Consider the following 109,569-nt stretch of genomic DNA (forward strand, 5'->3'; position numbering starts at 1 on the left):
ACTATAAGCTTTTTAAGCTACAATGGTGCCTGACCATTAAGGACTTTGTAGGTGAGCAGAAGGATTTTACAGGGAGCCAGTGCAGAGAAGCCAATACAGGAGAATTATGATCTCTTTTTCTGATTCTTGTCAGTACACGTGCCGTAGCATTCGGAATAAGCTAGAGAGTCTTAAGGGACCTATTCAGGCAGCCTGATAATAAGGAATTGCAATAATCCAGCCTAAAAGTAATAACTGTGTGGAATAGTTTTTCTGCATCATTTTCATGACCCCATGGCCTTCTTTTGAGCCCTACTCAGAGAACAAACTTAATGTAATTGTCAGTATGTTGCTTGATATGTCTAGCTGTAATAACAATGCAGTCTCCCAAGAACAACTATTGAGGTTTCAGACTTTTTACCATGTCATCATATTGATTCTCACCCAAGACAGGTAGTCCTTAAAAATCACATTTCATGAATTTCCTGTAAAAGTGTCAAAATCATGCGATTGAACCAGAAGAATGTTCTGCAGGTATATTTTTAGATATGTCATAGTTGTCAGGAATTCCTGAGGTTCAAAGTTGAAATGTATAATGATGACATCCAGGGAAAGAGACAATTTGTGGTGATGCATTTGAATGCTGATGTGTGTGCACCTCTGTTTAAACTGTGTCACTGTGAATGACGCCACTGCCGTCCTCACACCTGACATTCTCTGCACTAAACACTTACCGAGACCTGTGGCTATTCATCAACTTGTCAGCAGCAGCAGACATCCATCATCTACTTTCCGTCTGCGTGTCTTTCTTTCTCCCGCTCTTTCCCAAACACACACACACACAGGCCATGAGGATATTGAGGAGGTCCCTTCAGGTTGACACATTGCCTGGGCTCATGTGTGAAGGATGAGGCCACTAACCGTCTCCGTATTGTTGTTTTTATTTCCTCTAGCCGCAAATGTGTTTTCTTCCATATTCTAACAGAAATGTATGAAAATAGGGGGGGAAATGCTGATGCCAGTGAATGGCCTATTTTAGGTCTGAGTGGAGCACTAAAACTTGGCAGGCTCTGGGTACGCATTATTCATTTTTGATGTTATTTTAATTTTAACATTAAAAAAAGATCTCAGCATCAGATGCTTGGGAGTAGATTTAATTTGTTTCTGGCTTTCAGTGGGAAAATGGCAACTGGAGCAAGTGGAGATCAGAATAAAAAGATAACCAAAATGTAGTGAAAATAAATTATGAAACATAGTATCTATTACAAAGCTCATGAATATTAGTAATCTCAGTTAAAGAGTAATTAGTATACTGCAGTAGCACACTATTTACTGTCTACCAACCTTGTTGGACTATAAACAGTACTAATATAAAATATTTATTTAATATTATTTTGTTAAAATGTATTACAGTATATTATCTCTTTTACCACCTACTCTTATTCTTGTTTTTTCATGTTTTGTTTCATTTTATGCTGTCCATTTAATTTTATTCTTTCCACTTTATTGTGTAACTTTGTGTAGAAAAGTGGTATTTAGGGTGTGTATTGCTGAAGTAATATCGAAAAATCAATAATGGTAATATAAACATTACAATAGCATATATAATAGTTAGAACAAAATTGCTTCTGCGATTATTATTTGAAAAATTAAAGACAATTATTGAAAGAACAATAACATTACAAGACAAAACACTGACTAAAGGAAAAATAATTAAATATGGACATAAATAAATAAAAATTATCAGCTAACTCTTTGTATTATCTTTTGTTTTTAGAGACTCTAAGGAAAAAAAGACAAAGGCATGCAGTCCAACACAAACTATTAGCTGTATTTTGAAGAAACTGAAAATTGGTACAATAGCTTTTTTGAATGTACCATGTACCCATTAGGGACAATAATTTGTTTAAACAATTGATTTGACTGGTCAGCATAAACCAGTGGTTGAAGTGGGGTCCTTAATGGGGTTCCAGAGGGTCCCCAGCAAAAAGGGGAATTATTTACTTTCACTACAATTCCATCCCTAAGTAACACAGTGATATTATATATATGACAATTTTGGTCATGGTTTTCATTCACTTTCTGTAAAAAAAACATCTAAGAGCCAAAATCCTATCAGTTAGATCCTTAGACAAAATCTTATGAAATGGGGGTCCATGATCAGTTTAGGGTTCCTTGACGTTAAAAAGTTTAAGACCTACAGGTCTAAACATTCAAAAATAAAACCAACTTTATATAAGGCACAAACACTAACGTTAATAGATTAATAAGGCAATGTGTAACCAAAAGTTAAGCGAGTGAAAAATAATTTAAAAAAAAAGATAAATGGAAAAAAAATCAGAACACCCTTGTTGTTTTATTACAACAGAGCATTTTTGTTGTTTTATTTTTTTCTGTGGCCCTGAGGTCACCTTTACCCACAATGCACAGCGGAAAAGCCACGTAAACGTAAAGAACCATCACCGCTGTTTGTGATCTGCTCTCTGCACAGTTTCATACCTGCATATAACAGATGTCCATATGATGCTACACTCGTTTACCAGGTATTAAATACCCAACTAACTATCTCAGTTTGTCGGACGTGTGTGCTTTGTTCAGGTTCGCTTCTACATTTGCCCTGAGTAGTGGGTATGCAAAGTAGCTAGCTTTTAGCTCCATAGCCTGCGAACGTTAGCTGAAAGGGAATGCTGGCGAACAGGCTAATGTAGTTAACGTTAGCTGCTAACTGTAGCTAGCTGGCTAACGTTACCCTGGTCTGGGGTCGCTAGCTTATTGGCTAGTTTTCTCATTATGTTAGTTGGTCGCTTACATTAAAAATAAACGTCCATCAACACGAAACTTGTAGCTAATGCGCCAAACGTTCATTTGAGGTTAACGTTATATCAACAGATGTAGCTAACTGTAATGCTAAATAATCAACTAAGGTAACGTTAAGGTAGCTATTAGCATAAACGCCTTACCTCTTTCAAACCGTCGTAGTAATGTGTTGCTGTTCTTTTAGTTAATTAAGGCAGGCAGTAATGTCAAACTCTTGAGTTAGCTTTAAAGCTATTTAATGTTTACGTTTTGTCACTTGTGCGGTGAAAGCACGTCGCGACTGAATTCAGTCAAGCCTCTCAACGCCCCTTCATTTATTCTGAGGAGCTGTCCATGGTTCTCACGTTAGCACAACCGACAGGTTCTGTTTCATTACCTGGAGCAGCAGAAGCTCTTAGACATTTTAATTGTGCCACCAAAATAGAAGTTTAGTGTGTGTCCCAGAGATCCAAGCACACGTGTACGTAATCAAGCGACATAATATATATTTATTAATCTATTGTCAATTAAGACCTACACTTTAATCAAAATAAAACATTTACTTTAAGATGAATTCTAGTAAAGAACATTTTTATCATTGAAAAGCAGTGACTGAGTTTGTTAAGTAACCAACTGGTAAGAGGAGAAATACACACTGTTCTGCAGCCATGAACAGCTCTGGAAAAAACCGCACCAGCAAAACATGTAGTCTCTCAACCAAAACACTTTCTTTTGAAGTTTTCTGCTTTTGTTCTGGAAGAACTCCCTTGACTTTCCCTTGTGCTGTGGGTGTCTAATAAAGTAATGCTTTTGAAAATCTCTTTACTTACTAAACACACTTTGAGTGCTCCTCATTTTTTAAGTGCTATCACAACAGCATATAAAAGATTCCAATTTTTAGACATGTTTTGACACAACTATGGGTTGGGCTTAAAAAAAAAAAATCACTCTTCACAGCCAGGTTTGTGGTTCTTGAGGAAATGTCACTTAGGCAGGAAATTAATTTGCAAAACACACAAAGGGGGAAAACACAATATAAGCAATATTAGCACATAGCAGCGTGAATAAGAGCCACTAAAGCAGCTTGTCTTTGGGGCAAAAGAGGACTATAATTATACATATTAGGATATTGTGATTGGACCCACCCATAAAGGGCCTGCAAACCTAACGTTGCACACTTATTGCAGAGATGCTAAGAAAAAATGTTGAATATTGATAATGATGTTTTTTGGTTAATAGATGATCAATTATCAAAATAGTTGTGAATTCATTTTTTTTGTGTTGTTTCAACACTTATATCAAATATTTCAGATCTCACACCATGACCAGTTTTTTTTCAGATTCAACACATTTTATTTAAATCTAAATGTATAGACATGCATTTGAACAAAATGCATGGTTAATTATTTGACACACAACATGGACTGAATTGAGGGCCTTTTATTGATCAGCAACATTGGATAGTCAACATATTCTTGCTACAATCTCGATAAAGCTTTCTTCCATGTTGGACATCTGTTTACAGGGCTTCAGTGAGACTGCCAGAGCTATAAGATGTCGATGGTGTTGTTTGCCTCTGTGGTTCGGGTTGGGGATGGCCTGCCTCTTTCTGCATCCACTGACTATGAGCAGGACAAAGAGCTTCAAGAAACCAAGAAGCACCTCAAAGGTCTTTCCAAAAAACTCAGCCAGTTCCCTGACCGCTGCACGCTTAAGAGTGGACCATACAATGTCAAGTAGGTCATATGTGATGTTGATTTTAAATTACAAATGTTTTGTAATTTTAAAGGGACCCTTTACATTCAAACCACACATTAATTTAACAACCACAATAAGCCCATGTACACCCTGTTAAATTTGGATAACTTGCTAGATAACAACAGTATTTTTATGACCATGAGTTCATTCACTTAACATATTTTCAATTCAAGGTATCAAATACAGTTTAGAGATTAGAACTTTACAGATGTAGACACTTTTCTGCCTCTTTTGGGTGATTTAACAGTATAGTGCAGACAAATTTTCTTACTTTTTAACACAACTTTGATTGTAAATGCTTTTTAATGTGAGTGATTTGACAGCTAGGCCTTAATTTAAGGTGTTAAACCATTTCTGAAAGCCCCGCTGGTGCTCAGGGAAATGCTTTAAAATTCTCTCAAGCACTGTTTGTTAAGAGCTAATTAGTCTTAAACAGAGAACATGAGCTCAAAAGAAACTCCGTATCGGGCATCAATTAGCCAGCTATACCTTTTAGCAACCAAGAGTTTCCTTTGATAAGAGTCTCTTTAATCAATGAGACCATGGAGCATTGGAAGAAGAGAAGGTCAGAAGACAGTGAAGATTAGAATGAGACAGGCCGTGTTTAAAGTCGCAGGTTAATCTGTTTGGTGATATTCTGGGCCCTTTAAAGGCTTTTGTTTTATTATATTTCTGTGTCATGAGCAGGAGGACATTCCAAGTATCATTCTGCATGAAAATGACTCATTGATATATTGCAACCTTAATAACTAACTTTATTTTGACATTTTTGAATGCAGGTTTACTTGTTTTATCATTCCAAGCCCAGTATATCGTTCCTGTTATATTGGGATTTAGAATATACTGTACCTAAAGGATCTGCACTGATCTTAAATAGAATACAATATTTTAACATATTCATGCTGTAACTCATTTATCATCGCTTATACTAGTTGTACCTTAGTACAATGTCCAATCAACTTTTTATCTTTTTACTCAACAGTGACAGACAGTATTTTCTGATATTGTATAGGGATGGCTCATGATTTTCAAATAGTAAATAAATGATTAAAAATCAAATAGTTTAAGTGTTTCCTACAGAATGATAGTGTAACTGTGGCGCATGTGGGGGATATTGCACTAGCAGTAGATATTAACTAGCAGCAATGTATAGCATGCTAACTTGACAACCTCACTGTATTCTAACGTTAACATAGCTATCCTTATTAGCTAGGCTCCTTGCTTGCTAATAACTTATTTGACGGTGGGAATAACAGCGTTGTTTTAAGAACATAGATAGACTACAGTGTTTCGTGCACTGCTTTACAATGAATTTTGCCACAAATGAATCAATGTATGTGAAACACTGTAGTTAATGCAACTATCGTCTTAAATAAAATATTTTCCTTTGGTTTTACTGGCTTGTTCCGTTTGGTTACAGTGCTATAAGATGGGCTGGATGCTCAGGTTGCAGTCTAATAGCGTTAAGGTTCTGTATTGTTTTCGCTGCTGCAGAGGAAATAAGGTTTCTGTATGAACGCCACCACAATGTCTCGCTACCATTCTTCATCAGCAGTTGCCAACTATGCACTTCACTACTCTCTCCAACACTGGCACAGTGCTAAAATTAAGATAGGTCTGTAGAGATTATATTTGGCTATACGTTACCAGCTAAGAGCTAGGCTAAAGTAGTCTAAGAAACCAGTTAACCCAACTACAGTTTGGGGCCAAATTTCTGGAAAAAGTAACACAGGCAAAGCTAGCACATTACAACTATTCAGTCATGTTGAATAGTTCCCTGCGACTATGGAATAGTATTATGGTATCGGTAAACTATTAGAGGCACTGTTGGTCTGTGCATCCTGACTTTCAAAATGATGGGAAACAGATTCCACTAGTAGGATGGCAGAGGGGGTGACGCAGTATTCGAATCTGAACATAGATATTTGACTCTAAAAAGGTCTTGTGACACCAATCTTGATTTCCCCATCAAATTCAGATTACAGTTCAAGATTCTAGTCAGGCAACTTCTGGCATCAGTAATCCACTAATGCCCTATATCACTACTAGATGTCTGAGGTCTTCTGATCAGGGCTTGATGGTTGTTCCTCCCTCTAGGCATAAAACTATTGGAGACTGTGCCTTTGAAGTTGTGGCTCCTAATGTTTTTTAAAAATTCTGTCCCTTTGGACCCGTTGAATCTTCTGTTTCTTCTGTCTTTTATTGTGACACACTTTGTGATGCCTGCTCTTGAAAGGTGCTACAATAAGTGAACTTTACGTACTTACTGACTGTGGTCGTAATGTTTGTAATACGCTCACATCAGTATTGACACAACCAACTTGATGGTGTGTACTAATTGTGATGTTAGAGGCCACAAAATTAACAATCATTGCACCATATGAGAGTAAGGTACCCACCCGTCTTCCTCGAATATTTGTGATTTAGTCAGTTGCTTGATTTTAGGCACTGCAGATTCACCCTCATTCTTCAGATATGTTCTATGTGATTTTTTTTGTCGAGCCACATGATAATCATCCCATCAGTCTGCACTGTTAACATTTATGTTCCACATCAATTTAGATGTTGTGTTAACTAGCCTTCCCCTCAATTGTGCTCTGAGCTATTCAGATAATATAGAGGTCTTTGTATCTGAAGAATTTAATTTGTGCTCTGTGTATCAATTAACACTGCAGTGCCAAAAGATAGTGTCTGCCGACGTGAATGTGGTATTGTGTTTAATTAGCTGTGAACATGAGAATTTTAGGCACAAATGTGCTGAAATAGTATTTGTGCTGTGTTTAGAGCATCATCCAGCATAATCAGGAAATGTTTTTCCTATAATCTGAACTGTATTTAGCTTGGTGTCCTAATTACAGTTTTCCAGAGTTTCTGTCAGAGAAATGAGGGAAAAGCAATAATGTTTTGTGCGTGTGTGTGTGTTTCAGTTTCACAAGCGCACTGGGTGTTGGGTACCTGATGGTGTGCACCGCAAACTACCCCAACGTGCTGGCTTTCTGCTTCCTGGACGAGCTACAGAAGGAGTTTATCATCACCTATGACACCAAACGAATCAGCAGCGCTGTGCGGCCGTACTCCTTTATTGAATTTGGTGAGCTCCATGGAGGTTTAAATTATTTTTCATCTAACTGTCACATGGTAAACTTTATGATGTGAGTCTCTAAGAGTCAAAGGGCAAGGGTATCTTTGTTCATCAGTAACATGGGGAAAAGATCCATTGTGAAATAAGACGACATACCAATTTCTCCAACAAAATTAGGCTCGTGTTGGAGCATGTTTTACTTTTTTGTAACCACTGTTGCTGTAGCAGAAAAATACTGTGCCATTGGCTTTAGACCAGGTTTTGTTGGTCAATGGTGCAATTGCTTTCTGCTGCCTCAAGATAGCAGTATGCCAACAATGTGCCTGACCACACCTGTTTTGAAGATCAACACACCCATGGGCTCACAGATGGCGCTTTTGCTTCTTACACAACGTGGGTGCTTGGCGTGAAATTGTCAACTGCATCGGTCGGAAACTAGCAATGACACATGTGCGTTGTTCTCCCAAGGTATTGAACTGTAGCAGGTTTAGGGAAAGGTTGCAATCAAAAATTAAGTGACAACAATTCATGTAGTGTATCCTGAGTATGGGTGCATGATTATCTAGATATCTTGATGATTATTGTTTTTGAATAATCGCTTGAATATTTTTCTGATTAATTTATTAATTGTTTAGTTTGTAAAATGTCAGAAAAATCACAAAATCTCAGTGGTCAAGTGGACATGTACAAATTGCTTGTTTGTCCACCAAAATTTTAAACCCCAAAAATATTCACTTCAATTATGTAAAAAAAAAAAAAGAGTTAAAACTGAAGAATATTTGGCATACAAACTTTTGGGCTTAAACAATAAATTAAATTATCAAAGTTACTGTGCAGTCAGACCAAATGCAAATTTAATCCTCGCAACGCTTCCTACTGCGGAGTGTCACACATAACGTGATAATGCGAATAAATACAACCCGCGATTACTACAGCTGTATGAACCCAAAATAAACATTTTGCTGTGATTGCAATAAACGGCCCAAACTGATGCCAAAATAATAACTACAATATGATGTTGATTTGTTAAACACATAAATTCATGCTTTGTCAGGTCTGTTACCAAGACAGCAGAACAACAACTTTTAAAATGTTTATTTTCTGAATGGAGTTCAGATCGATCAGGTCTGTGCTATGCTAACTGACTACTAAGTACAACGATTGCTGGAATCAAGTAACAGACACAGATTTTCTGAATTTACCAGGTAGTTCCACTTCTTCGCTTTCTTTCCCCCTAGCAATGCCCAGTTTTGTTCGGTTTTTAAATAAATATGAAGTAGTAGTCCAACAGAGTTCTGGGTGCCTACTGGCGCTAACAACAACACTGGAACCGGAAACACACGGCAGCTCGCTGCTGAGAAGCGCAAGTGAAGATAAATGAACGTTGTAATCCCAAAAATTTAAGTAAAATTAATTTAATAACAGCAGTTAACTCTCGGCGTAGTTGTCTGAGCATAATTCAGTCCGATTGCGGGTTTTTCTTTCTCCAAATGTTGTAGCATGTCCCTGGCTCTCTCCTCTACGTCTCCCCGTAGTTTAGCAGCTGTCTGTCGGCCAGCAGAGATCACTCCCTCCACTCTGCCAGGTCCTCTCCAAAGAACACTCTGACACCCTTGGGGACGCCTGGACAGTCTCAAAGCTGATATACTATCGCGACAGAGCATCACAGTGTTTCCCATTAATTAACGAGACCATGGCGCCCGCCATAGTCTAATTTGCTCCGCCATAGTTCAAAAATGAACCGAAAATATTTTTACACATCTCATAATAACATATCAGACCTCTAACGTTGTGTTTTGTGGGCGCTGCTCCGCGCTCCTGTAAGCTCGCGTGCTCAGACACTTTGGCATCCGACTCGAGACAACCACTTTTCTTTTGAGGTAACTACGGTAACATTACCAGTCTGTTTCTGTCACTCGTTTGTGGGAAGGCGATTAAGCTAGCCGGGCCTAAATTTGGAGTGCACACGTATTAAAACCTTTATGGTAAATCCACCGAAACAGACCACTGCGAGTTGACAGGCATTCATACGTAATTTTCTCAATTTACAAAGACAAGTATTGCAGTATGAGAGTCCTACCTGAAGAGAGGCTATGAAATCTTCATGTTACGTGATACGAGAACCACATACAACATTATTTATCAAATTGGGTCGGACTAAATTAATTTAGCGCAAGGATACACATGTGACAATGTCCGGTTTTCAAAATAAGGTGTCTGTACAGAATGAAAATAAGATTAATTATATTCACAGAAAGTATAAAACATGTGACATGTTTCCATTAAAAGTAAAAAAACAACAACAATAAAATATAAGGAAAATTAATTATTCTATTTTAGGGTTGCTGGAAAAACATTAAATACATTGTTGACATTTGTTTGTTCACCATTTATAGCTATACATTGTGTTTATGATTAAATAGTTTACTAGAGCACAACATTGTTTACAAGAGTGCAAAGTTCTTCATAGATAGCCTCCACAAACCAAAGTAATGCATTTAACTTTAAAATGTACAAAATTTTCTTCCATATTCCTGTGGGAAACACTGGCATCATGCAAATTTTCAAGCGAAATCCATTCGTGACGCCGGCAGCGCCCCCTCTGCACCGCCCGACAAGAAATCACGGCTCTCCACATCTTTGCATTGACTTTGTGTGAAATCGCGCTGCTCCAAACATTCACTTCTTATTTGGACTGAATGCACAGTTAGTGTGATTAATGTTCTGCTCTTACATAAAATAATCTGTTTATCGGCCTTGTTTTGCTCTCTGTGTTACTGTTTTAACTGCTGTGTTGTTGTGCTGACTGTCATCCATTAGACACCTTCATCCAGAAGACCAAACAGCGCTACAACAGCCCGCGTTCTTTGTCCACCAAAATCAATTTGGCTGACATGCAGACAGAGATCAAGCTGCGACCGCCCTACCAGCTCTCCCCTGAGGACCTGAGGGCTATCAATGGATTCTCAGTGCACACGTCCTCTAAATACAAGGGTATAGGTAGGACATGAGCTGCTGCCACACGCATATACAGTCCCCAAGTATGAAAGAGGTTTGCTATTGTAATAGGCTACCTACTTAATTTCCCTTCTGGAGATCCATAAAGTGTTATCTCATCTTATCTTACTCTCAATACTTGGCACTATTAACACTGCTGGCACTGGTCTTTGTAACACAATGACAGAGAGAGGTCACTGAGGATTTTCTCAATATACTGTATCCTACTACACCAGAAAAGGAACAATACTGGGTGCTCCACTGCACCAGTCATTGTTCATATCGCTTTTTGAGCTGTTGGCTTTTTGACTAGTTCACATCAAACCCATAGACTCTTCCACATGCTTCTTATAATGTTTAAAGGTGCAGTACGGTAGCACGATGAATTCCCATCTGTGTGACAGCACCAAACTTTTGCACTTGATTTATTGGAATGGGTTTATTGGTCACTTACAGTATCCGATAAAAGAAGTCTGTCTTTCTGTAGACAATTATCTTGCTGGACAATGTTAAGGGCTCATTACTTTCACTTCAAACAAAAACCTCTTTAATTTTTAAATCTGTAATTTTGTGTTTTAAAAACTGGGGATAATACAAAAATGCATTTAAGAAAATACCATTTGCAGCACAAAACACTTTAGTTATCATCATTTAATAATTACTTTTTAGGGATAATAAAGAGCTAATTGTGCATTTTTAATCACCATTTTGTCCTTCACTTTTGTGAAACATTTTCTGAGCTACCCTCACTGTCAGGACACGTGGCGACATAACATCTGGGTCAATAACAGTTTGATCTGATTCTCTCTTTTCGTTTTGCACTAAAAATCTGTAAAACAAAAACAATGAGCCTTAAAGATAATGTATGTGTGCTGGTCAGATATCATTTTGCTCAGTCGAACAGCTCAACTGCTCAGACCCTCTACCCCTCAGTTGCTCCAGAAATCAAGGCTCTTGTACGCACCGTCACACCTCAGCTGCCCTAAGCAAAGCGATGCCACCACGGGTCACTTAGAGCTGTTGTGTTCCCCCTGACATCCTCTTCAGGGCAGATCTCTGCGCTTTGTTCACTCTCTGTTGGTTGCCCTTGCCAGTCTCTGAGAGCATAAATCATTTTGTCCAGTGGGATGAAGTATGCTGATCTGATAATAGTGACGCATCCATCTTTTTACCCTGCCAGAACATTCTGGAAGACAGGTTTAAAAACAATGTATGCTTTGGTTTTCATTTGTATTCAAGGATTTGTTCTTTTATCCTGCATATAGTAGTTTTATGAATGATACATTTCATTAAATGTGTATGTTTTGTTATATACTTTGCACAGCAGATTTATTTTATTTTTTTATATTTATTATACTTCATTTGTCAAGGACGATTGTGCTGAGTCTGCAATCTCGTGTTCTTTCTCTCTTCCAGCTCCCACACAGATGTTGGACCCCGTGACTCTCCCAGGCATCGTGTCCTGTGTGCTCAGTGTCCTCTGTGGAGGCCTGAACCTGCTGCGAGGGGTCCACGCTATAGAGAGCATACTACAGGTGAGGACATAATGGAGATGACATTCAAACAGATTCAGTTTCTCTTAAAGGGAAATTCTGGTTTAATACAACATATTATTTTCATATTTTGGCTGTCAGTTGTCTTGGTAATAGTAACTTAAAACAGGATGAGATTGACCAAATATGATACAACTAACGAGGGCATTTAACAATTAAGGCAAACTTTCCGTTGTAGACATGAATTACAATTTAGTGTTCTGCATCACTGTGTGCACTCTGGGTGTGTCTTGTGCCACGAGATCTCGCAAGATTAAAGTGTGACAAGATTTCTTGTCAGGTTAAAAGCTGTCTCGCGAGACTCACACAGTTAACATTTTTCACATGCTGTCAAGCCACACATTAATGTTCTTATGAAGTAAAAACCAAATGTAGAACTGATAACGTAGACTGGAGGGGCGAATCAACTCCGCCCAGCTGATGCGACACCGGCGTGCGCCGTGATAGTAATCGAGTGAACCTCTCGCGTACGTTGTGACAGAGCGGTAACGTAGCTGGTAGAGTTTTGCAGTATAAACATCTAAAAACTGAGGTGTAGCCTTGCTCTGTGTGGTACTGTGAGCTGCACTTTGTCAGAGCTGCTGAAGTTAACATGTGGATTTGTCCCTGGTCAAAAGTGTTTCATTTAGTTTCGGTTACATCCAGTCCCAAACTGTCGGTCAAACAGTGTGAAGGGGAAAATACCAGCGGAGCAATAATGTAATGCACAGCAGAGTATAGGCAGGTAGACTTAATAATATGTATACACGTGCGTTTGTTGCTCTCCGCCTGGTTGGGCCATGAGTTTGGGTTGTAACATCACAGTCATGAGTTAACTTACACAGCTGATCTCATCGCAGGGGGGGGGGGTGAATATGTGGGAAGTTATTAGGGAGAAGTGAAGTGTGTCAGTCCTGCATATGTACAGTTTTGCAAACCCATACTCTCCCTTGACTAAGCATCTAAACCAACCTGTCATGTATAACACACAAACCCACTTATAACCAAATACACGGGCTATATATCTCTAGTTATTACTAGGAATGTATCATGCAAATTGGTGGTGGCGCCGTCAATAGTGTTAAAATCTCGATCTTGTGAACCCAATCTCGTGTCTCATCTCTGGGTTAAGTTTCTCGTCAAACCCCTAGTGTGCACACAGTTTTCTTATGCAATGAGGGATTATTAGTGACATTACACTTTAGGTTTCACCTTGAAATAAAGTGGTGGTTTAGATAATCTGACTAATTGTCTAACTGCTTGTGTTTCCAGTCCCGTCCATTCTGTTCCTCGAAACTGTAAATGGCATATTATATTCTATTAAACTAGATGAGACTAAATGGGGGGAAAATATATAGAAATATAGGAATGTCTAAATGTTGTTGTCATATTGGTTTCTTGATGCTTTCTCTAGACATGGATGACTAGTGCTAAAAAATCCTGTCTTTTCTTCCTGTCTGCAGAATGACGATGAAGACTTTAATTATGTGATTGCCTTCTTCCTCGGCACAGCAGCCTGTCTGTATCAGGTAAGTGATAGTCTGCGGTAAGGGCAGCCCATCACTGGCTGACTAACAGCCCTGCACTTTACAGCTCAGCAGCCTGTCAGCTAGACTAACATTAGCAAAAGCTCAATGGCTTTCACCCCAGTACTTTCTCTAAAACATTTTCATCAGCTCATTTTGTGCAGCTCCTGATATTAAATGGAACATCACAAATTATTGACTGATGGGGGGGAGCAAAGTTTTCAGATGAGATTTCTTATCTATTGTCCCATGAAGGACATTGATGATGAAAACATGTCACTGGTCATTGTCAGTCACACAAAGTGTGTAGCATTCAAATTCTTCTCTGCCATTTCCTTTCAGTGCTACCTGTTTGCATACTTCTCTGTCTGGAGGAACAGTAAGTCCTTCCTGGCATTTGCACTGATCTGTCTGTCCAACATGTATCTGTATGAACTGAGAAACATGTGGCAGATCCTCTTCCATGTGGCGGTGGGGGCCTTCATGACCCTGCAGATCAGACTTAGACAACCACTGGGAAAAGCACCAGACTACAACGTCTGACAAAAACTTTAAACACAAAGGACAAACAGACCTTCTGTCGGATGTCTCACACACGCCCTGGAAATGCAGCGGAGACGGCACTGACCAGTCTGGGAACAAAGTGGAAACAAAAGAACAATCCTCCCAGTTCAGAAAGAACAACCAACAACCCTGCAGCACCACAGTGCATCTCAATGTGGACTTGGAGGAAACTCTGCTGCAGCCACAATCATTTATGGAATGGATTGGATTGATTTTTGAGCTGTCTACTCCCCACCAGTGTCTGATAAAGATATTTCCTTTTCCTACTTTCAGTGCAGCCATAGTTGAGGTCAGAGTCCTGCATATGTCCAGTTTTGCAAACCCATACTCTTCCTTGACCAAGCACGTAAACCGGCCTGTTCTGTAAAACACACTTATAACCAAACACACAGGCTATACATCTCTAGTTGTTACTAGGAATGTATCATGCAAATATGATATCTTCCAGTACCAGAGTTCAAGTACCAGGACCAAAATTATACTGACTTTAAACAATAAAGTAAAAATGTTTTTTCCATTTAAGAGAGTAAGTGAAACATATCAAATAATTCAACTCACACAGGCTTGCCTGAAGGCTAAATTGATGTTCAACAGCATACAGCTAAAATTAAACACATAGTAATCACTATTTTAAACAATCAAGTAAAATGTACTTGTAAACTGTGAAAATTACTTTAGGAAAGATGAACATAAAAATACAAGCAAGTCAGGACATAAATTTCAATTTCTAGTTCAGTGTTAGTTTTTTTGTCTTTCACTTACATCACCCACATCCCACTCACAATAAAACGTGTTTTATTTTCTGCCTGTTTCATGCACTTTTTGCACATGTACCTGTGTGTAGCTGACACGGTGCAGGACTCTGGTTAGGTCTTGCTTTAAAACTATGCAATGCTGCCTTGTGTGTGTGGCCCTCATTTCAGTTTAGTGTGTTCTGTATTCAGGAGCCAATGATCATACTTTATTTTGCAGATATTTGTCATTTTGTGGACAGTAAATTTTGCTATTTATTTATTGACTGATTGTTCGGTGACAACGGTCAATGAATATTTACAGATTTTATTTGTTTAACTTGTTGTTTTGATTGCATATTATTTTAACGCAGCCTGGTGCGTAGTTATCGTAAAGTAACTTCTGTTCCAGAAGACACAGACAGCCTGTTAGCATTTTTACCCTACTTCCTCACCCACACAGCCTCAAGCATATGCCAGTGTCAGGTGACTATGTTTATAAACAGGTCTGTGTTGGCAGCAGTAAAGATGCAAAGCTGTGTTGTTGAGGCCAAAGGCAGCCCATGTCATCTGAGCAGCCTGTGGTGGGCCTTTCCTCCCACCAAGCCCCATGGTTCAGACATGGTAGTGTCTGCCACTTAAGAAGACAAAAACTCTCACAAAGTCTCTCACCCTCTGCCTGTGTAATGAATATTAGTACAGTGTTACATATTTAACATATTAAAGACAAGAAATGCCACATTCATTGTTACAGGGCAGTGTGAGATTTGTTCAGGGAATTATGGGAAGATTTACTGTCTTCCTGCACCATCCCAACAAATAATAGCAAATAAATGGAGAAGAATAGAGAATTGAGTCATGACTTTATTGTTCATTGTTCTTGAGTCACTCTCTGTCACTGGAAAAAGTTAAAAGTGAAAATCAAAAGTAGTGTAACCATGGAGCTCCACTCCATGTTCATCTGGCATCTGCACTACAGATCTGTCAGGGGACCTCTGCAACACGTCAGCATTGTATGATCGATTGTTGTGCTCTCTAAATGTTCCCTGCTTTTCAGCAGCGGTACCACACCTACATGACCTAATAGCTCTTTTCACAATATGGCTCAGACTTTAGTGGATCTCATTTGAGTATCACTGGCTCAGATTGTTCACATTCTGCTTTTCCACAGCAGTTACATTATCTGTGTAGCGTGGGTGTGTAAAACAGGAACAATAAAATTCAAGGCTCTTATACTGGTTTATCCAAGTATGGAAAATGAATGTGTTCTCCGGATGTGATTTCCGGGTCTTTAACACTTGGGGATGAACTGCTGAAAACTTATTGTACGTGTTGTACAAATATTTTAATTTGTGTTATTTTACACTAGAGTGTAATATCACGCCCTTTAAAGTTCAGTACTTGTACAAAACAATATCACGAACAATTCTGTCTAATGTTAAATTCAGGAAATTAAGCTCTAGGAAAGAATGGCTTTGATATTAAATGGAAAATGTGTTGGAACACTGGATTTTGACCAGAAGTGCTTGAATTATCTCCATTTTTTTGTTGGACGTGGAGACACATTGATGATTCATCATAATGTAATCTGGTCCTCTTCAGGCCAATTGCAACATATCTACGCTTTTATTAATACTCATTGTCTCTGAGCTCAGCTATGAAACATTGAACACTAAAAAAATCTGTGACCATCGCAATGATATTCTTCAACAAAAAATGAATGTGTTTTTATCATAGCACTGCTCGGGCTTAATGAGGAATTCGATGACGTGATGCATGTTGTAATTGTGAAAAAAATGGATAATGATCAAGATTCAAGGTATCCTGTAATAAGAACATTACTGGATTCAAGTCCAAGTTCCTTTTATAATGTAAAGAAAACATTTACCTAACCTTGGAGGCCGGAGCCTCAAGCATATGGTACATGAGCAGTGGAGCTGCTAAATGTTTGTAAAACTGCTGACTTTAGTTTAATTCCCCCCCCCCCAGTTTTTTTTCTCTTTGGAACAACAACAAGCAACAATTGCCTCGTGATTCAGAGGCAGCCGAAACACTTTATTTCAAGCAGCACTTTATCTTTTTTTCAAAAGTAATGGCACAAGAGATATTATGAATATGATGATTATAATTGATGTCATTTCTGGGCACCTCATAAGGAGCAGTAATTTCCTCCAGATGTAGATGTATGGGACAGGGATATCTTTTTTTCCTGAGCAGAAAGTATGTGGATTTTAATAACAAATTGGTACTGCAGATGTAAATTGCACATTGAGCACTCCATGTTTCAAGTGAATGTCAGCAATAATGTCTTTGTGGCAAAGCTCACACAGTCAGCGTCTCACAGGTTGGCTGTTCAAAAAGGTCAAAATCATTAAGCCCGAGGCTCAGAGGATGTTGTTTGCTCCAACACGTTCTTGACTTCCCCTGAGAAAAGTCAAGTTAACACTATTGGGGTAACAGGATGCAGTAATGTGGCCTTTTATTCCATTACTGAAACCCTTCAATTTTGTCCAAAGATGCTTAATTTAAATTATTATAATTATGTATATCACAAATTATTGTATTAGCGTTTAACCAAGGCCCTTATTCATTCTTATTCAATGTAATAAATAGCCAACATTTTAACTTGCTATTACTATGCAAATATAGATCTTAAAACCGTAATGGATTAAATAACACTCAGGCTGCTAATCAGCACATTAGCATTTTGCTTCAATCTCTTCCATCATATATGAACAGTTATGATGAAAAGACAAAGGACCCCATGTACAGTATAAACAAAGTAATGTAGTGCTGCTGCCATCTGTTGGTGAGACATATTTAAAATAACTCCAAATTTCACACTACCAGGTCATGCTGAAGGCTTTTAAACACTTGCATAAGAAAGCTTTAAAAGGGGGTTAGTTTCTCACTCAAAGTGTCTCATTTCAAGTAGACACTATGTGGACAAAAGTAAGCAGACATCTGAGCTTTCCACCCATATGTGACTGTTGAGCATGTCATTCAAAAATCCTTTCTTTATTGACCCTTTGTGCACAGATGAATTGTCATCTTGAACTGTCACCATAAATTTGGAATAACAGCATTGTAGAAAAATAAAATCATTGTATGCTGCAGTCTGTCGCTGAATTGGAACTAAAGGGCCTTGCCCAAACCATAGGGTGTCCCCACACTTTTAGCTATATAATTTCTTACAATGGATGAAATATGAGATTTGGTTCTATAAGAGTATTCTGAGACAACAGTGTGCACAAAGTAGACAGGCATTTATCTAAATCCAATAGTGAGCTGACAACACAGGCAGATTAGGCAGAAAAAAATCCAGATGAATTCAGGTAGTACCTGTGAAACATCTCAGGAGTTTATTTGACTGTAAAAAAAAAACAAAACAAGAAAACAGCAGTGTTTGGCATGACAACAAACACAACCCATGGTTTTGTCTCTGAAGCTGTTTTGTCACAGACGCTGCCTCACCTAGTCATCTTATCAGATTCATCATGAGGATCCTCAGCTGTAGAAATGAAAAGGTGGTGAGCTTCTCTGACTTTTTAAACCTAAGAAATTATCCACCTCAGACACCTCATTGCTACACTCCTCTGATCTGTGCCAACTCTCCTACCCGTTGTGTTTTCTAATGGCACATTCTTGCAAAATAAGCAGTATAAAAATGGGTGTATGATGGCACTGCATTCAATGAGTCAAATGGGACGACACTTAAACTTTTAGTAGTATTTTCATCCAATAGACTCAAAGCAAACATTTGGATTAAGTGTCAAGTTTATCCTTTCCTTCTTAAACAGGAAACTAAAAGCAAATCCACCAACATAAGATAAGGTTGGTACTAATATACATATTTTCACATCCATGAAAAGACCAAAATCATCAATCAATTGATCCTACAAACAAATACTGCCTGTGAAGCAAAACCCAGATATATCTTATTCCTCTGTGTTATACAAGAAATAGTCGTTCAAGCCACTGAGCAGTAGCAGAAGATTCATTGGCCAGAGTCCGGCCAACACATTGCAGCTGGCCAATCTTTTTAATATTTAATTAGCTTTTAATTATTTACTCGAGTTTTTTTTGCATCATTTCAATTCAAATTTAATTGCCATAATTAATTAAATATATAATGTATCAATAAAAATGTTTTAAACATTGTAAAAGTCTATAATTATTCCAGTGGCACAGTGAAGGCTCCATATACTAGTTCCTTTTGTGTCAACACACTGAACACAATGTCTTGATGAAGTACATCCTCACTAGTGTAGTGCACCAAAGCTATGTTAAATGCTCATTTCAACAAATGTTATATCTGTGTTTATAGTTTTTTAAAGATTTGTCGTCTCGAGAAACAAATAGGCTAGGGCGCAGAGTGTGTGTAGCAATAGAATAGGGAAGTCAGAAAGTTGTGACAAATGAACTAACAGTAAGATTTTGGTCTTTTCATAAGATATCTTAACAAAAGAAACGGTTTATTGTATATACAACTACAAATTTGCCATATTTCTCAATATTCTTAGTATATTCTCCCTTGACACTCTGTCCAGACATTTACTGATTACTGTACTCTGTGACTCAGCCAAGACAAACAGAACCAGCTGTAATGTTTGGTCACAATAAAAATTTTAATCTATGAAACCGCCAGGTTACAGACAGTTTGTCTGATGACATGCTGAGTAATGCTGTAATACTGAAGAAAACTGCTCTGATAAGAAAATAACTGCAGTTAAAATTTCCACCTGGGCGTCATCTATCCCTGTACACAGGATGAGCATCATCTGTGTCGTCAGTATGTAGTTCATATTAAAGGCCTCATTGGAGATCATTGGACATTCATTGGGTCGTACCATCTGATTGAGCATAAATGAGCATGGGGGCAGGGGTCTACTGAGACTAAATGGTACATCAGCTGTGGGGCTACGCTAAGACCAGGCAACATCAGTGAGGACTTCTGAAATACCAACATGAAAGTGATACAGTATGTACATCTGAATACACATTGGTGTTTATAGATAGCTCTCTAATATATTAATGTACAAAATATAGAATCTTAAAATATCTGATAGTGTTTGGTGTTCTGAAATCAAAATACAAAATGTCGAAGATTAGAAAAAGCTCTTCATTGACATCCTCTTTGTGTTTCCTGTGTGTGTAAATGCTGTTGATACTGTAGTGTGAGTTTGTGAATTTATATGTCTGATGGGAAGCTTTCTGTGAACACTGCGTAGCATTTTCTCTCTGTTCTTACAAAAAAAAACTGCCTCTGGGGGAACTTGTCACCTGTAAGACGCACTCTTCACTGATTAGATACAACCTACTCCCTCCATCAATCTGTTAATTACCGACGTGATCAGGTATTGACACAAGGAGGGATAGTGATGCGGTGCTGGCTGAGTGTTCAGAGATTTGTACCTGTATCATGACAACATAGACAAAATGTGTTTTACATACAGTACATAAAATCATATACATACACATAAAACTGTCTGCGTTTTACATGTACATATATACTTCAGCAGGAGAAAGGCAGAGAGAAACAGAGGAAGTGATGTTGTTCACGTCCTGCAGGTTTGTCTGAAGCCATCACAAAATCAGGCAGATTGAAGCAAATCAAATTTCTTCCAGAACATTCTTCCTTCAGGACCTAGAATCGCACTGATCTTTGGTCTCAATGGCAGATTCAGGCTAGCCAGGCCTCTCCCACTCATAGTATCCTCCGCAGGCTAAGCTTTAGGAGGAATTTTCTCATCCTTCCCCATTGGGGTCTCAGTAGGTTTGATAAAGGATCGGCGCTGTGAGAAGGGAAGCTTCAGTCAGTCTCAGTCCGCCTTAAGATATCAAAAGTCCATGAGCCTGGTCCATGAGCCTGTTCCTTACATCAGAGGCGGAGTTAAGGCGCCTACCCCAGAGTGTCTATTAGTCACTAAGTTGGGGTTAACTGCTAGGTGGTCCGCCGGTGAGGAAATAGGTCATCATCTCTCCTTTGCCCTTGACTGTGACCACACCTCTGTACTCTAGTGTGTAGTTATAGGAGCTCAGTACCTGGTTCAGGTCTGCGGTCACCTGAGGACAGAGGGAGGAAGAGACAGTGAGTGGCCAGGTGTATTTTGGTTCACATGTACCACTTTTTCACGTTTATTATTATTTGTTTTTTGTTTAGCACCTAATGACTCCCAGTCAGCATTGATATGTTGATTTGCAGGTCAAAAGATGTGTAGACGTTTGGGTTAAAACCGTTTAAATAAAACCATTGCTTTTACATGACAAAATTTCATTGTGAAGCAGTTATACTTATTTCATATTTCAAAGTACTTTGAAATAAAGTACCTGAAAGGCTGTTGGAACAATGGTTATATGTGACCTTACCATCTGGGAAACTAACTTCTCAGTCAATTTGAACCCAGTTTTAACTTGGACATCTTTTGACCTGCAAATCACCAAATTATCGCTTACTTGGTTGTCTTTATGTTAAATGCAGGTGTCCTTTTTTACCACCATAAATTCAGCTGCATGTCTAACTTATCATTTATTCAATTTCACCAAAATGTAAAGCTGCCAGAAAACCAAATCCAGGGGGGGAAAATGACAGGCACCAATAGAAATAATTTGGTAATAATTAGGTATAGGTTGTTGTTGTATAGGTTATACACAAACAAAGCAAAAACTATCTGAGAAATAAACTATAATAAAATTTATTTACATGATAAGTGTTTGTATCTCAGCATATTAGTCCCTTTTTGGAGACTTGGTCCTTTTTACATTTGATTCTAGGTATTAAAAAATTACAAAAATATAGTACAAGTGAAAAATAATTTTATATTCTTATGATATATTTTTATATATGCTTCATCTATCATTCTGCATGGTTTACAAACAAATTAGATAGTAAATAAAGTATCTAAAGTAGCTCTTTTGACTGGTTTTCTCAGCCTGTATGAAAATACTGAATTTCATAGTCCACAAATAGATGAAATCTCCTAGTGTTAACAGCATAATTGTGCAGTTGCTTTGTCACTTTCATGTTCATTAGGAAGCAGGGGTTTGTATTTGCTCTTGCGTAAATGGTTTTTCAGAGAGTGCAGTGGAGAAGAAATAAGATGAAATTAAAGGTTTCCATCTTTGTTCAGAGTAGCTTTGAGTTATTAAGCTTTAATGATTCCCACATCTGATAGAGCAAAACCAATATGGCAATTTTTAATTAACACTTTTCATTAACTTGAACAGATCCAGCCGTCAACCATGTCTGAAAGGCAGTTTTGGAAGAGATTATGCAAATTCTTGACCAAAATAGATTGGAGCTAACGTTCATTGTCTTCTAAACTAAGTGAATATTCTGTCAGCAGCCCTGAGATTGTTCCACTTGTTTTTAATGTTGTGGACTTGTTGCAGACAAGAAAGGATAAGACAAATTTATATTGAAAGAATTTTTTTAATAATAAAGTTTGATTTTGAGCGACAGTTCTTTAGTTGAGTGGACATGTTTGTTGTTGCCAAGCTGATGTGCCTGTGGGATAACTGTTCAAAACTATCAGTATTGATTTAAGTAATAGAATGTATAAAAACTTATGTATCAACGACAATTTTGCTGTGTTGTGTCTTCAAGAGAATACAATTCTTGACAAAAACTAATGTGCATTTCAAAAGTAAAGTTATAGAATTGAGTTATTTTGAGTGTGTTTACAAGGCGAAATTACATGTTACAAGAATATCAGTCAGTCAGTGTCATACTTCACCTGGATTCTCTCCGGTACACCTGTGCTGTCCATACGACTCGCCACATTCACTGTGTTCCCCCAGATGTCGTACTGAGGCTTCCTGGCCCCGATCACCCCGGCAACCACAGGGCCAATGTTGAGACCTAAGAAAGGACACAAAGATAAGCTGAAATGTACTTATACTTAGGGCTGGGCGATATGGCCAAAAAAGTTAACACGACAAAAAAAATTCATATCATTTGATATTGATAAATATCACGATTTTTGCTCTTGAGTGAAACTTGAAGAAACCAGATGGTTAATTGTGGTTTTAAACTCTCTACTCTATGGTCAAAACATGAAAAACAGTGGATCAATTAACAAATCTGAGCTAGAACATTAAAAAATATATATATAATATATAAATATTTTTTCAGTCCCTTTTCCTCAAAAAATAAATATCTTATTAATTCATGATTCATTAATTAAATCAAACATTTATTGAACATCTGTTATATTGTATATGTTGTTAAGGAAAATTATATCACTATTGTTATTGTTTTATTGCCCAGCCCTACTTGTACTACACTTGATTACTATGACAAAAAACACAGTAAGCTGATATACATATTAGATATACGGTATAAATCCCTGAGCAACAGAAGCACATTCTTTCTTTTCTGCAGCTCACCTATTTTCATCTTGAAGTTGTTGAAGGAGTGTTCGTTGATGTATTTCATTTGGTCCATCATCCTCATGGCGTAGTCAGCCAAGGCACGGATGTGCGTGCGTCCAGCCTTGTCATATGTGGAGTCGTTGAGGCCGGAGGCCGCCATGTAGGTGGAGCCGATGGTCTTGATCTTCTCCAGCTGACGGAACTGTTCCTCACTGATGATCTAATGGTGGCCGGAGAAGGAAGGTTTAATCTATAAAGTTCTGTATTTTGTAGGGTTTGGGTTCAGGCTCATTGGATCCAAATCTAAGTTGATAAGATAACCAGATTCTTGAGTCTAACAAATGTCATGTTGATTTTTTTATGACCTCTGTATTTTTTAGTAGCAAAGAAAACTGTACAAAACATGTAAAGAGTTTTAGTTCTGAAACCTGAATTTAATCAATATTTTTTAGACAAAACTTTGTCTATTGTTGATCATAATGCATAAAGGATGGAGACAAGCTGGTGAACATAGTGGAGTATCTAGCAGCCAAAGAGCCCGATAGTTTTCTCAGGAGATAGTGGAAACCACACCAGAGATAAAAGGATATATTAGGATATATATAAGGAAATATTGGAGTTACATAAATCAGGTGGTAACAAATATGACTCCAAATGAATGATAATGTTATTCTGTGACCACTGGATGAGTAAATAAACTTTCAGATATGCCTTCATACAGCATAACAAACTAACTCTGTACAAAGTTATTACGTGAATGAAATCAGGAAAAAAGAAACCTACTTCTTATTTTACTTGGAAACAACAGTTTCGTAAAGCACCACTGACACTAGGAGATCCCACAGTGGAAGCCACAGATTTACATCCTCGCTCACAAATGCAGACGCAACGTCCAGCTGGATCTGTTCAAATCTTACCTCATCAAAGTCAGCGATGATCTCGTTAAGCAGCCGCAGACACTCCACTCCCTCATTGTTGGCCTCCAGCTCCACATAGAACTCTGAGAAGTTGCTGATGGAGGCGAACATGACTGCCACACACTCACAGGACTGGTAGTACAGCTCGTCGTTGCGCCGTTCACGCTGCAGGAAGTGGGCGGCCACGTCTTTGGGCAGGATGTTGTGGAGCAGACGGCGGTTGTAGGCCTGCAGCTCCTCCATCTCCTCCTTCTCCTCTGTGGCCTGTCAGGGGTTCAATACAGAATGATAAAAGATGATAAATCCTAATGACTTTGTTAAACCCCTGACTTTTCATATAGTGCCACCAACAGGTCAATTATCCAATGAAATATTTTGACATTTTGGATGGATTGGAACAAAATTTAGAACTGCACAACAATTACTACTGCTGACTCTGTTATTTCTGTTATTTATTGATACTCTGATACCACCCTCTCTGGACTCTATGTTGCTGTGTTTTTACCAGCTTTTCAGGGCCCGCCCTACTCTGCTTCTGATTGGCTAGTAGTCCTTAACTAGGAACTTCGCATGTGCAACTCCCAACAAAGATCATTTAGAGACAAGATGTATCACTCCATAGCTAAAACAAAGCCTTCAACGCACAGGGTGAAAAGAGGAGCCTGCTTCAGTACCTCCATGAGATGTCACAGAACCCTAGAGCATCCCTTAAGACATTTGATTATTATTGAAATAATACTTCACTGACAATCATATGAAGCAATGACTGTTACGGCTGCCATCCTCCATGAGGGAGGAAGATACAAATGTTACCAAATACCAATGAGACATCTTTTGAGCCTACAGTGGATTATTTTTAGTGGATTAGTCCTTCAAATATATAGAGAATGTCAGATATGTATGGACACATGAGACCAGCATACTGCAAATGAATGAAAAGAGTTTTGATTGAGCTGGAGTGGGCATGACCAAGCTGGACCAGACACACTTTCATATGGGCCAACGGCAGAAAGTTAGTCGAGCTCGCCAGGGTTCTGGTAAGGCCTGCATCCTTTTCGTGCTGACTGACAACCAATACATTTCTGTCTGTACAACCTGTTATTAGCTAGTATGTTCATAATTCTTTGTTGTAATTTAATCTCCTAGACCTAAAACAAATAATTTTACCAGTACTACCAGTGCAAAACAATGTTTGTGTTTTGTTTGATATGTGTTAAGGCTCGTAAAGAAGAGAGAAAAAAACATTGGCTTTCTTTATAACAGCATCTTCTAGTATTCCTTAAAGGGGTCTTGGATATTTAAACCAACACCACACACACACACACACACACACACAAAGGGAACATTACATTAACTGACATTTGTTTTCTGGAGACCTACCCTAACCTTAACCCTAGACCAAGTCCTGTCCCTAAAATGTAATCATTTACATTGTGGCAACCTGCTTTTTGTCCCCATAACGGAGTAATACACTTTCACATACACACAGACCGACCTGTAGCTTCCAGAGGAAGTCCAGCCTGGCCGTGGACTCCACCTGCTGGGCGTGAAGGTAGAGGGCGAGAACGAAGACAGTGATGACCACCGGGGTCATGATCTTCAGAGGAACCTTGGAGTCCGCCACACAGCTGGAGGTCAGCACACACACATTAGGTTTAAGATGTTTCATGCTAAGTACTGAACTACATGACATTCAGATGTTGAGTACAAAAAGACTTTGCAGGAACACTGTGACACAAAAACAAGCTGCCCTCTAAATCTTGGCTCATTAGCACTAGCATCTGTTGCCAGCAGGTCATTATAGTTACATTTGTGCCAGCACAGTGATAATGATGCTGTTAGCTTAATCAGATGACAGAGGTGATGCTTTGGGTCTCAGTGGTAATAGCCTTTTCCATCAGTCTCACCTTGTTCCATTCATGTGCTCGCTGCGAGGGGGGGAGCAGAGAAGAGCCAATTATTGGTTAGAACATCTGCACATGGTCAAAGATTTAAACACACGCACATACAAGAGTAAAAAAGTGACTCACAAAACATTGATGGCGTTGGCCATCACCAGCAGGTCCTGGTTGTCGAAGAGGCTCACTTTAGGCACCTCCATGATGAGGAGGTAGAGCAGCTCGATGAAGAGCATGAGGAAGAGTTTACCGATGCTGCTGACCTGCAGGAAGACGGAGCTAGCCAGCAGGCTCAGCAGCACACAGCACGAGAAGTACTGAGGGAGAAAGAAGGAGAGAGGTGATGTTTGGAAAGGTACATTTGTTTTTACGATCTATAACACGCTGCTCTGACTGAATGAGTCAGAATATAAAACACTGCATAAACCCACAATTTTGACCACTTACCTGTTCATTGAAACATTACTGTGCAAACCTAATGTTAACATTTATACCTGCAATTACCCTTAGCATCCATTTGTTCAGCTACTGTTAAATGCTCTATCACTTGTCAGAAGAATCTTAGAATATACAATTACAAGTGCTTCACTGTAACAGACTGGACATTGTTGTTCTTTTTATAGTACAAGGCTGCCTAAACATTTGTAACAGATATATTTGATCAACATATTTAATCGCAAATATATAATGGTGATTTTTCAAGCAGGAAGGTGTACATAAATTGGCGTTACTGCATCAGACAAATTTGTTGCTCATCTGAGTTGACTTTTTAAAAGCCTCAGTTTTCAGTAAACCTGGATCGGTTTTTGTTTGCCTCCTTACTCTTGCTTGCATGTGTTCGTGGCACCTCTAAATAAGCTTGTTGTTAGATAGACTATTTTCTTTTGCTTTAAATCAAGCCCTACATAGTGTTTTAAATCTGAAATATAACTATGCAAACACACACACACACACACACACACACACACACACACACCAAAGGCACACCTGTACCTCAGGAAAGCTGCACATGAGGGAGTTGTCTCCACAGGGGCTGTGTTGTGTATCCAGGCTGTAGTTCAGGAGGTGGACATGGCAGATGTTCACGCTGTCCAGACTGATGTTAAGCTCTGCCTTGATGCAGCTCCGCAAGTCATTACTGCTGCAGGTGAACTGAACAAGATCAAAGGTCACAAAGGACATGTCAGAGAAGAATCAGCCGAATCAGAAGCAGAACATTCAGAATGTGTTTTTATGTGTTTTTCAATAAGATTAAAACAGGCTGAGTGCTTTGAAAATTGTCTTATGAGGAGAAAATTACTTGGGGATTCTGTCAAGTGAGAACTTACAATATTGATGAAAGCAGAAAGAAAGACGACGATAATGGTGAAGACGCCCACCAGAGTGCTGTTCAGTCTGGACTGGACTATCCTCTTAGAAAGAGTCTGCAGAGGGACTGGGAAGAGCTGGGAGCATGGGAAAAACATGAGGACAGACAGAGCGAGGGAGTTAGTGCGTGCAGAGGGTTAAATTTGATTTGATTTATTTTCACTAAATCCATCAGTTTCTACATTATCGTTAGTAACCTTAACTAATATCTGCTGAGAAACCTGACACCAAAAATCCTCTCTGTAGTAGATGTATTAGTGCAAAACAGAACCATGACTCATCAGTGAAAACCGTTAACAGGAGCTCCATTTTTCTCTTTTGAAATCTTTTATGTCCCTCATGACCTTTGAGCAGGCGATGAGAGCAGGAAATGGATGGAAAAAAAGCCTCCTGAGGTTTGTCAGGTGAGCTCTGCTCTTTCTCATCATCCCCCTGTCATCAGACTGTTAACAGTGTATAAGAGGGAGACAAAGCGTAAAGTTGTAGTACAAAATTGAATAAGTCTTCTGGATCCGACAGAGTCAAAACTGGTGTGAACTGAGTAGCACTGTAATGTACTGTGTTACAAATACCAGAAGTATAATCTCAATACAGGATGACAATGGACCGATCATCTCAGTTTACTACAGATACACACCAACAAACTTAATCAGACTGAGAAACACAAATTTAATATTCAAAATGAGCGATATCTGTATGACATTTTCAAAGTTGTAATTTTCAAAGTGGGGTCGAATGGTGGCATCTGCACTTTGCACTAAGGAATTTAGTTTAAATAAACTCTTACATGAAAGAGCTTTCTATGAGGTCGAGAGCAGATTATGCTTAAATTTCTAGATCACTGACAGTATCTGAAATCAACAGCAAGCGCAGCATCAAACCACAGCCTGGTAAAATATTTGGTAACAGATTTGTCTCTGTGATGTCTGATAATGAAGTTCCTTTTAAAGAAATAAGAACCAGTTTGTCTCTGCTCTTGATGACTTTTAAGATTTATATTCTACAAAGCTGCATCCTTGTAGAAAATGCTAAATTCACTTCTATCTCATCACTCAAGACTAATGTGTTAGATCTGCACAAGGTGTCAAGTTCATCATTAACATTATCACAAGCAGAGACTACTTACCCCAAAACAGCAGTACACACTTGAGACAAACATGACAGCCATCAGGATAATAAGACAGGCGATGAAGAAGCCGATCATCAGACTGGAGCTGCCGATGATAGAGTTAGGACATCATTACATACATACAATGGTTCTTTCTGGCTGCATTTTATGGTTTGTCCTTAGTTGTTCTAATACCATGTGTCATGGTTTTAAAAGTAATAATGTGAGCAACTATATCTGCTTCTCTTTACTGTCTCTGACCCTGTGTTGATGTAAATGATATGGAAGTAGGCATTTTGTGTGTGGGTATGACAGGAAACAGTAAACGGGGAGAGAAAGTGTGACCTTGGTGAAAATGCTGAAGGAAAACAGATTAAACAGTGAGAAAGAGGAGGTGGGGAGGGGACGGGGAAGGATTGTCTCTGAGGATGGCTGAGAAGTAAAGACAGGAATAAAAGACAAGAGGGGAGTGGTGAGCTGAGAGGATCGAGGAGAAAGGTTAATAAAGAGACAGGCTAAAGAAGATCAATAATGAGAGGTGGGCAGGCAGAAAAGTCTGAGTGTAGGAGAGATAAAAAAGAGGGGAGGGTTAGCCTCCAGACAAAATCTTTTTGAATCTGGCTGCGGCTCGGCTGCAAGTACGTTGATTTTGATTTGATATTCTCTTTTATAACTCATCTATTCAGCTTTTTGTGTTATCAAAATTACTTTTTATAATTCTGGTTGTAAGGCTAAAGACGGAAAAATGTGCAACATATACTGTAAGGACTAAAGTAATGTGCAGGATTTGTGAGGCTGCAATGATTAAAGGCAGACACTGAATGTTTTAGAAAGATTGGCCACAAGTGACAGAGAATGTCATTCATTTTTAATGTTAGGCTAACATAGGTTGTAGCACCTTCTATTAAGACATTGAATGTATGACTACCTTATGATACGGCCCCTGTAGGCAGCGCTCTTTGTTTTCTGTATTCTGGTTGAGAATCTGTGTAGGCTACTATAAGTTAAGTCAGTTGTGAAGTTGCCCCCTAAGGATTGGATCTGCTGAAGCCAATCCCGCCTACTTCCCGGTTGGGTTCGAAGATTATTGGCACGGCCTGTGGCGGATCCCTCCAACCAGAAGTCAGAAATTAACAACAGCTGTTCTCAGCTGACTTGTCACTGGAGGCAGATGTGATTCCCATTGATCGGTTTGCCTCGCTGTGTCAAGTTGTGTCAGACAGTTTTTGTTTTCTAAACATGAGTGTGTTACTTAAATGATTTGTGGTAACTTTGCCTATGGAAAAGGGCCTAGGTTTAGCTTCACTACTGATTCCGCTGTGTCTGCATTGCTGCTTTATGTTATTCACAGTACGTTTAAGGGTGCTGCTCAGTTTGTGTTTAGGTTTTTTAAACCGTTTCGATCAGAGAGTTGATTTTGGTTACTTTGTGTAGTTTAATACCTCTCTCTCTTAGTAGAGATTTCTCTTTTGTTATATTGCTTTCATTGATTTAAGCAGCACCCAACAGGCCCTTTTTTTACAATGTGTCAAACTCTCGTCCTACTCAATCTTTTGAACTATGTTATATTTATTACCCACATGAGCCAGTTCCTAACACCTTATTATGTAACTAATAAATTTATCAGTGTTAATAATTAGTATAAGTTAAGTATTATTAATACTTAATAGATGTTATAAGAAATTATTAAGGACAACCTTTGGGTTGCCAGATTATTAAATATCCTTTTAAGGGGTATCCTCCTCCAGCATAACTTTTATGTATTTATTTATTACAGACTTGTATCATATATTTGGAGTTGTTGCATGTTCTCCACCCATCCATCCATCGTTAACCGCTTATTCTGCCTACAGGGTCTCGGGGGGCTGGAGCCAATCCCAGCTTACATCGGGCGAAAGGCGGGGTACACCCTGGACAGGTCGCCAGTCCATCGCATAGCTGTTACATGTTCTCATTTTCTGAATTTTGAGATAATACACATTACTGAGAACAGTGGATGTTAGTTTTAGCTGTCTCTGTTATGCCTGCTGTTGGTAAAATTTCAGTCATGACGTGTGACTGTCATCCCATTTTTAATTCTAAAAATTTGAGTTGGTAATAGTGGCATATTTTAGTGAGGGGATGAAGAATGAAACGTGTTCACTCACGGTGGCACAATGACAATCTGGATGAAGCAGATGAAGAGAAAGACGAGAGCGGCGCAGGCCACGTAAGCTCCAAACCTGGAGTCCACCTGTTTGGAGTACTGCAGGAGGAGAGGAGGAGAAAGAAACAACATTTTACCATTTGACAACATGCTTTTCTTCCTTTCTGTCCCACCGAAGGCAAACTTTGCAAAAATTTGCAATCATAAATCAGCAAAAATTAGCAAAATCTGACTCTGTTACATCGGTGCAGGGACAAACATTAAGTTTTGGAAAAAATGGTAAAAAAAAAATGTTAACACAGCTTTGAAAGGAAAATGTTCAATCACTGTCATTCAGAAAGATTATCTATCTTGAATAACAGTTTGCTTATGAAACCAAAGAGAACTGTGATATTTTACAGTTGAACAAAAAAAAAACAACTCTGGTTCTCTGTAGGACAAACTATGCAACACGTGTACTAAAATTATTCATATCTTTGGCATTTCTGTACTGTAATTTTTTTATTACTAACTGGGCGACTTATAAGCCACAGATTTATTTATATTACAGTATATTGTTGCTGAAATGTAAAAAAAAACAAAACATGCTTGGAATTGCCCTGTGAGTCTTAAAAACAGCTCTGCATATTGTTGCTGTAATGAAGTGAGGCTAAGACTGCAGCTGGTAGATGTGTATTGTGGTGTTGTTGTCCTGTAGGGTGATGATGCTGTCCAGGTGCTAAAGGCTGCGACAGAGATGATCTCATCCACAGCAAGCTGGGGGCTCACAAAAAGTCCTTCTGATCTGCTCTAAGTCTTCACTTTTGCCATGACAGGAAGAAAGTGACTGAAACTTGAAAACAGGACTCAAAGCCAACAGACCCACGCTCTAACTTTCCTTCTCAGCCTGCCCTTCACTGTCTGAAGCAGTAGACTTCTTCTGTCCTTTAGTAGCTGTCTCTTCCCCCTTTAAACCCCAGTTCCTCCCATTATCTGTTATACTTTGCTTTGACTGACTTCCTCAAGGGACAGAAAAGAGCGAGCAGGAGAGAGCTTTTTGCACAGGGAGGATTGCTTGTCGCGGCCAATTATTTGCTGCTATATTGGCACTGTGTGTCAATGTGTGTGTGTGTTTGTGTGCACGTCCTAACCTTTTTCTCCAGGTCAGGCTCTCTGAAGGTGAGCAGGAACTTTTTGACGTGTTCGGAGCGCAGACGGTCGATGCTGCGCGCGTCGATGGCCCGGCCCAGAAACTCATCCACTTCGTCCTCTGGGTTTAGGTTCTCTTGCGTGTTCCTGAAAATAAAATGCCTGAATGACACAAAATGAGACCAGGAGACATTTACATCTCAGGACGACTGAGAAGGCTCTTCAAATTCCACTGCAGCTAAACGTATTCTACGCAGTGTCTTTTAAGAAAACCTGTGAACATCTGCCACCGAGCAGTTAATTCCCTTTTCACAAGGTAGAAAGAACTACAAAGCATCTCAGAATCACAGACTCGGAGCCACTTACATTGATTGAAATTCCCAGGCCTTGTTGACAAGCACTAATCGGCTGATGGATATGTCATGCTACTGTGATCACAGTGATTACACTAGTGTGTGTGTCAGCATGTGCAGAGTCTGACACCAGAAGGCAGTTTTCACATTCATCTGCTGAAGGTGAAACATTTCTCTGTGTTTAGCCAATCATGGTCAAACATGCAACTTACAACTTACCTGCAGTAACTGGGGTTTTTTTTGGGACACTTGGGGGCAGCGGAAACAAGATACACAAGACTGAAATATTGTCACTTTTTAAGTTGATATAGCAACTAGTTAGTACAACAGTTGCTTATTTACACATCTAACAGATCCGGAGCAACATTGCCATTCATTTGGAATGAATTGTTTTTCTGGCCAAAAAACTCAGAAAAGCCGATTATAGCCGTTTTAACAATATTTGCATATTCGTTCGATTCTGAATTTTTTTTAATGAGGGAGGAGTTGATGTAATTTTAAGAACTCTTTTGTGTGGAAAAACTATAACATTATTCAAAGCGGAGTGTTTTTATATTTCTCAAAACATGTCTGGAGGGATCTTTAAAGGTTTTAGGTGTATAGTATGTGGTGACCTGGGAACACTGAGATGAAGGGCTGAAAGCAATAAATAGACTGCACCAGTGTTTCACCAGAATTATGAAATTTTTCTACAAAAAAACATTATCTGAAAGCTGTTACAATCAAATAAGAATTATACACATACATAGTAGAGTCTACATATAGTGGCTTAGAATAGAAAACATCAAACCACATTATTAGCACAACATAAATAATTTGAATTTTTAAAGGCTGGTCGTTTTAGTTTTTTACATATTTTTTTCTATATACTTTTTTATACTACCCAGACTTCTTAGGACAAGCAGTTTGGTTTTAAATTGGTTAAAAAATCTGGGTGAAAATCCATCTAGATTTTATATCCCCATGGACCCAAAAGCTGACGTTTCCCCTTATAATTACAGTTTACAGTAAATAAGGTTTTCTTGTAATGAGGACAACCAAATAATTCCTTTTTACTTTTTATAAAGTAACTCAGTGGCTCAGTGTGATGTCAGAACAAACTCAGAGATACAGAACAGTTTGGGAGGAGAAGGGGAGGGCAACTTTTTTAATAGATGACTGCAGTTCTTTGATCTGCTTTTGGGTTAAACGTGACTGCGCAACTTTATGGGAACAAATGACGGGCACATCAACAAAGTGATCTCAAGTTCAAACTCATGAATGAAAACTGCTCAGTGAACCTTAAATGACCCAGACTTAAAGTAGTGTTTTGCAGGATTTTTCTCTTTCTTTTCTTTTAATGTCCCTGAAAACTTGGTTTCAAATCTTTAGTACTTCGCTTAAATATTCATGACTTAACAAGCAACAATAAAAGTTAAAGTTAGAAACATTTTATGTATTATTTAAGATTTAACCACTCAAAAATACAGCTACTCTGCTTCACCAGGACTATGGTTTGATGAGGGTTGATGGCAAACATTGATATTACTGGCTTTAAACTAAGCCCCTCCTACTTCAAACTGTTCAAAATTTGGCAGAAAGGTGTATGCTCATGTAGGCCCACACCACACCTAGTAACAAGCTCTATAAGATTATGTTGTTTGGGCCTTCACAATATTGATTAGACAGACTCTGCTACAGACATTCTTTTGTATTAAAAATGTATCTGCAAGAATAATCTGCAGATGCTTTTTGTACAGTACAGGCATTATAGAATCCTCTAGGTGCTGTGTAACCAGGTGCACAATGATTTAATGTTGCCATCTGTGGTTTGTTTATGCTTGTAAGCAAATTGGGTGTTCACATCAGCCATAAGAAGCAACATTAAGTCTCTCATAATATGAGTGATGACTCCTGATGTTAATGTGTTTTAGTAACTTTAGTGTGTGTGGTTTCACAAAGTAAGCTGGCAGCAAATGTTCTTTGTAAAGAAAACAGAGGTGTCATCAAATCCCGTGAAATACTCCTTCAATGTAATCTGATCTAAGATTGATCTTTAACCCTAAACACGATCCAGTGATGTCATGTGACACAAACAGCGACTCAAAAGTAAGTAATTCTGACTTTCTGCCGTCATCAACAGTGCCAGTAACATTTGTTTCGGGGCTGATTTTTGTTATTGATTTAAGAGTTGCCCTCTGATTCTTCTTTTTCAGTTGATGTTTTATGATCTCTGCTTTCTGTAAGAGCAAGTAAGGACAGGTCTAGATTAATGGCAAACAGACAAAAAGATAGATGAGAGGGAAGACACAATAATGTTGAGATATAGTCACTACTCACTTGTCTTTAGGGTCTTCAAAGCCCTGCAGGACAGAAGAGGACAGGAAAATCACAATTAGATGGCAATGGCAACTTCTAGTGTTCAATCAGTCTTACAGCAACACCTGAGGACGTTATTTAACCTTTTCAAATCAGACTAAGCTCACTTTTTATTTTTACTTTAATGATATTACATTGTATTTATTCATTTAGCTGACGTTTTTATCCAAAGCGACTTACAATTGCACGCCTCTGGAGCAACTAGGGGTTAAGTGTCTTGCTCAGGGATACATTGGTGGATGGGTCACAGTGGGAATAGAACTAGGTCTCTCACACCAAAGGCAGGTGTCTTATCCATTGCGCCATCACCACCCCGTTAGGGTTAAAGATCAATAAAGGATAATTTAACCCAAATTATCCTTAACAAAGCTGGCAGAGGTTTACATATCCCTAGTACAATTTTACACTTTAAATCAATCATTAAGTTAGAAAGCAAAAATGCCAAACAGTTGCTGGTTCCAGATTCTCAACTATGAGAATTGCTGATTTTCTCTGTTTTAGATCATTCAAATAAAATTTTGGGGGAGTATTGTTATTTGGGGGGGGGAAACGATTTGAAAATCACTTTGGGCTCTGGAAACTTGTGGAAGGAAATTAGATATTTTATAGACCATGATAATATCTAAATCATGAATTATAGACAGATCATTTAAAATGAAAACTAATCGTTATTTGAAGCCCAAGAAATCTCCCAACACATTTGTCGAAAACAGAAGACTTCCGCACTGATGGCCACACAGTTTTAAGCTTGTAAATGAATTATATATCTACAGTACACACATTAATTTGATTTAATTCACAAATTATTATATGATTTATACAACAGAATGTAGTTGTAGTTCTCTTGTATTGAACCATTGCTACAAACAATTTTAATCTCCTACCAAATTAAATTAAATTAAAAACTGACTTTAGCCCACATATCACTTCTCTGATTGCACATCAGCTTGTTCAATTTAATAATAATGATAAAATTCAATGCTGGAACTATAATTGAAAGTAACACACCTTAGAGGCCACAGGACATGATAACTAGTCTGAGCCAAAGAAAATGAAATAAAACGGAGGGTATGGAAGGAAAGGTTCCCTGTGGCTGGAGACACGTGAGCATGTTGGGAAAAAGAAAAGGTATTTGCGTGAAATTGGGCTGATGATTGGCACCCCTCTATTCTTATCTCACACAGTCTCAGCTCTGCACAGCAAGAAACTGACTATGGTCAACAGGCAATTATAATGAGAAGTAAAAGTTGTTTGCACAGCTTTCTAGTTCTTGAGATCAGATAAAGGGATCAAAACATGAAGGAGATGAGAAGTAGAGGTTACAGTGTTGAGCAGAGATGTGCTGGTGTAGCTTTAAAACTGCAGCTGAACTTCATCATTTAGTTCACACTGGAAATGAGGAGTGGTTGTCTGACTCCTGTCCGTAGTTTCCTCACACAGTAGATCCACACAGAAACCAGTATTATCCTAAATACTACAGCACACTTTATAGGAAACCATCAAAGAAAGCCTAAGATGCCGGTTCAATTTTCTTAAAGCAGAGCTATTCTGCTGTTGTGATTAAAATTGTTGTTATATGTTACTGTAGTCTCAGTATGCAGCTGTAATATGAAGGGGAAAAAAGAATGAAATGTTATCTTCATACTGAGGCTCTGGCTTTGGGGCCCCCTGGGCCCTTGCACCCCTGGGCCTGTGGCTGGTAGTCCAGTTCAGAAATCCATACATGTCCATATCTAACTGTATAGCTAGCACCTCTCTAGCTCCCTCTTCTGGATAAACACATCAATGTCAATGAAGGAGCACAAAGAACACCGCTGGCTTCTACATGCAAAGACTAGGGCTGCAGTTAACAATTTTTTTCATTATCGATTCATCTGTGGATTATTTTCTCTATGAAACAATGAATCAATCATCTATCTATAATAAATGTCAGGAAGTAGTGAAAAATGTCTGTTACAGTTTCTCAGAGTTAAAGGCAACGTCTTCAAATGTCTTGTTTTGTCCGACAAACAGTCCAAAACTCAGAGAGTTTACTTTCATTTACCATCAAATATTTGGCCTTTTTTGCTTAAAACATAACTTAAAATAATAATTAGATTATCAAAAGACTGTAGTTACTGGACGAGTAAAAACTAAAATACCAGCACCCCTGCTTCTTCCCCTCTTTTGTCTTATCTTTTTCAACATATGAGAGTAGCTGAATAAACAGTAATAAAGGAAAGTACATGTGTTAAACTCCTGCATGTCTCATGAGTCCTTCACGGTCCACCACTCAGCTCCATCTGTGTCTGGATAGACAGAACAAGAGAGCACACCCATCCATAACAACCCCCCCTCCCATTTATATAAAAATTCTCTCTCATGCCCTCTGTGCTTCTTTGTCTCCACACTCTCTCTAATTCTGTCTCTACAACACGCTTTATCTTGCTTGCCGGGTGATTAATGAGCAGTACAGAGATAGAGAGAGAGTGATAGGCAGGAGGAAAATAGAGGCTGAAGATGAAGAAAGACTGAACTGTGGCAAATAAAGTTGATGTCAGAAGTGTTAATGTTTCTACAAACTTTGAAAGCGCTCTGTGAGTCAGAGCATAAAGAACACTCTGATATTAAACAAACCAAGGAAAAAACTTCACTGCCGCTGACATGATGTCAGGACCAGTAATTGAGAGTACTCATCTAGGAGGACAGGAGATAAGCCTGTGTTGTGAGTTTTTAGTGACAGAGTTTGTTTTTACTGTTAAAAGGTCGACTGTAAATTAGTGTGGCATAACTTTGTTGTTTTTAGTTAGTTAGTGGTTAGTGTGGTTGGAGTTTTAGTAGGTGGCGCTGTTTTTTTTGTCTGTTCAGTCAAATTGGCTGTTGCTTACCACCCACAACTGTGGGGCTGTGGGTCGCAAAAAAATATACAATTATCATATAAAAATAATTGATGAACATACTGAAGGCATCTGACCTGTGTCCATTTAGTCTCAGTGAAGCGTGTGGATTCGAACATTTGGGTCCAAAATCCAGCCTACTTAATGTTTAAGTGCACCACCTGTCTGTGTCCACAGAGGGGGATTATTTTTGCAAGACATGTATGAAATAAAATCAGACATTTAAAAAACAAAAGAATAATTATTGTTATCCTTCCATCAGTCACAGTAACACTCACTCTATCTACTTTGTAAGAAGATATAAGAGCTTGCATATTGAACTTGAATTTGTCCACCATGGTAACATATGTAAAATGTATTTTTACACCACAGATGATGTGTTGCCTATGCTGCCTGTGATTTTGGTGGGTCAAAATGATGCACGGTATTTCTAGACTATACTGTAAATCTTTATATTGTATATGGCAACAATTATATATATATATATATATATATATACACATATATACATATACACACACACTCACACACACACCCCTATGCACTCACATTTTAGATGCATTCAGGTTTTATTGTTGTGAAGCGTTTAGCATTGTGACTCATTCTCTCTTTCCTCGATATCTCTGTGGCATATTTGTGAAGGCATCAGCAGAAACCATACAGTTGTAGCGTCAGCAGTTTGACGCCAGCATGCGTTGGTTTTAATGTGACTAGACAGCGATTGATATTTTCCCAATGAAGAGGTCTAAATGTTCCACCAAACTATTGTAATGTCTCAAAAGACACCAACAAACTAATGTGATGGAGAAGCAAAGAAATTAGAATGTTTACTTCCTGGTTAGTTGACAAGAGGTCCTCAAAAGCCATGCATACAACACATCTGCTTCACACACAAAGATCACCTGTTAATTCAAAATGGGTCTACCTGCAGTGTCGCAGACTACATAACATATCCACTTTTTACACAACATTACCCTGAGTTAGCATCCTTAACACACTTATTTTAACCACAGATGTATAATAAGCTCCGCCTTGCCTCCAATTCTGCTCAGTGGCCACTTGCGTTACTGTAGCGAAAAATTCCCCTGCAGCCCACAAAGCATTTTCCCCATAGGCCACCATTACAAAGGAGATGTCTCACAAGGTCAGTTAGGACTCTTTCTATGATTAACTTTTGATCCATGAAGTTTTATACTTGTTAAATCTGTGAAAGGAAGGACAATGTAAAGTCGAGCACTGAGGGGGAACTCGCGAGCGTGGCAGAAACACTACTGTGCATATTTATTGGGCCGCATTACCCCCGAAGTAAACCAGGAAGCTTGCCAAAAACTATTCTGTGTGTGTGTGTGTCAGGTGTGAGTGCATCCATTCACTAAGTGAGTCACTGTTTGCGGGCTCAGCACAGCAGGGAGAGCTACAGTACGTAAATAAAAATGAATCCTGATATGGTTACATCAGTCCTAATCAAATTCAACCCAGGAGAGTGTAGAGGATGGGGAGTCTTTTTTTCCCCACTGCTCAACTGGCAGCTGGCATTTGTTGTGGTACTCGCTTCATAGCGGCCGCCTACATGTTGCTGTTGTCTCACTGACAGCTCTGAGAGCCTCTCAGAGCTGAGGTGAGGTGTGAGAGGCGGAGTGGGCCATTGCCGCTGCTCATCAGGACTACAGATCAAAGGATTATGGGTATTAACAATGTGTTGGCTTCATCACCAGATGAGAGCTGAGACGAGATATTGGCAGGAGAGTCACCTGCCTATGGCACTCTAATAGCAGCTCTACAAAGCAGAAGGCCATGAGCGCTTTTTTTTTTTTTCCTCACCATCCTCTTCATCTCCTTGGAGACCTGGTTGCCGCCCAGATGGTTGTAGAACGGACGGTCAGTCCAGTGGCCACTGTTGTGGGTGACAGAATTAGTCCTCTGTCGGCTCATTTTGGCTATCATCGCCTTTTCCTCTTTCTGTAAGAAATAAAAGATACAGAAATGGGTTTTTAGAATATAGGTATTGCATGGTAAGGACCCCACACAGAAACTAAACAACAAATAAACTTTATTTAAAAACACAAAACTCTTTGTAGTGTTTACTTTGGCAACAACTGGCTCAGCTGACAATCTAGCCTCTACAGGACTATAGTGTTTTTCATCTATATGCACCTACCCCAGTGGTGAAAAGTAAGTAAGTGCATTTACTCAAGTACAGTTTTGAGGTTTAAGTATTTTTGTTTCGTACTTCTACACCAGGTACAGGAGGAAATACTTTTTACTCACACTTAACTTAACACTTATTTGACAGTGATAGCTACTTAATATTTCTGTACTTTCAACACAGGACTTATACTATAGTATTTCTACATTTACTTAAGTGAAATATCTTTATATCTGTACTTCTTTTTCCACTCTTCACCTCCAAATCAGTTACTAGATATTTTGTATCACAAAGCTGAGGTGATGATTTAGAACTCATAACTGCGGATTTGTTGGAAGATACCCACACTCTTTATTGTATATTCAGAAACTTCAAGAAAAACAGCCAATATATCTTGCATCACTGCTGTAATATAGGAAAAGAGATAAGTTTACTAGATCTGAGAATCAGCTCTGGAGGTTCACACTTATAAAACCATTATTGGGGGGGGGAAGCAATTAAAAGTTTTACTCCACTCAGATGGAATAAGCTTAAAGCTTCTCCAACATCTAAAATTGGATCACATGATTTGTTTGGCTGATTTTAAATTCCTTCGACAATATCTGTACCTGCACCATAATACAGCAGAGTACAGCTTCACTGAAGAGTTGGAACAACATGACACAAATATATATATATGATACTGTCACACAAATATTCTTTTTCTAGTTTAATTTATTGGTGGTTTAATGGGTTTCTGATACTTTGTATGTTTGTTGCTTGGTTTTCCCCCTTGCGTGAAGTGAAAATGTCTGCCTTTATTGTCCTGTGTAATAACGGCAAAAGAGACCGACAGTATAGCCCACCAGTACACTAGTACAATGGAGTTGGAACAGCACTTTATTTGTGGTTCTCAGGGTTTTTAATAAAACCAAAAAAAAAAGTAAAACATATCACTACATGTAAGAAGAAAACTCTGACCATTTATTATCACTGAAACAAACTAAATAGTACAATAGTTATACTGTAATTTGGTGAGTTCTGAGGCCCTCTTCTTCTCTTCTTGCTGCAAAGCTCTTCTGCGTACATCCCAATCTTTTCAGAGCCGTATAGTTGTGTTGTATCATTTCCAAATCATTATGCAAAGGTACATACCAAACACAGATTGGTTCTCAATCTAAAGATTGTTGGCTTCACATTTTTTAGCTCAAGTCATCACTGACTCACTAACACGATCAGTCTTATTTTGTCATCTTAACGGTGCTCACACTTGACAACTGACAAGCCTGTTCCTGTCTTGTCTCAAGAATGACCACAGATGACCACAGCAGAAGCAGTCAAAACAGGAAACAAACATAGATTGCCAGCAGCTACATAGTGTTGTTACACTGTGTGTGTGATGGTAAGAGTTTTACAGAAAGCGCCAGAAGAGAATCTCATTTATTTACTCATCATACTGCAAGAAGCAGTAAATAAAAGCATCCACTAACTGTAATTCTTTATGCTTTTTGATGTTCAAGAAATGATGAATTTCTGCTTCTGGTGTTAAAAAAATGTTTCCAGAGATTGTATCTGTAATTATTCTGTTTCTTACAGATCTGATATCAGATCTGCACGCTAGGATGCATTTTTCAAAAAGAAAAATATAAAAAAAGTAACCAAAATAATTAGACTGTACAATCTTCCTTCTGTCTCACAGCATGAGCAGCAAAATGGGAGGAAGATATCGCTTCACATGACATGCTATCTATAGTCACAGCTTGTGATACTGCTGGAGGACAGAGACAGCCGATAAAAAAACAGTCTAGTCATAAACAAACTGGAGCTCATGCAGTGAATTGGAGATTATTATTCCTCTTCGAAACACAGTTCATTTGGGACAGAATCCCAGTTTATAAAAAATGACATGCAATATGGACTGGCTGTGTGTATTTTAAATGATCAGGAACAGCCCTTTAAGCTTTGGTTATGATGGTTTATCAAAAATGTTACATTCTTAGCTTCAGCATGATTCAACACCCACACAAAGATGTTCTTTTGGAAAGTTACATTGTGTTGTTTTAAGCTGATTAATGGAACCATGTGCAAGCTTATAATATGGTTAAGGCTGCTTATTTCCAGTTTTTAATTATTTTAACCAACAAATACACACAGTTTGAATAGCAGTAGATAGATTTTACACAGATTGTATGTTTCAGATTTTTCTAAAGCTGCTTTTAATAATTGTTTTATAGTATTTTAATAAATTAAAATGCAGCTTTTCAGAGCTCTTTTTCATCTCACCGTTTTGGTTTTACAGCACATTTACTGGTTCAGTCTCAGTGCTGTCATCAACCTTGTTTCCAACAGAAGCTGATTAACCTCCTGTACACTACCTGCTCAGCACAGACAAAGTTAGCATCTTTCATCTTGGCGAAGAAAGTCAAACTAGCAACCAAATAGTCAGATCTTTTTCCTCAGGAGTTGATGGACAAGGAGAGTGAATATTGGACTTCATTAAGTGGTCAGAAACCTGACTCAGATGGGATAGTAATGTTTCTCTGGGTTTGCTGATGTGTAATATTTGCTACCCCAGTAGCTAATTTTTAAAGGTAATAATGCATCAGGGTTGTGTGTCTTTCAGCTTCTTATGGAGTTCTTCTACCCCCTAGTGGGAAGAAATCAATGAATGCAGCTTTATATAAAAAATGAAGCAATACGCTCTAAATAAAGTAATCTGCACTTCGGGCTTTGCAATTTTAGACAATAATGAGGACCGTACGTACCCTTTTCTGACTGCAGCCCACAATGAGGTAGGTTTCTATGTTGTGCTTCTTCAGGTAGGCATTTCTGTCTCCCCCTGTTCCCTGCTCCACATCGTAGTCCCCGTTCAGATAATTCAGAGTGGCCTTAGTGATATGAATACGTCTGAAATGGGAACAACACACATAAATACCCACATACATGTTCATTATTATACTGTGCATTCAAATATACAACGCTATAGGCAGTGCATGCAGTTTCAGAAAACGGACTGGGTTGTAGTTAGTTTGCAGTTGACTATTGCTGGAGAGACATACCCAGCTTTGCCCCCAGCCTCCATCTGATTGGCTAGTGTGACGTCATTGGACCAGACGTCAAACTGCCACTTCCTGAGTCCCAGCACCCCACAGTGCACCCTGCCACTGTGGATGCCCACTCGCATGTTCACATTCACCCCAGTCACCTCCCGTACCAGCCTACAAAAAAGCATAAAAAATTATGGGGAATGATCTCAAGTGACAAAAACAATAGTCTGCACTCAGAGATCATTGGTAAATCAATGTTTTTAGTTCTGTGATTTCTTCCTAACTAGTTTTTCTTGTCAATTCATGAGTTGTATGCATGGTGCTTCTTTTAAGCAACTAAAGATATCCCTGCTATTGTGAGAAAATATGTTGCAATTTGGTTAAAAGTACAGCAAATCTAAAATGGCTGTTGGTTAAATCATCTACTGTATGTGTTCTTTCAAAGTAGTTAATAGCAGCAAAATGGGCATTTATTTTGCTAAAACAGGTTCTGGAATATTTATCTGACTTAATTAGTAAATCAATTATCTTATTATCATGAATTGAATGCTTTGGATGCATCTCCCAGTTGACTGTGTGAAGTAGGAGACATGTATTGATGATCATTGTCAACATGGCAACTGAAGACCCAAAGGTAACAATGGAAAGAAGCAGCAATGGCATTTTGCTTTGCTGCAACACAAGTGATAGCCTTTTATGATCATGAATGAATGACCTGAGTGGACAGAGGCAGGGGAACAACACATATCCCTTTGTTGAAGCCATGCAGTCATTACTTGACAGCAAAATATCCAGACAGCGCTGCAAGTGGACTAATCTTGGTGCTGTGCCCCAATGATCTGAACCTAAGACCTCTGAGTTCATATCAGCTTTGGAAAAGAACTTCAGCGTGCTTTTACACTGTCTTTGCTTTTGCAAAATGCATTTACATCAATAAATGCTAAATGTGAAAGATATTCTATTCCAAGTATGTAAAACATACACAGAAACATTTGATATGCTGAAACCTACAACTGTTTGTCATTTTTGCCTGACAAATGAGAAATAAATTCTCTGACAAATGAGAAATAAATTCTATCTATTAAAGGTACATTGTTTAACAGAACAAAGCTGGCTGGTTTCCGCTTGTTTCTAGTCTTTCTGCTAAGCTATATAAGCCGGCTACTGCCAGTAGTTACATATTTACTGTTTAGACATGAGAGTGATATCAATCTTCTCATCTAACTCTTGGCTACAAAGGAAATGAATAGGGCTGCAACGATTAGTCAATGTAATCGACGACGTCGACTGTAAAAATATGTTGGCGTGAAATTTCATTGTCGACGCATCATTACAGAGATGTAGTTTAAGGGAGAGACAGAAATCTTCTCATTATGAAGATTTCTGGTTGTTCATTTCTAACTGCAATGCGCTACATGGAATGCTAGGGGCTGTATCGTTCCACTGTCTGCCACGACTGCCTGACTGTGAGACTACTCACGAAGAAGAAGCTTTCATGCGAGAAGCAGAAAGAAGCGGAAAAAGAGGCTAAAAGCAGAATGTTTTGTTGTTTTTACAAGTTTTGTACGCTATTTTATCACTAAATACAGAGAAATCAACTGTGTAGACTTGAATATTGGCAGGTTTACGAAAGTTGATCAAAAATGTGCTCAAATGTTTTCGGGGGAGAAGCTCCACAAGCGCCTACGAGGTTAGGGGATGCCAACCGGCCAGTCATGCCCACAAAGGCCTCTGGTCCCAGTTACACAGACCACTACAGCAGCAACAACAGAGCAGCAACAACAGAGCAACAGACAAAGGGCCACAACTGTAAGATAGTATCAATGTTTGTACCGCTTTTATTCTGTCATTACAATTTGAGTAATGGTTTAACATTTTAAAGTAAATTAAGAAACATCTGGCTCGTGATGTAGCCTACAGAACATTCTCCACTAATAAAACTTATAAGCACTTTGGAAAAATAAACTAGTATTATGAAAGGGGACTGTTGCTTTATTATTTCTAAATAGACATTACATTGTTAGTGTACAGTTGTGGTTGTAGTACTTGCTTTTATTTTATATATAGTTCTAAAGCAACAATCTTGGCAATAAATGAGATTGTGGGCTTATTGTTTTGGGTGATAAAACCTGGCTGTTATCTAGGAGCAGCTTCTCCATAGTTCTTTGCATTCTTGGTTTTGAGGTCTCATAGATGATGCTGGCTAAGAGAACGCTCTTTTAGTTGTGAAGGCAAACATGTTAAGTGCAAAAGTAAATCAGTGAATTATAGGAGTATACTACGCTGTCTTGTCTTCTTCCCTAGTGTTCATTCTGAAAAGTAAACCTCGCTCATTTAATGGTAACGTTAGCTAGTTAGGACGTGTGTTGGAGTCCAGTAATTCACTTAAAAGGTATTTAATTAGTTATATGGTTTAATTAGGGTTAGGGGGTGAAAATTAATCGTGACTAGTCAACTAATTGAATAAATAATTGACAGATTAGTCGACTTCAAAAATAATCATTAGTTGCAGCCCTAGAAATGAGCAAATTTTTTCCAGTGTCAAACCTTTCCTTCAAGTAGTAGTCATTGCATGCTGGGACAGGGTTCAATACAGACCCACACTACTCTGAACATCATAAGCATGTAGAGAAAACGTACAGATGAATTCATAGAGGGAAGGGATAATGCTAACTAAGCAAAGTGAAGCAGATCAGCTGCGACAGCTTAGAAACTTGGATTGAAATTTCAAAAAAACATTGAGTAACAAGTAGACATTTCAAACCCTCACAACCACAATCAATGTGTCAGCCTCGAGCCTTGAACTGTAACCTCAACCCATGAGCAAAACAATGAGATCAGATGTCGGATGTCAGTTTAGCTTTGTGATTATTTACAGGAGATAAGTGAGATATGAAAAATAGTGGAAGCACCAGTACCTTTTGGATGTATATCCAAAAAGTATTCTTGTATATGTTATTTATTACTGCTCCCACAGCTAATGAGATATTCCCATGAAATTTAAAGATAGATAGAGGCAAACTTACGAGATGGCCTCTATCATGTCCACCCCCATCTCCACACAGCAGTGGGCGTGGTCAGCCCTCGCCTCTGGCAGCCCAGACACGCAGTAGTAGCAGTCTCCCAGGATCTTGATCCGCAGACAGTGGTTCTCCTGTCAGAAAAGAAGAACATACTGGAATGTACATCAAGTTACAGAGAATTTACTGTCTTGGGTTAAATAATGAATTCACTTTTACCTTTCTTCGCTTGAATACAATAAACTGTACAGTTTTTCTAATCACATGCCATAGGTTCCTTCATCTTTTAATATTATTGGCTGTTATAAGTGATGAGGTAGGACCTGTTGGAGTGGGGATTTTTGTGGGTGTGCTTGTATGACTGTGTGTGCCTGTGTATTTGTGTACTGAGGACTATTTTATGTACTTACAAAATCTGTACATAAGTTCAACAAGTTGCTTCAATCAAACAAGCCTCCACTACCAAAATCAGAGTGCAGAGCGACATTCAAAAGGTGAAGAATTCAGGGTATAACAAAGGTTTTACATTAATCCAACACATCAGAGAACAAAAGTCAACTGAAACGTCCCAGGTTAAATGGCTGCATGTCATGGATTTAGTAATAACATCAGGTCAGCACTTTAAAGGTGATCATAAACTCACATTTAACTTTGGCATATTACAACTAATAAGAGGATATTCTGAAAAATGGGTTTCAATGATTTTGTATGGTTAGAATTATCCACCTCAAATGTAGTGTACCTGTGAGAGGAATTCTTCTGCTAAAGTACATTAAACAATTTGAATAATACTATTCCATGATTAATTATCTGTACTTGTGTCTGTTAAAAATCAGGCTCAAAGTCACAATCACAGAAAAACATTCAACGCTAAAATGAACAAGCTAACCCCAGTCAAGCCTCATTGCAAAAACTAATGTTAAATTAAACTCTATTATGGAATAGCACAGGTGTTGCTATAGAGGTTTCCAATCACAAATTTGCAAGTTAAAGAAAGCACTCTATAAATGTGTTTTAGAAGTAAGCAGACATATAAACAAGCTTGTTTCTCAGACTCTTAGTAACAACAACCTGAAGTTGCTCTAATCAGTATTTTTATATTAACAATGCGTGAAATGTCTACATGTAGTGTTAAAGGGGTCGATTATAGTGATGAACCCACTAACAAAATCAGTTATTGCAGGTTTAAGGATGGTGGAGGGAAAAATCTTAGAGAAAGATTTTTCAAACCCTGGACATATAAAACCAAAACTATCAGATACTGTCTCAGACTCCACTTGAGGTAAGTGAACTTACTAATTTAAATGAACTGATCCTTTAAAGGGAATATGGCCTCAGAGTTGACTCTTTGCACCTTCAAACTGCTGAGAGGAGAAGACGTTGTATTTGCAGCTACTGCATGAAACACTGTTACATCGACACGGAAAACAGGATTCCTACAATAGTTTTATCTTAGCACTGATTTTACACATTAGCCTTAGAGCTCAAGACCTCTGGGCAGCGTGTGGGGTGCGCATGTGAATCGGTAGGGCTTGGAGAACACTGTGTCTCATGATAGCCACCTGAGTTTCTCTCTAGCACATGGCTCTGGGAAAATACAAAAGGACCTACTGTGTAAAGAGCACAGACAGAGGATGTGTGTGCAGTCTGTGTGTGTGTGTGTGTGTGTGTGAGTGTGTGCATAGATACAAGGTACATCTGGCATGCACATAAAAGTGTCAGTAGCAACCTTTCTGGTTTATAATGCCATTATACCTGTTTTCACTCATAAATATTGATTAGCACATCATTTCACCTTTCATAAACAAATGGCATACATTGAGCATTAGCTGGACAAACAATGAAGCTTCTGGATAAAAAAAAGGAAATATCAATATTCATGCATGTGCCGTTTATCTAGCTGTGGTTCAGATATTAGAAATGTGCTGTAAACACATGTCTGGCTGCAAGATATTGATGGCAGATATGAAGTAGAGTGGAGCTGCCCTCTAAACAGTGAAATTCTGTGCGCATGTTTGCATTTTTATTAGCATTGGATGATACGTATTTTTTAAACTGTATTTTCATTTTCTTTAGGATGTCCAAAAATGTTTAGAGTGACGCTTTTCCTTTTACATTTAGTAATTAACCACATCATGTCAGGTCCACACACTAAGCAAGCTTAAGTTCAAAGACCAAAACTCTGTCTCTGTTTTGGTCTTCCGTTCACCATCTCACATAAAGAATTCAGGATTTAGCCAGCTTAGTGCAAACGTCTTATGTTGCTGGTTCCCAGTCTTTTTGATTTTATGACCCCTCATCAGATGCATGACCAGTTCACCCGAAGGATGATAATTCTTTTTTTTTGTTGTTTTATTTTATTTAATAAGTTTTAGAGGCCTGAAGAAAGTAAGTGGTTAAATTGAATTTCATGTGTTTTCTATGATTTATCTGACTCAGCACCTCCTCTGTCAACATGTATTTAAAATATGGTGATATTTTAAAGATGAGAACCGAGACATGGATTATTTAGCACTATATTACCAGGTGTTTCAATAACATATCAAATATATATTCACTGAGAGGAAGCCTCTCTTTTGCAGGAAGGCCCTGATCACATTCACACTTAGAAGCTGCCCAGTACAATCACAGCCTCTGTGGTCTGCTGCCACTAAGCTGGTGTTCGCGCTTCTCTAACCTTTGGGCCACCACTGCCCAAATATTCATAACAGTTGAGATGGTATAAATATCACAAACGCCTCAAGGACTTCTTTGCCATGCAGGTACTGCTCCTTATGTCCAGGAGTTTCAAAACAGCTATTCCTCCTCTAGTCCTCCTCCAACCTCAAACTTTAGAGAGACTAACTAGTCCTCAGCCAAACAGCATATGGTCTAATGGCCCTCTGACATTTATGTATTTTGGGCACATTCAGGATGTCATAGACTCCAGGTTTTATCTGAGTGTCAAACTCAGTAATACCAGAGGTGAGCCAGGAACACCATCAGGGGTACAACAGCTCTGCACAGCAATCGACTGTAAGAGTCATGCACGGTCTACATGCATCTGTGTGCACACATGAAGTTAGTCAGATGCTCACCATAGTGCTGTTCCACAGTCCTTCTCTCCCAGTTATGTACAGGATGTTCACTGAGCCTATTGAGGCAAATAACTCCATAACCCTCAATTACTTATTGAGAGTTATTTACCTCACTCACAATCAACCACAAAGGAAGAAGAAGGAACACCAGAATGCGATCAGGCTGGTCTGTCCTTAAACCTAATATCACACGTAAGTGTAAATGCAGATGCTTTTATAAGCAAAACCCAATAATACAAGATCTCACCTGAACAAGCCATTTTCATTCAAGTGTTATTTTTGGAAATTGAATAACACCTTTCTGTGTGCTGGGAAGTGATAAAATATTTGTATGTACTGGTATATTTTGCTCATTAATCTTTGCCATTTGCATTGGGTGAATTGCAATTATTCTCAAAACATAATTTCCCTACGAAATAAAATTAGGATATTAGCATTAAAGTACAACAATGAAAGCAGGAGCACAATTTGTGGCCTTTATATATAGTACACGTGTCAATGCATTCTTACCGCTGCCAGCTTGTCAAAGCGGGCGAAGAGTTCATTAAGAGTCATCACCAACTCCTGCGCTGTGCATTGGGATGCCAGACTGGTGAAACCCTCAATGTCTGCAAATAAGATGCTGCAGAAACACAAAGACAAGAGAAACGGCATTTAACATTCTTTACTCTCCCAGTTTGGAATGTTCCCTCTGCACAGCTATCCTTGTCTCTGCTAGCTGTACTGTTTCCTGGTGAGGCTGCAGACAGACATTCAAATGTAAATGTACAAGGATAAAAAAAGCTGAGCAAATTCAAACAAATTACATGTATGTTCGCCTACCTACAGCACAGAAGAGCATAATTCTATCCTTATTCCACCCATTTAATTGCTAGTGCAGCAACAGGAACATGATCCCTCACCGTCTTCCCACATGTGAACACAATCAATTATATTTTGATGCACAGCCAAAGCCGGAGGCCAGGTCAACATTCTTCAATGTCCCCTAAAGAGACTAAAACTAAAACCTAAAGCTCAATACCATAGCATCTCATCCAGAAAAAAACATTGAGGAATGCATGGCTGGATGGATGGATGACAAATGTCACTGAGCATGCTTGGCTATGTGCCTTTGTGTTAACACCATTTTGCTAGTTTAATGAGTTGAGACTGAACTCTGCCATTTCAATTCGTGATGAATGAACATGTCACCCCCAGTGACACAGTATAGCTCTGTTTTTGCGTTTTATAATATTAGAAAAAGATAACACCTCCATAGAGAGTTATACTGTGATTTCTATTCAATCTAAAATTTGCGTGATCATCTAGCATTTTTTACTTGATTTACAACGTGTTCCTGCTTTGCTACAGCCCATCAAACACTTGATGTCAAAACGAACCAAGTTTCAAATTACTCTGGTCAAGATGTACACCTGAAGCCACTGATGGAGGTGAAAGGTGTGATACTGCGGTTTAAAAACGGTTTTGTACAGTCATGTCCAAATGTAATACAATGTCTGTAATTTAGAATTAAAAAGTCACTGATATAGCATTTGTGGTAATGAGGTCTGGCAAAATGAGTGAGTGGAGACAATTAGGCTGGCCTCTTGTACACTCACAGATAAAACCCATGAGCTTGTCCTGAATGGCTCATGTTGTTCTGTGAAGCATCATAACCCTGTACCACAAGTCACATCTCACGCTTGATATTTCTGTCTTCAATAAGTGTATTTATTCTCTGGTGACTGATTTGCTCCTGGAGTAAAACATGTGATGAACTTCGTAAGTCAGTCTCAGGGGGCAATACCATGCCTTGTGTCTTTTGCTACTTAATACTGTTTAACACCGTCTTTCTTCTAGGAACTTTGACAATGACTCACCTGAACTCGACTCCTTGTAGGATCCCCAATGCTCATATAAATTTGAAATAACCTTTGTAGAACAATCCATCTCCCACCTAAATCTTATAGTATCTTAATATTCTACTGGCTTGGTGAGAACGCTAATATGTAGACCACCATGTCTACACTACTATTGTGCAGTTTTTCTAGTTTGGGCAACACCCATTGTTATAAATAAGTATTAATGCTAAAGTATATATGTTTCAAACATTTGTGTGCTTCCAACTTTGTATCAACAGACTGCAAAGACTGTACCACATTTCCCTGATAGACATATTACCTTTATTGGCACAGTTCCATCTTCAATATGATATGAATATCAATATATATATATAGCTATTTCAGGGATATATTATATAAGATGTATGTTTATAATAAATACTTAGTGTTTGCACAGCAATAGTAATTATTACTTGTATGAAGCACTGTGTGAATTCAGCCAAAACAGGCCATCAGCTGATCTGTGTCAGCTGACCCTTTTAATCAGAGAGTGTGGTTATAAAGGGATGGACATGGTCGGCAACAATACTCAGGTAGGCTGTCGTGTTTAAACGATGCCCAATTGGTACCAAGAAAATTTCGCCCACACAATTACACCACCACCAAGCCTGAACCTTTGATAAAAGGCAGGAGGGATCCATGCTTTCATGTTGTTCAACAAATTCTGACCCTACCATCTGAATGTTGCAGCTGAAATCGAGACTCATCAGACCAGGCAACGTGTTTTCAGTCTTCTATGGTCCAGTTTGGTGAGCCTGTGAGAATTGTAGCCTCAGTTTCCTGTTCTTAGCTGACAGGAGTGGCACCCGGTGTGGTCTTCTGCTGCTGTAACCCATCTGTTCAATGTTCACCGTGCTGTGCGTTCATTGATGGTATTCTGCATACCTTGGTTGTAATGAGTTATTTGAGTTATTGTTGCCTTTCTGTCATCTCAAACTAGTCTGCCCATTCTCCTCTGACATCAACAAGGCATTTTCATCCACACAGCTGCCGCTCACTGGATATTTTCTCTTTTTCGGACCATTCTCTGTAAACTCTAGAGATGGTTGTGTGTGAAAATCCCAGTAGATCAGAACTTTCTGAAATACTCAGACCAGCCCACCTGGCACCAACAACCATGCCACATTCAAAGTCACTTAAATCCCCTTTCTTCCCCATTCTGATGCTCGGTTTTAACTTCAGCAAGTTGTCTTGACCATGTCTACATGCCTAAATGCATTGAGTTGCTGCCATGTGATTGGCTGATTAGCTATTTGTGTTAACAAGCAATTGAACCATTGCACTTAATTAAGTGGCCGGTGAGTGTATATACTCATGAACACACACACACAAAAGTAATGCAACAAAGGCGGGGGCAGTTCATTGCAAATTTAATACACAGGATACATCTTTAAGGACAATCTAAACTAAAGGGTGCTTTCACACCTCCCTCATTTAGTTTGGTTGAATAGCACTAGAGTTCGTTTTGCCCCTAGGTACGGTTCGTTTGGGCAGGTGTGAATGCAGCAATCGCACTAGGCTGCACACCAAAGGATTAATAGGTTAATAGGCCCTATCTGTTAAAAAAGGAGTGCCAGTAGTACTCCGTTTACCCTGTCAGTTCTTTTATTTTCTATAAAACATTTGTGAAAGCGATACTACTGTAGACTGAACTGCCCCGAATGATTACTGTCCTGTTTTTACGTTATTATAAATGATAATAGGCTATGCGGTCAATCTGCTGTCTAGCATTACTAATCATGCTTATAATAAATGATTACTTCGTGAGCAGATCAGAAGCATTACAATGCTGCAGAATCTTATGTCAGTCACTGGAGTTTGATTTCCCCACGTGGGTCCTGATGATGCGGGATGACAATCGCCAAAGCTGTCCAATCAACAAGTTATCTATACGTCTGTGTAACGTCATGGTTACTTCTCTTGGTTCGTTTGTAAAACTGCAATGTGAACATGAACCAGACCAGAACTAAAATGCAGTGTTTTTTTTACTTGGTCCGGACCAAATGCACCAAAGTACAGGTATGAAAGCACCCAAAAACACAACCCCCCCCCACTTACCTGACCATAATACTGTACTGAAATGGCTTTTTATCTAAATGTTTCTTCTTTGTACAAACACTGAAGTGGTTTAATGACTGTTTCCCTTGCTTGTCCCTAAGATGCAAACTGGGAAAGAATCAACTGTAGAATTTCTGATTTGTCAGAAGTTTTCAATGATGTATTTAATTGTTTTTGCACTTTTTGATGTGTTCCTGAAAATTGAGGTTTGACTCTAAAATTAAGCCTTGATATTTACATTCAGCAATGATGTGCTCGTCCTTTACTCCCTTGATAAGAACATCTACATGAGGTGAGTTTAAAAACATACCCAAGTCGTTATGTGATCATTCAGATTTATTTCACGTGTATACAAAATGGTGTGCTTAGCATTTGTATTTCTACACTATGGCGATACTGCGGAAGATTTTTTATAAACATATAAGATAAACAATATGGGGTCTAACACTAATGTTTGTGGCACACCTATTAGGTTCGTCATATTACTGAACATGACATCCATGGCAGTAATGTAGTACATCTATTTCACATTATGCAATATACTGTATACCCTATGAGGTAGTAGGTGGTAGCCATTATTATGTATTTTCTGTATTGCAGCTTGCAGTACTGCCATTTGATATTGTATTCTTTATACATGAGGTTAATTACTTTTGCTCCTACAACAACGTATCAATAACGTATTTGATTCACCTGTATATTACAAGCCTTGCCACATTCAAAGCTGGATTATAACCCTGCCATCTGATATCCAGCAACATAAAACCCCTTAGCCAAACAGTAATGTCATTATTTGATTTTTTTAAGGCAGATATGGGAACAGTTTCCTCTTTGTAGAAGTGGCTTTCTGAATCAGACCCCCAGGAAGGGCAAGAGAGAGCTATAAATAAACAAAGGTTTCAGACCAAACAAGCTCACATGAATCTCACAGGGTAGGTGCCTCCTACACAGCCAAAAGCATGGTGTGTTTGTACAGGACGTGTGGGTAGGACATGAGGGTGTTTATGTTCATATCTGTACATAGAAACGTGTGAGTTTGCATTTTGGGTATGCACATGTGTAGTTGTGTGAGTTATGAGTGTTAAGGCAGCATTTCTTGTTTTATTTTTTGGAGACAGACCTTTTCTCTTGGCAGCACATGTTATAATGAATTTGGGTTTCAATATGCCTAAATTTCCTCAATTTGGGTCTCAGGCTGAAAATGATTAAGAGAGCCCACCCTGTGCTACACATTTCAGAGAATAATTGATTGTTTTCTGTGAACTGTTGCATGGGAGATCAAGTAAAACCAGACACTTGGCCAATGTGTTTAAGCTCGCAGACAGGTCCGTCTCGCTCGGTAGAAGCAGTGGTGGTCAAAGACAAAAGAGAAATTGAAGGATAGAGGAGGGAGTGAAGGACAGACTGAAGGGAAATGTGGATGCAGTGATGAGCTTTATTTCACTTGCTTGCAACGCTTGTCTACAAAAGACATTTATCCCACTTAAAGATTATACAAATTTTTAAACCAAGATTATAATAATGACAACTGGCGCCTCCATACTGTTAAGCTATACTGATACACACAGCCAGAGGTTTATCCTAACATAGTTTAATACAATTAAAATACTTATTGGATAACTGTAAATTGAGTTTCCCCTACACCATCAACATTATATCATCATTAGGCGAGTCCAACAAGCGGCCATAAAAACACAGGGGTTGTGATATGATTTTAGCACAGTGGCCAGTCCAAACTGCTGGTCATGTGATGCACATAAGCCCAAAATGACTTTTTTTCCTGCCATACATAATCATTATGAAAGAAACATCTGTGAAATATTTAATCATTAGCAGAAACACTGATTCTCTATTATCACACTTTTACACATTAGGTCCAATAAAAATTAAAATAATCACTGCATTATTTTTGTGCTAATTGTCAACTAGGTCAGTCAGACATGTGGAAACCTGATGAAAAGGGTTTTTGGCACATATGCACAGTGAAGAAATTTCATTGAGATGACTGAGGCGCCACCCTGGAATAAGGTATCGCTTAACACATCAATGTGTGTTATAAAACTGGATACTGGACTTTTACATATAAATGAACATCTGTAATATTGACGGTCCTGCCGAACAAGTTCAGACAATGTTGATTAAGACTATCACTGACAGGTAAATCTCTCTGTATTCACAGAGTTTTTATCTGGTGCCCGTGGTGTCATTCTAGCGCTGGCACATAGGTAATGATCCGCTTCATGTCAACCAGCAATGACTGGTTTGTCAAAGCTGAAGAGGGAGCAACCCAGAGAGTTCCATGATCTGCCATTGCTGTAAAAAAAAAAAAAAAAAGGTCCATTGGAGAGAATGTTTATAATTGAAAATTGTTTTTTTTCTATTATGATTGTATAGTTTGCATTAATATGCTTTGGCAACATAGTATTTTCTGCAGTCATGCCAATAAAGCCACTTGAATTGAGATGACGTGACTCAGTTTTACATAGCTCTGGAGCAACCATAGCAATGACAACTAGGAGAATGACGGAAAAACCTAAGAAGTGTCCAAGAAACATTTCCGATGCTCCAGATAAAATAGAAACTCTCCTTCAGAGGAAGGATTACACTCAAAAAAGAGTGATCGACAGCAAGTACAAACACAGATAACCAGAGGACTATGAGCAGACAAGAATGTTGCATTATCACTCTTGGACAGGTTGGTATTTGTCAAATATTTGGAGTAGAATATGTAGCTATTACATTTACTCTACCCAAATAATGGATTATTGTCTTGGAAGTGGGGAAATTTCTCAGTATTTGTGTAATCGCACTCACTACCAGAGGGGAAGACAAAAGTTTCAGAAGTCTGTGAACAGTCTTACTGTTGCCTCTTTTATAACAGTGGTTTATGGGGATGCAAGCAGAATAGCTGTGCCATATCAAGTAAAGCAATTCCATGTACAAAGCAGGAAATATAAAACAATATTAATAAAATATATATAAAAAACGTGTTTATTGAAATATTTATCTTATCATGCTGCAATATAATGTTAACAGTAGCTCAAGTGGAAAAGTCAGAGACCCCCATCAAAGACTAAATTTGTAAAACCCTGTGTGTGGTGAGAGGACTGAACTTTCATTTTATGGCATTTTATAGAGCGATTGTACTATTTATTCACTCACAAGGTATACAAGCGCTCTTAAAAACCTGAGGTTTTACTTGTTTCAGAAGAAGGGATCAAGGAAGAGTAGGGCATAACATTTAAATAAGAGAGACGCATGATCCAAGAAAAATCCCCCAAAAATGTTTACTTTCACTAGAAATCTTCTCACTACTGTAGATTGGATCAATGTTTTTATTATATATTTTTGTAAGAGCTAGATTATGCTCTCTCTCTTATGATGACGCTATTTATACTCAAATATATAATGCACAGATTTCACTGGGATTTCGTGATGATAATTAACCTATCCCCGCTGACACAGTGAAGCAGGGAGGAAGGCCACTTCCCACGGCCTCATGTAACATCAGAAGAGACAGTGGGTGGTGAGCAACAAAAGCAGGAGAGTGAGAGAGGGTATGAGAAGGAGACCTGAGGTCTTTAAGTCCCATTTAATCGTTACCTTGGTGATGAGTCACTCATTCACATTAAATCCAGGGGATTTTAGCTTTTGTAAGTGAGGGTGACTGCAGAGGAAATCCTGAACTGAAAGGCACTGGAGTCTCACAGGGGAAAGATGCTGGACATTTTGTTATTTTTGCATTGGATGAAATTAACCAAGCTGCAATGTAAGGGCTAACTTGCTTTCAAGTTCTTTGATGTTGTGCCCTTCTACGAACACACAAGGATTTCAGGCAATCAGTTTACCAAGTGATAACAACACAAAGACATGAAAAGGTTTTAAACTTCAACCACCACACAACTTTAACCACAGTTCTGTGAAAATATGAATGCCTTGGAGATAAATCTATGACTCAGATCAGTTAAATATTTTGGGTTAGGAACAAAGCCTTTTCAGTAGTAACTGAGCACAAGACATTGAAGTAAGCAGAAACACTCTCTTTGAGAAGGAAAGCTGAATGCACAGAATCCTGAAGCCAGTAATTTGTGGTTCAGATAGCTGCATTGCTCAGTTGTTAGCTTAATTCCACAGATATCCACAGGAGATATTTACAGCGCTGCATGTTAAGGTCTGTCAATAAAAATCCCTCAGCTATAACTCACACATTAACACAAAGGTGTGAATGGTTATTCCCTGTGATGCCAGGACAGACATGGGCCACAACATCTGCTGGGTTACTGCGTAAAAGCTTTTATGTACTGTCTGCCGTAGTCACATCTGGCTATAAGTGATATGGGGTATAAAATTCTACGTTAAGATTTGGATGTGATTACCTTATTGTAAAGTGGGTTTGTAATGGTTTTAAGTTGCTTTTATAGGGAGAATGTTTATGTGATACAAACTGGTGATTTACCATCTTATCAACTCATTTTACAAATTATATTTTACAAAAGAGATTTTTATTCCCAATGGGGATTACCTTTTATCACCCACGGATCCATCCGCAGGATGCTAGCACTACATGTACAACTTTTACAGACTGCAATTTTCATAAAAAGTAACATGTAATATATTTTTTGACATTTCTCAGCAAGTGGTGAAGAAGAACACATTAACAAGGGGAAAAATAAAAAAAACACTATAACACTAACACTAGACAAATACAGAGTAATGCAGTAGGCAGGCCCTTCTCCTTCTTATAGAGCCACCACTACAAAATGTGTTCTGGGTCAGATCTCAGCTGAACCAAAGCGGCGCTGTGCTGGCATTGCCTGACCCTGTGATCCCCTCTCGTCTGGCAGTAGCACTGCCACCAGCCAGCTGGCTTTTATCTGCCCCCCCGGCTGCTTAATCCCACTGCTCTGCTAGTGGCTTGCTCACTGCAGCCAGGAAAAAGTCCTTTTCACTGTTGTCTGCTTCTCTTTCTTTGCCTCTTACCCCATCATTCCATTCACACCTATCTATTTCTCTTTTTCTTTCCCTCTACCCCTTTGTCTTGCTTTCTTATGTTGTTGTATCCCCTAAATGAATTCCCTCTCATCTGCAAGTCTTGCAAAACAGAAGCCTCAAAGTATAACAATTAATAGATTAAATATTCCTTTACTTATATATTATAGTATAAGTTGTCACTCCAGTTAGAAAAGCAATGTCATCTTTACATGTGTGTAAAGGCAGTGAACTGATTTGTATGTTGTATGTTTGCTGTGTGCTGATTCATGTGTGTTGCCTCTGCTCACCAAGGACAGATTCTCAGTTCAGGCCTGGCACCAACAGCATCAGCAGAACAACCTTATGTAACACATACGCCAATAATTAACTGCATTACACAGACTAAAAACCATGTGTTTGCCATGCAGAGTCAACTTTTGTCCTTACTTTAATTAAAACATGGAAAACAAAGGCAAGGTCAGTTCTTCTAATTTATGAAATGTTCTTTCCATGTATTTCTCTTCAGGGTGCTGCTGGCCTACATAACAGCAACAGCAGTTACAGCCACAGTGTTCTGATGTGATATACTCACATGGCAACCCGGTGGCATCAAAACATCCATCCCAAAGCCCTCTTGTATAATACATCAGTCGGCATACATTGTGACCTCATTGCTGAAGCCACAGGACATCATTTTACTCAAGAGGACAAACACAAGTGGGATGCCACACTCCCAAGACAAGGTAAAGCAGAATTGAACCTTCACGTACAATATTTGTTTCCTGGGCCACTACAATGAAACAATACATAAAGGTACCATAAGTTGAAAGTCAATAGTACCTTTAATGGTACAAGCTTCAAAACTAAATAATAATCAGTTATTATTTTAAGAAATTACAGTGCTAACTTTCTAACTTTTAATTAGAAGGTGTAGACAGATGGAGACAGTGTAGCAGGACTGTAGACTTAGACTACTTAAGACTTGACTCCCTAAAGACGACAAGCCTATTGGTTAAAAGGACTTGGCATCAGCTATTAGAAACAAGACTACAGCCATGTAATGTGCCATGTGGACTAAGTCGTACTATTATGAGAATAAAGTCATAATACATATTTTTAATATCTACCTGCCCCTTACTCTGCAGTGCATTAGCCTTCGTTTTTTTGCTCTGCTAACATGGTAGTGTCCCCTTCAGACCGTCTGACAGACAAAGACCGCCGTATGGGACTGTACTGGATGAGACAATTTTGCTGTTTTTCATCGAAGGTGGAAAACCAAAACTAAATGAAAATCTTACCAGAGCACTGGTGTCTTGCGTGAGGAAGGCAGAGAAAGAACCGACACAGAGCTACCAGTCCGAGGAAAGACGCCACACTGCAGTCCAAATTATTTACAAGTCTAAATAACTGTAGACAATAATAATTAAAGATGGGGGTCTCAATATTACAACTTTTTTCTCCTAACATTTCTCAAAATCTCAGATTTAAAAGGACCTGGTTCCAAAATTTCTCAAAATCCTAAAAACAGTAGGGTCCTATAATGTAACATTATGTCTCGAGCGTCAAATCTGATTTAACTTGACACGATGGATAAGAAGGCTAATGTTTTTAATGATGGCACTGACACGCAGTATTAAACGGGCCCAGGCTGCAGCATCTGCCTGCTCTCTGTTGGCTCCTACACACACACACACACACACACACACAGCGCCCAGCGGAGAAAGACGCCACACCAAACTACTCCAACTACTACTGTAAGTACATGCAATAAAACCTTCGCAAGTAAAAAGTCAATATTTCATTAATACACCTGTGTGTAGGGTAAACATGTAGAAAGGGGTTCATGTAAGCATCTCTTGCTAACGTTAGCCAAATGTAAAAAAAACAAGCTAAATAGAAAGCTGTCTGTCTGTAGCATATATCGGTGTGTAGTCTTTACATTTGGCACACTGTTGTAAACTCAGCTGCTGGCTGAGACAAACCAGCCGCTCCTCCTTCTACGAGGTAACATTACCTGCAGGCAGTGAATAACAGCAGAGAGGAGGAGGAGGAAGAGGAGGACTGATACAGACTTTTACAGAGTTTTTTATTCTTTCTAAATGTCATAGATATTGAGTTTATATATATAGGGACTTTGCTGTTGTAAACATTAATGTTGCTGCTCTAGAAACAACATTTGTACACCCTTGCCCTAAAGGCCATTTTTTAAAATTACAGTACTGACTAATGCATATGTTCTGCAGTAACAAGCTCCAGACCCTAAGCGACTCCCTCGCCACCTCTCTACCTCCCTCTGGTTTGTCTCTTACTCTTTAGTTGTGGCAGTAGGAGCTGTCACTTCTCTTCCTGTTGTTACTCAGCCTCTCAGCAGTGCTCCAATTACCAAACGCCACTGCCCGCTCCCCGACAGGCCGGGTCACACCTGGTTAGCTACCCATTAAACACACTCATGACCACAGACAGAATTCAGCCAAGCTTAGCGGATGCTGCTAATGTGCCGCCTACACCCCAGTGAGTCACAAAAAAACCTACAGAAGGACACTTTCTCCTTTATTGTATCTTGGTTTTGTTTGCTCTTGCTCTTGCTGAAAAAAGCAGACTGCTGCTGGTTTGTCTCTTCTTTTTATGGAGAGAGTATCTTCTTCACAGGTAAGAATGAGTTACAGGTTACTGAATTTTAACAGTTGCAGTAATGAATACTTCCCCTGTAATGAATACTTCCCCTGTGAATCAATGTGACCTTCTTGGTGTTTGCCCCTTAAGTGCAGGCAAAACAACTGCATTGTTATAGTGGCCAAATATCCCTGTGTGCACATTTATTAGTGCTCATGTGGCTCGGTGCTTATTTGTTCTGGCTATTTCCAGATTTTTCACTCCTCTCCAAAAACAATCTGCACTCTTACTTTTACTGAATTCTTAAATTTAGGCAACAAAAAAGGATAATTCCTGATAATGATCACATAATAGTGATGAAAAGACCTCTGTGTAGAAGAGCTCCAAGAATGTGATCTGATGCTCTAACCCCTGATAATTCAAAAGGGACACATCAAAGTGCTAATGTGCTTCAATACAGCCTATTATGTATCGAGGTTTGGGCTTCCACCTGACTGTGACAGCTACAGGCCATAAAACTCTCACTGCGCAGTTTGATACTGGGGTTGTTGTTGCTCTACACACACACACACACACACACACACACACACACACACACACACACACACACACACAGCCTGTTTCTGTGTCCCCTTGATGCAGCTCTTTGTTACTCCACAAGGTGGTGCCCGACTGAACCATAGTTGCATCTGTCCTGTGGGATTACACAGTATAAAATGATCTCCTATTTTATGACCTCAGTGTTCACAGTTATTAGTGCAAAGTCACATCATAATACACACCCAAGCAAGGTAAACCAGTAATTCAACACTGCATCACTGAAACTGCATGGGCTCTGGACCAAAGACAAGAGACTGAATGAACACAGAAAACAAACAACATCTTTAGTCTGTAAACATCACAACAAAACCGGCAAAAAGCATCAACTAGGAAGAGGTCAATGTCATCAATCAGGAGTCAATGGACGATCAGAGAAAGATCCATGAGGCAATTCGCATCTGATATAGTGTCTTTAAACAGAGACAGGGGTTATTATCTTCTGCCCACATGTGACCACCTGCTATCACATGATGGAAATTTCATACGTACTAGGAATCCACATTAAAAGCAGGACATCAGCGGCATGTAAACACTACTGAAGCATCCATTCATTCAGTCTGACCTCCATTCTATTATAACTGTCCTCATAACTAGCTGAGAGGCCAGCGGTCAGGCAGACTGAGTAACCTCAGAAATTTACAAAAGAACAATTGTTTCCAGGTAGGCTCCATTAATGGATTATACAAAAAGACAACTTCATTGATTTCATTTATTTATTCATAGATTTTTCCACCCTTTTTTTTTTAAATGTCCGTAGTATAACCGGAAAGCACATAGTAAAACTGAGGGCTTTTTACAGACGGTTAAGTGCACAACATATAAAGAGTGGGAGACTGCTTGTCTTGGAGTTACATTTGGCAAAATGGTTCTGTGAGACGGGCGAGTAATGGATGTCAAAAATGCTTCAAAAACATTTTCTCTTTGGATTACACTTTAGACCACATTATAATAACTGAACCATCTCCCTGACAACTCAGCAAACTCCACTGATAGAGGCCATGAGAAATTTTAGACTGAAAGCTCAGAAATTTCCAATAAATGGACCTTGTGCCTGAAAGGGCTTTTCCTACTTCAATTTTCCTACTATTTCCAAGATCAAAAATGAACCTTCAAACTCCCTTACTCAGCGCTTATTTAGCCGTTATATGCTGTGAATTATGACAGAGGCAGGTTTTATGTTTCAGGCTTTTACCTTGCTTCCCTAAAACAGCAGGAGATAGAGGTGTTGGAAACTGCTAATACTGACCAGATGACTGCTCAATAGCATAAATTGGTCTACAAAGCGGTGGTTTGTAAAGGTGTATAGCAACACTTATCTATCAGCGTTAACCAGTTTTGAGAGTGTGAATGTGAACTGCTTCAGCATTCAAAAACATTTTGTATCCATTAACATCAAATGATCAAACATTGCTTAATGAGGAGAAGCAACACATATAATGACAAGTTTTGGCAGTGGCACATGCAGTCATTTAACATAGCTATAAAAGCATTATGGACACACAAACCCTTCCTGTCTATCATCTGAAATAATCTAAAGACTGTCTACAGTCTTCTACTAAACTAAACTAGAATGATACATTTTCTGATTCTTCCTCACTCCAGCATGGGGTTCCATAGGGTTGAGTACTTGGTCCACTATTGTTTTTATGTTTAGCGCCATTGGGTCAGATCATTCGTTCTTTTGGGATGGCTTTTCACTGCTATGCTGATGATTTACAATTATATATGCTAGTTATTGCAGGAAATGCATCTGATTCAGTTAAGTTATTGAGTTGCTTGGCTGCTGTGAGGAGCTGGTTATCAGCAAACTTCCTGCTACTCAACTCAGCAAAAACTGAAAAGATAGCTATTGCACCAGCTAGATTAGGTCATTTGGATGACAATTTTACTCTGTCCATTGATGATTCTGTCATTCATATCAAGGATAGATTAAAGAATCTTGGGGTCATTTTTGATTGATCACTTTTGTTTGATTTGCATATTAAGGAGGTGACAAAAGTAGCCTCCTTTTATCTCTGAAGAATTGCAAAGATTAGATCATTATTGTCACTTACATACAAAATAGTGAATGGCCTTACACCATTATATCTGTCTGATCTTGTGAATTCCTAAGTGCCCACACGGTTGCTGCGCTCCCAGAGGACAGGACTTGTACCAAAGTTTAGAAAGAAAACGTATGGTGAGCGACCCTTTTCATTTCGCACTCCAACATTATGGAACAGTCTTCCTGCAGATACTAGACTGGCATGTTCAATTGAGGTTTTTAAATCAAAGCTTAAGACCTACATAGTCACTGCTGCGTATGAGACCTAAATGTTTGTTTATCTCTGATGTCTATATATGAGTGGTATTTACATTTAGTGTTTTAATTTGTATTGTACTGCTTGTATGTTAATTCTTGTAAAGCACTTTGATTGAAAGCGCTCTATAAATAAATTTATTATTATCATTATTACATAAAGTTCCATGTGTTGAGTGGTGATGCAGTATTTGTCACATACGGAGCAATCAGCTGGCACACCTGAAGCAGAGTTGTCATTTCTCAACACCTCCACCTCCCCCTGATGATTTTAAAGTAACACTGAAAGCCTAAAATATAGTAAATAAGCATTTGTCATTGTGTGTCACTTTTATTCTTTTTGAATATCCTTGTTTTTGGAATATGTTGAATTTTTTGCGGGAAAGTTAATCAGCCTTTTTAGGTTGAAACAGCTCTTAAAGATGTATTGTTACAATCATGTAAACAATGGATTTATAACTATTTGCAATAAATTAATATGGGTTCTTTATAAAAGGTAAAACTGTATGCAAATGGATTATATTTATATTACTGGTTGTTTGTGTTCTGTGACCAGCAACTATCATCACCAGCATCTAATTTCTAGTTGACAACATTTTCATTACATTTCAAATGATACAACATACTACATTGTTACTGATACTGTATGTTGAGACAGGTGAAAAATACTAAAAATAATGGGAAAATACCAGGGAGCACATTGCCATGGTAACACTGGCACTTCTCCCTCCTTTTCTGCCTTTGTCTGTGGGTGGGCTGCACCATTCAGGATTAATTTGGATTAAATCATGGTTTATTTTACAATTCAGCTGAACTCAAAACATGATTCTAAACATTTTTTGTTAACTAACTTATACAACAGAGTAATTGACTGGTCATACTAGCTGTTCCCATGTCCTCATTTACTCTTATAATCTCTTACGTCTGAACTTACTGTTAAACTAAGCAGATCTAAGCCTTTCCTAAACATCGGGTTACACCAGAAGGTATTCATTTGAATTCAGATCAGGGTCCATCTTTGTTTAGCTGAATTTACTGATAAAATACTTAAATGAGATTCAAACTGAATTCCAACTTTAAGTAAATAAGTCCCTGGATGAGTAAAACATGGTTTAATGATATAAAATATAGGCCAGACTGAATGATCCAGTATAGAATGATAATTGACAACAAGAAGAAAGACTGATCCCCGGTGCATCCTCAGAGGGTTTCGTATGAATAAAAGATAACATTATTATGGTTGTTTGTAAACTTTACATTACAATAAACACAGTCGAAAGGTTAAATGTAAATGTAAATGCTCCGTACTTGTATAGCGCCTTTCTAGTCTTTTCGACCACTCAAAGCGCTTTTACAGTACATCAGGTTACATGAATTGGTTATGGAGGCATGGCAGAGATATTCTAACTAGCATTTCACTCACTTTCATGTACATTATTACAGAAAAATGCTTTGCCTTTAAAACAGCATCAGTTCTTCAAGGTTTTTTTTTGCTATATCATCAGGTGTATGATTAAACAATTGCTTATGTGCTTATGCTTATGATCATAAATTCAATATGTAGGTTGAAACGTAATCATTGGCCAGAACATGGCCAGGACATCCTTGTAAAAGAGATTAAAAATCTCAATGGATTCCTTTCCTGGTAAAATAAAGGTTAAATAAATAAATAAAAAATAATCATTAACTAAAACAGAAACAGGTGTGTAGGACGAATTAGGAGCCCTGGAAGAGATGGTATGGCCCTCAGAGCCCTGATCTCAACATCATCGAGTCTTTGTGGAATTACAAAAACATAGAGAAGCAACTGAGTCTGCCAAAATCCACAGAAGAACTATGGGTAGTTCTCCAAGATGTTTGGGTCAACCTACTTGCCAAGTAAGTGTACCTAGAAGAATTAATCCTTTTTTGATGGCAAAGGGTGGTCACACCAAATCTTGATTTGATTTATATATTTTTTTCTTTTCACTCACTTTTTATTTTGTTAATTGATAAACATAATCTATTAACATTATATTTTTGAAAACATTCTTACTTTACAGCATTTTTCCACAGCAGCCTAAGACTTTTTGTGGAAGATAAATACCATACTACTACTGTATACAAACACTTGTTGCGAGTTTTGTTTCAGTTAAATCTTTCTTCTCTCATGGTCAAAACCAGCCCAAACAAAAAGTTTGATAAGCAGAGGTTTTTGCATTGAACAATCATTTTCTGAGGACTAATTCTGCCTCATGAGGACAAGTACAGTGGCCTGTATCTTAATGTGTGTGCCTGGATTATTACTAGTTACTTTGAGAGGTAACACACTACTTTAAATTATTTTTGAAGATGTTGTTATTTATAGCAGCTTCCATCGGTTTCCCCTCATTATTCCACTTCCACTCACTATTCTGCCTCCTCTTCCTGACGTGTTACCTGACGTTGTCGTGCTTCTGGATGTAGATCTTGTGAAACATCATGTCCTCCTGCTTGGCGTTTATGTCAGCTTTCATCTCCATGGCAACATGGCGAGGAAGCACTGAGAGCAGAAGACGTTCCTGCAGGAAAGCATGGGGGGGGAGTTAAGTTCAATGGGCACATATAAGGAAGTTAATTGGTGGAGGCAGTGTGACTAACGCACATGAATAAATTCACAGCAATGGCTACTCCCATGGTAATGGGGCTGGGACTACACAGCTACACAGTAAATAAACCGTTATGTTTATAACAATTACGTAGTGCAAGTAATTAAAATAATTTTGTAATATTATAACAGCTTTAAAAAAATGAATACTTAAGTGTATTTAGATTATTTGTGTAATGAAAATATTTGTCCCCAGGTGTGAATTTCTGTGAATTGTGTTGGTTCAACTTCTTCTCCTTGTTCAAAGAAATTATAAAATAATATTTTCTGTGCTGCTATGCTCTAGTCTACAGTGTCAAAAACCCTACTCCTGTTTAAGTAAAGCTGGATTACTTTTGCCACCAACTTTAAATACACGTCTTATTGAGGTGACTGACAGGATGGACATGATGCTTGTGTGAATCATCAATACAAAATATGACATATAAACATTTAGCAGCAGTTTAAATGCGTGCACTTTTGGGTGAATCCGGAAACTGCGTGGTGCCGTGTTTTGTTCCAATTTGCAATGGAAAAGCATTCTGAATTTTATTGAGCTTTAATCTGTGCCTCTGACCGGCTTCTTCTCCATCGCAATGATGGCTGAGGATCATGGCCATTGTAATACTTTCCTCTACAAACCGGTTGAAAAAACAAGATTTCTCATAAATAAAGTAGAAATAATTAAAACTGATGGCATATATAAATCTGGAGTCAAATTCAAAAAGGTCATTTACAGAAGGGAAAATAGGGGAGTGAGGAATTAGGGGAGTTTAGGAGAATATTACTCTGTGTAGAGTTTCAGTGTGCAACCTGCAGCTGCTACGTGTAATTCAGGTTTGACAGAGGAGGCAAACTGAAGGCTTTGGATGGAAAGGGCTTAACTTTTGAAATAATCTTTAAAAATGCAAATGCAAGGTGTCAGAGAATCATAATCACAACACTTTGCCAACATTTCCCAAATATACCCCAAATTCGAATTTATATCAGACACACAGAAACTCCCCTATTTACTGGGAGAAATGCCCAAATGTCAAATAAATGCTGCAAAATATATCTCATCATGCCATGAACTGAGGACAATCAGTGGAAACTTAGACAAATAAATAATTTTAGTAATTTTCAAATTATTATTATTTTCTTTGTTTGATATTTTAGAAACTGCTGTTTTAAAATCTCACATTTGATACTGAATTGTCTTTTTTTTTTAAAGAATTAATTCATTAATTTTAGTTTTTTTTCCCTTTTGTTTCTTTGTTTGTTTTAACACACACACACACACACACACACACACACACACACGCTTACTGTCTTATTTATTTACTTTATTTTTTTTATCTAATGAAATGTATGAAATGAATTGTCCTTATGTACTTTATATATAGCTTTGGCAATATTGTTGCAATACATTCATGCCAATAAAGCTAATTTGAATTTGAATCACATGTGTTCACTTAAGTCTTGTTTCATTTCCCCTTGCAGCTGCTAAAAAAATTTATTTTTATTAACTCTTATTGTAACACTTTAAATACAACAAAAAACACTGGAGCTAAGTAATATGTAGAGTTTTTGTACTAGAAGACATCCGACATTAAGTGTAGTTTCTGATATTCTGATATGTATAACTGCAAGAATTAAACAGGCAGCGTGGATGGTGAAGCCTCCATGTTCAGGTTCGACTGTTCTGCCGGTACATAATCTAAGACATAGGAAGACATGATTCATTTCTCACCAATAACAAGAACTAACTTATTGGTACAGTCCAGGTTAATATTATTACAGCTATCTGCCATTTTTCATTGGAATCCCATGTGTTGTGTTAGCTAAAGCTAAAGCTATAAGCATGTGGCCTGTTGTAGAAATAAAGTTATGGAACTGTGGGGATTAGTGTTTCATACAGATGTACGTGTAAAAAAAGTAATGTTTTTCCAGCAAGTAGCAACATTTTTAAATACTGAAAATATAAACACATAAATAAGTATGACATGCCAATGTACATCTCAACTAAAGAATCGGATACTGTCTTTAACAAATATTTTACAGCTGACATCCTTCAAGAAGGAGCTGGCTGCTGTACACACTTTTCAGAGCCATCTTGTAAGCCTACAGGAGGTGGGTGTTATTCCTTTAAAAGAAAAATTAATTTAATTTAATCACCATGTCAATATAAATCTGTGCTCTCTCTCACCTGCTGCTGGTTTTCCCTCTGGGAGTGGAGGCGAGCCTGGATGCATTCCCTGGTCTCCTGGAAGGCTTGCCTCTGGGAGCCCTCAGCTGGGTAATGGGTGCACACTCCCACGATGTTTGTACAGGAAAAGATCAGCACATTGGACACTATCTGTGGAAGACCGTAAGAGAGAAACAGTTAGAGTGCCATAATGAGGGGGCATCTCTGTGAGCCAGAGATCAAATAATAATAATCTTTATTTGTAGAGCACTTTTCAAAAACAAGTTACAAAGTGCTTTAACAAGTGTAAAGACAATAATACCCAAAAGGCAATAATACAAAAACAATACAAGATAAAAGCATGAAAACATTGAAAAGACTAAATACACATTTAAGATAAATATAAAATTAGTAAAATAGAATAAAATAAAAGGGATAAAATAAAGTCAAAGACTGCAGTTCAAATGCAAAGTGCCCAGTTCAACTCCTGCTACGGGTATTTGTCGCTTGTGATTTCCCTTTCTCTCTCATTTTAATTGCACACATCCAGCTGAGAGATTTTATGCCATGTTGAACATTAACCTTCCCTATGCAGTGGGACCAGAGGGCTAGTTTAGGTGCTGCTGTCTAATGCATATTATAAGACATGTTTTTTGAAGAAAATAGATAATTAAATGTTAATTCTACTTATCTCTATTACTATAAGAACACATTAGGGGAGCCACCCAGTTCACCAGACCCTTTACATACCCAGATATGATGCATACTGCACACACAAAAGAATGAATATATCACTTTTCAAACAAATGGATATATGGTCAAAGGGTTTCTGGCAAACTTTGATTGAGCATTTAAGCGTTAAATGTCTTAACATTCTCAACATTTATAGAGTAAATGTGTGTACTGCATGTTTTCCTTGAGCCTAAGTAAACATTACGTGTTGCCACCAGGGCACAAAATCCACACCACGCACAGTTTATCAAGTGGCTGGTAGATTTGCTTCACTCACCAGCCCAAAAAAACAGTGGTAATCTATTGAGAAGTTGGCATAGTAATGGTAATGACCTGCAACTTACACCACTGAGTTAAAACTGCTTTGCTGTAGATGACATTACTGGTGCATAATGACTATGAACAGAAAAGGTCTGGTTCCACTCCAAAGAGATGCACAGCTTCTCGGAGACTGATGATTTATAACACAGAACAATGTGTATGCAGGTGTTTATGAATCTGGTGCAAGAATATGACAAACAGATGTTTGTTTGTTTTTTTTCTGTTTATCTGTTTTTTTGGTTTTGGTTTTGAAACAATATAATCAAAGAACAAACCATACACGGATTAATGTAATTCAAGTTTATTCATTTTACATTGTAGAAAAAAAAAACTGCATTATAACTTAAACAAGAAGTTGATTAACTGAGATTTTGGAGATCTGGAGTCTGGAGAGTAAGCTTCTTATACCTTCACATGTTTTTATATGTCTTTTTTTTTTTAGAATCGTTTTCAAAGCCACAGTTATACAGAACAAAAAATGATTACCTAAACAACAAAAATTTGTACCCGAACATGCATGTAACCCAATATCTTAAGCAAAACCTGGTTTATGTCATCTGTAAAAGGTGATTAGAGAAACCAGCAATTTCATGGTGATTTCGTGACCATGTAAATACGTGACCGGATTTCTGGACTTCAGACAAGAAACTTTTTTTACATGCAGAGTGGCAGGATGAAAGGAAAGATTACACGACGCATGCTCTTATTTAAAATCCATCCAAAGTTCGACTGAAACTGAAATTCACACCTTCAGAACATTTACAATCAATACAGGATAATTGTAAGGAGATAGAAGAATAGCACAGGAAGTTCATGTTAGAGGTCAGGGGTCAGAGGTGTTATAAGTAAAAGTGTTCTCGGAAGAAATGAGTTTTCAAAAGCACCTTGAAGTTAGAGAGGGATACCCTTGCTCTGATGGCATGTGGAAGCTTGTTCTACTTTTTTTGGAGTTACAGATGAGAATAGCTGGGACTCCTATTATGGAGTTTGGGTAGATTGGTGCAGACCCAGTAGTCACTCTGTATGCAAGTATTAGTGACTTGAATTTGATTCAGGAGGCCACAGGTAGCCAGTGGAGGTCACTAAGTAATGGAGTGACATGAGTCTTTTTGGGCTGATCCAAAACCAGGTGCACTGCTGCGTTCTGTACCCTTTGTAGGGGTTTCACTGCACATAGGGCTGGACGATATGGCCAAAAATGTTATCACGATAAAAAGTTTCATATCTTTCAATATTAATAATTATCACGCCAAACAGTGGATCACTTCACAAATCTGAGGTAGAACATTTACAATAAAATCTTTTCAACAAATATGCATGAGTAAAATTAAGTAAAAGCTTTTTTTCAGTCCTTTTTCCTCAGCAAAATAACCATCTTACTAAAAAATTAAGTCCTAATTCGTGTATGATTTAAGTGAATAAAATCAAACATTTATTGAATATCTACTGAACATTTGTTATATTCTTATTGAAAAAAATTATATTGCAATAATTATTGTGATTGTTTTATTGTGTAGCCCTAACTGCACAAACTGAAAGACCCACTAGGAGGGCATTGCAATATTCGAGGCGAGAGATAACCATGGCCTGTACCAGAAGTTGGGTGGCGTACTGAGTAAGATAGGTAGGGGCTGATTTTTCGTATGTTGTATAGAGCAAAGCGGGACGACTGAGACAGCAGCAACACGGTCAGTTAGTCAAAGTTTCTCACCACCCTGGTTGGAGTGATGGTTGATGAGCCAATTTGTAGTTTGATGTTGTGGTATATAGCTAGATTGCTTGACTGGAATGACTAAGAGTTCAGTCTTGGAGAGATTTAGTTGAAGGTGGCAAGCCTTAATCCATGCTTATATCAATCAATCTCTTTATTTGTCCCCGTAGGAAAATTAGTTAGCGTGAAAGCAGCTAGGCAGCCACAGAGCAGTGCCACACCTTTGCTCAATACTTATATGTCAGGGAGACAGTCCTTGATCCGTGCTGAGATGGTGGGGTCGTCTGGCAGGAAGGATAGGTAGAGTTGTGTATCGTCTGCATGGCAGTGGTAAGAGAAGCAATGCGAGCAAATCTAAATATCTAAGTCTAAATTTGATGATTTGTAAAATTAAGACACATTTGCACTGTGAGGAAGAGCTGAGAGACTGTCCTATCACTGCCGCGTCAGCACGCCACGTCAGCACTCTGACACACACGCACAAAATCAGGACGCAGCATACTCTATCACTATACAAGTAAAATAAGTGTTGTTATTTTATGTTTCTAGATAGTTTGGTCAGACTGTCCAAACTATCTGAGTTTCTTGTGTGTATGTAATCATACTGAATGAGTTACAGCAGCTGGTGGAACAAAGGCTACCTCGGAGAAGGGGTTGACATCTGTGGGAAAACCTTTGTTGGTGCACACTTGCATGTGTGTGACTCACTAAAACTTGAATATTCAATTAGCAGCACATCAGTACCTTCAGTCCAAGTTTCCACTTAACAAACAGCTTGCAAGCTGCCATGTGTCCAAGGCACCAGCACTAAAAGACATTGTTTCCATTCAGTGCCAGGCCTACAGTGGGTCCCGGGGCTGGCAGCCAGCAGCAAGTTAAAGCCAATACCCCATTCTTGCCATTTAATGGGCAGAATCAGCCAGCGGAATCACATCACACCACGGGCCTCTCTATTGCCGGAACAAACTGAACAAAAACACAATGTCTTTATCAAGTCAAAAACCCCTAAGCAGGTCTCCATGCAAAAACCAAGCACATTCAGAGGGAGGGAAGACTAGCATGGAAGTGAGGCACGACCAAGGAAAATAAAGAAATGAAGTGTGAGAGGAGGTGGTGAATTTAGAAAAGGTTACTATTTGCTATTTCTGATGTTTATCTAACTGAAAAACTGTTAAGCGGAACTGGACTGACACACAGAAGTCAAATTACTTTGTAGATAAAAACAGTCAAGCCAAGACAAGGAGTTTTGCCCAAGGTATATTTCCCATTACCTTCTTTATTTTGGCTGCTTGAATATTTACTTTAATAGTTTTCTAACGTAATAGCATTTCAGCCAAATAAGCTTTTGTCAAGGCACTGACGATTTATTGCAAATGGCGTAAAAAGGCTCTTCTCCTTGATTGAGTTCTCAAAGAATCCAAACAAAAACAATTTTGGTAATCCCTCGGCATAAACACATGAACTATGATATACAGAATCAGTCTTTGACCACAATCTGGACCTTACTTTTGGTAATTCATCTGCAAAAGCTATCAAAGCTGTACGATTAACAATATTAAATAATCCATTTTATGTCAACACAATAATATTTACGACCCTGCAGAAGAACTCCATTGTTATAACCCATAACCAATGCAGTTCAGTTAACACATTTAGCAGCTCAAAAGAGAATTGTCATATTCAGTGTATCTAGTCATGGTTGAAAATCTTAAAAACTGTATGTAGATTAGAAAAGAGATGCAGCAAATGGCCTCATGAAGAAGTAATCCATCTGAGTCACATCAAAGAGACAAACCTCTCAGCACACAGAGAAAGTATTATAGGCAGAACGATTTTTCTGTATAATGTTGAGTAAATTACCTTGTTTAAGAGGCAATACTGTCGCAGAATCTTAATTGTTAATCTCTTAATATTGCAATATTATTGCACAAATTTCTAAGCCCTGACTTTGCACAACTCTAACATTCAGTGAATGAGAATGTATTTCTCATGAACTTCCTGTTGATAGCCGAAACTCTGGTAAAGAACTACAGAGAAATCATTATGTTTTCCTGTCCATGAGAGGCTTATTAGCATAACAAATGTGTTTGAGGCACATAATCAGCATGATGGATGTACTATTTTGACTCTGGGGACTCTGTTGGCTGGTACAAAACCCCAGGGGAGCAGAAGACTAACTGCTATAGTGTAAAGGTCTGTGTGTTTTCGTTAAGAGCATGACAATTAATGTGGAAAACATAGACTCTTGCTTCAAATCAGCTTGAAACTGTCCACATGTGACATTTAAAGGTGAGTCCCTGCTATCAACAGTGGAGTTAGCCAGCCAGTTGCAGCTGCACATGGAGCTCCACCGAAGCCTCGAAGCATCCCTCCCCCACACTGCCATGGAAACGGCATGCATCAGATAAAGTCTTTCAACAGGTCAATACAAATATTCCCCAGCAGCAGTCTTATTCTATTAATACTGCCTGTGCTCACCAAGGCCTTATTTGGAAACCTATGGGCTTTTCCTCGCCTCAGGAAAGTGAGAGCAGAAAAAGACAGCTCCCATGTTTAATAAAGAGATCATCATCAGGGTAAGAACACAGAAATCTTCTAACAAATAGCTGCAGAGGAGAACTGATGAAGTTTCTGCTGGTGATTGGCGTTAATAGATGTAAATAAATCAATGTCTTCTCAAACTTAACATACATAATCAAGAAAGATCATATTCAGTAATTTCCATCAGTGATTCATGCATACTTCTTTGCTCACCCTGCTCATGAGGACTACTTTTCCTATTCAAAACCTGCCGAACCAACGGCGCTCAGGCAAGTTATTTTCATAGAAAATGGTTAAAACACAACCAACCTAAATTCAACACAAAGTCCCCAAATGACCAAGTGCCTGCTCCCCCAAACAAGCCGTGGCAGATTATGCTACACAAAGAGAGAGAAAATGTGATTTAACACTCCAGCCAAAAAAAAGCTGTTTGCCTAATGGCACTCCCACGGCTATTTTACTCTTTACTCTGTATATCCTTGTTTCTGTTATCATCTGATTAATGGAGGCCACTGCAGCACTGACCAGCAGAAAATAAAAACACCTACCAGGTAGAAAGTACTCAATACTATACACATCTATCACATTATGTGTCTCTTTTGAGCAAAGTGCAGTCCTGTGGTCTTATTTAGAAAGAAAGCTGTTCAGCACATGACCACATCAACACCAGTTTCTTCTCTACTCCTGAGCTGTCGCCACACTTCCAACAGACTTTTCATTTATTCTCATGTATGTCTTTCAGAGATGCTCAACATCACGTCTATAGAGGACAGGCAGCCAATATCCAGCCCACACAAGTGATGACAGCAACCAAACCAAACCATGTTATCCTGCGTGGTGGTAATGCAAGGCAATTTATTTCTGACAACACATTTTGATACATTGGTACCTTGTTTGGCATAAATGCTGCCATAGAGCAATGTTTTGATGAGCATGTCCCTGTGATGTTTAAGACACTTGCTGTACCAGCAGGCTTATGAGGTCGCACTGCAAGACGTGAGCGCAGGTGTGAAGCAAGACACATTTCTGAAGCCTGCAGAGGGCGGTAATGCACATTTGTTGTAGATTCCATAGTTGGTTACATTAATGCACACTTAAGGTGGGAATGAGGGCCCATAGGTTAGAGAAGCAGGTCTGTGGCCTGAAAGTCCCCGGTTCAGACTCCAGACCCTCTGAATAAATCTGGATGGGGAACATGGTACTTCAACCACCCACCGCCCTCTTTGCCACTGCTGAGGTGCCCTTGAAAAAGTACAAAACAAAAGGAAGTAGTAAAGTGAAAGAGCGAGACACTCAGTTGGCTAAATAACAGTTGCTATGCTTCCTGTTTCATTCATTTTTCTATAGAAAATTCTTAGAACTTGAAAACTCCCATAAGAATATAATGAACACTATAGAAAGCTCAGAAAATAGATGCTAAAAGAACAATGTGTTCACCTGTACCCTTCCAAATAAGATCCCTGGTAAATCCATGCTTTGAAAATGTTTTAAAAGGTAGAAAATTCATTAATTCATGCATGTCTTAGGCCCTAAGGTTTTAGAAAATCTACAGGGGAGCTCCAAGTAAAACTTATACAGCTCATATTTGTTGTTTATGTGATTATTGTGGCTAAAAGTGATTAATTTTGATCACATGGTGAACATTCCTGTGATTGTCAGTAGACAGGCTGTTGATGTACTACAAGGGCATTTTGCTGTAAGGTTCAATATGGTTTGTTGACTGTTGACAATTGGTGGAGCTTGTTAGAAGCGAAGGCCCTGTAATTGAACAATGTGACAATCAAGTGTGCAGTGATTCCTCTACCACTCTTTGTGAAAACGCTAAATATTAAGAAATTAGGCCAAATTACAAGCTCTTTCAAGCAACAGCAGATTGCTGAATTTTGAAATTTAAAATGACTGCGTTAACAAGATCACAATTCCTGCAGGAACTGACTGGAGCAAACCGTGAACCTAAATTAAAAGGCGCCTGTTAACTCTTTTTGGCCCCTTGGTAAGTACTGCAACCCTAAGGCAGTCCGATACTTACTTTTACTTTGATTAGATTATTAAATTGATTACAAGTGTACACCCCCTTAGTTATCACACTGAGGCACATTGTGTGCTTTAAGGATAAATGCAGGTCATGTGCTTCATGCTGATTACTGCGAGCAGCCCACTGCCAGCCTCCTTCTGCAGGGCAATGTACAACAGGGTGGAAGTCTCTCACGTGAGGGCCTGCAGTTATTTGTTGATGGATTTTACCTCAAAAGCTGTAAGCTGCTATATTAATGCCTTTGTAACCAGGAAGAAACCTGAGGATCAAATTGCATGAACCCAAGGGAGGTTTTGTTGCATGAGTTATGTGTCATATGATATATTTCAAATCACTATGACAATCCTATAAGACTGCTATTATTACACTGTGTTATTTCTGCTTTGTGCAGTCAAAGTGCGCTCTAGTACTGTACATTTAACTTATTTAATGAAAAGCTTTCAATTTTAATTAGAAAGTAATCACGTGGAGTCTACTGCATTATATGTACTTATATTATGCGTTACTATAACTTAACAGGAAAATGTGGATATTCATCGTATATTGTCTGGAATAATTAATTCATCCATTAGCCATCAAAAAGTAACAATGAACTAAAGGCACCTGCAAAGGAACACAACAGTATTGCTTTCATGAAATACATAACTTTGCTCCACAAATAGATACACATATTGAACAAAAAAAAAGCAAATGGAGACGAACAGTATTTCATACTCAAACATTAAGTGAAACGACATATATATTATAGTGTGGAGAACATACTCGGCAACCTAATCCAATTTTCCAAGGAGACTCCTAAAGTGTGAAGGAGACAAAAAAGAGACGACAGAAAACAAGGAACCAGAGAGAGAAGGAACAACATGATATAAAGGCCCCCAGCCCAACTGCGCTACAGTCTGCTCCCAACCCACCAGAGTGCCCCCTTGGATCCTCCTGACCAATATAATGCCAATATTCATTATCCTTTAGCTCTGTTTTGATCACAAACAATATCTGGCATTTCAGTAGCAAAATGCTCCACTATACGCTTCAGCTGGTCACAAACGTTTGCCTGTCATTTGGTGCTGAGTACAGTTGATTTATCAGAGCTTTTTCCTTTAATACAGCTGCTGGGAATTCAATGCAACTGATGAAGGTTGATGAAAACACTGAGACTGTAACTGTTTGGTTCAGCTGAAAAGAGCTAAAGCACCAGGTAGCGCTAAGGGGGACTACAGAGTCCAGTGATAAATCTCTGTGGGTTCAAGTGACCCCTTTCACATTACATCCAGTCATTAAATCCATCCTTATTATATTAATATTGATTAATGCAGCTTAAGAATGTTAATGGACAGCAGAAAATGTTTGCACTGAGAGCACAGCATAAAAGACTCATCTGGTGAGTCTGCATTTATCGTTTTTTTTTTATTCACCTTCCCAACAAATGAGGGCACCAACCTTTGTACAGACTGAAGTATGTGATTCTGGATCAAGTGTGAAAATGCCCTATATCATGCCTCTGCATGTCCTCTGACCTCCTATGTCACAGCTTGCTGACATCTCAAGAGCATAAAAATCTTTGTTCAGAAACAAAATGTGAAAAATATATTTTTGAGAACATGTCTGGAGTCTAACTTCAACACAGGGACACCAAATGCTTTCAAGCAGCCCTTATGCCTCACAGGAGATGCTGAACTCCTGGGAACCAAAAGGTCATTCTATGAGTCATGCCTTTGAAGAAGAAAGACAAGGCCACCGACAAACAGAAGACAAAGCACGCTTAATTTTTCATCTGATGCTTTAGAAGAGAAGAGACAAACAGGGGACACTAACTGGAGATTCTACCAAATATAGACCCCACATTTCAACACTGGCCATACAGGAGACATGGCTATGTGCCACTCTTTGATGACAACACCTACTACTCAAATCCATTTTCCTCCAATGCTTTGAAAACTCTTGACAGGAATCAAATCTATTTTTAACAGCCAGCCAGGTAGGTCTGTGCGCCTAGTGTACCACCTTGACAAAAGGAAGAAATGACAACTTGTAGGAATTCTCTCTGCACACAGATTTATTTGAAGCTAGAGGATTCAGTTTCCATCTTACCTAAGGCCTCAGAACCAAAACAGCCTTATGAAATGGTCTAAAACAATGCTACAAATATCCTGTAATGCACACACTGTGTTACTGCAGAAGTCCAGAGCTAAAAGCAAAGAAGTGGACTGAGAGGGCGTCCCCTAGTCTGCCTGAATGTTGAAACACGATGAGAAATGCATTAATGCATTCCCTTGACTGAGTGTTCCATGAATTTAACACCTCTGCATTTTGGTGGCATATTTTTTAAAGCAAAATTGGCAGAAAAACAAAAAGGATCCAAAGAACTATTAACAACACTGTTTATCACAAAGTGTTTTACATTTTGTAAAAACATTCATGTTCCCAGAGAACCCCAAAAAGCTGACTTTTAACATACTGTACATTGTGTAAAAGAAGTGGACGTAGCCACCCACTGGTGTGTGGACTACCTTTTTGAAGCCTTGAGTTGGGCATCTTAGCTGTCGCCATCTTGTTTTCTTGGAACTAGAAGTGACCATATTTGGGCCAGAGGGTGGAGATGGAAAGGGATACTGTCTGACAGGTTGCCATGGCAGTGATTTGGCAATGACAAGTAGCCCCGCCCTAAAGCATACCCTGCTTAATTGTCTATTTTGCTCTAAATGGGATCATAATTTACAAAATGAAAATTATGCTGTATTGAAGAAGACAGAGGTAATAAATCAAGGGAGAAGTAGGGTCATTTTCTCATAGACTGCAATACAATCAGCTTTCTTTTTGCAACCAGTGGAGTCGCCCATGTTGGCTATTAGAAAGAATGCAGGTTTGAGGCATTGTCCCTTCAATTTTCAGTACTACTATACTATATACTTGGTCTTTAGTGCTAAATAGCAAATGTTGCCAACACAGCATTTAAAAGACGTCCATAAAAAATATTCCATCCAAATATATGCTCAGTATGTTATATATGGATATGAGTATATGGATGGAGTGTGCATTAATTTGTTCCAGCCCACCCATAGCTTACCCATAATGACACTGTATGTTCTGTTTAACAACACAAAGCATAATTGAGTCAAGCATTTTGTGAAAATCAGACCTGAATGAAAATTAAATCAAGTAGTACCAGATAGCTTCCTTGTGTCTGGTGGTTTGGTTACAGAGAAAGCAGGTGTTTGAATGACATGCCTTGGAACAAATAAATAAATTCAGAACTAACAGAAATCAACCAACGAATAAGCTAGAGGCGAGTTAGAAAGGAACATGTTTGACCTATGCAAGAGTAGGAGAGAGTGAGGATTTAGCCATACTTAGGCTAAGATATTAGACTTTAATCAACTAACCCCAAAAATGGTCAAAAGAGAAGTGAATAATGCTGCAGGAGTAGTTTATAAAGTTTCTATGGACATTTTTATAAATTTTTATGACCGCAAAAAACAGCCTCCATTCCCTGATGTGTGTGATTCTCTGAATGATGACTGCGACTGAGTAAGAATCCAGAAAGCTTTAAGCAGCACACAGGCCCATTCAAGAGCAGCCCAAAGCAATGGACATAAAGTTGGCTACACATTGAGAACTGGTGTTCTAGTTTGGATGCCTACTTTAAGTACTCCCATGGAGTAAGCAATATTTATGTCTCTGTGCCAATTGGCTGTCTATTATATCAGCCTGCAATATCTTCTCCAAAATAAGAGTCAACTGCAAACTCCCAATGCAACTGAATGAGCAGAAAACAGTCCATATCTAAATTCTCCTATTTCTTGGAGAACTGACCGACAACAAGTCACAGCTTTAAAAATAATGAAAGTGGGATAGAGCTCCTGGAAACAGTAGTACTTAAAATATTAAATATGTCCAGTTAAAGCCTAAATCTGAATGTCCTACATGATCAAAGGATGCTTAATCACGGTAGAGTACTGCAACTCAAACACAGTATAACATTATGTGAGTAAATTACGGCCGTCTCAGGAGTAGTAACAGCTGAATGAAACAATAATAATTGCTGTTTAGGAAAGTGAAACGGTGGATGTGTGTATATGTGTGTGTTTGAGAGAGAGAGTGAGTGCTTAGTGAGAGAAAGTACCCAGCCTCCAACATACCAAGCATACCATCTCTGACCCAGCAGGGGATAAATATTATTGCTCAGCCTCAATATATGTGCAACTCTGCACTGTTCTGTCTATTTACTTGACACCATTTTGAAAAACAAGGCCTACAAAGCTTAAGATTTAACTGGAATGACTTTTAAGACAAATTGATCAACTATGAAGCTTACATAAATAAATGTTGTACAATCAATTAGTGTGTAATAAGTCACATCTAAAACTTCAAACAAATCTTGGCAACTGGGACATCTCGCAAAAGGTCCAGTCAAAGCCAAAATATAAAGAAGCCTATCTCACTCTCAAGTTAGCAAAATAGCAGAGTAGCCTTGTGTATTTTCTGTGTAAAAACTCTGGCAGTTTTGGGCAAAGTTGAATTTGAATTTTTAATTTACTCAACAGAAACTTGTGAAAAACATTCATGAAAAGAAACATGTCATTTATGTTCTTGATGTAATTTCAATCAAATCCAACTTGGTTAACCAAGTATTGCTTTTGTTTGTTGATGAAAATGCAATCAATTTACCCATTTGAGGTTGTGGTGGTATAATGTGTTTAGCTTCCAAAGTGGGGCATGACAGAAAAAGCTTGGGAACCAAACTGTAATAGCAACTGGGGAGTATAGGAAAGAGGTTGTGCTTTCAGGGATCCAAGATTTGAGCAAAGAAGGAGCGGGAGGAGAGGGGGAAGAAGAAAGTGCTAATAAATGAAGTTCCAGCTGTATGTTTGGTTCCCTAGTAATAAATGTCCAACAGTGGCTATAACTCAGGGACATGTATGCGTGTCAGCTAGATGTCCCGTGCTCCTCTGCGCTGCCAATCCACTTGTTCCACAGTTTTACCCACACTGCCCTAGTGATGTTCTCTCTCTGCCTGTCTGATGTTTGGGTGTCTGGGAGCCGTCCGGTGGCCAGCTGCCATGACAGTTCTGTCTGAGTGATCAAACACACCCACGCTGTGATTTCCACAACACCGAGCCAAAACAGACTGGAGGCCCTCGGAGGCTGTTGGACCGAGTTACAACTAGCCTGTTCAGTGACAGTTTACACTATAACACCTTTCAAAATATGCCAACTGCCCTGCTGAGCTTGCCAAAACCCTTCAGATTGTTGTTTGGTAGTGTCAACATTCGCTCACAACATATCTCTACATATCTACCACAACATATCTCCAGTAAAGTGGTAAAGAGGAGCAATGTTATAGTTACCTTTTGGTGCTTATGAAATGCTGCTTGTTTTCTTATGTCAGTTTTATTTATGGACTCTAGAAGGCTTATTATCTGCTTATCAAGTATTTTATGTCTATAATTGAGTCCTAAAAAATCCCCTTTGTTTTAACTGTATCTAAGAATAAATCCACTTACCCTGTGAATGGATACTAGTATCTTTAACCAAAAACAGTTGCCCTTGATTTTAACCTCCCTTGGATGAGTTGTATGATGTTTTAACTTTGTTATGCCTTGTGTGTTGAACTGAGGAAAGTAAATAAAATAATAAAATCTGAATAACAAAACAACAAAATTCTTGAAACAAGAAAGAATAATTCAGGTATGTGTAATGTAACGGATAGAAACAACATGAGCTGTTTTTAAAAACTATTACAGACAAAAATGACTTGATACAATAGAGGACTTCAGTGAACAGACTCACTCATGAACATAAAACTAGTCTTGAGTAAAAAAGCCAGAGCAAGTGTCTTAGCTTTAAGAGCTTATAATAAGCTTAAGGATCCTGTGTCGTTTTCTGCCTCTGTTGGGAGTCTTTGATCCAGCACCTGTAAAAGCTTTTTCCTGTGTATGCATGTCCGTTTTTTATTGTTGATGAACCAGTTGATATGAAATTTAAAGTCAGTTAGATAAATTTTTCAGACTGCATGTAAATGTGGTGTTGTGCTATATGTTCTGCAATGATTTCTCATACTAAACAACTAACTAACAAGGGTGCTTCTGCAACAAGAATGGTCCTCTTCTAGCAATCAGTTATTGTTCTGCTGTGTTATTTCTGACAAGTTAAGCTGAGAATGCCATTAGCAAGGCACAAGGCCAAGGAGGGGAGTAGCACATTATCAAACACAGCTTGGTGTTTTCATGGCAACAGCTTCAGCAACTTTCTGAGAAGTTGGATGGTAGGGTGAGACAGAGGAGGTGTCCACTATTTTTAGAAGCAATAATTGCATAATTTCCTCTCATAATACACGTCTCAGGCCTTTTGATGGGTTGATAGTGAGTAGATTAGTCTTGCAGTGTAAATGAGAACAAGTGCATTATGCTTCATTGTTCAAAGCTCCCATTAGATATCCTTAACCAATCAGTTAACGTTGAACTCTGCAAAGAAGAAAAGCTTCTAGTGGAAGTCCAAATGCATGACGTTTCTCTCGGGTACTTGTAACATGGTATAAATTCTAGATTTGCAGCAAAGGTGCATGTCAATGTATGCTTTACATAAATTGTACTATTGTACTCTGTTAAGAGTTTCCGTAGCATAATATATTTTCTTTCCCAAAATCCCACTTCCCTGCACATATTCACATGACCTCTGTGGCCAGAGTTTGCTATTTTAAGAGTGGAAATTTGGTATAGGAAATTATGCTTAATGTATCAGTAAAAGGATTAACGTTAGTCACCGAAATTTGCAAGTGTACTGAAATAGTCCAATCTGAAACCTTTGGGGGAAAAAATATAAATATAGTCAATCCAGAGGACTGTGGATGTTTGATGGGTTATGGGCATCAAACTGAGCCGGTTGTGGTTGCCATGACCATGCCACTGGAATGAAAGTCTAAATCTCATCACTAATTCATGGGGACTTTAACAAAGTATAATTCGGAAGTACTTTACTTGAGTACGTTTCTGCTACTTTATACTTCTACTCCACTGCAATTCAAATATTGTACTTTCCTCCACTACATGTATGTGATAACTAAAGTTACTAAGTAAATTTACAGATTAAACGTATTACAAAATACAAACAACAAGTAAATTATGATAGATTACTATAGGTTAAGAATTAAATGATCCCTGGGAGAAATTCACATGATTACCAGCAGTATATAAAAGTAATTAAAATTAGCTCCACCTTTACTAGCTGCAACATTAAAGTGATGCATAAAAGCCATTATTAAATCATATTTATCCACTGTCCTTTGTAACTGTACAGAAACCCAAAGAAATGCAACACCTTATCAGGACAGTTGTTTCCTTCATAGACACACCAAAAAATAATCACAGAGAAATAATAAAGAAATCACATGACCTCTACAAAACCAAACACATACAACTGCAAATAATAATCAGATTTTACCAGAATATGACAAAATGGGCAATTCAGCAAACTGATTTGAATAGAATTTGATCAGGATGATTAATATGTCAGATTTCATTGATGCAACATGATTGTCTTACTTTAATATAAATGTTTTTCCTAACAGCTGACAGACTACACTTGTGTGGTCATGTGCTGCTGGCTTTTTATTCCGTTCATTAAGAGTTTTATATTTTAATATGTCTTTATGAATATGCATGTATGAATGTATGGCTATACTGCTTGTGTATGCATGCTTGTATGTATATACATGTTTCATTATTTACCTCTTGCAATTGACCCTAATGTTTGTTTTAAATGTAATCATGGAAAGTACTGTGTATTATTATTATTATTATTATTATTACTGTTACCAAACTGCCACTGTTGCCTGTAGCGTCTTCAATAAGATACACATTATTTATTTATTATTATTAGTTAAAAAATCAGAATTGTGTGTGCAGTTCATGCAATTCAGAGCACTTGTACCACTGTTGAATGAAACAACACCAACACACACACGCACACACACATACATATATCTATATAATAATAATAAAAGACTGTGCTCCAACATGAGAGCTCTACTTGAGTTGTAGTATCATCCCCTGAGATCCACATACAGCCTGCAGTTCTACTACTTTGGCTACATTTACTGAATATGATTATAGTTTATAAGCAAAGGCATGGATAGGAGAAGCACGATCAGGATGATAGCTCTAACTAATCCCTGCCCTGTGGCTCATGAGCATTTGTACCCTTCACAGTTTTATAAAGCAGCCCAGGTTCAAACTCCGTCCATATAAGGCCAGGTGGGGAGACTGTCAGCCTTATCACACCGTGTGTTACTTTAGTGCTCCGCCTGGCAGTCATAATATGTGTGGGAAGCATTGCTGGAGAGGGATCTGAGGACTGAGGCCTTTCCTTGACAACCAGCCACAGAATAATGATAACCTCAGAGCTGAAAGATGGCTCTTCCCACCCGATATGGACCATCTGTAATTTCAGAGCCACTTTTAGCTCAATCTAACCAGCTCTTTCTAAATATAAAAAGAATAAACAGATGTGCAGACACACTTTTCGATCTCTAGTAAGAATAAATACTCTCAAACAACTCTTTGGTCTCTGAGGAAAACCATTCCCTTTGTATAACATTAGGATGCTGAAGGTTGGTGTCACCTCACTTTGATCAGTATGCACTATGTAAATGTCTAAATGTGTAAAACATCATGATTCCTCACAGACAATATACAATACTTGATTATAATAACACATACAATAACATAATCAATAATTAGGGCTGCCCCCGACTAAGGATTTACATAGTCGAATCAGAATTGTCAAGTCCTGCCTATAGTGTGTTTATGCGCACGGCGATTCCGAGCCGAAGCTAAACTGAGGCTTATTGTTGACCATTTTCTCTCTCTCTCTCTCTCTCGCCTGTCATTCATCGGTCTTACACAGAGTTTAGCGTGCATGCTGTGCTGCCGACAACTGCATGCACGTCACGGTTCCTTACGGGTCTATTTCAAGTAGCCGGCTGTTTAAAAACAATATAATATTCTTTGTGTGGTTCATCAACGGTGATAAATTATCCGAAAGTCCCGCGAGGTGCGGACAACTCGGCACAACACCAGTCAAGCTGGGGCTCCGTCTCTTCAGCAGGTGTTCCTCCACTGCCACTACATATACCTGCGCGCTTTAAAAACATTTATTGAAAGTTTTTTTCTTTTTACATGTTTATTTACACCATTGAAAATTGAAATGTATATTGTAATAGGCTCAATCAGACGTTGAGCAACCCCATTTCGCCAAAATGGCATGATCCTTGTTTCACTGCAAAGCTTCGACTGTGAGATTGACAGTCGAAACAGGCTCTGCCCATCGAAGCATCGACTCGTCAACTATTCGCGGTCAGCCCTATCAATAATGAAAAGAATCATAAGTTGCAGCCCCACATCTGTTGTCAGTTGAGATGAGTTTGTCTGTCTGTTACATGCCTGCTTTCCATATGGGCCCCAAATGGTTCTGCTCCACATGCAGGAGGGGTAATTGGCGATGGGCACGTTGCCCCTTAGCCAGCCTCTGTCATGCACTCTCTCTCATGAGCAGGCTGCTTTTATGTCTCTCTCACAATGGGCCTCTATAAAACTACGAGGGGGTCTGTGGGAGCTTCACTGCGGTTTGATGGAGTAGATGAAATCTGTCTGCTGTGTAGGTCCAGCAAACTGAACCATTTGTCTTTCAGGACATCAGGAAGATTTGTGGAGAAATTAAACCAAAAGATTTTCTTTGTCTATAAGATTTCACAGCACAGATCTGTAAATAGGCTGAATGATCAGTTCCGTAATTATCATATCAAGGAACATTTTGATGATTTCAATAGTGAGTCATCTGTAAATGTGCAAGTGAATTTCTTTTATGTGTAACACAAAAAACACCATATTCCCCCCCTTTATCCATCAACAACCCTGGATAATAGTTTTGCATTCATTACTAGCGATAATGAAATTACTTTAAACAATTAGCATAATGGCGCATAATGCGCTCAATGGACTCTTCGTGCCACCTTGACAAAGGCAGCCTGTGAGGCGTGCTATGTAACTGTGCATGCAAACACTCTTTGTGGACTGCATACATGGTTCAATCAGATCAGCCCTTCACCGACACTATCTGAAGAGAGAAATTGTTGCAAACTGCCACAAAATGGTTTGGTATTAGAACACTACTTTTTGAGTAGTTTTATTTTTTACTCTAAAAGAATCTCTAATAACAAACCTATGGCCTATATAATAATAGGCTATAGATTCACCCTCCATGTTCAAAGGAAGTTTCATGTAATACAGATGGGCAGCAGGTGTGGATTTGGCTACAGGAGTGGTCTGAAAGTTACCACAAACATCTCCAAACGCTTCCCACCATGAAAACTATTAGCTTTCATTGCAAGTGACACAAATTCAAGTTGACCATGGTCATTGTGCTACATGAAGAACTAAATGACGTGTTTTGCAGCATACAGATAGTGGGTGTTTGACAATGAAGATACTTTGGGTGGAATATCACTTTTTAACTGCACCAGTCACTGCTCATTGCAACAAACCCACAGAACATTACCAACTTTGCGGCTCTGAACAACTCTACAGAACTTTTAACATCTCTCAGCTCATTATTTTGGTTTTCCTGTATGGTTCACTCTCACTGCTGTCATCAACCACATTTCCAGCAGCGGCAGACATAAAGCTTTGATTAACAGACTTTACGCTACCTGCCAAGCGCCAAAGGGCACACTGGCAAAGTTTGCGACTAGCTGATGAACACAGTGGAACATTTATACCAAACCAGAGATAAAATTACAGTGAATTTTGCATTCATCGGATGGTAACAAACATGATTCTAAATGAATGATAATGTTGCTTTGTAACAAGGGCACCAAATTCATTTCAGAAGGGGGAGTCTCGCAGTGTAAGTGCAAAGTAGCAATCACCTGCTACTCCGGAAAATCAGCTTCAAATGAGGCTTCACATTCACGCAGTTCGCCTTGGCTGTGTGAGTACAATAGCCTCCATAGCTACATTAGGAGCGGAACAGGCTAACGCCAACTTCAACAGACTAACTTGCAAAATAAACAGTACAGAAACAGAAAAATGGGAAAACTTACAGGTTCCAAGTCTGAAGTTGGTATCGATCCATCCTTAAGCTTCAGTCTTGAAGCGAATGAAGCGTGTTTGTAATGGCCCTCGTTGAGAAAGCAATCCGGGGAAAAAATGGTTGGCGTACACAAATAAGAGTTTTCAGTAGTTGTAGGGACTACATCAAAAATAAACTTAATCCACTGGGTCTTCACTTCCTCAGATTGTGGGAGTAGATAAATACTTTTGTGTTGGTTCTTGCTGCCAACAACAGAGAAATTGGTGTGCTTTGCTCGCTTCCACATCTTCGTGTTATTGTATTGCAATATTTTTAGTGATTCGCGCCTTAAAAAGAATGTGCGATAGTGACGTAAAGTGTGTGTGCTGCCCCCAAGAGGCCAAAAAACAATTAATTCTGCTTTAAAAGTTCAGTGTAAATTTAAGTGGTAGTGGTGAGGGTGCCTAATTGCAACCAGCGGCTCATGGTGCATTCAAGTGCTCCTCGGATGGCCCCATCAGTGTGTGTTCATGTGCTCTTAAGTCAGAATGTGGAATCAACATGGACGCTACTACAAAGATGTGTTGGATTAGCATTATCAGAGCATTTAAACAACACACAGACATCTAGCTCACTCTACATGGACAGCAAACTAACTGTTATAACCATATTACAAATTACATGTTGGCACAAATCAAAGTTCTGTAAACTTCTTTGTGTCCCATGTACACTTTATATTTCTTTTTGCAATAAACATTTAAGGAGGAAAAATGATTATTCCAACACCACATGAAAGCACCATCAGCATCGCTCATCCCTCCCTTTCCAAGCACGCAGGAGAATTTACAGTGACGAAACGCGCTCTGTAGAGCCGTTTGTCGTTTGGGCTACTGTAGAAATATGGCGGCGCAACATGGCGACGTGTAAGAGGACCCGCGGTGTATGTAGATATAAATGGCTCATTCTAAGGTGATAAAAACACGGTTCATCATGTAAGGTCTTTATATACAACTAAAAACCTAGGTATATTATATTGCATTTCTGCCAATAAATCATTCTAAATATTACACACTGAACCTTTAAAGAATCTATTTTCTGAAGCTGTGGCTTCTCACTGACCCACCCTTCTCTGCTTCTGATTGGCTAGTAGTTCTTAACTAGGAACTGCGCATGTGCAATTCCCAACAAAGATCATTTAGAGACAAGATGTATCACTTCGTAGCTAAAACGAAGCCTTCAACACACAGGATGAAAAGAGGAGCTGCAGCAATGTGCAGTATGACAAAAAATATGGTGTTTTTTGAAAATGAAACCATGTAAACCTGTTCGGGTACAACCCCTAAATAGGATTTTGAACCTGAAAATGAGCATAATACCACCTCTTTAACATGTTATTTACGACTGCACTTTATTACACAGACAAGCCATAAATACCACAAATGTAATGCCCGCAATACAGCTCCATCACTAAAAACATAAAAAATAAATATAGCCGCAAGCGGCGATTCGCGGGTTTATACCTTTTGTCTCAATATCGCCATCAAATTTATTTCACATATACGGTTCAACATTGTTATAAAACACATCCTGCAAGTTTTGTAACAACTGGACAACAATTTTCTGATCGATAGCTTGATTTGTATCATTCCATGTCCAGTTACGATGCATTTATAGCGACCCCTAGAGATGGATTTGAATGACACTTTCAGGGTTTGTGTGAGGTGCTGATGTAGACATATCCTGCAAGTTTTGTGTTGATTGGACAAACAATATGCATTTCGTAGCCTGTTTTGCGTTTTATCCCCTGCAGTTTGTTTGCATTTATAGCACCCTCGGGTGTTCGATTTGAATGAAACTTTCAGGGCATGTTTCAGTTACTTATGAGGACATATCCTGAGAGATTTGTGATGATTGGAGAATAAATATGGGATTTATAGTGTAATTTGTGTAATGCTAAGCACCTGGCTTGCACTTGTATGTACATCAAACTGTCCAGGTATATCCGAGGCACCTATCTGAACATATCCTGTGAGTTTTGTGATGATTGGTCCTACGGTTGCTGATTTGTGGTCATTCATGTCCAGAGCCACGCCCTTTTCAAAGTTCATTGGTCTATATCTTGAAAAGTAATTGAGATATCGACATGCTTTATACAACTTTTAATAGGCTTGATCCAATGATGATTCACTGAAAATTTGGTGACAATCGGAGCTATGGTCTAGGAGGAAAATGTGATTTTCTAAAATCTTTCTAAACGGGAAAAAACTCTAGGCGGACCTTAATAGTCCTTGAGGCTTTTTTGTAGAGCACATTGAGCTGCAGCTGTGTGAAAAATTTCAAGTCAATCGTACTTACAGCATAAGGGGCGTGGCCTTTCAAAGTTTGCATTTTTAAGCCTTAATTATAGCGCCACCATGTGGCCGATTGGGTTCATATTTCTATGGAAGCTGATGCACAGCATTTCCAGTTATTCCCCCAAGTTTCATGTTTCTAGCTCATTCCAGCTCACGGGAATTTGAGCCGGCGCGGCAGACAACAAATAATAATAATAATAACTAAAACACACATGTGGTATGAACCCTAAAAATGTAATGTTGGTATGCTTTGGTTACATTGGGAAGCATATCGCCAGGTGGAAGGTGAACAACACAGTAAACCAAGCCAGGAAACAGGGACTAACAGTTTCCCTGGATATCACGGACCCTGATGACTATACACATGAGGCCAGAGACAAACATCAGAACACAATCTGTATTCATGAGGTCTAACTTGGGATCTGATTCCTGTTCCAGCTGCTGCTACAACTGACGCAGGGATTTGCTGTTACTGTTCACTGAGTGCCTCTGATTCACTGACTATGAGTTAAGCGTGCAAGATGGGAGAGGAAAACATCCCCTATACATCAGGCAGAAAGGGGGACTTACCTAATAAAGGTAGATATGGCACAACACACACAGCCACACAGAAAAAAAATACATTGTGTCCTCATTTCAAGCTAGGTTACATCAAAACACTTAGTCTTTGCTATTTTTACACCACCACTCTTGGTCTGTGCTTACAACAAACTCCAGCTAAATGTTACAGGTCAAGAATTTTACTCTGGACTGCAGTCTTAGTTTATGAAGTCACTCCAGCAGTGGGCAAAAATGGAAAAACTCCTAGTTCCCCCAGGCTCTTTCTGCCACCATGCACATACAAACACCAGTGCAGTAGTGCCTACCTACACATGAGGACTCTTCTGTGAAAAGGGCACAGCCCTCTAGGAAACAATTGCCCTTGTCCTGCTCAAATCATTATTAAAATATTTAGCTAAATTTAGTGACATCAACAAGCATCAGGAAGAATCTGTACATGTTAAGAAAAACATATTTTCAGAGAATATTTAGAATTTTAAGTCATGTGTGCCAGCAACAGCTGTGACAGAAATCTCAGTTGCGATGTTAAAACAAACCCTCTGACTCACTATGAGAGAAGTGACTTGTCAGAGTTGTCACCATGCTGAGAAGAAAGATAAAGTAAAAAAAAAAACAGAGTTCGCTTTGGGCCAACCATGGAGAGTTTAATATTAGAAATGGACAGTAATGGTCATCTGAATGCCCACTTTCATCTAATTTGAGTGTTCTAGTTGTTTCTCTCTTAACCCTTTACCACCTGCTGTTTTGACAGCAGAACCAACCAGAAGTACCATGTAGACCTTAATGGCCTGCTAGTACTACTGACACTTGCATAAGTACCTTAGGGCAACCATTATTTAGGAACCAGTTACAGATGCCTGATCAAGTTCAGCTAATTTATTTATATATTTATATAGCTTAACATACTTTCAATCTGTACAGCATACAATACCCTCTATTCCCTAGATTTGGTTAAGCAAAAAGTTTGGGAACTTTTTGGACAGGGAAAAAAAACTCAGGAAGAGCAACAGAGGAGAGATCTTTCTTCCAGGACTGACAGAGATGCAATATATGTTGTGTGTATAGAACAGACCAAAGTACCAAAATTATAATATAAAAACTAATATGACCATATTGTAGATAAATTACTAGCCAGGATCACTAGATAAGGAGACATATACCTGCAGGCAGAGCAAACATACAGTTACACAGTAACATATGACTCTAACATCTGTCCAAATCCACAGCGTGGGAACCCCTTATTTCTCAGACTGTGATATTGACAGTAAGAAATGTGAGATAATTTACAGCAGCACTGGTGTGTTTTTTTAAAGAGCGCACTTGCAAGTGAAGAAACAAACAGAACAGGAAGAGAAAGACTGAACAAAACTGAACAACAACAGATTACAGACTCCAGACTAGCACTCCAGAGATGATGAAAAAAGGCTATAGTGGATTCCAAGGGAAGTTTAGCACAGTGTGTGTTACAAAGCACAAACTACCTCTTTGACCAAAACTACTTAAAGACTTCCGTAACTTTCAGCAAAATACACACATTAGAAACTCTGCAGAAATGTGTCACAGCTCAGACAAATGACACATCTGCAGCGATGACCAAACAGAATTGTAAGAACAGTAACAGCAAAATCAATCACAGAACCAGCATTTTATCTGTGTTCATTCAGAGAAAACATGATCAGTCCCTTGTCTTGATTGGTTCAACCACAACTGTTCTTCTTGTAAAATCATCATCTTGTACATCTTTATTAACTATAAAATAAATATCACAATGACTTCTACCTTTTCCAGGACAAATCTGTCCTGAGTTTTGCCTTTGTTTTAGTATGAAAAAGGAGCTCTACACACTGACAAAATGAATAAATAAAGATCAGATTGAATCATTTAATTACTGCTTTGTGTCCTGGAATTTCATTAATCAAGAGGAAATAATCTGTGCACTTGTTCATGGCTGTGTTACAGCTATATGTTTCAGATGCCAGCACATTTATAGGGACACAGTTCTCATTAAATCAGTGATTCATTAACAAAGGAAAAATCATGGGAGAAACGACAGGGAAACATCCGCTTGTCTTCCTCATATCAAAGAGCTGTCAACAGCAGGCAATACAGCAGCCACAGACGGCTGACCATAGGAAATAACCATTAGGTTTCTGACAGTCACTCACTACAGTCTCATGAACTCAGTCAATACTGAGGTCATTAGACTAAGCTGAAAGGTCACACTAAGCTTAAAGGTTTTGTTTGCCATAAGCAAATATTGCATTCATTTTAACACATTAGTATAAGCAAGCCATAATGAATGTCATGATAAAGAACATCATGACGCTTCTACCATATATCAGCCTATAGAAATTATCTTCTATTAACGAATCTGCCTAACGATCCCCTGGGTGATGAAATACGAGTGCAAGAGACTGCACTGAACCAACACCAATTTCATTAATAAATAATAAGCTACTGTAAATCTTATTTATTACTGGCTATCTATTATAAACCCTGTTTTACAACCAAAGTGAGACACTGGTCGTACTGAAAACATCTATTGTAGACTTATAACTGATAACACAGTTTTCTTTTAGACTAAAAAAGTGATTTACAGTCATTGCTTCTCATCAAACACACATTATGCATATCCTTGAGGTCTAACAAACTTGTTGAATGCATTTCGTTCCTCTCAAAACATTTGCAAAGCTGAATTTTCATAAAATATTAAAAAGTGCAACATTAAGATTTTGTGTTTACTTCTTAGCAGTCTTCTTCTTCCCTGCCTTTGCAGGCACACTACTGTGTTTTTGGGGTGTTACCACCACCTGTAGAGCAGTGGAATAGTGTGAAACCAGGCAGGAATGTGTATCACGTCACTTGCATGGTTGTGTGAATGCATGTGGGTCCTTGTGCGCGAGAACAGGGACCGACTCGTAAAAACAACACTGCTCCATAGTGCTACTAGTGGTCAAAAACTCCCAGGGTACCTTTAAGTCTTCGTACTTGTTTGTAACTACATCACTTCTGTAAAATTTTGTAATTGTAACAATAATGTGAATGCAGTATATTAATTCATACTTGGCAATTGGGGCTCTGATGATGAGGTTGTTTTATAGTATGTTTTAGTCCAGGAACCTGAACAAAAACTGCACCTGGCAAATTTGGTCTGCAGCATTAGTTACCATCAAAAAGAGTTTGGTCTAAACTCAACAGAAAACCTGATTTAAGCCCTGAGTTTGTTGGACACCATTTTGTTCTGCTTTATGAGGCAGGCATCAGATGAACCTGATGCTTATCTAAACATTACAGTTGAATACTGCTACATTTTTACACTTCTACTGTTTACACTCCAGCACAACCTATGATGGACAGTTCCCCGGATACATACAATACACAGACACCACATTCAGTTAAAGAAAAATCAAACATATTGCTGCTGTTGGATGAAACATTTTATCTGACAAGATAAAATGTTTCAGGACACTTACCTGAATGTATCTTGATGGAATTTACTGTTGTTACATTATAGGTTAGAATTGTTTTCATATGACCATGAGGCCAAAGAAAGCCACAGATTTTCCTCAAACTGTAGCGACAATTAAGAAGTGAAAACGTGAAATCACCAAAACTGTACTCACAGCGTCAGCATCATGTGCGTCACTAAGCAACATGCAACATGTATTTTCAGTGTGGCATTGGGCCAAACATTCTCCAACACAGTGAGGGAACACAGTAGATATGACTATTATGCTCTGGCTTTTTTAAATGAAACTACTGGTATATACAAGAAATGACTCTAGCTTAATGGCAGTTTGGTTTTCTTGCTCACCTTTAGTGGTGTAGTTCCAGATTGATCATTTCTTTAAGAAATTTATTTTGCCTTCACAATACAAAATTTGGAGCCAGAATGAACCAACTTCATTGTCAATAAGCCCAGTCCTGAAGGGGATACAAGAAGGCCATGGCACATGACTAGGCTGAGGAGAAGCTATTTTTAATGTGATGAATGCACAAGGCTCACTAGAAACTAGACAATACAGTACAGACATATGAAAACAGCAAAGCTCAGAACCATACAACCATGTAGCAAACACTTTAGTTTTTAAAATGCTTCTGCTGTGCACTCATGGACATGATAATGGTAGGTGTGGCAATGGTGCAATGGATAAGACACATGCCTTTGGGGTGGGAGACCCAGGTTTGATTGTCATATCCACCAATGTGTCCCTGCGCAAGACACTTAAACTTGAGTTGCTCCAGAGGCGTGTGACCTATGACATATATAGCAATTGAAAGTCGCTACATATCTGTCAGCTAAATGGGTAAACGTAATACTAAGGTGTTACTTTTTTAAAGAGATTTTATGTTACAAACTGCATGTATCGCAAGAGTAATGGGTAGACAATGTGAATATCCCAAGAAGAAGACCCAGCTTTCATCTTAGAGTGCAGAATTTGCTATTAGCATCTATAGATCTGGTCAGAGCCTTGGATTTTGAGAAGGTGGATAGTTTTGGAATTGGTGAGAAAGGGCTGTAACTGATGAGAAAGAAACACCTGTTTTAAGCTAAAACAGTCTGAATAGTGACAACATTTCTTCCAAACGTAAATGCATTAAAAAACTGTAGAGTGTGGATGCTGTGTTACACCGTTCCACTCAAAGTGGTATGCTTTCTTGCTACAGAGGCTAGATTCAATGTGTTGCTAATAAAGTGTGAAAAGAGAACAAAAGTGTGCATGTTGCAATATGCCTGACACTATTCTGTAAACACTACATTTCAATAAAATGTGATTTTTCTCCACTTCTACTTCTCACACAACGACCTTTCTTGTTGTCTGTTTACACAATTACAATTTGATGTTGTAAGTCTTGTTTGAATGTTTTGGTTCTTGAATGTGCTCTTTAAATGAGTGTGGGTGAGAACTGTTTATTTTATGGCTAAATTATGTATTGCCTAATATTGTTTCTCAGTGGTTTAGTCAGTTCTCAGATTATTGAGAAAAGTAAGTGTTTGTTCATAGTCCACAGGGTTACATCATAACTTTAAGCGTCATCATTCAGTAATGTTAACAATGCATATTACCACAGACTTCACAAACTAGCTGAATAAAGAGAGGTTAAGTGAGCATTTAGATTAAAAACAGTGTTTTTTGCAAAGTTTGAAGCTGTTCAAGCACTTTGTTAAGCATACTGAGGCCGGTGGGGGAGAATAACTTTGAACAGTAGGGAGAATAACTTTATGAAAACCTGAAAACATTTTATCTAAGACCTAAGTCAGAAACTGAATTGACTTTTTTGTTGTCACCTGTTGCCAAGCCAATCTGGAGGCCTGAGAAGTTCCCAGTATGAGCTAAAAAGAAAATTACACCCTTTCTTACATCAAAAGACATAATAAACACCAGGCTAACTGCTCCTAGCAGGCTCCTAACAGAGCCTCTGGATAAATCTGTCACATCCTTTTGGTCAGGGATAAAAAAATTTCTCTAATACCAAACAGAAAATAACTAACAAGAAGCCGTTGTCGGACTGAATAATGAAGTGGTAACAACATGGCAATTCCGTCCAAATATCAGAGTAGAAACAACCTGCTTTTAATCAAAATAATTAAGATTAATAGGATTACTTAGTCCCATAACATAAACAAGAACAACAAGAACAATAAAAATCATCCCAAAACTGTCTGGTCAGTAAAAAACAGTATGGCATTACAATAATGCAACCTCTTGAAGGAATTGTCTCGTTGGGCAAATAATTCCACATTAGAGATGTGTATCATAATTATTCATAATTCCCCCTGCAAATAATATCACCATGAATCTGAATTCCTACAAAGCAAACAAACAAATTAAAGTTAATGAATATCAGAGGAGCAGAATTAAGCACTCAAGCTCAGCAACCAAGTTTTGCTCAGCTCACCGCAGTCAACACAACAATGTGGAAACTATCCATCAGTTTTTAATTTCACTGTCAAAGAATTTGCTCATAATTACAGCAACTTGTAGACATCGAAATGAGAGGGCATTTTCTCTTCATTAAACATGCAACAAGTAGTTTGACAAGAAAAAAAAATCTTAACTCAAGTTCCACATACAAGCTTTCCCCATAGCTTTTAACCACATCTCAAGTCTTCCTCAGCAGATAGTGGCTCAGTAACAAGTTGGAAGTTCATTTCTAATTCAAAAAGGGGAACAGCTAATAAGAAATGTCCTGCTTAGCTAAACCAGAAAAGTATGAGTGGTTTCTGAATGTCAATTTTTTTAAACAACAAAATCATGGTAGGCTACACATCCACCGTTCTGTTCAGGAGCTTCCAAGCTGCTGCAAAAGGCTGTGGAAAGCTGATAAGTTCATAATTTGCCTCCTTTTACCCTCAGTTCGATGTTATCTCTTGTAATATAGGTTGATATTGCCAGCAGGTGTTAGTAAACACAATTTTCAAATGTCAGTTGGCGTTCTGGCATTCCTATATCTGAATGCTGTCCCTTCTTAAACGACAGAATCTATTTTATTAATTGACAACTCCTCTCATGTCCTATAATCCTTTGTGCGAGTAGAGGAAAACAAAACAACATAATAAGAACCTCTCAAAGACAGCAGCTGACTAACACCAAGCTAGCAACATCCAGTGTGAAATGTCTAGGAGAAGCTTTATTTTGCACTGCAGCCACATAATAATGGAGTAATATACGGGTATGTTTCAGTGCATTTTTGGAAAGGGAGAAAGATAACTAGCGATCAGCAAAACGATAATTCCAGGTTTTAAAGATTATATCTGTAACTTTCAGAAAACCCTTTTTACTAATGAGACAGGTGGCCGTTAACCAAATTGCAGTCAGCAACATGTTGCATGGACTCTGTAGGCGCACGCAAGCATTATCATGGGCATCAAGCAAAATAGTGATGTGACATACACTGGACTGAAATGGACACTGAATGCTGGCAAGTAAATTAAATCCACACCCTACAAAATTAACTTTGTTATTGTGGAGTTAGTCACTGTAGAGGGCGATATTCAGGGGTCAGCTGTTTGCAATGGCGTGCATAAAACTAAACTAAAATATGGAACTATATTATATAAAACAGTGAAATATCAATGGAAATTAGGCAAATTATGAACTAATCAGCATTCCATACAAACTGCTTGTTTGGAAGAAAGACTGAGTCAAGGTTGCACGGCTACTGTGTTATTTTTTATAATAAACAGTAAGAAAGAGAAGAAAAATTGAGCATCTTTTCATAAATGATCAGACCAACAACTTAAATATATTATAAACCACTGTATTCTAAAAGTACTGTATATTTGGCTGTATCTCTAGTTTTATTAAAACATACAGTACTTGTTGCACATATCCTGTTCACCGTGAACAGAAAAACAGCCCAGTGTAGAGGGGAAATGATACAAACATTATACAGATGCTATGTGTCACAGTTTGACCCAGTACACAATATGATGTGCAGGCAGTCCATGGCTGGAGGTAAAAAACACACAGGTGTTCCCAGGGAAGCAATGAGAGGAGTTGGACGGTGCTGTGAAATAAAATCTGTTGCTAAGTTACAGGAGTACTGAGCACAGTTTTCTGGACTCACGGGGGAATGCGTCAGCAGTGGTTTCTGAAAGGTACTTTGGCTTGCCCTGCAGCCATGTTTGGAAACAGCAGCATCCTCTGTCATACTCCTCAGTCTCTGGGTGCTCACTATCTAAAATATGATTAAGCAAACAGCAGCTGAAACCATATATTTAAGCTGTCACAGGGGACGGGAATAAAACAGTGAACCCAGCAAGAAGAAATCTGATATTTAGATTTTGATTTAGACCATTTTCACGAGGGGCACTTCTATCTTATCACTTTATAGGTCATGTAGCTCGTCTTGCAGGGGAGGAAAGTGGTTAAAAGTCTGTCCACCGGTGCACCGGAGTCTCCCAGGGAAATTAAAATCATGTCTTGAAGCAGGTCATGACCAGGAGTGATGAATTTAAGAAGGCAGGTAAAGAAAGGAGAGATGATGTGGACATCTGTTTTGAATTTCCACACATTACAAGCACGGCACAAGACAATTAGACAGGCAGAAAACCCTGTTACCTCTGGAATCCTGCCAAATGCAATTGGTCTGCTTACATGCCCTCCTCCATGAATTTGGAGAGGAGGCAGAGAAGAATGGAAGCAGGGCTTTTGAACCAAACAGTCTGAGGAAACAAACTAAGGAAGTAACTCTAGAGTTTAAAGTTCCTTCAACTCATGTTTGCATTTCCATCATAGCTTGTTGATTGTTATGATTAGGCAAGTTAAACTTGTAACAGATCAGACTGGAGATCATTGTTGTATAAAACAGTAATTGTTGTAATTGTGTTCGACTGTGCTTATAACTTTCTACTGTGATGGATGTTGGAAAAGAGAAGTGATTGATTATTGAAAATAACCATACACAACTGTTTCACTTTTGGTCTTGCATGGCTTCTATTTTCATTGCTCTTTATTGCATTTTTTTTTTTTTTAACACTAATTGGATGTCAGCTACGTAACAGTCAAAGGGGGATTCGAAAAGTAATTTCAATGGGAACTCCATTGATTTGTTGTATAAACTGCAGAAGTTGTATAAAGCATTTTGTGGCCCCAGAGGGAGCAGCACGAAATCTGATAAATTGTGAAGCCTGTAAAAGTGACGTCACTTGAGTCGGCGTGCTGTAGACTACAAGTTTGAAAAATTAAAAATATCTAAGTTAGAATGAAGTGAGGTTACCAGACCTCTGTAGCCCGCACTTCATCCCTGTTGGAGGCCAGAAGCTACATCACCCGCTATTAGCATTACACACCAGCTGAACTGTTAGCAGTCAATTTGCATTGTGGGTAATGTAGGTGGCAGGTTTTGACATGAAAGAAGAATGTCTTTGATATAAAACATCTCAGCTAAATCGATGGAGTACTCTTAAATGTCAACAACATTATAACATATTTCCATACCAATTTCTAACATACTAGCACCAACCGGTGCTTGCTTGCTGTACAGACGTGGCTACAGTTCAGCACTGCAAACTCAATCTTGATAGTTCCTGTACTGTCAGAAAGAACAGCAAAAAAATTTTGTGATGGCATAAACCAAAACAAGAAGTAGAAACTTGCAAGGCGATGTTAACTTGTCCAATGGTTTGTTGATTTGCAAATAAAAAGCTGCTTAGATGTACAGGTTAAAACTGTTACATTTTTAAAGAAAAGGAGAAAATAAGAAGTTAAAGTTACTGAGCAACAGGAGAATAAGAGTTCTGTCCTGCATCATGTCCTGTCAACATCAGTCTCTCTATCCTTATAAAACTAGCTATGCTGCAAGGTTGTTACCACAACTAAGTTTGGCAAATGTAGATAGATAAGCAGCCACTCACATTTTAAGTCCACCAGTTTTAATAGAGTTGTTTTCACTTGACCAAACAAACCGCATCACACTAACTGTACACCACATTAATCTTTGCATCAACACACCTAAATTGTGAATATTTACGTCACTTATCTAAAGAACCAAATGTGTGACATGATTGGACCGATGACATCGACGATGAGAGAAAGGAATAATGTAAGGTTTAAGCAAGAAGGTTTTTGACACATTACTGCAGCGTATTTTACTGCAAACTTTTACTAGCTTAACTACTGGACAGTTGTCCCTTTTGACAGCTCAGAAATGTTTCACCAATAAAAACACCTGTATGAATAGAAATGAAAGTGAAAATCTCATCCTAGTTTTTGCACTGATGTGATTTTTGATACAAGTGTTCAAGCTAATATTTAATAAAGCATTACGAAAGGTTACAAGGCTGACTGAAATTGCATTTCTAAAGACTTGTGGAAACTCAGCATATTCCTTGGAGCACACACATAAGAAGCAGCATTATCTTTTGATCTCACTTAAACAGCAATGGGCTAACTGAGAGATGAACTGGGTCCTACATAAACAGGGGAGAAAGATATGCTAAAAACAACACCGTGGTGAGGAAAGAACAACAAATACAGCAGCTCGTTCCCACACAGTCACATCAACACATCAAATGACAATGTGGCTTTTGCAGAAAATACAAATAGATGCAGGGTCACATGCCATTCACACAAAAAAACTAAACTTTCAGGCTGGTTTTTGCTTATATAATCAAACATTAGATTCACAAAAGAAAAAAAAGGATGAAAAGTGAAATCCTTCATCCTTTCTGGTGTTCAACACATTCTTTGCACATTGACGATTGAACAAGTAGTTTTGATTGTGCCATGTTCCAAGACTGTTCATGTCCTTTCCTTGGGTTTTTAAATGGTGTGCAACTTAAAGGGCTATTTTGGTATTATTAAACCTGGGCCACACATATTTCAGGGTCGAAATGACTGGGTAAAAAAAGTTTTAACATCGGGGCAGTAGATGGCTTCAGCTGGCAGCCGCGAACTGCTGCAACATATTCCTTTGGAGCAATTCCAACTGTCAAGATACGTCAACAAAAAGTGCTTATTTTTGCCACTGGCTTAGACTGTCATACCAGGTGTCTGACAACACCATGGAAAGGATCCTAACGTGTAACACCTGGGACCTAGAGGCCAACCGATATGGTATTTTTAAGTCCGATACCGATTTCGATATGAGGATTTTGAAATCCAATAGCCGATATATCGGCCAATATTGTTTTTTCCCCTTATTTTAAGAAACGCATGACATAAACAAAGATTATCCCTAACATTTGTTATGTTGAGACCATGACAAGATACCATGACTTAATGCAGTATAAAAAGAAACTTTGTTATAGTTAACAACCACCATCTGGCTCTATGACACGGTGACCCAGAGGAAACGCTGCCCTTGAATTAATCTAATAACGTTACTACATGACGGTCAACAACGAGGACCTGCAACTGTGCGTTAGATACATGTTTAGCTCACATTTAATCATTTCTGACACGCCAACTGTAACTAGAGACACTACAGTTTAATCGGTCGTTATTGTTAGCCTTCTCCACTGATAAACATGGCATTAGCTTTGAGGCTAATTTAGCAACAGGCAGCTTTAGCTGCTGTTGGCAATGTTTGAAAATATTTAGAAGTAATAAATAAGACAGAAATAAGAGGACCGATAGTTAGAACTGCCACACTGTTTCAGAAATAAATCTACAATCAGGTCTGTCAGCAGCATGGCCTTCAATACTACCGTAACATTAAGCACAGTGTTATGTAAAAGAAAAGTCTATATATTTGAACCTCTTTATCTTATATAAAAATATTACATTCACAAATACAATGAAATTAGTTTGGAGAACTAAAAATCTTACATGTTAACCAGCGAAGTCACACAGAACTCACATTTGAAAGAAAGGTCCCCCATCGTGCAGCTAAGGGTGTTACACACCTTCAACAAGCCGGCATCCGTGCCCACTCGGCATTGGAGGCTTAACTCAATGTGACGGACCCTCCACATGAACGCGAACGTAGTAGAAGTAGGTAGGGAGAGGGAGTAGCAAGCAGTTTCAGAAAGGCCCCATAGCTCCGGTAGACTTTTAGTTAGCTGATGTTTTGAACAGAGGAGCTGCAGAGCGCCCTCTGGTGGGCAAACTGTGGAACACTCATGACATGAGGGAAGCCTTCAACTCTGTTTCTTTTTTAATAGTCATGTATCAGCGGTTATAAATGCCGATGCAAGTAGCTTATAACAGCCGATAATATCTGCAAAACGATAAATCGGTAACACACTGGTAACACCCCTTGTTTCTAACCAGAAACATAAGTCATACTCAAGGACAATTCTCCCTCCGAAATCTCGTGAGATGCGAGTTGTTGCAGGAAGATGCCAGTGGAACTGTGAGTCAGAGTTAGAGAGAGGAGTCTGTTGTGTTGGAGTAACTTTTTTTTTTTGCTAGCATTTCCTCAATGTACACAACAAATTCTTCTCTCCAACTCAAAACATTTTGTACCCACTAGTCATTTCGACCCTAAAATATGTGAAAATTGGGTTGCCTAGGTTTTAAAATATTAAAATTATCCTTTAAAACGGTACAATGTGTAACAATTGAGATTACTCTCCACCTGTCAAATTCATACTCATAGTGGGAGAGGAGTGAGGAGCATGTATAGCCACATTATTTTCACATCTGACGGTGAATTAAGGGTTTAATTCGACCAAACCAGAGCTGGTGATTGTTGGAACTGTGGAAAGACTACGGCAGTTTTAATGAGATATATTATGCTTCTGTCGACTTTGAATGCAGTGTGTTTTACGATGAGTTAATAAGGAAATTACTATCAGAAGGTATGCATTATGTATTTTTCAGTTTGATAAGGAAAACAAGTGTAAAAATATTTCCTTTCTTGACATTTTGAGAGTTTATTTAGTTTTTTTAGTTTTTAGAGTAAAAAAAGCTAAGGGATCTTGTGGAACACAATTCACTGCTCGCACACTCTCCCACCTGAAATTATGGGAGAGGCCTGAGTGGTATTATCAGACAGTATAGGTCGGGACTGGCTGGTTATCATGCTAACTTCACTAGATACCTCTGCATCACAATACATAGACGTCTTTGACATGACGTCAGAACTGTTATTTTGTCACATTCTGTTGATAAGGTTAGTTAATTTTTTTTAAATGTTTTAAACTAAGATTCTGGACAAATCTTACACATTGCACCTTAATGTTCTCTTTCTAAAGTTGGATATACCGCTGATGGCCCAGATATAGAGTAGGGCTGAACGATTTGGGGAAAAAATCTAATTGCGATTTTTCTGCCAGATATTACGATTATGTTTTTATTGAAGATTTGCTAAAGTTCAATATTCACTGCCAGTCTATTTTTGACTAAAGCCGCATCAAGCAGCACAGAGCAGATGAACCAGACAGGAAGTCAGACACAGAACGGCATAGAGAATCCGGTCGATTTTCCAAATAAAACACACTTTGCAGACTCCAGATCATACATCAACAATAAACACAGTTTATAAACACAGTTTATTGTTGAAACGTGTAGGCTAAACACTTCGCAGCTGAAACACTTCAGTGTGAGTTGACGCCGGACTGCCGCTGCCTGTGTCGGTTCGGCTGGCACCATTATCCCACACGTTTTTCCTCTAGATTCGTTTGTTGTGGTAAAATTCACATGCCCTGTGCCCGCTCTGATTGGTGAGAAGGATCCTTAACAGCAGACGCTTGGAGCTTGTGATTGCCGAGCACATCTGTCACACAAGGATGACAACGGAATGAACTTGTAACTCCATGACTGTTGGAACGGGTCAGATGCTACATTTTAATCGCAGTCTTCATGATTAGCTAATTGCGTTCTTTCAAATCACAATTTCGACTTGAAAACAATTAATCATTCAGCCCTAATATAGAGTGGGACATTTCCTTTTCACATGGAGCACCTCGCCTTTTGTTAAATAGCTCATGTACAAGCCTCTTTAAGGCTTCAAAACTACACTTACATGCTATTTATTTATACAACATGGCCAACATTTTATAGAGACTTGAACATTACATCCATACGTAATTATTGAACTTCTCTTTAAAAAACCATGGGCATCATTCCGCTGCTATACAGCCTGTAAAAGGCTTTCCACAGAATTTAGGAACTTGGCTGCAGAGATCTCCCCCAATTCAACCACAAGATCATTACCCCCAATGTCCACCAGAGATTCCTGCATTGTATTTTGGCTTACAGAGACGGGGCAATGTCCATCAGACACGTGGGAGCACCTCACTTGTGGCTCTTTTCTTACTCTGTCTATTTTTGCCGTAACAGCATATCTGTGCATGTAATTTGTTACTGACTTTGTCTTGAAGTACATAGGGCTAAATGAGTTGTTATTTGTTCACCTCACTTCTCCTCTAAACCCTGTGAACTAAGATAAAGACATGACGGCATGCGTCATCCTGTCATGTCATGCAGCAGTGATTAAAAGAGTAAAGTAAAAATATGCTTATCAGAAAACAAAAAAATCTAAATAATAATTGAAAATATGGCTCCTGAAAGATACTGCTTGAAGACTCTTCACTTCTGAAAAGCTATTAAGTGAACACTGCAACCCTAGTTGAGACAACAGAGCTGTGGTTGTCACTTTAACATGAAAACAGTAGACATGAGGGTTTAGTGGGGTCATCAACTGATGTTGGGTGATAAGGATTGGTTCGTTATTCAATTCATCCCAAAAGGTATTGGATGGATCCACACCAAACTCGAAAAACCATTTCTTTATGGACCTTGCTTTGTGTGCAGGGGCACTGCCATGTTGAAACAGGAAAGGACCTTCCCCAAACTGTTGCCACATAGTTTAAAGAACTCTATTGTCTAAAATATTGTATACTGACAAAGGGCCTAGACCAAACCACCAAAAACAGTCCCAGACCAAAAGTACAACAAAGTAGGCCTATGTAGAAGGGTGTCTCCACATACTTTTGGCCATATAATGTGTTTCTAAATTCAAGGATAAACCCCTTTTGAGTTGAACCATCTCATTTCAGGGAGGTTTTTAGATGAAAACATACGATATATCAATGGGCAACTATATCCATATGAATTCTGTCCACTTTATAAAAGGGTTTACTCTAGAAGAGCTATGCTGTTAAAAGAAAATGTTTATGAGCAGCACAAGGCCTGATAAAAACGGTTAATTGAGTGAACATCCAAAACAATGAGGTGGGAAAGTGGAGCTACAGAGTTATAAATTACAACACACACACACACACACACACACACACACACACACACACACAGACCAGGGAGCACACTTTGGGGTTAATAACACTGAGATGTAGAACTCAGCAGATGATGCAATTAAGTGTACCTTTAAATAATGGTGGAAAATTAAACCCATGAAATGTTATGAAAGTAAAAATAATGTTGTAAAAATTCTACCCGAGGCATTTGGATTTTATGAGAACACATAGGCTCAGCAGCACATTAAAATAATATCCCCTGAAACGATCAACTGTGAGCTTGTTACAAGTCTAGATTAAGTAAAACACCTGAAATCAGTTTTTCCAAAGCTAAGAGCAAACACCTTTCTTCTTCTTTAAAACAGCTTAGATTTTAGGTACTTACCCAGCAGTTTGCACTAATTAGTTCTAAATATGATACATGCATGTGGTTAGAAACATGTTTTAAGGCCAACATTATGAGGTTGAGGGCAGGATTTGTATAAGCTAAGCTGTTGCTTAAAGATGTTATAAATAAACCCATTCAAAAATTAAAGATGAAATCCCGAATTTCAGAGGAAAATCCTCTGCTTTCTAACGTGTTATTAAAAAGGTAATTACATGGAAGAGTCTGTAGCAGGAATACTATAAACTTAATAATCTGTAAGACAATCCATCCTGACAGGAAACCACTGTGTGCTATAACAACATTCGCCGTTAAGACGTGTGTGATGGTGTATTTTGATTAGCAATTAAATGTTTCAGCTGAATTTAATGTAATTGAAATGATTGCAGACATATAATAGAAGAGTATGACGACGTTCTGACTTTTGGTGGTGATAGACACATACTACAATCCACTGTTTCTAATTTGTAATTGACCAATGCTTCCAAATTACTGTCCAATATAAGATAGTCACAGCCTCTCTGATAAGGTTCATCTGTGATCCCATTTTCCTTCTGATAATGTATCAAATGTTTTCGCTGTCATGTTAAACAAATGGGACTAAGATTAAACAATACAAGGAAAAAGGAAACTTTAACCAAGTCCAGCTGCAAAGGAAAATGTAAGTTTGTATTAATGCACTTGTGCTAAACCTATAGTTGTCTGTATGCCTGATGCAGTTCCCGTGGCAACCAGCAGCTATATTATTATTATTATTATTATATCCCATAGCAAAGTGTTTGTGTGCCAATCACTAGCTTAATTTGTATATTAAGATATGTAATGCTTGTTGAAGAGACAGCCTGTAGCCACAAGGATGTGAATTACTGCCCCTTTTCATGTCTGCCTTACTTTCCCACAAATGACTTTCTGTTTTGATCTGCCAAGTTACTTCTTTGTAACCCCAAATGTCTCTCTGATCAGCCAAAGTGTACCTTATCTCTGGCTGGCCTAAATGCAGCTTGATTAGTACAATAACCATCTGTCATAAATGAAACTTTGAGCCTAAGTATGCTTCAAATAATCTGGGTCGGACCCCATCAGATGAAAAACCTGTGGTCATTGTCTCCTTGTGGTGCATCCCACTGCTTCCCCAATTTCTTAGTTTTGACATGATGAATCACACACTTACAGGCAGTCTCTCCTCAAGATAATTACTCTTATAAACACAAAGTGACTTAAGTAGTAGTGTGAGGTGATGGCCCTTTTTCAGCGTCTCTCTTGCCTCTAAGAGAGTGTGCATGCCACTGGTGTGAGAAACTTTTTTCCCGCCACCACAATACCCAATAGTACAGGCTACTTATCACAACTGCTTATTATCTTACAGTATTTGGCAGTGAGAAAAAAAAAGCAGCAACAAGCTTTTATGGAAATGCCCATGGCTGTGCGTTATTGCGCGCAGTGTGGGCGTGAAATCCCGGCTCTCTGTGCACATTATTATAAAGCTTTATGAGCAAAGCACATTCCTGTACATACCTGTTTCCACAGAAAGCTGTCCATGCCGTTTAACGTCCAAGAAACAGTCACGTGGATGGCAGAAAGAATAACTCCAGTGATGACTGCGGCGCGCATCCTGACGGGCAGCAGAGTGTAGATGACATGGATGAAGAACACGGTCCACCAGATCCCCTCTGAGGCACTTCTTGGCTGCACGAGCAGCACTCCAACCACCTGGATCACCAGCACCACCAAGATGACCAAATAGCACACAATCCACATATGGTCCTGGTGAAACCCGTTCCTGTTGCAGACCACCATAAGTATGAGTGTGAGGAAGATGGCCACGGAAAATACAACCACATAAGTTACGCTTGGCCTCGTTGTCCCGCCAGAGCAGTGGAAGCCCAGCATGACCGTGAAGACCAGCACCAGCACAGCCATGAGCATTGTCAAACTGCTCTGGTTGAGACGGAAAAAGTAGCGCTGGTAGAGCCGCTCCAACTTTTCCGACTGGAATTTCTTGGATTTGAAAATGTGCATGACGCTGGTGCAGCACGTCACTAAAGAAAAGTTAACTTCGGGCATGACCTCCTCCTCGTCGGTCCTCGGCTTGGCTTTCCGTTGCTCCAAACCCAGCTCCACAGACTTGGGTCTCACCTCGCCGTCTGGGCGTTTAGGGGACGCGCGGTTGTTGTCTCGGGTCTCATCGCCATAGTCCTGCCAAGCCGACCTGGACCTAAAGCTGACCCTGCTGACGGTCGTTGAAGCTCGCCCGGGCTGCCGGTGGTCCAGATCATCCTCGTCCCTCCACCGACTGTTGGTCCGAGTGAGCTTCTTGCGCGGGGATCTAGTAGAGTATGGGCACCCGTTGGCCACGGACTCAGACTCTCCCCAAGCTGATCTGTGCTCGGTCCCTCCCCTCAACCCGGGCGCACCGACTCCGGGTGGGCTGACACTGTTTGATCTGGACATAGTGGAGAACGGGAGGCAATAACAGAAACGAGCCTCAACAAATAAACACTGCAGGAAAACTTTTGTTCTACTTCCAAAAAAAGGTCCTGGGACTATTTAGCCCCAAAGATGAGGCGAATTAAATGTCTGTCATAAATTGAATTCCCCATAGTTGGTCAGCTAAACAACTCTAAAGTAAAACGTCACCAATCTCCTACTTTTATAGGCAAACATTCATTCAAAAATCTTTCAAAATCTAACTGGCATTACCCAAAGCAACAGCCAGGAGTGATAAAAAGCTCTGGGAATAAAAACAATTGAACATGCGCAAAAGTCACCGGGGAACCAGTTTCGCCGCGAGAGGAAGGAACATTAGATCCAGGTGGACTTGGCGCTACATCATTGGGCCCAATTAACTACCATCCATGGAGAGGTTGCACGGCAGCGCGCGCTGTAGATGAAAAAAAAAATATTACACAACTCAGATAGTCCCCAGAGATCATAGCGCAACACCATTAATTACACTGTGAATCCGTTATACCATCGGATGTGTTTCCTGTATTTGTGTAAACGGTTTGTGGACAGAAAGGACGGAGGTGAAGGGAAATAAAAAGGTGAATCCCATGTTGGCGGCTTTTATTTTGTCCCGTCAAGTCTTCATGCACCTGTGCTGACTAAACATTGCAGCCTTTACGACGGTGGGATCCTCACGTTTGGCCAAAAAGCATCATCACGATCCCCGCACGCTTGCGCTGATCGGAGCGGAGGAGAAACTCAGCCGCTCCTCCTCCTCCTCCTCTGGCAGCCACAAAAAAAAGGTCCTTGGTCCATGGTAGACTATAGCCCGTTACCGTACAGTCAATTTATCTTCAACCTCTGCGCCAAAAGCATGTCCAACATCTGTCCATCACTGCTCAAATCCCCAGAAAGCGACTCCTGATCTGATTTGCAGCCAGCCTCCGCGCACAGCGAATCCGCAGCCGTACAGCGGCAGCATTTCATAAAGTGTCTACCCGGTGCCAAAGTGCGCTCCCGCAGCCTCGGACGATCCGTTCGGTGACTGTTTGGAGCGTGGTATCATAACATATTTACCGCTGATTGCTGCTTCAATGGCCATTCAACCAAGTGTGCTTCCTGCGGCCCGCCTCTCCGCCGCGCTTCCATTGGAAAGGAAAAGGGGTGAGTCACGCTTTGACGCTGTTTCATTGGATGACATGCTGGTCAATCCAAAACGGAGGCTGTGCGACCCCCGGGCTAGTCCGATGAATGGGCGGGTCTGTTCTCACAGCTGGATAGCCCCTTCACATGCACACTAGGGGTTGAATCTTCCCCCAGTGAACCCTATTTCTCCATTGGTTCCCACTCTCAAATTGGGGACTGGGGAATCTCTGGGCTCCGGAACTTGGGGTCCAACTCACTTGGATTTTTTTCTTATTTTGTTTAGATACATTTGTTTCTATAACCTGCCTGTTTGATTTTGTTTACATGAGTTTAACTGTGAATCAATTGAAAAAAATATTTTCTTAATCAGTTAATGTATTCAGTTACAAATGGTTGTTGGATGAATTGATGAATGAGTGAAACCTTAATTGCCATTTGGGGAATTTGCTTTACACAAAGAGCATAAAAGAATATCACAAAACATCAACAATCATACGTGACGTGACAACACATAAGGTAATATATAAAACATATAAACATAAGCATTGTAAATGTAAAAGCATAATTTTTGGGAAATCCATAAAGGACATCAAGTGCAAGTTCAAGAAAGTGACAAATGAATATGTGTGAATGAACATAAAGATTGGACGCTTTTCTCTGTTTTTTACCATTGCAAATATTGTATATTTTGGTTTGGACTGTTGGTTGGACAAACAAGCAAACTGAGGATGTCATCTTGGGCTAATTTTCCACAATTATTTTGATATTTAATCATACACTGAACAATTAATCAGTCCATTGGGGGAAAAAATCAACTATTTAAACATCATTATTTGCAGCCCATGTGCGTTTACCTATGTGTGATGGGGCTGGATAAGCAGTTATCTTGACCCAGAGCAGGGAAAAAATGTGTTAACTCCTGACTGTTTAAGTTATGTGCTTAAGTCTAATGTTTCAGTTCCTCCACCTCGAACACTGTCCTGCGTGGTAGTCAGTGGTCATTTACATACATGAAAAGAGCATTTGTCTCATTTAAGTTCCCATTGTGTGCTAATGAATGTAAATTGGAGGCATGTGACAAGGAGCCTTGTGTGTTTGCTGGGACCGGCTCACCTCCAGCTGAATTCCCTTTGCCCCTTTTGGAATTCATCAAGGGTGAAACACTGTTAAGAGATAGAACAGGAGCCTCCATTCAGCATTGTCCCCGTCAAATAAAAAGTGGAACTCAGATATAAATCAGATACAAATTTAACTCGATTCAAGTTGTGCAACTTATTTTCTCTGCTTGTCTTATGACTGCTTGTTTGCTTGCTTTCTTTTGCCCTTTCTCTTTTCCCTCTCTCTCTCTCTCTCACACACACCCAACACAATTTATTGTTGTATAATACGAGGAAATAGAGATCTAACCATATTAAAATCACCAAAAAAAAAACAGATTAATGGGGAAAATCTGGTTAATTTAGGAAATCTGACTGCTCTCCCCTTTTTCCCAGAACAGAATTCAGTGGTGGAAAGTAATTAAGTGCATTTACTCGAGTACAATTTAAGGTACATACTTCAATTGTTTTGTTTACCGTGTACATCAGCTTCACATTTCTGAGAAAATTATTGTATTTTTCACATTTGTTTGACAGCTGACATTTAAGTAACCTCGCACTTAAACTACATGGCCAAA

General features: G+C 38.8%; 2 protein-coding genes across 4 annotated transcripts; one reads left to right on the forward strand and one right to left on the reverse strand.

Moving 5' to 3' along the window:
* The first annotated feature begins 2,388 nt into the window (after window positions 1-2,388).
* On the forward strand, window positions 2,389-16,475 carry sec22a (SEC22 homolog A, vesicle trafficking protein). Its single transcript, XM_038721092.1, has 7 exons — window positions 2,389-2,522; window positions 4,301-4,511; window positions 7,461-7,624; window positions 10,436-10,615; window positions 12,029-12,147; window positions 13,608-13,673; window positions 14,013-16,475. The coding sequence occupies exons 2-7, from the start codon at window positions 4,330-4,332 to the stop codon at window positions 14,211-14,213; spliced, it is 912 nt and encodes a 303-aa protein (XP_038577020.1). The 5' UTR covers window positions 2,389-2,522; window positions 4,301-4,329; the 3' UTR covers window positions 14,214-16,475.
* Window positions 16,476-18,295: 1,820 nt separating this feature from the next.
* Window positions 18,296-108,144, reverse strand: adcy5 (adenylate cyclase 5). Of its 3 annotated transcripts, XM_038721090.1 has the most exons (22): window positions 107,275-108,144; window positions 105,819-107,184; window positions 67,974-68,123; window positions 65,599-65,720; window positions 49,270-49,381; window positions 45,689-45,816; window positions 42,675-42,833; window positions 42,381-42,522; window positions 39,312-39,449; window positions 34,576-34,598; window positions 31,906-32,065; window positions 30,777-30,874; window positions 28,648-28,735; window positions 27,482-27,598; window positions 27,147-27,305; window positions 26,286-26,470; window positions 26,163-26,183; window positions 25,751-25,883; window positions 24,256-24,519; window positions 23,354-23,558; window positions 22,702-22,826; window positions 18,296-21,031 (listed from the first exon to the last, which is right to left on the reverse strand). In XM_038721090.1, exons 2-22 carry the CDS (start codon window positions 106,752-106,754, stop codon window positions 20,903-20,905), a joined length of 3,594 nt encoding a protein of 1,197 aa, XP_038577018.1. In that variant the 5' UTR covers window positions 106,755-107,184; window positions 107,275-108,144; the 3' UTR covers window positions 18,296-20,902. The 3 variants fall into 3 exon arrangements, with proteins under 3 accessions (XP_038577018.1, XP_038577019.1, XP_038577017.1); XM_038721091.1 differs by having other exon boundaries at window positions 31,906-32,050; window positions 105,819-108,144; XM_038721089.1 differs by having other exon boundaries at window positions 105,819-108,144.
* Between the last annotated feature and the right edge of the window lie 1,425 nt (window positions 108,145-109,569).

Source organism: Micropterus salmoides, unplaced genomic scaffold (assembly GCF_014851395.1).
Source record: "Micropterus salmoides isolate LMB-PRFRI ecotype aquatic unplaced genomic scaffold, ASM1485139v1 Ms_hic_scaffold_15, whole genome shotgun sequence".
NCBI classification, from domain to species: domain Eukaryota; kingdom Metazoa; phylum Chordata; class Actinopteri; order Centrarchiformes; family Centrarchidae; genus Micropterus; species Micropterus salmoides.

Excerpts from the sequence above, each read along its gene's own strand:
- sec22a (XM_038721092.1), top strand. The coding sequence starts at position 4,330 with ATGTCGATGGTGTTGTTTGCCTCTGTGGTTCGGGTTGGGGATGGCCTG. Across the intron at positions 12,148-13,607 it reads CTATAGAGAGCATACTACAG|AATGACGATGAAGACTTTAA; the intron begins GTGAGGACATAA and ends TCCTGTCTGCAG. Across the intron at positions 13,674-14,012 it reads CAGCAGCCTGTCTGTATCAG|TGCTACCTGTTTGCATACTT; the intron begins GTAAGTGATAGT and ends ATTTCCTTTCAG.
- adcy5 (XM_038721090.1), bottom strand. The coding sequence starts at position 106,754 with ATGTCCAGATCAAACAGTGTCAGCCCACCCGGAGTCGGTGCGCCCGGG. Across the intron at positions 34,599-39,311 it reads CCAAGGAGATGAAGAGGATG|GGCTTTGAAGACCCTAAAGA; the intron begins GTGAGGAAAAAA and ends TCTGTCCTGCAG. Across the intron at positions 26,471-27,146 it reads TCATGTGCAGCTTTCCTGAG|TACTTCTCGTGCTGTGTGCT; the intron begins GTACAGGTGTGC and ends TTTCTCCCTCAG.